At 43.6% G+C, this 144,179-nt stretch overlaps 1 protein-coding gene across 1 annotated transcript; it reads left to right on the forward strand.

Moving 5' to 3' along the window:
• The first annotated feature begins 42,292 nt into the window (after window positions 1-42,292).
• Window positions 42,293-115,957, forward strand: ST3GAL1 (ST3 beta-galactoside alpha-2,3-sialyltransferase 1). Its single transcript, XM_063408958.1, has 7 exons — window positions 42,293-42,622; window positions 91,534-92,332; window positions 101,806-102,002; window positions 106,001-106,180; window positions 110,894-110,939; window positions 113,291-113,410; window positions 114,845-115,957. The coding sequence occupies exons 2-7, from the start codon at window positions 92,015-92,017 to the stop codon at window positions 115,016-115,018; spliced, it is 1,035 nt and encodes a 344-aa protein (XP_063265028.1). The 5' UTR covers window positions 42,293-42,622; window positions 91,534-92,014; the 3' UTR covers window positions 115,019-115,957.
• Window positions 115,958-144,179: the final 28,222 nt, after the last annotated feature.

Consider the following 144,179-nt stretch of genomic DNA (forward strand, 5'->3'; position numbering starts at 1 on the left):
AGAATCTGGTTCTATCAATTTGCACCCTACCTCCAGGTACTGATCTGTACTGATAAGATCCTTTTGAGCCTTCTCTTCTCCAGACTGATTAGCCCCAGTTCTCTCAGCTTTTCTGAATATCAAAAATGCTGCATTGCTTTAATCATCCTCATGGCCCTTTGTTGGGCTCCCTCTAGAATATGTCCATGTTTGGCAGCTCAGCTCTGGATACAACATTGCAGATGTATCTCAACCAGTGCTGAGTAGAAAAGAAGGGTCACATCCCTCATCCTGCTGGCAGTGCTCGGCCTGGTTAGGCCCAGGACACCACTGTCCTCTCTATTACAAGCACACATTGCTGGCTTGTGTTCTACTTGGTGCCCACCAGGACCCCCCTGTAGTGCACAGGAGATTTCCTTCTGTGGGTCCCATGGTGTTTTCCACCATGCATTGATGCATGAGGTTGATCCTTCCCAGGTACATGAGTTTTTTTCCTTCCTTTTGTAGAACAACTGATCCCATATTTTAGAAATAAGTCCTTTAAGTGACTGTAAAACAGAGAAGAAACTCAATAAGAGGCAGAAGGAAATGCCAATATAAGGCTGTTGCAATTAGCCACGAAAGAACCACACAGGGACTGGGAGATGTCCAAGTGGGAAAGGAGGGAAGAACCTTACTTTTACTCATATTTATACATTTTTGGTACTGGTTGTAGATTGGAGGATGGGATCATGACCTCTCCAACCACACTGGTCAAACAGACAGTCAATCAACTTCTCTCCTCCTCCAGAAAGGAATGTAAACAGAAAACAATCATTAGGTAAACAGAGCTATATTTACTTTAAGAGACTGTTAGAATTGTGAGAAACTGACTCCAAGAAGGTAAACAATCAGAAGGCTAGGAAAATTTCGAAAGAACAGGGTGACATATGGGAATAAATGGAGTATCACTAAGGGCATCCCTGTTGGGGAACTGAGAGAGCAAAGAGCACAGAGGGAGAGGGGCTGTGTCCCTTTCCCTGCTCCTCCTGGGTCCTGTCCAGTGTGCTGTGTTAAGGCAGCAGCCAGACCACACCTCACAAGAACTGGCATGAGGTTTACTCCAGGACAAAAAATTGAACATAATGAAAGTTGTTGAGCACTCTTCCACTACTTGCTGGGATTTGCAGGGGTAGAGCTGACACCAGGCATGCAGCCAGATGGAAAGATCCAGGGAGAGCCATGAATACTGTCATGGCTATTTCTGCTTAGGAAAGTCCCCCTTGGAGATGATTCTGGAGGAGTTGTGACAGTACAACTTCCCTGGCAGAAAAGACATTGCTTTTTCCAACACGAAACCGCTTCCACAAGTGGTCATCAGTTTAACATACTACCAATTTTGAAGGCATTTTTAATGTGAGACAAATTGAAACAACTTTCAGCTTTCCAGTACTTACTCATCCTGTGTTGACAGATTAGATGAGTTTATATAATATTTTATTGTGCTCTGTGTGTGTGTTAGAGCAATATTGCAGTAATCTGGGTTACCAACCCTTTGCTTTATCTTGTTTTATGTCCTGCATCCTGGGATAGAACTGTCAATTTAGTCCAGTCCAGAACATTTCCCATTAGTCTCAGTACATCATCTGGGAATGTTAAATGGAGTCAAGGGAGAGGGAAAAGAGCACAGACCCAGTTATAAATATAGGGCACTCTTTTTTCTTTGACTGCAAACTTTTACACAATAAAGGATGTCTTCTGAGTCTGGTGTGGTTTATATTGGGCACATATATTGTCAGTAAGAGGAACTCAGGAGTTTTCTGCAGGGAATTCCTCTGCTTTTATTAAGATTAAAAGGATTTCACTTATAACTAGGCTTAATTGCCTGCTGTCTTGACATAACCTTTGAGAAGAGTGAGGGTTCCTCTTGTTTTTTAATAGCAGAGCATCCTCAGAGACCCTATTTCCAAGTTTTCCTTCATCTGCAGGGGTGGACTGAAAATTGAGGATAAGAGCTTTCAGTGTCAAGCTATGCTAAAAAGAAGTTGAAAGCTGAAGACTAATGAGGTTTAGGGAGAACATCCTGTGCCTTGGTCCATAGATCTGAAGGGCTAAAAAGATCTAAATTTCTTCACTATGGGGGGAAATTATGCCTGAGCAATCTAGTGACATTATATGATGGAGTGACTGCAGCAGGCAACAAGGGAAGACTGATTGATGCCATCTGCCTAGAGTTCTGTAGGGCCTTTGGCACAGCATGGCACGATTATCTCCAAATGGAGAGACATGGATTTGATGTGGATGAGGAATTTTCTGGATGGAGGCAGCCAGAGAGTTGTGGTCAGTGGCTCCTATTTCCAGGTAGAGTCTGGTGATGAGTGGTGTCCCTCAGGCTGTGTCTTGGGACTCTTCCAGACCTTCCATGCCTTCATCAGGGACATGGAAAGGAAATAGAGTGTACCCTCAGCAAACTTGCAGATTTGCTGAGCAGGGCACTTGACACTACAGAAGGATGGGATGCCACCCAGAGACACCTGAAAAACTTGAATTGGGGGCCCACAGGAATCCTATGAAGTTCAAGTCCAAGTGTAAAGTGCTGCAACTTTGTTGGGGCAATCCCAGACACAAGTACAGACTGGGAGGAGAACTCCTTGAGAGCAATCCTACAGAGAGGTTTTGGGGTTCCTTTTGGATGAAAAGCTGGACATGACCTGGCAATGTGTGCTGGCAGTCCAGAAAGCCAACCACATCCTGGGCTGCATCCACAGCACCATGGGCAGATGGCCAAGGGAGGGGATTCTGTCTCTCTGCTCTGCTCTTGTGAGACCTTCCTCTGGACCTGCTCTCATGTCCTCAGCACAAGACAGAGACCTGTTAGAGCAGGTCCAGAGGAGGGCTGCAGCACCTCTCCTGTGAAGAGAGGCTGAGAGAGTTGGGGTTATTCAGCCTGGAGAAGGATCAGCTAATTGGAGCTTTCTGATAGCTACAAGAAAGATATTTTAGGAATACATTTTTAGTATTCCTAAAATATATTACACAATATTTTAGAAATACTAAAAACTATGGAGAGAAACTCTTTGCATGGGCAGACAGAGACATGACAAGGGGAAACAGTTTTAAACTTAAAAAGGGGAGATTTAGATTAGGATGTTAGGAAAAAAATGTTTACTATGAGGCTGATGAGACACTGGATCAGGTTGTCCAGAGAAGTGGGCATCCCTGGAAGTGTTTAAGACCAGGCTGGATGGGGCTCCGAACAACCTGGTGTAGTGGACTGTGTCCTTGCCTTTGGCAAGCTGGAAGTAGCTGATCTTTAAGTTTCTTTCCAACCCAAACCCTTCTGATTGTAGCTGGGTAGGCAAATGAGGCTCACCTGGAGAGGCAGTGGGCCAAGGGATGCCTGAGAGACACAAAGCAGTTGTAATTTCAGTTTTCCTCCAATCTAATAAATGCATTGCCTCAGTGGCTTTCTCTCAATGTTGTACCACTTGGTTTCCTGTAGAGACTTTTCCCCAGAGCTCTCTGCCTCTGCATGCCCTTCATTTAAGGCCACACTGTGAAGATATCTATTTTTCAGGACACCTGCTGCTCAGGAAAGCTCTTTGCCATGCCCAGATCTTCTTCTGCAGCATACTCCTTTCAGGTGAGTGTCTGTAGGGAGAGCCAGGAGTCCCAAAACTCCCTTCAGATGTCTCCTTTTCCTCCTGATGATCCAGGTGTAGAAGGAAGTAGGTTGGTCCCACCCACAACTCACAGGGTAAGAGGGAACAGGCTAAAAAATCTGAAGCTATAGATCAAACAGGGAGAACTGCAGTAGTTAACTGGATACCTCTGGTGACAGCTTAAGTGACCCAGGGGGACAAGTCTCCAGAGGCATTTGAAGTGTCTGCTGTCACAAGTGAAACATCTAAGTCTTAATATGTCTCTTGCTTCAAACTTGGATCTCTGGCTCCTGCCAGAGAAGCTGCAGCAGCAGACAGTGATCTGCACCAGGAGAGGCTGGGAACAGTGAACAAGGTAAGAAGGAGTGAAGAGGAGGGTACAGAAGACAAAGTTGATAAAGAGATGGAAGATCAAAGTGAGGGGACAGAGGGAGGAGGACGGCAAACCAAGGCAAGAGACAAAAGGGCAGATTGGGAGAAAATGGGAGGAGACTGAAAGAAGAGAGGAACTGGGGCAAGAGAGAGGGGTAGGAAAATTAATTGGAAAAAGAGTATGAAAAAGTTCTGCCTGAATAAAGGAGATGGAGAAAGGAGCAGAACACAGTGGACCAGAGAAGAAAACAAACAATACTTTCAGAACAGCAAATGTTTCCATAGAAATAAGACATAATTGGAAAGGGGTGTGGACCCTTACTTCTCCCCATGCTGAATTAATATGATGATAGGCCCTTCCCCAGCAATAGTCCATCAGCAACATGTAGATATCTCGAACCAAAACCTCATTAATGCTTTTCTTATGCTACTGGAGGGACACTGCCTCTCCTGGGAACAAAACAGTAAAAGCTGTCTCTTTGAGACTCAAGAACATGTTTCAGCCTCGAATTTCCAAGGATCCAAGAAGGAAGGAAGGAAGGAAAGAATAAAACTGAAGCCTCCTCTACCCTCAGCAGGAACTAACATTTTTTCCTCTAGGGGCTTAGTTTTCTTCTAGCTCTCAGATCCAGCTGGCATCATAGTGGCAGCAGGATGAATACAGTTGATTGAACCCATTGCTATTCTGTGTCAGAGATGGTTTCACATCTTGCAATCATTTTACTCAGCACAGTTAGGAGCTGAAGTACTCCAGGGTGGGATTCCTTGATGGCTTCAGTAGTTTGAGTTTTAGTAAGAACTTCTCTTCCTATGACAGATGCTATTTCTGTTCTTTCTTCTTGTGAGCAAACCCTTGCCATCTTCTTACCCCTACCCTTTCTTTGTAGTCCTGGTAAGAAAGTTGAAGTAAAAACCTTCCCCTCTGGCCCTGGTTGCATTTCTCCAATCCTTCCATGCTCCTGTCAAAAGATACAGCATCCCAAATCTTGTTTCTCTCTGTCTAACAAATCTCACACATCAGTCAAGCGTGCCAGCCTCCCATCTCCATTTCCTGTTGGCTTTGTGCCTTTTTGCTCCTCTTCCCTTTGAACTTTGCTGCCAGGTACAGGAACCAAGCCACGACTGGTACCTACAGCTCGGAGCCCAAAGCTTGGCAGATCACTCTGCCTTCTTCCCTGTGGTGCCCAGCTCTGTGGCTTGAGGTGATGCCTTGGGAAGGCTGACCTGAAACAGAGGTTGGACAGAGCTAGAGAATAAAAAAATAGGCATTTATTGAGATGCCTCCAGGATCTGCCTTGGGCAGGTCAAGAGCCTAACCAGGGCTACACCCAGGGTGGACTAAGAATGGTCACCAAATGGCTGACTGGTCACGAGATCTTACATTTTTATAAGTTTTGGTTCATTTGCATATTGGGGATTAATTGTCCAATTACAGCTTTAGGTTGTGAGGTCCCATCCTTCCTGGACCCTTCAGTCCACCATTGTTTATGCTGTTGGGCTGAGAGTTGTCCATGGTCCCCAGCAGGAAAAGGATTTTTTTTTTGTCTGCCTGCTCTGTGAAGAGAGCTTACTGGCACTTAATATGAGTCTCAGAACTACATCTCTAGGCAGCACAGAATCTGAAAAAACTTGAAAGCTAAAGCTTAAGGCATCAGAGGCAGAGCTCACCACTGCAGCAGAAGTCAAGAAACATCCTCCACTGTTAATTATCTGCTCAGTACTACCCAGTACCAAGAAGCAGATGTGGTGATGGCTACTCACCTCTTAGTTCAGAGTCTCCCATACCCATTCTTTTTCAGGCAATCTAATTACATGGTGTTTTCAATTTTCTGAGTTCATTCCCTTCACCCCAAGACTGCAGTAGCAGTTTGAGACACACGTGAGCTAAGCACCACATAATTTCCCAGTAAAAGTAATTCCTCAGCTCTATTCTCCTCTTTCATACTGCATCATTGTAATCCAGAAATACACCTTGCTGACTGTCTCTCCACAGATATCACCCAACAGAGTAGACACCATAGAAAAAATGTCAGTCTGGCATTTCAGTAGTTGAGCAATCAATTAAAATTTGGATGACAGCTTTGAGTAGCAAAGGGCACTGCTCAAAACTCCACCTGCAAACAAGGCTGAGCTAGAGCATGCCCTACAAGTTGTTTGGTTTTCAGGCCTGGTACAGCAAATGTAGGAGTCATAAACATATTGCAGAGCAATAAAGACTTTAGTCCCAAACGCTATTGTCAAGAAAGATGGCAACATAGTGAGGCCACAAAGAAGGAGGTAATTTCAGGATTAAGAATGGGACTACAATGAGCTACTGCTTTCTTGCTCAGTCCCTCAGGTCAGTTAAAACTTCCAGGCAGAAATAACTACCTGCACAGACACCCTGGCCATTAGGTTTAGCTGTTTGACCTGCCTCTCTTGTTTTCTGGATTTAGTTGCAGACACTGACAATTTCTAAGCCGTGGTTTCCCTCACCATCTGTTATAATTATTTGAGCTACTAGGTGCATGTGGTATAGATATACCTAGTCTTGTAATTATTATAATAATTAAACATATTCTCTTCACAATTCCTATTTTTTTCTGCAAAGGGGTTGACATGTAGAACTTTTTGAAATTTAAATTTATGACCAGTTTAGATTCAGGTGCTTTAAGATGAAGTCTTATGTCCATTGAAGATTCTGTCCTCCCATTTCTCTTCAACCACTGCTATGAGAAGTGTTTACTCATGGAGAGGAACCCACATGCATCCTGGAACATGCAATGACAATAGAGATTACATCAAATACATCTCAAAATAGGTCATTCAGGAAGTGGTCATTATTTTATTTTAAACAATCAAGCAGACAAACACCCCTACTCTGCCAAAGACAAGTCAACAACAGCTACACCAAAAATCAAAATACAACTAAAAAACCTCAAACTACAAAAAAGTGTGCAGATCCTAAATAGAATTCTTTGTTTTGCTGCCAGTTCAGAATAGCTGGGGGCAATAACCACTTCATCCAGCTCGCTGCAGCCTACAACACTAGACCCATTTTCTAGGTGAGGACACTGAAGAATACATCAGATTTATAGTGCTTTGAAAGCACACGCAGGAGACTTTTCATTACCCAGGACCCAAAGGAGATATAATTGGTTTCAGAATTTATGTGCAATAAATCCTTCTGCTTGGTTATTTGTTAATAAGTTCTGTTGATAATACTTTGCAGTGCCTTTAGTGCCTCCTTTGTGGGTTGTCACAATGGAAGTCCAAGTCTTGTGTGTTGGACAGTTGGGGCATCAGTAACCCTGCAAACTTAGGTATGAGAAGGGTAATTCCTCCTCCTGAGGGCAGAAGATAGTGGTCAGGGGAGGTGAGAAAAAGTTGTGCATCTCTGCACCTTGCTGCTGTGCTGGTGTTTGTACAAATGGTGAGGCAAAGGATTAGGTGTTTCTTATTTTGGGAAAGCATGTGAGTAGGCAGTGTTAGAAACATCCAGGTGTGGGAGGAATGGCTTGTTTTTCTGGTTTGCTAGTATTTCTAGTGACTAGCAAAGTAGATCTGTAAAGCAAGCCCCATTTTTGCACCCCTCTATCTGTTCTACCATTCAGTCTCTGTGAACTTCTCCAAGTAAATCCATCTCATGAGCAACAGCTCTCAATGAAGTGTTGCAAGGTGAGTCCATCCCACAGGCAACAGTGGGCACCTTAAGTGCCTTAACACCTTGGTGTCTCCCAGACACTGTGTCCAAGCACACCTGTCCCCTCCCAAAGACATTCTGAGCCCCAGGAGAACAACAGTGATGTTCACATGTCACTGGGCCCCCTACAAGACACAAGTCATTCTCTGGCTGCTCTCTCTGTAAGGGTTAGACAGAGCCACTATCACAGAACAAAACCATAGCAATCACAGGTAATTTCCAGGTGAAGAATGCTATCATCATCATTACATCAGCAGGGAATACCCTTGGAGATCAGACGTGAGCAGAACACAATTAGATGACAAGGAAATCCTTTACCCAAACAAGAGTTTAGTTTAGGGTTGGTTTAAAAAACAAAAAGGCACAATGGTTAAGATTACACCCAAGAATATTTGCCTGAAAGCTGATCCCACAGAGGTTTTTATTGTCGTCTGTTACCAAATCACTTCTTGTTTGTCACCTTTTATGCCTATACCATGCACTTGCGGAATTTAAACTAGATCACTTATATTTCATAAGAAGATATGACAGGGCAGGCAAAAACTGGATTTTATGGTGAGTTACAGCCTTAAAACATTGGAAAATAAATGGATGATATAACCCTACCACTGCACATCTATCACTGCTACCCAGCCTAAGAAAAGGATCACACTGCATTGACATGGTTCCTTGCAGCCTCTTTCTCTGAAAAGCCTCATGTGCAACAGGAACCATACTCACTGATAAGCAGCAAGAATTTGACTTTTCGGGATCTAATTTATGGCTGCCAGTAGTGCTCCTTCACTAGTGAATTTTTTGTTTCACTTATATTGGAAAGGGGAAAAAAATCATCAAAACCCACAGTTTCCTGTGAAGAAGGGAAGGGAAGGGAAGGGAAGGGAAGGGAAGGGAAGGGAAGGGAAGGGAAGGGAAGGGAAGGGAAGGGAAGGGAAGGGAAGGGAAGGGAAGGGAAGGGAAGGGAAGGGAAGGGAAGGGAAGGGAAGGGAAGGGAAGGGAAGGGAAGGGAAGGGAAGGGAAGGGAAGGGAAGGGAAGGGAAGGGAAGGGAAGGGAAGGGAAGGGAAGGGAAGGGAAGGGAAGGGAAGGGAAGGGAAGGGAAGGGAATCAGCAGAAATTTCATCTTTGCAGAAAGTATATAAGGGAAATAATGTCTCCAAATAAGACCTATGAGACCTTATTGGGTTATTATGAAGGACACACCCTCTCTCATTGCCCAGCTGAGTGGGATCCCTTAGCCTCCTTTGCTGTTCATATGGCAGATGATATGGCAGCAGTCACAGACTCTCCTTCAGTATCAAATGCTGCTTTTCCTTTGGTCCTAGAGACATGTATTCTGAATTTGCTTCCCATATATAACTGAAATGACTGAAATGTTATCTGTCACTTCAGTGTGAATTGGTCTGGAAAGACAGCCTTCAATCCCATCAGTGCCAATGAAAAGGGAAGGAGGAAGTGTACAAGGCTCCCATTACAAGACTCTCATACCATTTCTCCTAGTGCAGCTTTGTAATACATTTGGAGGTGAGCTGGAGGTGAGACAGAAATGTCCTGACAGGATCTATCTTCAGCCTAGAGAGGAGACAGTCTCAAACGCCTCTTTCAGAGCTGGAAACAGGAGATCCTTGTTGTCATAAGTATGGCCATTAGCAATCACAAAGGCTCACAAGGGCCTAAGCCAGATCCAGTGACCACGTTGTTCAGCTGTATCAACTGACTTCTTCAAACAAAACCTAAGCCACCTCCAATACTTGGTTGAAAGAGGGCACAGGAAGAAGATAAAATGAATCTTGCTTAAGTAAAGAAGTAGAATTTTAAGACAACAAACCCTGAAGGTTTAGTCAAATGCAAAGGAGAGGGGTTTTCCTTGCAGTTATCAAATCTTGATCCTCTTTCACATCTACAGCAGCAAAGGAATTGCCAGGTGCTCTGACCTGCACCCTGAACCACATCCGTGGGCATCGCTCACAGCGTGTGCCTCCAGCACCTGGACCAAGCAGATCTGCAGGAAGGTGAAGCTTAATCCTCTGTCTAATGAGCTGAAAGAGCAGAGTGCTCCATTTCCTTCAGCCGTAATCCAATTTCCACATGTGGAATAATCCACTTCACCTTCAGACAATAACTTTATCCATCAAGGGTGAAAGAATGAAGCAGATTATCATTTTACTGAATGAAACAACCTATTGCTCCCTAAAGAACCTCTTGTCCACATGTGGCTCTAGCTGTTGGCTGCTAAGAGAGAATGATGCTTTGTCACTTTTCCTGTCTTTTAATGCATGTCTGTATTCCTGCTCCACTGTGATGTCACTGTCATCTATTTCCCAGACTCCCTTTTAATCTTATTGTCAGGAAAGAAACATGATCACAACCCCCTAAAGTAGATTCTGGCTCCTCACTCAACAGAGCTCAGGATGTTGCTTTATCTAGTTCTGCCCAAGACACCTGGCAGAACTTTGTTTACATTCTGGCTAAGAAGCTGAGAAACCCCTTGGATGTCTGAGGTTAACGATGGATTGAGTCAGTGCTCACAACTAACAACATTATTTTATCCACCTGCTGTTCCCAAGGTGCAGACAATGAGGAGAGCATTGCTGTGTGTCCTAGGGTTTATCTTACAACTATTGTTGCACAGAATTTGTACTGTGCATCAGAGATTACTAAGAATAAAGAGGCACTCCTCCCCTCCTTTTGCAGACCAGGATATGTCACTAGGGTGTGGGGAGTGATCCAGGACCTTCCCCTTCACAGAGTGACAATGGTTTGCAGCTTCAAAGAACTGCCTCCAAGAGGCTTTGCTACAACTGCTACAGTAATTAAGACAAGGGGCTGCACCACAGTTTGCTTCTTGGAAACAAAAAAACGTGGGCACATTTGGGGGGTGTGCTATAAGGTGTCCAGGGAGAAATACAGCTAGGCTAGTTCAGGCATTGTTTTTAGTTATCTGGATGTATACCACGGTTTTAAAATCCCTGTAATACTTTTCATTTGTGTATAACATGAGTGCAAGAAACAGTCACTGAACTTTGATTAAAAGAGAGCATAAAACATAGTAAACTTGGTTTGGGGAGCTTTGGTATGAAAGTCTATCACACAGTTGTTCAGATTCTTGCACCAAGTGGCAGCTGTTGATCAGAAATTCACCATATTATTTTAAAACAGTTAATCTATGTCCTTTGAAGGAAGGGAATGACTCATAAACTTGGTCTGGGCTCTGTTGCTACCTAGTATGAATATTTTAATATTGAAACAACCCATAAGGTCTAGACAGGATGGTTGGAGATTGAGTCATGAACAGAGATATGAGCTGCACATATGTACACATACTGGTATTTTTCTTCCATAATGCTCATTACTTCAGTATCAAAGCACAAATTTGCTTAGCAGCAATTCAAAGACCTGGAAGATCTTTGAAGGAAGCAGGGAAGAGGAGATTTAGGCTGGAGATTTAAGACTCCATTGCTGGATGACATGGAGAGAGTTGATAACAATCACCTACTTCTCATTGGAAGGAGCAAGAGGAGCATCATCTTAATAATGAATCTAATATAGTTTGCATTTTATATTAGTAAAATTACACTTCAGTTGGAGTACCTTAACCCTGTCCTGATCCAGTGTTGGTATGTACGAGCAGTGTGGCTCACCAACTTAAATGACAAGTGAGAAACTTCCTCCTCCTTCCATGTGCCTTTTCCTTTTCACACAGGAACCTGGTCCACACAGAGTCAGCTGGTCCCAAAGCAGTGCTGGAGGAAACCCTGGCAAGAGTTGCAAGAGGAAGATTAGATTTAATTGAACGACATTTTGATTCGTAAAGATCACACAGATGGAGAAGCCTGATTTAAAGGAAAGCTAAAGGTCATGCACTACTTAGGCAGGAGTGGAATTTGTCCATCCTGCTAACTCTAAAAATAAACTTTTAAGAATGTAATAAAATTTGACTTAGGACTAGAGGCATTTTGTATATTTTGGAATGCTTATGTATAAGCTGTGTGGGACACATGTGCCTAATGAAGAGAACAGGGAATTTGCATAGTGATTAAAAACATGGGCATGAACACTCTAAGCCTGCAAGATGGAAACCACCAAGATTGTTGTCCCAAGTTCACCTATAAACTCAGACAATGATTTCTGTCCCCGATTTGAGACCTCTCAACATCAGATCAGCAGCAATGTCTGTAACATTTGAACAGTGGGTGCATGTGATCCAATCACTGGGACTGGGAAGGGTTATAAGACCTCATCCATTGACTTCAGAGGGCTTAGGAAAAACCCTCTTCAGCTTGTGTATGGGGTTTTTTTCCTAATTAAATTCCATGACAGATAAGATTTGGGATAATGAAAAAACTAAGCCTTCCACCCTCAAAGGATGATCTATGACCCCACATGTACATTAGTTTCAATTAGTGTTACCAGGAAAGGCAAGCTCTTCTGAAAAACTGGCTCAGGAGTACTGATTTCTCTGTAATGGGAAATGACCATGAAAGAATTCAGCTAAGAAAAATATTTACAAAGTTTTAAGCCATGCATGCATTGAGTGATAGCATGGATATCTCTGTTTCTCATGCCTACTCATCTTGCTTGCCTCCTTCTGAGCCCCAAGATTATTACCAAAGGCACCAATGACACAAGATTTGGTGGGAGAGTTGCCTGAGCCACCAGTGAAAGTGACACATAAGTGCCACCTACCTCCTTGTAGGTCCTATAGACAATGAAAATGTAGGAGAGCTTAAAACAATTCTTACTGTCATGATAAAATACGAAGCAGTCATCACACGCAGTACAATCCTTCCTTGAAGGTTATCAATCCAATGTGATATTTTGAGAAGACCAGCTGCTACAGAGAAACATTAGATATATTATATCATCAGAACAGACTTCCACCCTAAGGGAGGCATATTGTTACCAGTTGTTTGAGGAAAGTATAGCTTAATGCAAAAATAAATACTCTAAGGCCTTTTAATATACAAGCATGAAATGAGGTTTCGTCTTACAATGCTCCAAGTAAACACCAAAACATTTTCTTTCCCTGTGCCCTCCAGTGATAGTTGAGGGTCTCCTTGAGGAGCTTAGTGTGCATACAGTGTGAGGATGGACATGTGTTCAAAACTGAATTTTGTTTCTCAGAAGCAGAAGAACTTTTCCTACACAAGCAGGATTTACTCTGATTATGATTTGAAACCCACAAAGCAAATGCCAGTGAGATATACTGGGAAGTGCTGTCTTTCAGTGGGACTTGCACACATCACTGTAGGAAGAAGGGTGATATTTTGAGTGGCATAAAACTGCCTACAGACCTCAAATATACTTCTTTTTCATTGCATTATAATTTGTCTAGAACTGTTCAATTCAAGGAGTCATTTCACCATGCATGAGAACAGGGTGGTATAAATCAGGTTGCTTCAGGAGCAGGTCTGATGTGAAACGATGCTTGAGATCTGGGCAACAGGCAAGATGGCTTCTTAAAGCAATTGCAGATAGTTAGAAGCTATCCAAAGAAGAAAATTTACACTGGTGAGTACAGGTTTGCTGCATAACAATCTTATTGCAGCTCTTTCTGTGCAGAGCCCAAGAATTCAGTGAAATACAAATGTACATGAAAACATCTGGCATCTGAGAAAAAACCTGCAGTAGTCCAAGGCAGGGGGCTCAGCCCAGTGGGTTTTCTCTATGTCCCTGCTACTCTCAACACACAAAGCTTCCTGTCACTGCATCTGATCTTTGGTGTGAACCTCACAAGGACATCAGTCCAGTGGCAAGCTAGAGATTAGAAGCCTTCCACTTTCAGAAATCATGGTTTTAATCCTGGCAGGAGCCGAACACAGTAAAAGCAATCCCAAAGAAATTATAGCCAACAGGAAATTCCAATCATCCTTTGGCTATATCTATATCTATCTATATATAGATATCTGTATATGACCCTGTTCCTCAGGCTCATAACCCAGACCCTTGTGTGTATGTAACAGCTCTAGTTGTCATCTTCCAAATGATTAACACAGACAGGATTTATGTGTTTTGCTGGTTTATGGGGACTTGCATTCATGATAAACCTTTTGTAAGCTCTTAGACTTTTAACTAGCAAATTCAGAACTAAACTGAAGTTAATTCAAGACTGAAGGTTCCTTATGTCATCAAATTGTTTTAGGATCTGTATCTGTCTGATTTTAATACAAATAATTGCTTTTGGATTTTGCTCTCAGTGAGACTTTTAACACCAGATTTACAAGAGTCTAAGGGATTCAGAGAGTGGCCTCCTCAGTCTGTTGTTCTGTTAATAGTGTCCATACAAACACACAAAAGGAATGTAGAATGGAAAAGTAAGATGCATTCCTGTCTTCACCACTCATTAGTGTTGCTTTGGGGTGAGAATATCACCTCACTTGTGCTGTGCCAGAGCAAGGTGTGAAGCAGTTATCAAAAGAAAGATCTTGTAAAATAGGGCCATCCATCTCCTTGCTAACAGCTCCCCCAAAATCTCTTCCTCTCGTCTCATTGCTCAGGAACACATCCTGCATATAAGCACACCAACTGGCAACCTACTTACTTGGGACTGGCCACTCAATCCCCTTTTCTCTCTATTTTCCCAATTTTGTTCCTCTCTAAACCAGTTATAGCCTTCCCTTTCCCTGTCTTTGGTTTTCCCCCAGCCTATCCCATACCAGGTCTTGTGGAATCCCCAGCTGCTCTTCCTCCATGTCCTACCATGTGCCCCATACCCAGGCAGGGATGCCTCACCCAGCTCTGAGGTGAGCTGGGGAGCTGTTTCCCCTGGGAAGGGTCTTGCCTCCCACCCATGAAGCTGAGGCTTTCCTGGAACAGCCCCAGCCCAGTTTGGAATCTTCTGTCTCTGACTGGGATATTACAGTTCCATGGCTTGTTCCTCTGCCTCTGTGTGTGTGTAGATGCGTCTTTAATCACAAAACCTAATACAGTTCTTCTAAAATATATCACAGCAGATGAAAGAAGATCCCGAGGACAACCCTCTGGCTCTGCATCTGTGTCTTGCAACTTTTCTGTATAGCTTTGAATAAAACACTTTTTGGTCTGTACCATGGGACATAAACACACTGGGAGGAGGAGGTTGATGGTGTTGGGCACTTTTTTAATGGTTGTGAGATACTGCCAAAGACTTGGTTGAGAAAAGGTTTAAAGAAGGGAACACAGAGGGCTGTGCTTCATCCAGACTATGTTAAAAACAAAAAGGGAAGGGAGAAACACTACTGTTTGGAGAGAAGGATACTTAGTGAACACTTGGGACATCCATATTTGTTTAAAGAGCACCTGGAAATCTTGGCTGTATGGAAGTGATCTGCACTCTCTGCATCATGAAATAAGCCTCCATGGGGACATGGGACAGGAGAAAAACAGAATTCTGGGCCTGTGCTACCTTGTGCTACCACACATCCTTTATCCCATACTGCACAACTTCCAATACCAGCCTTGCTGCCCCAGAGGGCTGTAGTCTGTCCATCTTCCTCATTTGGGGCATTAAATGCAGGTATCAATGCTTGTTTCATCTTCTCCCTTGAGGCCAGGATAAAGCACTCCTACACTTGCTGAATTCATCACTTTGTGCAAACTACACTTATATGACAGCAAATCCATATAACTTTCCCGTGTCCATTTACTCTGCTGTTCAGCTGTCAGGAAAAGGCAGCCCATCAGGTCCTTGCCAAAGGGCACAGTAACTGCCTCTTTCTCCTGGCTCAGTAGGATCCTTTGCCCTACATGAAGTCAGACACCAGAGCAGAAGCCTCCTTGGGATTTTTCCTCAAAGATCCAAAAAACCCCCAAAGCTCAGATCTCTATTGTAATAAATGATTGAGGTTTTTTCTCTCAGTAGTTCATCTTTAACTTTTGACAATCAGTCTGGTTCCCTTTATATTTCCTATTTTCCATAAGCCACAAACATGCAGAAACCAGGAAAATCAAAGGAATAGAAGAGGAAGATAAGTCCCAAGGTACCAATATGAAGGAGGGAAAATCTTGGTCTATCTGTGTCTTGTTATCAGCCCTGAGATGATGACAAAACATCACTGTGAAAACAGGCTTTGAGTCTAATGTAGTTTTTATAGGGCAATGGAAATAAAAGTTTCCTCAGACTAGAAATCCAAGATTGCCTGATAGTTCTAGATTGAAAAGAGGTCTCGTGGATCTCATATTAGACACCAAAGACACTCCTGTTCCTGCGGTATTCACAGTACCCTAGAAGATTTTCTAATTTCTAAAGATGTTGGTGACTTTGGTCTTTCTGTACAATAACAGGGACTTCAGAAGGATATGGCTTAGTGTTTTAAATTAGAAGACAATAAAGATGATGCAGTTTGTAGAACTGAGTTTTGTTAGAAAATGCGGATTTGAAATATCCATTGGGAATGTATTCATGGCAGTAATCTTCCATTAAACTGTAAACTTGCACAGTAACTTTGAGTTTGGAAGCTATAGGGGGTCCCAAGGATCTCCACTCTACTATTTAGGTGTAAGGGTCTGTAACCAAGTATCAGTTCCCAAGTAGTCCCAAATCCTTGAAAACTTCATCTTGGATTTTGGTACCACTCTCAATTCTATCATAAATGTTCAGAAATCATGGGCATCCCAGCCTTACAGGGGATTTTCAGACCTTCTGAGGTGGATAGAGGAATCTGGAAACTAAGAGACAATATTCCAACAGGAAAGATCAGCAGCAAAATCCAAGCAGGCTGAAGTTGATTAACCTGAACATTACCCTAATATTTACATTTTGTATGAGGCATAAGGTTGCTGGACCCTACATTGCTAAATCCATCCTATCCTAAGATTTGATTTATTTGAAACAGTTAATTTTAATTATAATTCAGTAAGTATATCTTCACAATTTTTCTAGTACAGCTTTAGGGGGGAAGATGTTGGCAGGACAGTAGATGTTTGGTTGTGGTGTGAAAACCAACAGATGTGACCCAGCAGGCTGCTGATCCCTTTTTCTGCTCCTTGTTTTCTTACCCATGTCTCGGATCAGCAAAGAAATCCCACATGGATGAAATGAGGCAGAATTTTACTGGTGGCCAAATCTCTTCTTATGCAATGAAGAAGACTCAGAGACAGCTTTTTAAAGTAATTTTTTTCAGTGCAAGTTTAATATCTAAACATCCTGAAACTTTATCCTAAGCTGGTGTGAAAAATGAGCCTTAGTCAACCCAAGTGTTAACTTCAGCTTGCTGCACCATACAAGGGAATAGCTGTAGGCTCTAGTTTTAATGAAACAATACAGGAATCCCCAAACCTCAGCTCTGCTCACAGTGTCCTCTTTACTCCTGGGTTTCCCATTCCGCCCATTTTCATGATTAATTTTCTCCACTCACCTCACAGCAGCAACACTGTCAGGTGCTGGGAGGAAGCACATTTGCACAAAGGCTACAGAACCGTGAAGAATCCTTGTCACCTGAGACCAAACAGGATTGTGGAGGCTGAATGGGTTGGGACAGTCAGACCCTTCCCTAAAGCCCTTATGATTAATGAAAAAATTTCACAAGTGTGCAAGCATGACTTTTGTTGTTGTTGCTGTTCCCCTTTGGTGGTTTTGTTTTGTTTTGTTTTGTTTTGTTTTGTTTTGTTTTGTTTTGTTTTTTGTGTGTGTGTTTACAGTTCTTTGTACTTCATCTTGAATTTGCCATTTTGGTGACCCATGAGCAGTGCAGAACCACCATGCTAGGACGCTCCATTCCTGCCTTCTTCCATCCCCTCCTTGTAACTGTTAAACGGCAAAAAGCTCATCTCCACACCCACAGAAGGCACAAGGAATGTGGGGGAGCCCTAGTACCCCAGTCAGAGGCACAAACACCTGCCAGGGCTGTCCAAAAGGAGTTTTGGCTCCATAGAGCAGCATCCCTGCTGTGGGCAGCAGCTCTCTGGGTCTCCTCATTGATTGAGGAGGGTCTCTGCATGGGGATGCATGGGAATGATATCTTTGGATTGTGCAAGGCTTGTTAAGGGGTGGAGAGGGGAGTAACCAAAGGCAGGGAAAGGAAAGTGTTAGCAAGGATTAGGGAGGAACAAGCATTGGAAAATAGAGGGATAAAGGGATACACTGGCTGGTCAAGTGTAAACAGGTTGCTGGACACTGTGCTTGCCTGGTCATACTGTGTGTCTCATGAATGATATCTGTCCTGTCTTCTCAATAAACTCCATTTCAAACCTCATTTAAACTCCCTTTTCCTGTGTGAGAGACTTTCTGCTTGTGTATGGGGACAGCTCCAACGGCAGCAACTGGAACAGGACCAGGAGCCATGGTGTCCCTGTGTGGGTGGTGCAGTGGTCAGAGTCTGTGGTCACCAGCGAAGCTGGAGCTGGACCAGCCAGGGAGTAGGTGATGGTCCCAGAGAGCTTTCTGTGTGAGGGAGTTGGTCTGTAATAACAACTGACCTGGGGCTGTGGTCCCAGGGACTGGCATTTCCAGGTGCCAGCACTGGTGCTCACTGTGTTCCTGTGTGTCTGTAACCTGAGTGTCCAGGGTTTATGCAGGTGTGTAAACCTGTGGTGTGCAGGTGTGCCCCTTGTGTGTGTGTGCCTGCAGGGAATGCTGCAGGAACCTGGGGCACGGAGCTGCTCCAGACTCTCCTCACCCTGGCTGCTGGATCCAGCCTCCTCCAACAGCAACCACTACCCCTGCCATGACACCTCTAGGCACAGATGGGAAATGATTTCCATCTCTGTCAGCCCAGCATCCCTGTTTTGGCAGAAAAGGCCAAGGAAAGAAGGAGAGCACAGCTATAAACCCCAGAATGTGGTAGGAGCTGTCTCCATCAGTCATGAGTCTGTCTGATATGTGGATTCCATAGCCCCTCTTCCCTTCCTCTTTCCTCCATTTGCACCCCACCAATCTCCTCTTTTCTGAAGGGAAAATGTGTAATTACTCCTCAAATCTAGCCAACGCATTGCTGCCTCCCTCCCTCCTGCCTCCTCAAACCTAATCTGTGATCAAATCCACCCACCAAAGTCAAATGTCTTTCCAGGGATGAACTTTCACACAATCTTGGGAGCAGTTTTCTAGTTTTGTGGTTGGTGAGAATAAAAAATTAATGTGTTTTTTTCCGTGTAGAAGCATCAGTCACGCATTGTGTGTACACTAAATTCACAGGGTCATAGAAATTAGAGACTGCAGAGCCCAGGGGAGAGAGCTGCTCCGGCTTAGGAGCTGTGCAAAATTGTTCTCTGCACTGCATTAGGGTGAGGAAGGTCTTCGAGCATTCCTGAACTGTCCTGTCATCCTTGTTTTCTTGTCACCTTCTTCCTGAAACACAGGTGTTGGCATTGTCTTTCCCAGAGAAAGTAGTTTATTAATTTTAATGAGCAAGGAAGATGTGTGCTGTTGAGGAAAGCTCAAATTAAAATATTATTATTATGTAATGAAATATAGGCCTTTCACAGTGACATTTAAAGAGCCATATCCTTATTTTTAGTTAAAACCCGCACTGAGCTGGCTTATGATCCATCAACATCCCTGTCTGAGGATCTGACCCATATTAGATTTATTTGATTCTATTCTCAGGCTATTATATACTCTCCCATTATGGATTGAGACTTAATGCCAATCAAATGGCATTGGAAAACCTCCAAATGGTTTCAGCTGAGTGGGAATGGCCCTGTTCAGACCATGTGCTTAAGGTCAGTGTCTGCTCTCAGGTATAAATCCAGCAGAACGTCACTGAAATCAATTGAGATATAGCTGATTTACAGAGATGACATTGGCAGTAGCAATTGACTGCCTCCAAGAACCTGTCTGTGGCCTCAACTCAGCCCTGAGCTCTCAGGATCCTCACACAGGTGCTGATGTCAATGCATTTGAGGATTTGCTGTCTAGTTACCTTCTGATTCTCATTTGAGCTTTTTTTGTTTAGTTTTCTGAAAAAAACCAGACATTGGGAGCAATGATTCTGGGGCGGAACATCATGATGTGATTGAAAAATGGCAGGTTTGATGTAAATTCTTTGTCACATGTTCACCTATCCCTGTGCAAATGGGAGCAACAAGAAGAAAGTGTCCTCCTTTCCTTGCCACCTCAGCTGAGGGGCAGCAAAAACATCCCTGTGTTATGATTTTCGGACAGCACAGGAATAACAACATGACTCTCTATGATGGTAAAGATGAGAGAAAAACTTTATTCTTCTAAATTCTACTTTTATAGAGTAGTTCAGTACAAAGAATATGATTGGTTATTCAGCGTCTACACCCTTTTGTAAACATTTCTTTTGCCAATAAACATGTTGGAAAAACACCACCTGCGGATGGTTTCTCACTCCCCAAAGTTTGTTTGAATTCCTCCTTAAGATTTCTCAGGCTAACATGAGAAAGTTGCTCGCCTGCCTTTCACACAGACACTGGCAGAGCCTGAAGCCTAAATTCAGACCAATGTCAGCCCCACATCCCTGAATTTCTGAATTTCTGTGTGGAAACCAGGACTTGCCCCATGCTGTGCTGCTCCCACCACCCCACATCCTCATTCAGTCCCTGCAGAGATCCTGGAGATGCCCTCAGAAATTCCCTTTCTTGCATGATGCCTCCTCCAGACTTCTCAGCGTGGGGAGTGACTTTGCTGCTCACCTTGTTCACGTCCTGAATTCACCCTCTGCTTTGTGGATTTAAAAGTTCAGCAAAAGGGCAGCCCCATGCAAAGATTTAGAGGGTTCCTAAGATACTGCTGCAACAAATCTTTTACTCCCACTCCAAGCAGTGGAGGTCTGGACATGAGAAGAAATGCACAAGGAGGAAGAAAAAACCATTTTCATTAGCAGTGACTTGCTGATGATGTGGTTTCTCTGTCAAAACCTGTGACCTGAATTATCACTGCCTGTGCTGCTGGAGGGTTTATTGGAAAATGGATAGTTTTGCAGGGAAAAGAAATCAGACTGGTGGACATGATTTTTTTTAAATAAAAGGAAACAAACTCACTTCCTTATATTGCATATAAGCAAAGAGGACATGATCAGAATACTCCTGATGATGGATCAGACTGCAGCATTCATCTGGTCCATGTGAATCACATGTCAGAGATGTTCCAAACTACCTTCCTGCCCTCTGTAGCCAAAGCACCCCAAAATGCATTCTCCAACCTGTAGTTATTTAGATGCTGCTTGAGTTTCCACTAAGCTGAAAAAAACTCCCAACCAACACTCAAAGAAATGTCATGGCTGAGTGTTGTCCTCACACCATCTCCCATTTTGTATGAACATCATCCCAGTGAAGTTCTGCAGCCAGCAGAGCCTTAAGGCTTCTGGCAGGCTGGAGCCCTCATTCAGATGATGTTTCCTAGTCACTGCCAAAATATTAGGGGTGGAGGAGCTTCTTGGGCAGCTGTGAGCATGGTAGGTGTATCCTGCCCCACTTCTGGATGAATTCATTGCCAGGAGGACAGTGAACAGGCTCAGATACACAATCCCTTTGGTGGTCTAAAGGACACACTTGTGTAAGCTCCTGGACAAACTCAAACACAAAAAAAAGACAACACAGGGTGGCCAACAAGGCCAAGTGCAAGGTCCTACACATGAATCAAGGCAATCCCAAGCACAAACACAGGCTGGGAGAAGCATGGATTGACAGCAGCCATGAAGAGAAGGACTTAGGAGTGTTGATTGTTGGAAAGCTTGATGTGACCTGGCAATGTGCTGTGGCAGCCCAGGAAAGCAAGTGTGCCTTGGTCTGCATCCCAGGCAGTGTGGGCAACAGGTCGAGGGAGATAATTTTCACCTTCTACTGCTCTGGTGAGACCCCACCTGCAGGGCTGCATCCAGCTCTGCAGTCCCCAACAGAAGGGTCTTGACTTCTGAGAGTCCTGAGGGTGAAGATCAGGGGCTGGAGCACCTGTGCTATGGATAAAGGCTGATATAGTTGGGGCTGTACAGCCTGGATATGAGAAGGCTCTCAAGGGACTTTAAAACACCTACCAGTAACTAAAGGAGGCCTGCAAGAGACCTTTTTCCATGAGTGGATGGAGATAGGACAAGTAACAATGTCTTTAAACTAAAGGAGAGTAGGTTGAATTAGACAGTATGAGGAAATTCTTCCCTGTGAGGGTGGTAAGGCACTGGAACAAGTTGCCCAGAGAAGTTGTAGATTCCCCATATATGGAAACTCTGCCATCTTCAGAATATTTATTACTGATGTCAATACTTCTGTTCATCTTCATTCTTTTCAATGCTGAAGTGAGTTGACCTTGGCTGAACACCAGGTACCCATCAAGCCACTCTATCACTCCCCCTTCTCAGCAGATTGAAATAAGATGGAAAATAACTTACAGGTTGAGATAAGGCAATTTACTAAAGCAAAAGCAAAAGTTTACATGCACTGAAGCAAGGAGAAAAAAATAATTATATTCTCTACTTCCCATCAGCAAGTGATGTTCAGCCACTTCCAGGAAGCCAGATTTCAGCACTTGGCAGGTTTTACAGACAGCAAATACTGTAAATAATAAAAGCACTCTGTCTGTCCTCCTTTTCTTAGCTTTTATTTCAGAGCTGATGTTATAGAGTATGGAATATCCCTTTGGTTAATTTGGGTCAGCTGGCTTGCTTGTGTGCCTTCCCAGGACCTTGCTCACTCCTGGCCCCCTGATGGGGAATTCTGGGGGGACAGTGCTGATGCTGTGCCAGCTCTGCTCTGCAGGAGTCAAGCACTGCTGTTACCAACACCTTTCCAGCTATCAATGCCCAGCAGAGCACTGGGAGGGCTTCCATGGGAAAATGAACTCCATCTCAGACAGACCCAATAAAAATGCTTGGCTTCCTTCTGACTCCAGAGTTTCTGAATTAGTCAGATTCTCCTTTTTTTATAGCACTTGTGCAAACATGTGACTAAAGGGGAAGTCAACACCCTACAGACAGAGACGGGTTTAGGCAGTCAGAGTGGCCAACGAGACGAGTGCCTGACCGCTCCCCTCCCAGCCAGGCTGTCCTTAAGTCAGCTTGATGAACCAGAACTTTGTACCTGTGTTTGCTCCTGGTGAGTATTTTTTGTCTCATTTTTTAAATAATAGTGAGTGGGTGGACTTTTGGCAACAAAATGAGGATCCCAGCCCACATTAGGTGTTCTTGCTTTGCTCGTAAAGGACAATTCATCCCATCTTTATCAATATGCAAAAGCTCCTAAACAAACATCACCAGTCAGCATGGGACTACGCAAACCTGGTGAATTTTTCTACAGCAACCTCACTTTTTGTAAACGTGCACATTCCTGAGGAAGCTTTTTCATACTTCTGGTTGGTCCTATATGGCTCAGTGTGATATGTGTATATACCCAAGTCATGTCTGAAAACACCATGTCAAATACAGAAAACAGACTAATCATATTAATGGAATCTTCCAACCAGACAATCAGACCTCCTGAAAAGCAGGATAATGAAGCCAGGAAAGCCTGGCTGCCTCACTCAGGACTGTTGCAGTTTCTTTGTGTGCTCTTGCACTGCTCTGCATAAATACCCCTTGACTTACAAGCTTCATTTATTTCCTGAAATTAATGCAACAGCATGCAGTTACTATGGTGATGTGGGCTCCCTGACTATCTTAGGCTAAATCCATACCCACGTGTGAGCTGGTTCTTGCAGTGCCTGAAGTTTGCTGGCTCTGGAGTACAACCAGACTGGAAGCCAACCTGTAGGATGGCAGGGTGATCAGGGAATGTGGATATCACACTGAGACATTGGCTCTGCAGTTGCTATGGACTTTGTTTGAGTGTCTCAATGTTGAGACAAGCACGGATGACCTTTAATCTACATGAAGAAAGCAATGACACAGTTTGTGTCTCCCAGCCTTGTTGCTCGTGTACTCTGCATGATGCTTTTCTTTTGCCAGGCTCCTGCCTTTAGAGACAGGTGATGAGGATAGTTCTGCCTTACTCTCTTGACTGCAAAAGGCAAGAGTTCAAAAGTAGGTGGAATTCATGCTGTGACAAGGTCCTCAAAGTCTCTGAAATACCTTGAATGCTGTGACATCCTCTGTTTCCAGGGCTTCAGGGCATTTCACAGATGCACAGTTCTCTCTCTGGTCTTCTGCATAAAGGGCTTCTTTTGTAATTACTAGATGCAAGTACGGAACTTCCAAGAGCTTTAATATTTCTCTGCAGCTGGAAAAAGGGTTCCCTTAATCAAAGCTATGGTTTGCTGTGAATTACCTGCTCAGCTGTTGATGGTGGCTAGCTTTACCCCGCAGCTTGTTCGTGTTCCCTGGAGCCTCAAATTCCTCTACACTGCCATGATGATTTTATCTTGTTCAACCTTTCCTTCAGGAATAAATCTCTGCCCAGTGGTGTCTCAGTCAGAAGGCTTGTCTGCCTGGTGCAGCTCCCCATGGCACACAAAGTTGTGATGTAGCATATTCTGGAAAAGAACAAAGCTCCTCAGATGTGCCATAACAAAGATGGTTTCCCTGCTAGGGTGGCACAGAAATGTTTGCTCTGTTGAGAGATCAAAGAACATCTGCAGAGTTTTCTGCTGACAGGAATGTGTCACCTCACAGCCGGTTGTTTGCAGAAGTACCCTGTCATTACCCAAGCACCCTGTCTGCAGCTGCGTGGTGCCCAGGGAAAGAAAGAGAAGTGGGCTCATTGCACAGTCTTCCTGGCAGTGTCAGAACAATATGGACTACCAGGCTGGAAACAAGTTTATGGGTAGATTTCACAGAGTGTCTGTAAATGCAAAATTTTGGCAAAATTAGGGAACAAAAAGAAAAAATAAAAGGGAAAAAAAAAGAGGAAGGAACAAAATGAAAAAAAAAAGTAAGGGGGGGAAGGGAGACTCAAGAATAAAGACTTATTTGCCTGAGAAGTTGGGGATCTTAAAGCTCCCATTTTCTTAAGGAACTTAAAAACCACAACTGAGATCCATGGATGTATTTAAGCTCTTTATCTATGGAGGGTCATATCTTTGGATATTTTTTCATTTCCCACTGAGTCTGAAGCTCTTCAGGTGGTGTCCAACACCTGACACATAGAGAGGAGGGGGTTGTGAGCTGCAGAGACAGCTCTTCATGAAGACCTGTGAGGCTGACGAAATGCTTATCCATGGGTATTGTGAAGAAGAATGAGTGTCTCAAGCTGTTCTGATGTCTTGAGAGGCTATTTAGAACAGAGGCTAGACGGTGTTAAAGGAATAAAGTAGGTATTTATTAAAAAGGCCTTCAAAGGATACACCTTGAGCAGTACAAGAGCCTGGCCAAGGCTACACCCAAGATGGACCATGGGTCACACATTTTCACACTTTTATAAGTTTTGGCCCATTTACATATTGGGGTTAATTGTCCAATTACAGCCTCAGGTTATGAAGCCCCACCCTCTCAGATTGCTCTCCTCAATTCCCTGTTGTTTATATTTTTTGGGCCTGAAGCTACAAAGGTGTCCTTGGTTCTCAGGCTGGAAAAGGATTGTTTTGTCTAACTAAACTGTGAAGAGAACTTGCTAACACTTTATATGAAGTTCAGAGTTACATACTAATGCAGCAGAGAATCTGGAAAATATGAAAGCTAAAGCTTAAGGCATCAGTTTCAAAGGTCTTTCCTGGAGATGGGAGAACCATGAGAAAGTGGAAAGGCTGCAAAAAGAGAGGCTTCAGCATATCAGGTTCTCTAGCAACATCAAGGCAACAGTTTTAGAATAAATTTGCAGATTGTTTTAACCAGTCTAAAGCAGCACAGCTATCATGCAACAACAAGCCCACTGGGACAGGCACTGATGCATCTGAGCTTTCAGCTGTGTCACACCTCTGCATTTTGAAGAGAACTGTCTCCCATGAAACTTCCCTGTGCAGAGGACAGCACAGACCCAGCTGGTTAATATCATGTTCCCTCGCACAGACTCGCCTCTTATCCTTCTTTGTTTTGTTTTGCTTGCAAGAAAAGAATTCATTTTAATGCCATTTAAGCTGAAGGTATCTGGCTGCTGTTACTGTGCACTGTAATTCTGCTGCCCTTCTGGTCGAGCACAGCCTTTCCCGTTCCATGGCAGCTAAAGGAAAAAGAGAGGGGAGTGAGATCTGGGCTACACTGAGGTGATTATTTTAAAAAGCTCATTGAGCAGACCATTGGGCAGTACAGATGTCACCTGCCATTAAAATGGGGAAAGAATTTGTTCTTTTCTCTAAAGCAGTGGGGTTTGCCTCATTGAAATGTAACCCAGGCAACTGCCCTATTCAGGATGTACTTCCAACCCAAACATTTCACATATTTGTATTAAAGAAATCTGTGAGTTAATAGCATTGCAATAGGTTTATTTATGAGAATATGGGTTTTAATTACAATAAGCCTGTGTTTTATCCTAGGATGAGTGGAGATCATTTCCGTGAGTCCTACCACAGTTAAGAGTGCTTTTCCTTGTTCTGCATTGTCAGGGGGAAAATTGCATGATTTTTACCTCTCTTAGAGAATATATATAAAAAAAAAAAAAGGAAAAAAAAAAAAAAAGTTTTCATAATGATATCATGCTCAGTCCATGAAAAACATTTGTCCCATGTTACCAACTATTTATGAGGGGAATCTTGGACAAATGTCTGAATATACTTTTCTGGTTTTCTATGCTACCTATGTTTTTTAAATAGCGCTATTATCTTGGTCTGAAGAATTTTCTGCTGCACAAACATAAGAACACAGGTAGATTAACTTTTTCAATAAATATGGAAAAGGTAAACTCCCAAACTGCAGTTTGGGAGTTACAGCTCTGTTTGACTCCTTAGGTAAACAAAGAAAATAAACTGTTCCCCAAAAGAAATAGAAAGCAGAAGACTGGACCTCGAAGCTAAAAAACATCCTGTGTAACCATGCAATGCCTCTCCCCTTATCTCTGTATGTCCTTATTATCTCTGTGTGATGTGCACAGTCACCAGTCCACATCACCAACAGTGAATTAGGTAGCTGCATTTTTTTGTGTGGCCAGTTCAACCTACCCATGTCAAAGAATAAAACAGAGAGAGTTTGGTTCTTCAAAACGCTTCATAGCCAGACAGAAATTAAATGGAAATGCTCTTTTTTTAAGGTGTAGGAACTAGACTACAGCTAGCAAGCAAAGTAGTTAAAACTCAGATCCAAGCAGTTGTAAGGCTTTTCAAGGGTGTGATGCTTGAGAAACTAAGGTGAGAGGAACCCTGAGTCAGTGAAGGCTTAGATGTTAGCAGGCATTATGTAGGTCAAGAGAGTAAATAGTGTCTGTAAGGAGCCCTCGTGGCCATCTCTGCTGAACTCCTGCATACTGTGCACAGTGTTCCCTCAGGCTTCCCATGGCTCCTGGCTGAGCACGAGTCCCTTCAGAAGAGCAGAGAGCCAGCCTAAACTCTCAGTCTTGGGTAAAGACATCAAGGGGTGGATAACACCCCACTGCCCTCAGGAAGGAGATGTTAGAGGAGGAGATTGGATTTGGCCTGGAAAAGCTCTCATCCCACTGCTCTTGTGTCCCAGTTAGGACTAACACCCTCCAGGCCCAAAATTGGCCCGGTTGCTGCCTCAGAGGGCAGATACTAGGCCTTGAGTTTGCTCAGAAGTTAAGCTGTTAGCTGATGTCTCTTAGCTTCACACACGGAACAAACTCCAGCCCTAAGGAGCTGATCCTCTTGGAGGAGCCTGTTCCAGAGGTGGTCTCTGTCCCCCCGCATTGCTGAGGGGCAGCAGCCAATGGCCCCCTCTCAGAGCTGCAGGGAGCTGAGTGTTCGTGTGGGTCACTGTCAGCATCAAGGGTGGGACAAAACCTCCTTGGTGTTTACTTTGACCTTCTGGTGAAGCTTTGCTCTCCTTTTTCTGAAGAGTTTCTGTGCCTCACCATGGTGAGACAGTGTTAAAACCAGCATTCAAAGATGCTCAAGCACTGTGGGAAATATGAATCAGGACCCACTCTTTGTCCCAAAGATGGATTTAGCTGGCAGCACACCTCCCTTGTTTATGCTGCTTATTCATTGGCCTTGTTGTGATGAACTTTCATCTTATAAATATAGATACACAGATTTACTTTTCAGACACTGTCTTTCATTGGATTCAGTGAACCTGGAGTTGTACATAGGAAGTGTAAGGCAAGCTGTAACACCAAAATACCCCATACCTGCAAAAAGGTTGGTCAAAAGTGAACTCAAGGGCTGCTAGGCAAAATAAGTTTGGGCTGCCAGGAGTGAGATACCTAGAAACTGTGCTTTGTCTGGTTTCTTCTTCTTGACTTCTAACTGAGCATCTGAAGCCTCTCCTTAGACCTTCAACGTGATCTGCAAGCACAGAATCCTGCCTGTTCCATGGGAGCTCCCTGCAGGGCTGACATGGCTCCAAATGCACTCAAGAGATCCTCACTGCTTTTCACAATAATGCAAAATTCAGAACAGGTGAACTAGATCATCCCCAAATCTCCAAATCAATGTTAAAATAGCATTCAATATTGGAATAAATTCTGGAAAGGTTTGGGGTGCATTTTGGTTTCTGAACCTTCTGGGCACATTCAGTACATGTTTCTAGCAAAATTAGAAATAGTGTATATATAAATTAAAATACAATTAATATACATTTACATCATATTTAAGTATAACTATATAAACATCTAAGTGCATAAATGTTAATATAATTCACCACAGCTAGAAATATTATTTAGAAATACTATTTTTCTAAATCATAAGATATTCCCCTGTATATTTTTTTTCCTGTGATAGTGTTAATTTTCTTTATAGCAGCTCATATGGTGCTGCTGGGTTTTGGATTTGTGCTGAAAGCCAATGTTTTCATTACTGCTGAAAGGTGCTTACACAGAGTTGAGGGCTTTTCTGCTCCTCACCCCATACCACCAGGTGTAGGGAACAAGGAGTTGGGAGGGGACACAGCAGGGACAGATGACCCCAACTAACCCAAGGGATGTTCCAGACCATTTGGGGTCACATTTAGTGTATAAATCTGGGGGAGAAGAAGGTACATTCAGAGTGATGGTGTTTGTCTTTCTGAGTAGGGAGATGGATCCCAGCTTTCCTGGGGATGGCTGAACACCTGCCTGCCCTTGGGAAGGGGGAATGAATTCCTTCACTTGGGCATGCAGTTTTTGCTTTACCTGTTAAAATGTTTTTAGCTCAACCCACGAATCTTCTCACTTTTACCCTTCCCCTTCTCTCCCCTATCCCACATGAGGAGATGAGCTGACTATCAGGGTTAAACCACAACACCCTCAAAAGAGCTATTTCCAGAAATGGGGGATTTCAGTGAAACAGCAACACTTCTGTGCACTGTGTTTGCTCAAATAGTGGCAGTCATTTTTCTCCCCTTCAGATTTTGTTAGAGATGAAGCCTTAGCACAGATCAGCTCTAGAATTGCCACACAAATATTGCTTGTTACATCTGTAATTTGAATGCTGGGTATTCAGAAATGACAATTCAGCTTTCTAAAACTGAGCACTAAAAAGTAAAAGCTATTTCCAAAAGTCCATGACTAACTTGCTTATGCAATAACATCCACAATTCCAGTGTCAGAGTTAAACTTTGAATTCCACAGACTTTACCTTGCAGAAATACAGCCTCTGCATCTGCTACCTTGGGAGATGAAGATCCATCTGAAAAAGTCTATAAATTTGAAAAATAACTCTCATAAAAACTAATGTGATTTATGTAAGCACATTAAGGGGAAAATACCCTGAACAGTTGGTTTAAGTGCTTAGACTTCTTTAACTTAATATTTCCATATGGTTACATTGTAATTTTAGATTTTTTCTGTTGCTTCATACTCTTCTTTGTTAAATTTGAGAAACAAATCAAGGTACTGGCACAAAGAAATTAAGCAACAAAGATGCCTGCAATGAGTGCTTGATTGTTCCCACAGGAAGCAATGATTCTTTCTACAAATTCCCCTAATCCTCAAGGAAACATTATTCCAGTTGTCACTGGGTTGTTTGTATGATTGTGAACAGACAATCATAAAAAAATTTTGAAATTAAAAGCAGAAAAATAAGCGAAGAAATGAACTACATTTATTTTTTAAAAAAAAAAAGCAGGATTACATTAGCTAAGTAAAGATGAGTTTCAAAATGCCAGACATGGTTTGAATTCTTAGTGAATTGTTTCATATTTTTAACACTTTCACATTTATCCCACAAGATTTTCACTTTTGCCTAGACTTTACTACCCCTGCAATGATCATCACTAAAAATACTCAGTTTATCTGGAGCTCTCAAACTGGCTTCTGTGCTGTTTTTTTTAAGTACAGCCTCCAAAGATTATTGAAAATGATTATTTTAACCCCCACAACACATTGTGTGAACCTTCTCAAACCAAGGCAAGCTCACATTATATCGATTTAACTGAAGTTGATTCCTACCAACTAAAACTAAATGGATACAAATCACTTTTAGAGCAATGTGGAGATGCAGGGGAGTGGTGTGATCTCACCTGCACATCTCAGCTCACTCACTGCAATATTTTACAGCAAAATTCAACAAGAAATTTTTTTTTTTGAGGAATTTCTTCTCTGCTGCAATTCATTCTTCCTGTCCCAAAAGAACATGGTAAGAGCAAGTGAGAAGATAAAGTAATAAATGACATAACAAATTTGCTTTCATTTACTGTTTTGGACCAGTTTATGGGTAAAGAGGAGGTTGATGTTCAGATGACAGAGCAACTGCTGGCTAAAACTTGGTTTTGTAGCATGGCCTGAACATCTGTGGGGGCACAGACAGAACTAAGCAAAAATGGCAACACTTGTCCAAAAGTGCTGTTCATTTTCCTGAAAGTATCTGCAATCAGAGCTAGTAATCATGATGGGGGGAAAAAAAACAGGGATGGAGAAAGAATGGGCAAAACAGAGGGGAGAGAGAGAGATGTGGGGATAGGACTAACCTGAGCTGCTCCTGAAGCTTGTGGTGGAAGGAACAGCAGACCTGAGCTGCTCCTGAAGCTTGTGGTGGAAGGAACAGCAGAATTCTCTTGGAAAAACTTCTCATTTCTCCCAGCCAGAAAGACTGGAAGTTCACCCTCAGACCTACCTTTCAAGTAGGCAATATATAAATACATCAATCATATTTATCACATGAGAACATTCCAACCAGCTGTTCTTAACAGAGGGATAAGGTGCTGGGCAGGAGAAAGGATTTTAATTACACTTCTTTCCTTCAGACCTAGTAAGCCAGATGGGTTGATGGTCAACACCCTAACACTTAACACACTTTGTATGAATAAAGGAACTTGCTGAGATACACAAATCTTTTGGCATTTGTTGTAGAGAGTATGTAGTTCTCAGCATGTCTTCTCCAAGTGACTGAGGGAAAAAAATCCATCAAGAATGGATTCATTGCTCTCTGCTTTATAACTTGACAGATGTAAGAATTTATTTAACAATAAAACACCTGGCAGCTGTCTGGCAGGGCTAATGGCTGAGCCTGGTACAAGCAGACACAGCTGAATGGCTAATGCTGGAAACCAAACTGGATGGGAGGAGCTGAAACCTGTGATGCAGCAATGCTTTTTAGTATCACAAAAAGGGAAAACAGTTATGGGAAAAAATATCAATAGTTACATAATCTGCTCTTTTTCCAAGGGACCATAATTATTAAGGCATTTTCTCATCTGAGCCACATGCACCTCATTAAAAAGGCACAATCAATAGCAAGCACGGACTGTGGGTAGCATAGGTATTGAAATCCAGCTCTATCTCCCTAACCAGATTTTCAGTGATCTGCCCCTGTGTGCACCCCCAGCACTTGAGAGTGAGTCCTCTCATACATAGGCAATAACACCGTGCATCTGCTGGAGATCTGCAAAGCCTCATCAGTGTGATGTGCAGAGGAGGATGCCAAGGAAATGATTCAAACCTGGGAAAATGCCTTAGTCCAAAAGTCAGATTCATCTTGCCTAAATACAGAAGTCTATAACATAGGCTGTGATATGAGAGGTAGCCAGCACAGGGTTCCTTGATTGTTCCTTGATTGTAGACAGAAATAGGAATGCTGTGAGGGACATTTATCCAGTCTGGTTTAAAGATTAACTTTGGGATGAGATGAACTTCACCATGAAAGGGCTCATTGCTCTGAGCTGACTCCAAGGGGAAGGTGACTAGTGCTGTACAGCCATCTGTTGGGTAGAAGTGCACATCTGGCCAGACATATCCACAGGAGAGACTGAAAAAGTTCAATCTACCTAATTCTTCAGAAGCAGATCACAGTGCTAACATATCAAGGAGACCTTCATGTAAAGACAGTTTTGTTTCCAATGGGCATGGTTAACAGCAGACAGAAATAGGAATTAACAGGTGTAGGCTGAAGCCAGATACATGCAAAGAAAATACAAAGTGAAGGGTTTCATACAATAAATGAAACAAGCTACTGCTTAACAGTAGAAGAGGTGGCTTCTTGATCTCTGGGAGCCTCCAATGTCTTCATGAAACATCAGTGCTGCAGTTCCACTTAATGTAGATTAAATGAATAAACCTACTAACTTGAATAAAACTGTGTTGTTTCATAAATCTGACCAGATCAGATTACTTCAGAACGTCTGGCTGGTCCCTGTCTTAGATTTCTTTTAAAACCTGCATACTTTTCTATACCTGACAGTCTCTGTTCTGCAGAGGAAATAAATAAACACATAGAAATACAGTAGGTTCTTTTGTCTTTAGAAGAGAGATAATCCTTTTCAAAAATAACTGCATTCTACACAGTCATGGCAGTGAGCACAAGGATTTCATCTGCACAGGCAGGAACAATTGGGCAAGGAAAATAGAACAAGCCACCTGAGCTGCTGCCCCTGGAATCAATGGTTCTTCAGTCTTGTACTTACTCCAAGTGACAAAAGGCAGCAGGTGAGAGGGGTTGAGTTTGTTCAGCCCCCTCCAGGTGGTACTGGTGTCCATAACCACCCGGTTTCTGAGACAACGAGAAATATTTGCCCTGAGCTCTGCATTGGGGGCTCAGTTTAGATCTTAGAGCATTCAGTAGAACATGTTCTATTGCGTCTCATGAACTGCTGCCAGCTCCTCTGACTCCTTTTTGAAGCGGAGTTAGAGCATCCCAGGGGCATCTGGGAGGTGATTCATGCACTGTGATATGTCCTCATGTCTTTACACACATTGTGTCTTGATTTGCACATTTTCCTTGCTTTAAAACAAGAAATAGTTTTGTGGAAACATGAAGCTATCATTCTTTATATAAGGAAGTATAGGTCTAATGTATTAAGGCAGGTTATTTTCTCAAACAGGAAACCATATATATATTTGTCAGGAATGTATCGAACCCCATATGCAAACCTCAGAAAATTTGTTCTTCCTGGAGTCTTTCTTACATCTTTTTGACTTTTGATATAATGGTTACCAACATTATTTTAATTTACAGCCTGAATACATTCACCTGCACATGATACTCTTTTCTCCTTCATCTGCTATACATCCCCCCTCCCCTGACATTTACTTCCCTATCAATCAACAGCAATAGGATCCCACCTCAGCTTTCCTTTTACAATGTTGATCAAATCTCATTCTCCTATTCAGGGCTTCATCCTGCTAGCAGCTTAAAGTCATCATGCACATCACAATCTTTCCCCTCCTCCACTGGAAGCAAGTAAAGAGCTCTTATCCCAAGGCAGATGGTTTTATAAGTTTCTAAGGGTGAGGTTCACTCAGTTACCTTGCCCTAAAGGGGCCTGTTTCTGCACCCTGGCTGCAGGCACAGCCTTGTAGATCAGTTGGGTGCTGCAGTGGAAAAGGTGAGCACCCCAACATAGGAAAAAACCCACTGCATCCAATGAGATGGTAGGAGATTGGGAAATGTTGCCATGTATCCTTAGGAAGCTATTTTGAATCCACTTTCACTAAAAGCACCAAAGGCTCTGTCTGCACCTTCATAGAACCATGGTTTGGTTTGGGCTGGAAGAGAACATAAAGATCATCTAATTCCAACCCACCTGCCATGAGCAGGGACACCTCTCACTAGTTTAGCTTGCTCAGATCCTCATCCAATCTCGACTTGTACACTTCCTGGGATGGGGCATCCACAACTTCTCTGGATAACTTATTTCAGTGCCTCACCACCCTCACAGAAAACAATTCATTTATAATATACATTCTAGATCTACTTTGTCTCTTTTCAAAGCCATTCTCCCTTGTCCAATCACTACCTGACTTTAGAAAAAGTCCCTCTCCAGCTCTTCTGTACCTCATTTAGGTATCCAAATGTTACGTGAGGTCATTGGCCAGAGACAGACAAACAACACAAACTCACCAGAGGGCCATCAGCAAAACTAGCCTGTTTTATTGTTTGGAACTTCTTTTTTATGGGGGTTTGAATTTCCCGGGTTTGGATAGCTGACTGGTTGGGATCTCTGCACCGCCCAGGTCTCTGGCCAGTGATGTGTCTGCATTTATGGTTGCATGGGATTGGCTGCGGTCTCGGAGTTCAAATCCCTCCTACCATTGCTCACCCAGGGACTTGTTTTATTTCTAGGTTGGTCGAGTTTTTGGGGCAGCTTCAGACCAGCTGCACTGTGACACCCAAAGGTGCTGTAAGTTCTTTGTGCTGACTTTTCTTATCTGGGCTGAACAACCCCAACTCCCTCAGTCTGTCCTCATAGGAGAGGTGCTCCAATCCTCTGATCATCTTCAAGGCCTTGTTTGGAATTCCAACAGGTCCACATCCTTTTCATGCTGGGGACCCCAGAGCTGCATGCAGTACCCCAGGTGGGATTTCCCCAGAGCAGAGCAGAGCAGAGAGGCAGAATCCCCTCCCTCACCTGCTGCCCATGGGGCTTTGGATGCAGCCCAGGACACCTTTGGTTTCTGGGCTGCCAGAGCACATTGCTGGGTCATGTTCAGCTTCCTAACCATGAGCACACCCAAGTCCTTCTCCTCAGGGCTGCTTTTGATTTGTTCATCCCCCAATCTGTGTTTGTGCTTGGGATTGCCTCAACCTAGGTGCAGAATAGACCATGTTTAGCAGACATGGACTCTGCACTACAGTCTGGTTACCCTTTGTCCCCTAGAAAACAGCCAATTATCTCAGTATCTCTTTCCCACTTAACTAAGGCCCAGGTAAACACAATATATTATATTAATCTTTTCCTGAGAATCATCTCTTTTCTCAATAAATTTACAAGGTTATCTTGTTTGATGTCTCTCTGATAAACACAGATTTGCATTCTTTGTTTTTTCTAAATAATTTTTCCTTAATTTCTTAGATGTAAGCTATGCACTGAATGCAGCACCTGTATGGTTTACATCAAGACCATTTTCAAGTCTCTGAACTCTTTTGTCCAGATCTTGTAGCATTAAAGCAATTCCTTAGTTTACACAACTTGGCTCTTCTGCCATCAGGGAAATATGTTCTGAAGCAACCTTTGAGTGTACTCCAAAGCAACCTTTGAGTGTACTCCAAAGCAACCTTTGAGTGTACTCCAAAGTGACCTTGATGACAATATTTTCTCTAAACGCTGATTTGTTAATATCAGATCTAAAACAACATTGCAGCATACTGTTGTTTTAATGAAGAATTCTGCTAGCTTTTGCACACAAAAATAATGTGACATAAGTATTTTCTAGGGAACATCTGGGGAATTGATTTCTAAACTCTTTTAGGTTTTTTCTTTAGCAGCATCTCAGCTGGTCTGTCCTGCACTGAGCTTCAGGCTGTGGGTTAACAACAGATCTTCAGAATTACCCCTGCACAAGCACTCACCATCCCCCCTCTGAGGGATTCTGCTCATACTATTCATCCCTTCCCAGCCTATCTCAGTAGTTGGAATGGACTGAAAATTTATTTTAACCTATATATTTGGCAACAAAACAAAAACCAAAAACTTTTCTATCCTACCTGGGCTTTTATGCTGCTTTTCTACCATTCAAAATAAATGCCTATCCATACTAAATTAAGCTGTGTAACATCTGCCAGGTGTGCTTCAGTGTTTCATTCACAGTTTTCCCTGGGGATGAATTCCACCTGCAATTACCATTTTGTGTTATTTGTGTTTAAGTTAATACAGAATGTACAGCCCCTAGTATGTGTGTGATGTCCTTTGAGGAAAAGAATTTTTCTTAAGAACTGCATGGTAGCACAGCTCGTGTGCTTCTGTGATATTCAGGAGAGATGAAACTGTTAGCTGGTGCTGATCAGAGAAGCACATAAGCCTGACTTTTAAAAGGTTCTTCTGCGTTACTATATTTATTTTGTTGGAGCCACAGAAAAATGCGTTCTTGTCAAAATGTGTCTCTAACAGGCTTTGCTTGCCATTCTTCTTGTGGGCTGGAAACTTAAACAGAAGCCTAATAGACACTTCAGCCTAATCAACAACATTTATTTTCTGGGTCTAATTTCACCTTCTGGTTTATTCCTGACTGTCCTGGGGGACAAGTGAAGTGAAATAAAATTACACGATGCTAATAACTTCACAATCACTTAATGCACATATTTTCAAGTCTGTGCTTGGGAATAGGTGATACTCAAGGCACTGTGAGGTCCAGATGGCCAAAGGTAAATTAGGTTTATTTTACTTTTGTGATGAACTGCAAAGAAGGGTCATTTATATTGGAGAGACTGAACATGCTACATGTTCAATCTGTGAAACACACAGGAAGTACACATGACTCTTTGCCACGTAGTTTCTTACCTTTATCCTCATTTTAGGTGCTTATACCATTTCTTCCTTATGCAGTAAAATATTTATGGCCTATTGTTTTCGTATTATTTTAATCTTGCTGTATCCTGGCAGAGGTACAATAATAGAGTCATTAAGGTTGGAAAAGACCTCCAAGATCATCAAGTCCCACCTTTGACCCTGCCCACTAAGCCATATTCACAAAGTGCCATGTTCACTTGTTTCTTGAACACTTTCAAGGATGGTGATTCCACCCCTACCTGTGTTATGTTGGGGTTTTTTTTTTTTCCTACTTTCATATCCCATCTGTGCGTTTTTAATTTTTTTATAAGTGTTTATTATTCCTCTCAGACTTTATACGGTCCTTATAGCAAAACTTGCATTTACCAAACATACAAAAGCAAAGAATATTTCATAGCACAGAGAGGTTTTTATGTGAGTTTGTGGGAGCTCCAGATTTGCTGAATATTTCTGCAAATCCTGCTTTTGGTGTTTACAGTGTGTTTTTATGTGCTGCAATACTGAAAGGTTTCTCTGACTTTCAGACATTTATTGAGAGCAGATTGCACCAAATCACAACCTTTACCCATAGCCAATGCTCCAGTATATAGCATTAATGAGTCCAAGCAGGTAAAAACACATCTCTGTGTAATAGTTTGGCCTCACAAGAGATCTTTCTCTGATGTCACTGCTGTCTCTGATGTGGGCCTGCACACAGGTCCAGTGAAGATGCTGAGACCACTGACTGTGTGTCTGTACCACTGAGCTCTTGCAACTCCTTCCCATTTGAATTCCAAGGGCAAGCAGGGAAGGATGTTGTTTATTGTTTCTCTTCTCTTTGCTCTTAATGCACCTCGGTGCCAGAGCCTGGCCGTGTGAAGCGTGGAGGCTGAGGATGTGATCTAAAGCCTGCTTTAAGCCTGCACTCTTACCACTTGCTTTCAGAAGACTCTGGATCAGGGAAGGATGTTACAGTCCTGTGACGTCTGTGAAGTGTGGGGTGTGGTTTGCAAAAAAAAACAGTGAGAAGACCAAGCCAGACGTGATAAAACTGTGCGTCAGTTACAGCAAGATCTACAGGCACCAAATAGACTCATCAGGTTTGTTAGCACAGTGTATAAAATGCCACTGTTACAAGTTACACAGAATAAGGGCAGTGACTCTTACAGGTTTGAATACAATGTACCTCTTTAGTGGAGGTAAGGTAGGTATACATGTATCTTCTGTCATATGTATGGATACAAATACACCATCTGTCTCTTCTGCCAGTCAGAATAAATAATAGTGTACCGTCCATCTGTGGTCAATCTTCCTAGTTTCACATCTATAAAGTTTGGAAGTATTTTTTTCTTTCACTTCTAGTCATACCTATCAACAGGTGTGTTTCTGTATGGTATAAGATGAACACGAATCATTAGCTAATATAAATACATAGATTACCAGTAAATCACTTTTAAATAGAATCACTTGGCCCTGACCTGGGGGCATAACCAGCAAGATCAGTAATCACTCCTGCTCTGTTCACTCAGACAGGAACTATCCAATGGCATTTTGGCCTGTGCAAAGAAGTCCCATCCAACAGAATGAGTGGGACAAGCTTGGGATGGGGCCACACTCCTGGATCCTCTCCTCTTTCCTCCCACTGGGAGCACAGTGCAGTTGCAGCACTTTGTGCATCTTTTAGAACAACCCAATCATTTTTGAATGACAATTTATTTACATAGGCAAGGAGAAATAGCTTCTTGGCAACTGTGTATATGCCAAATGCTGATTTTCTATTTTAACTTCTAGACACAATGGCAATTGGCTTGCTTGAAAGATGATGGATTATGAACTGAAGGGAGAGCTAATGAGGGGGGAGCAAACTGGAGCCCAAATCTGCACTTTCCCAGTGCACTGCCTCAATTTACAGCCTGGTGAAACACTTGGAATTGGGTTTGGGCCCAAAGAGCTTTTGAAATAACCAAATCAATTTATTTTTAGCTGCAAATATGGAGTGACTTTAAAATAGAAATTAAAAGCTGGACAAGCCAGGAAAACAAGGAAGAGTGTGGGAACCAGCTGATAAAGTTGAAACCCAGGCTGCCTTTGTGCATCTGCAGGGTAGATGCTCTCTCCCTTTCTTGTTGCAAGCAGTCAGGAAGGGACAAGAAATGAAATCCACACAAGGTTGTTATTCACCAGCAATTAGCTTTGCCTATTAAAACTGTCAAGAATTACTCAGATGGCATTCCTAGCACAATATTTAGGGAGTTAACAGGAGGTTGGCAAAAAAATACTCCAGCCATTCCTCAAAAAATAACCCAAAGACAACATGTTACATGGCTCCTTCTCCAGCACCACCTGGGTCCATCCCTTTTGCAGCCGTAAAGCAAACAAATCACAGATCTTTTACTCTACCTTGGGATGAGGCTTCTTAAGATGGGAGAGCCATAGCTCTGACCATATCTGGTTTAGCAGTGTGTGTGAGAGGAAAAATGTGCTGCAATTGCTTAATTTCCCCCCTTTTCTGGTCAGTGCTGGTGAAAATGGTTTCCTTGTTATGGCTTGTAGACTCCAGCATGCTGCTGTGTTGAAGTATAGGAGGGCTCAAATCTGACTCTTAAACAAAAAAGGTTTTGGTTCCAGCACAGCATGTTTGTAAAATATCTACTGACAAGTCAAAAACTGTTCCACATGGCCTGTAAAGCATATGTTAAAAATTATGCATCATAGCCCACCTTTAAATTACTCATTTTTAATTCCTTCAGCCTTGAAGGGCCTTTAAACATTGACTACTGAGAAACAATCCTGCCACTGAGGGAACAGCTATAAAATAAAAAACTGGCTGCTTTAAAATATAGAGAAAAATTCTTTACCTAGTCACAGTTTCTGAATTTTAAAATATGAATAAAGGTCTGGATCCCCACTTGGTAAAAGCTGATACAGCTCCTTTGAAGTCTGCATAACTATCCCCCATCAGCAGTTGAAAGCCCTGCCCAAGACTTTAGAATAGATACAGTTTCTCTACATAAGAAGACAAGCAAGATTTGCATGGTTAGTTCAAACTATTCCATATTCACTGAGCTGTTGAGGAAATAGTGTCTGTGAAACAAATCCTGGATTCTTTCCCAAAACCATCTAAATGACACTTGCTAGTGAAATGCTACAGCATGAGGGGGATTGGATCCAGCAGGCAGGGCTGGACCCTGCTGTAATTCCGGTGGCATTACCAGAGAGCACTTGTTACCTCCACTCTCCTTGGGGTGCAGCAGGGGAGCTGAGAGCATCCGAAGGAATTGAGTGTAACACTGATACAAAAAGGAGAAATAGGCTCCACCCGTGCTGTTTCAGGTGGATTTGGTCTTGTTCTCTGCTCTCTGGCAGAGGTGGTTCTCTTGCTCTTAGCTCAGGTGCTGGCAGAGACCTGTGGATCTTCTCCATGCTCTGCACTTCCCCATGCTACACCCAGATCACTGTGTCATGCCTCCCTGAGGCATTTCTGGGGCAAACACACTCCTTTTCCACTTTGCTTTACAGAAAGGAGCCTTTCTGAGCAAACCTTGCCACTGCAGATCTCGCCTCCATATATCCTCCTTGCAAACTGTGATCAAGGTTAGTGTGGCTGGAGGGGTGCACCATATCTTATCTCTTTTATGTTCCAGAGAAATGGTCCAGAGACAGGACTGAAAAACAGAAATATATATATATATATATATCACTTCCTTCTTCAGTCACAGAATCATAGAATAGTTTGGGTTGGAAGGAGTCTTAAAGATCATCTCATCTCAACCCCCCTGCAATGCTCAGGGACACCTTCCTCCCCACTAGACCTGGTTGCTCAAAGCCCATCCAGCCCAGCCTTGAACCCTGCCAGAGATGGGGCATCCACAGCTTCCCTGGACAACCTGTGCCAGTGTCAACTTGATTAACTATTAATAATTAGGACATTCTTGGCTGCTGGGTTAAGCTTTCCTTGATATAACCTAGTGAAACTTTATATATTGTATGATGATAAATCAGCTGTTTTACTAGATACATTCTTTCTTTTCTGTTGAACTCCTGGACAGACCAAGTGCAGTACAACAGGTACTAAAATCCAGAGTGCTCAGACTCTGCTTTCTCATCACTCTCTCACTCCCTCTCTCCCCCTGGAAATGCTTGGGAGAAATCTCCAAACCTGATGCACAGTCCTGTTACTGGTGAGCTGTTCTCCAGAGATTCTTTTCCATAAACAGTCCCACTAACCCACTATTATTGTGAAGCAAATGAAGTGCCACATTTAAACAATTTGCCTAGAAGTATGAGCATGTCAAGGCAAAAAGGTTAGAGAGACACTAACAGACAATCAAATTGGAGCTCCTCCTCCCACCTCCAGCAGTGTCAAGCAGCTCCTGGGAAAAAGCAGTGAACAGCTATTTGATAGACTGTTTCCACCACACAGTAATTCCTTGTATTGATACATTCCTCATAAAAGAAGACTAATGTGGTTTTTCTTTATTCTTTTTTTTTCTTTTTTCTTTTTTTAAATGCTAATTGCTGTAAATTAAATCCCTTCCAAACCTTCTTTATGAGGGATATAACACTATGCTATAACACTATGCTTCTCTACAGTATCCAGAGGAAAGATTCAGAGATGGGGTGAGTCCCTGGAAGGGCTTGTATGGCCTTATGCTCCCTAAGCAGAAAGCTCAGGCTGCCACAGGTTCTCTCACCTGCCTGCAAACGTCTGCACAGTACAGTACATGATGTGACACCAGTCTAAGTCCACACTCCAGCTTTTACTAATATAACTCTATGGAAACTAGCTCAGTGGTGATTGATGAATTACAGCTCCTACACAGCACGTTACAGTTTCCAGTGGAAGTACCTTGTGCTGGATTCAATAAACCAACAACGTGGGCAGCTGCAGTAACTAGATTAATCACCTGTAAACTCATCTGCCTCACAAAGGGAGTTGTGCACTGGCTGTCCAGTGTTACAGAACATGCTATTCAGAGCTCAGGAATGCATTCTTCTCTCTGATATGTGCTGTGCATGTTCACTGTGCATTTTCGCCTGCCTACAGTAGGGTGGAGGAGAGAAGATCAGAGATCATTTGCTTCTTTGGAGGTGCTATAATCCCCCCACTTCTGGTCATGGCCCCAGTCTTTACACATTTCATGGCTCCAGTCTTTACACATCGACACTAAACAAGCCAGCATTATGCTGTTAAATAGTTTTAGCAGACACTTTACCACTTGAATGTATCTCTCTGGGGGATTCTTTAATGATGCTTCTTCTTTTTTTTTAATTCTATAGTTTTGTACAGTCACCTTAAAATATCTGATGATTCTGGACAGAAAGAAGAGGGCTGAATAACCTCTCCTCTAAAAACAAGCTAAGCACAGGGATTGTTCAGCTCAGAGAAGAGAAGTCACTGGGGAGACCTTATAGCACCTTTCAGTACCTACAGGGGCTGCAAGAAAGCTGGAGATGTTTGTCTGATTGTTTTTTCCCCAAAGGAATGTAGTGATAGGACAAGGGGGAATGGCTTTAAAATAAAAGAGAGTAGATTAAATCAGATATTCAGAAGATACTCTTTCCTGTGAGGGTGGTGAGACACGGGACCAGGTTGCCCAGACCTGTTGTGGATGACCAATCCCTCAAAGTGTTCCAACCCAGGCTGGATGGAGCTCTGAGCAACCTGGTCTGATACAAGGTGTCCCTGTCCATAGCAGGCGGGTCGAAACTGGATTATATTTAAGGCCCCTTCCAACCTAAGCCATTCTACGACTCTGTGAATATCGACTACACGCTATTCTTATTAGGGATGCCACAGAGATTGTCTGCCCTGAGAAGCACCGAATTTCTTTCTGCTTTCCCTGCCGCGATCACCTTTGTGATCCACGCAGCAGTTTCAGACACAGCAGTCTGGGGGCTGTGGGGAGCACAGACATTCCTGGGAGGTGACCCAAGAGGGAGGACCCGACGAGAGGCGGATTTCATCCCGGCGAGGCTCGGGGTGAGCCCCGGCTCGCATCGCACCTCTGCGCTGCGGAGCCCGCTCAGCAGCCTGGGGAGGGTGATGGGAGGAGAACGGGGCTGAGATGGGGGAGATGGGGGTGATGAGGGGGCGATGACGGGGTGCGATGAGGGGAGGTGATGAGGGGGTGCTGGGGGTCCGCCCCTCCCGGCCCGGCCCCGAGGAGGAGCCGGCGGGGCCCCGCGCCGTCCACGTGGCCGAGGGCGCGCTATATGAGCGGGCAGGAAGCGCCGGGGAGGGAGCGAGGGGAGGGACGGGGCGCCCGGAGCGGTTCGGCGGGCAGGGCCGGCAGACACACACACACAGAGACAGACAGACAGGCGGACACACAGACAGCGCAGCGGCGGCAGCCACAGCAGAGACCGTCAGTCAGTCCGTCCGTCCCCGCGGCCGTGGGGCTCGGCCGGAGCCCCGCACCCCGCCGTGAGTACCGCGGGACCGCCTCCCTCTCCCCCTGCCGCCCTCCTTCCTCCCCACTTACCTGCAAATGCTCCGCTCCCCGCTGCTGCAGAAGGCGCGGTGGGAGCCTCCCAGCCTCCTGACTCCTGGTTCGGCTGTTGAGTTGTTGTTTATTTATTTTTAAAAAATATTTCTGTTATTTAGAAGCAGGGGTTGGCCCCGGCGCTGGCGGAGCTCGCAGCATCCTCCGGTTCGGTGCCCCGGCACTCCGGAGCGGGGAGACTTCTCCCCATCCAGCCGGGATTTCCCCGCTGGAGGGAGGCAGAGGCGAGGTGTGGGTGCCGGGGTGGGCTCCGGAGCAAGGGGACACCTTCGGGCGATGCTCGGGGGGCGACAGCGCCGGGGACCCCCGCTCCAGCAGCCGCCCGGGCTCCGGTCCTGCCCAGCGCCGCCGGGTGCGAGCAGCGGGAGGGACCAGCCCGGCGGAGACCTGCACCCTGGCGGCTTCATGAGATTTCTTTCTCCCCGGGTAGGCTGTGTGCCGAAAGAGTAAAGCCAGTGTTACTCCGTTAGAGGGCAAAAAGCAGCATAGCTGTCTTAGGTATCCGCTCGCACGTTCCTCCTTGCAGAATTATTTTCTAGAGGAGCGTAAATAACTAATCTTCGAGGTCAGCAGTTTGTATTTATTGTGCTTGGTATGTTTATCTCAGTGGCAACCATCTATCTCAGGTCCTTAGTGTGACTGTGTAGTCATGGCACAAACGAAAACAAGCCGGTAAAAAAAAAAAAAAAAGCAGCCTTGATGTATATTATGTATATTTACTCATTTGAGGCACACAAGATTTTTCAACTCTTTGTAATGGTTGGGCTTGTATGTATCCAATGTACTGAAATAACTCATTCACGTAATTGTAAGTCTGAATTATATATTTGTCTGCCGGGCACATATGTTGAAGGAAAAACCTCCCTAATTATGGATCTTTCAGAGAGATTGGAAGGGTGACAAAGCCCTTGTAATCTTTTGGGTCAATTTTCATAAGCTCCAAAAGCTCTCTTTGAAAAGGAAATTAAATTTCAGTGTACAAAAGGGACAGGAGTTTCAAGGATATAAAAAAAGAGTCTCTTATTCTACTTTGATCTTGTCCTCAAGAGTTCATTTACTTTGGTGCTCTTCAGTGACACAAGTTAAAATTAAGAGTTGCCTCTAACTGGAGTCTTCCTGCCTCTTGGCATTTTGGGAGGTACTCAATTAGCAGCACACCCCTCCTGTATATTATTTACACTGTTTTGGCTGGAGGAGGGACTCTTTGGGAGGCATCTGCTTGGAAAGACTTAGCTTGTCACATCCACAGCATCCCGTGCCACCCATGCCAGCCAGTACCTTCCACAAGACAGTATGTTCAGCCCTCCTCGGTTTTTGTGTCCCAGCCCAGAGCCGATGGTGCTCTGCCCACTGTGCACGATGTCTCGACAGAGCTGCTGTCGTGTTAGAAGAAGTTGGGGCTGGCCCTGGGTTCCCTTTCCTGCTTTCAGCAGAGGCAGAATGTTATCTGCAGGGCACGGCTGTGCTTAAGGTCCTTTCTGGGCTTATCTGGGAACCTGACAGTTTTTAATCTGCTTGAGCACATGTCCAGTTGGTAGCTGGGGGTAAAGGAGGGAATGGTTGGATGGGAATAAAAAGAGTGGGTTTGCGTGTTAGTTAATAGCATGTGTTTTCTTGATTATCCTGGAAACAACAGAGCCTCAGCATAGGTCTGTGATGAACTTGGAGCTCTGTTGCTCTGCCGATTTCTCACTTTGTTTGCTGTGTTTTGGTGCTGCTGTAGGGTAACAGTTCTGTGTCAGGAGGTTTAAATCCTGTGCCTCAACAAAATCCCAGTCTGTGGTTCTGCCAAACCAGTTCTGAAGTTACTGCTAACTTTTTAAACTACAGTTTTGCTAATACACATTTATTTTACCTTTTTGCTTAGTAGTGCATAGAACCATTGTCTCTGAAAGTGCAAAAGAAGAGAGAAATTGTATTGCCTGTTACTTTGGCTCACTCACTTGGTGCACAGTCTGATTCTGCAGGGGAGACAGACAGCAAGTTGCCCTGTTTCTATGAGTTTGTCACACATGCTGGCCAGAAACTAACTTGAAACCTTTGCAGTTTTTCTTCCAAGCTTCATTATACTGCTAATGGTAATGGCCTCTCAGCTGAGGAAGGTCACTTTTCAAACTGAACATAATTTTATATAGGACTTGGTATGTGCTTATCAATTTTCTTTTTTTGTTTATATAAAACTGGGAGCAACTTGAGAGGAAATTAAGGTCATGCAGATGGCAGTTTCATCTTCTAGGTTATAAAAACATCTTTTATGTCAAATGAGTTGCAAATGCTGCCATTAAATGATAGTAGAAATAAATTTTTACTCAGAACATCTTTTGCACCCCTTTTCAAAAGCGTGGTGAAGCAGAAACCTGCTTTTAAAAAGCAAAGGAGAGAGAGCAAACTCAGCTCCACAGCATATTTCAAGTGCTGTTAATCCCACCACCTGGTGGAGCTTTTTGTGGCTCTGGCTGAGGGAACTCTGAAAAGGATGAATTCTTGTTTCAACACTGTCACATGCCACATGAGGAGTTTCTTCGACTTTTTCATTTTCATACCAGACTTAATTAATTTTATAGATATTCTGTATCTTTTATACTTAGCAGAAGGCAGCATAGGACTATTGGTGTCTCATCTGAAGCAGCAGATAACTGAACTGGTGAAGTAGGGGATAAAGTTTTCACCTGCAAGTACTTCTTAAGTGAAAGAATTATTTTTAATAACCAGCCCCTCTGCCAAGATAATCTGGTGGAACCTTTCAGTGCAAGCCCAGTTAGCTTTGTACTAATAATTTGTATATTTTTTATATAAATATTACTATAAAATATGTTTATTTACTATAAAATATTTGCTAAACAGCCTGTGTTCAATCAAGCTTGCAAGGAGCAGAGAGGCAGATATATTTTGAACTGACCCTGAGATTCCTGATGTAGGTTATTAAAACATGGGAATGAATTCCAGGTATTTAGGTGAACTATGACAGACATAGTTTGCCCCCCTCTGCCAGTCTTGCCTGACTGCATCAAAGCCTGTCTGTTGTGTTTATGGTGTGCCTCCTAACTGATAAATGAAAATCTAACTCACAGGTATGCAAGCTGAAAGTGAACTCTGGGGTTATCTGCCAGCTCACAATTCAGAGGAATTGTTTACAACAGTGAGAAAGCTCTTTGACCCATATAGACATTTCCCATACAAGATGTGCAGCCTTAAGGGCAAAATGCTGCTCTAAATGTTTGTATTGCTCTTTTTGCCACAGTGCCTGTGGCAGCAGCCAGCAGAGCAGTGGAGGCCATGGCTAACCTAGGAATGTGACAGCTCCCTTCTGCCTCTCCAGTCCTGGCAGGAATGGTGTTCCTGGTGCCACTGGTGGGATGTTCAGCTGCCTTTGCAGCCCCTCCAGGGCACATCTGCATCCCCCTCTGGCCTGGCTTGGTGTCTGATTCATTGTCCAGTAGGTATCTGCTCTGTGTCACCCAAAATGTATCTGCCCCAGGGAGCTGGGGCTCTCCTACCAGCCTTCAGGGGTCTTGGCTTCCCAAACATCATCTCTTAGAGCTGTTTGAACCACCCTGGACTAGCTGTGCTTATCTTCTGGTGCCAGTACAGAAAGATGGGGCTGTCTGACATCTGGTGTTGTATTTCAGACTTCAGGAGGGTGGGTTTGGTGTCTGAGGACTCTTCAGTGACACCTAAAATGTTTTTGGAAACTGAATAGACCCTGTGGGAGCTATGTGTGTTTTCTGGGCATGAACCTCTATCTTATATGAAGTAAGGTATCTTTATTTTATAGATAGATTATCTTATAATAGATAATCTGTCAATAAGAGGTATGAAATAGATAACCTTATCAACATAAGTGTTCTTTATTCAGGGTGTATGTCTGATAGTTGCTCACTTTTTATGGCCCTTCTTGTCCTGATAAGGGCTCTGGGCTGACCTGGCACCGATTAACAGCAGCCACAGAGGAACTGCTGTCACCCTTCTGGTCACCTTTGCCACTCTTACCCCACCCTTCTCTTCCCACTGGTGCCATGTGTCCCATGCTTTGCTTTGTAAGTAGCAAACTCAAGTCGACTTTGTGTAAAATGTCCTATAAAACTCTGAAAAGCTCTTTTAAGTTAGGGCTGCACAAACCCCTCAAGCTGTGAAATAGCTTTGGAGTGTGGAAAATGGGGGGTCTTGACAGACAGGGAGGTCTTTTAAAAAGAAATTCCCCATAGTACTGGTAGAAGCTTGCTCTGAAGCGTGAGTTACAATTAGGAATTTCATCAATTGTAAAGACTGTAGTAATTGTTAAAATGCAGTTCTGGGAGGGGGGAGGTGGAAAGCAATTCTTTCCTGGCTTTGCTTCCTTTGAACTGTCTGTGATTAAGTTGGTTCATCTGGACTGACATGCACGTCCTTCCTCGGGGAGAGGAGGATTTGTGCCCTGTGTACGAGATGACCAAACCTTTGAGCAGAGAGGAGTTGGACTCTTTCAGGAAACCTGTTAACCTCATCAAGCCACATCTGTTTCTCTGGGCCACTCCCTCAGCTCTTTCTGCCAAGCAATTGCAAGGTATCCTAGAATGCAAAAGAGACACAACATAAGTGGTTGAAACCTGCACCTGGTGACAAATCATGTTTGAAGTGGAGCTGTCTTTCTCTGAGGACATCATCTCAATAGAACTCTTTTTTTTTTTTTTTGTAGTAACTTTTCAATCTCTTTAAAGGTCCTTTATCCCAGCAGGCTTTCAGTGCAGGCTCAGTGCTCTGTAGCTTTCCATTCCAAGAGATTTGAGGGGAGGACAAGGAGGAATGGGTGATAGGTTAAAGCCCACAGGGTTCAAGCACAATATTTCCCAACTTGTTGGTGCCTGACAGAGGACTGTTGCTGGCATGGAGGTAACCACATATACTCTTGGTATCCCCAAAACTCCTGCAGTGGACTCCTTATCCATCCCTTTGGAGGGTTGTTCTGCAGGGTGAAAACTGTCACAGTGACATTGAGGTGTTAAATCTGATGCAATTTTAAAATGTCTCTGAACTAAATAACTGCTGACATTTTTTCCAGGATCCGTGGAGTTAAGGATTTTTTTAATTTTTATTTTTAGAGTTTTGGTACACCAATACAAAACAAATACTTTTCCTTTTAAAGGACATTACATTATTTCTGGAGTCCAGATCTTCAATCAATGACTTAATCTTACTTATCTGAAATACTTCGTGTGCTGACACATCACAGTGCTGTACCAGCTCGAAAAAGAAATCTGATTCTATCAAATCTGCCAGCTCAGTTAATATGACCCTGCCAGGGAAGCATAAGCCATCACCTCCAGTTCTTTTAGGAAGGTATCAGATTCCCACTGCCAGCTCAAATTTGAAGCACATCACATGTGGCCAGGTTTGGATTTTAAAAAATTTTGCTAAGGTACTTCTTGCATCCTGGCATACAAAACCACAGATCAAATTGGAAGACATTGTCTGAATATTTGGGTTGCAACATAGCAGTTTGAGTCCTACAGACAGCCCTTTGGGATTAATCTTGAAGCAGAGACCTGTGTTATTTCACCCTGAGACTTCTACAAACTCATGTGTAAGGAACATGGTGTAGGGCTGCCTGCAACTTGAGTGGGAGCTGACCTGAGAGTTTTTGTCTCTTTTGTGACACTTTAGAGTGCATCCAATGCTGGCAGGGTGTGATAAGGACACCCATGCCTGTATCTTAAGTTGCTTTAGCCTGATGGAATATGGTGATGCCTTTTATGGAACCTGCAGCTTGCATTACTGCAGGACTTTTGCTGTAAATGCTGTTGCTCCATGCATCTCATGCTTTTTCTTACTAGAGCTTCACTTAAATCAGTTTGTGCAAGTTATCTGACTTAGATTTTTTTGGTGACAACACTGAGAAAAATACTAATTTACATTGAATTGAAGCAATTTTTAGTTAAGCAAAGACAGGTCAAAATAACTATGGTTTTGAGAAAGTGATGCATTGTTGCTTTTAGATTTACATCCTCTTAATTCCAGGTCCTTTTGAAACCTCTCATGTAGTCAAAATAACTTATTTTAAAGGAGCCAAGTTAATTCAAAATTTTGAATTCAAATTTCAAAAGAAATCCCAGCCAAAGCCAGCAGAGTCTTTCTTTTGCACATTGTTCCTCTCATCCATCTTTTTTCCACAAATTCTCCTTGCTTGAAGGGAACAGGCTATTCCTGCAGCTTCCACCAACCCCCTTCCTCTCCCATGTTTTGTTCTCTGTGTGCAGGATCAAAGTGAACCAAGACAGCAGGAGAGCCAGAGACACCTAAACTTTGCATCTGAGGACAAGTGTGTGGTGTTGAGAGGACACAGTTATGGCTGAGAACTTGGAGTGAAGGCCTGCCCCTTCTCAGCTCCCTGTTCCAGCTCCTTTCCAGCTGCAAAGGACAGTATTTGAGTTTCCTGGAGGTTTAGTTCAGCCTATAAAGTGGTTGGAGATTCCAGCAAAGACGTAAACATTGCCCTTTTGACCAATGGCTTGACTTTTGAACTACAAAAGTAAAGGGAAATCTAGCACATGGAGAAAAGAGCTTTAGAGAAGGGATTCACTCTTTGCCACTCCATTGAGTGGTGCAGTCATCAAAGTGCAAAAGTATAGCTGATGCAATATAAATCATCCATATTTGTTTTGTTTATTACAATGAGGTTATCATCACAGTGCTACAAGGGTTGTGCAATTTGGTGCTTTATCCATGTTCATGAACTGCTGGATCCTAAGACCTTACAGAGCAACATAGTGGCATTGGCTCACTGTGGCTGTCACTGCAGATTTTCTGTTAAAAACTATGCAAAAATAGACATGCAAGAGTAAAAACTGCTTCAAACCTGGAGTTACACAGAAAAAGCCTGTATTGTGGTGGCAGGATGTGTGAAATAGCAACAGCTTCACAACTTTGTGATAAAACTATGAGGGTGCTGGAGTGAAGCTGTCCTGCATCCTGCTGTTAAATCCATGTCTCTCCAGTTCAAAACAAGGATGTGTGTCAAATGCTGTGTACAAGTTCATGGAGATGATGCCATTGGGGCATCTTCCCTCATCCTATAGTGTTGTAAGACCCTTGTATGCCCACTGTAGAAGACCACCAGATTTGTCAGGAACAATTTGACGTAATGCTCACAATTCAGACAGTTAATTACACCGACAAAAGTTGGGTGTTAATGCCCAGGTAAGACCCTGATTTGTATTTCTTCAAAAGCTCTGTAAAACGGCCAATGCTTTGAACAGAAACTACCTCAAGCAACTTCATAACTGGTTGTGAGGCCAAAGGGCAGAGGAGCAGGATATGGATACTGACTGTTGAAAAATACGAGGTTATTGAGAAACAAAAGGTGATACAGTAGTTGTGGAAGTGGCCAAAACACCTGGAATGAAACAAAGGACTTTAGGATAAAATGCTTCTCCCCAAGACCAAGGTCTCCTGTCAATACGGAGTTGAGTATTGGCAGAGGATGTTGCTATGCAATTGCAATGGTTGTGCAATTCATTTTGAAATGCTTTTAATTGATGAAAGCAGTGGAGGTCTGTATGGGAAAGAATCAATAGGTTAGAGTTACCAATCCAACTCCTTTGGAGGGGGATGTCTCTGTTTCACAGAGCACCAGAAGTGGCTGCTTGTTTCTTCCTCTGTTCCACCTGACCCACTGCTTCTGTGGGAGAGAGGCTCCTTTGTTGAGCTTTGTTTCTGCTGTCTTGGGAGAATATATGCTTTTCCTTTGCCTGTAAAAGATCTGGATGAAAATTCTATCATAGAATCAATTAAGTTGGAAAAGATGTCAAAGATTGTCAAGTTCAACCATCTACCCAGCACCAACACCACGTTCAACATTAAACCATGTCCTCAAGTGCCACATCCACAAGTTTTCTGAACTAATATAGGGATAGTGACCCCACCACTCCCCTGGGCAGCCAGTTCTGAAGCTTTAATTTAACCCATTTAATGGAAAAAAAATGTCCCAGCCTTAAATTTTAACTTCCCTGATGCAACCTGAGGCAAATTTCTCTCATCTTGTCACTTACTACTTGGGAGAAGAGACTGACCTCCACCTGGCTATAACCTCCTTTCAGGTAGTTCTAGAGAGAGGGAGGGTCCACAGCCTTCTTTTCTCCAGGTTAAACACCACCATCTCCCTCAACTGGTCCTCATAAGGTTTGTATTTCAGCCTCTTCACCAGCTAAAATTCTACCAGACTGAGGCAGAAGTGCTCAGTGTGGCCACTGCTCTACTGCTCCTTGGAGAAAAGCTTCCCACACTCCAGTGACAGTAGCCCTTTGTCTTAAAATACCCAAGTCCCATCTGTGGTGACTGTCATCACATTAATTGAGAAAAAATCCTGAGAAATTTGCCCAATTTTCAAGTTTTTGTCGTGGAAGAAGGAGAGTTGTCTTGCGGGAACAAACTGGACCAGGAGTTGTGTCTTAGTGCAACAGAAAGCAGTCCTCAGATCCTCCTCAGGCAAGCTGTCAGAGGCTCATACACCCAGCTTTTCTTCTGCTGTGTGTGTGAATTTTTAAAGAAGCATTGCTCAAAATGTCTTTTTCCTGACTTATCATACCCCATGCAAATTTCGATGTTCTCTGTATTTAATGAAATAAACCCACCAGGCACAGCTCTGTTTTGGAAAACAGCTTTTCATTGGGATGTAACTCTCCCCTGCCTTGCTCTCAGAGCCACTAACCTTACTTGTGGCATGTCTCTGAACTTGGAAATTTGTATTATGAGTCTGGCTGTTGTCTGCCAGTACAATTTTTACACCTTTACTGTCTTGCCTGGAATTTTAGTGGCTCTGATATGCAGAAGACATCACTGTGTATCTTCAGTGAGGAGCTTCTCGTGGAACAGACTGGAGCTGGAACCAGACCCCAGGCAATTTGATGCACTTGTAATGGTTTCAGGCTTGCTTGGCAGAGGGGCACACCCTGAGGGTGGGGTTACCAGGGTGGCATCCAGCCCTTCCCACTCTTGGAAGAGACCAGCTGGCTTTACACGGAGCCCTTCCGCAGGGTGACACTGGGTGCCATGGGGACTGGTGCCACCTGCTGTGCTGCTGGCAGCCTCCTCACTTGAGGGGTGAGGTGTGGCACACTGCCACCCTGCCAAGGGTTAAATTAAGGGCAAAACTGGGAGAGATTTGCTGGTTTTGAAATGTATCTCTTTCACAGCCCCTGGTGTCTACAAAGGGAGCCCACCCAAATTTGCCTCTGTTACTTTTGTATCTGATCAGTTGACAGCTCTAGTTCTTGGAGCTGGAAATTCTGTTATTAGGGCACTGACACTTTTCTGAATATTGAAAACCTCTTGCCTTTATAGCTGTCAGAATCAATCTTTCAGCTCTCCCCCTCTGGTTGCTGTGCTCTCTTGTGATCTGATTGCTACTCCTGGGCAGGTGAATGTCGGCATTGTCTTGCCTGGCACCAACAATAATGACTTCCAAGGAAAGGAGGGTGTTTCTGCATCTCATATCAAGTCCTGTGTTTTGTTTATGATACTTTCTTCTGTCAGAAAAAAAAAAAAAAAAAAAAAAAAAAAAAAAAAAAAAAAAAAAAAAAAGCTGCATAACACTTTTGCCTTTCTCCGAGAGAGAATAGGGTCATGCTCAGTAACCTTGAGTATAGACTTGTCATATCTAGTGAGCTCATTAGAGCTTGATCTGCTCATTACCTGGAGACTGTTGAAGGCAAGACCAAAATATTTCAGAAGTCAGCAAGGGCAGCATGCTTCCCTCTGAGTGAGCATGGGAATGTTCAACACAGGCATTTGAATTGATTGCTGAAGCCGACATCTGCGTATTGAGGTTTACAAAGCTTGTGGTTTCTCATAATCTGTAAAACACATGGCATTTGTTGGAATTCGTCAATGGTAGTTCCCTTACCCAAAGCCAGCAGGACCCTTCTATCTGTATGGCAGAGCCCTTTCCTTAGAGCCATCAGTCATCACTGTCTAAGAGTCTAGCTGAAAGTGAGTAAAAATAAAATTTTCTTTCTTACTCTTCTCTTCCCCAAGGAAATTCTTTTATAGGTGTGACAGCCCTACCCAATCCACTTATAGCTCCTATTGAATTTTTACTTCCTGTCCAAAATTGTTGGGATGTGAGATGGTTAACAAGATGTTCTTCCTCAAAGGCCACAGGACAAGGGTTCCTTGTCAACAGTACATGGTGAAAGATTTCAGACTTGATGAATGATCTTTAGGGCATGCAGCAGGAACCCAGAGAGTATCTTGGGCATTGAGAGAGTTAAAATTGGTTTGGATATTTTCAGGAGGTGCAGAACAAAGCCACGGCACTGGCATTAGCATTAGAGATGTCCTTCAGCCTGCCCAGTTGGCTATTTTAGGAGGTATAAATGATGTAAACATCACGGCAGAGAGACTAAAACACTTGCTGTGGTTTAACCCCAGCCAGAAACTAAGCACCACTCTCTCACTCCCTCACCAGTGGGACTGGGGGGAGAATTGGAAGGGTAAAACCTGAAAAACTCATGGGCTGTGATAAAGACAGTTTAATAGGGGAAAGAAAAAGCTATGCACACAAACAAAACAAGGAAATAATTTCCTGCTTCCCATGGGCAGACAGGTGTTCAGCCATCCCCAGGAGAGCAGGGCTCCATCACAGGTAATGGTGACTTAAGAAGACAATCAACATCACCCCAAATGTACACCCTTCCTCCTTGTCCCCACACTTTATATATTGAGCATGGTGTCACATGGAGTATATTGATATATTTTATATATATTTATATACTGAGCATGGTGTATCCACATGGAGTCACATATCCCATGTGGATACACACGGAGTATCCCTTGGGTCAGCTGGGGTCACTTGTCCTGGCTGTGTCTCCTCCCAGCTTTCCATGGACTCCCAGTCTTCTCACCACCACTGCAGTGGGCAAAGCACCCAAAACACAGCCCTGTCCTGGCCCAAATCAGACACCACTCCACACCAAATGGAGCAGTGTTTGTGCAGGCTCATGCCATCCTTCTCAGTGGGTAACTTCATAGTTCCCCATCACTTGTGGGATTTGTATCTTTGTCTAAACAGGATGGAGATTTCTCACTTGGCTTCTTTCACCAGGGTTCTCTAGGTGCACACTGAAAACCAGAATGTTGGGGGGGAGCAGCACAGCATTGTGAATGGCAGAAGTGGCATCCTTTTGGTTTAGCTGAACAGAGATAAACCTTTCATTAAGGTGGTGACTTGGTTTCTGAGCTTACCTAAAAATGAAGTACCTGGTACTGACTGCCATGGTTGTATTTTCATTGCTTGACCTATGGAAGGAGGCAGTGTCAGGGAAAGGACACAAGTAACTTTCAGGTGACATTTCATTAATTTGTAGCAATGCTGGAATTTCCCTTGAGATGCTTCCTAAGGATGTTGCAGGCATCTGGCAAAGGCTCTGCTTGTTCTTTCCTTTGATAGATGCCCAGAACCAGAGACAGATGCTTTAAAATGGAGTAATTAAATGTGTTGATTTCTTGTAAAAAAATGGTTACTGTAGTTCATGTTACAGTTTGGGGGTAAGGGGATCTTTAAACATATTTTCACTCTGTTTGTATAATTTTGTAATTTGAAGGTTGTCTTTTTTTCTTTTTTCTCTTTTTTTTTTTTTTTTGTTTGTTTTGTTTTTGTTTTTTTGTTTTTGTGGTTTTTTTTTTTTTTTGTTTTTTTTGTTTTTTGTTGTTGTTGTTGGTTTGTGGAGGTTTTTTTGGGTTGGGTTTTGTTTTTTTCTTTTTAAAGCACATGGCTTATTTAAGAGCTTTGTAGGCAAAAATATTTTGTGATGCCAAATATCTTCTGTTGTGTGCTCAGGACAGAACTTTCTTTGCTGTTCAGCTCAGAGTGCTTTAGACAGAATGGGAGAAGGATGTGAAGGAGAGTTGTGTTGTACTTAGCAGAATTAGAATAAGCCCACAAGCACATGGTTTGTACTTGATAATTCCAAGAGCCTGAATCTGATCTTACTCCTACTAATCTCTAAAGGGATTATTCCTGATTTACACCATCCTGAATGAAATCAGAATCTGGCCCTGAAAGCCTGTTTGTACTTCAGACATTGTCTCAAGGCAGCTGACCTGCAAATATGAAAAGGAGACCTGAGTTTCTGTGGGTTAACTGTTTACATTTGTCAAGCTAAGTCAACTACAGCTTGTTTAGCAGGGAAATGGTTCTGCAAAACCTCAGGCTAGAACCCCTTTACCTCTATTGGACTAATGGGAGGTAATCAGAGGATCCTCTTTGGCACAGCACAGTGCGCTGTATTTGCATAGCACCTTTCATCTGAGGATATTAAATAACTGCTTCATTGCCCTTCTGGAAGCTGTTCAGCCAGACAAATCTCTTTAATGACCTGCTGAGACTCTGGTTGCTAGCAATGAAGCAAAAATAAGTTAGTACATTGGGTCTCTGGTCATGAGTGGCATCTGTAAGAAGAGGTCTGAAACCTAGAACAGTGTGAAGCTGTTAGCTGAAAATACAGAGGTTTCTGGAAAAAAGGCTACGTCATACTTAGCTGCAGAGCAGAAAACTGATTTTTATTAGCACAGGTTCAGTTAGTGTTCACTGAGACAGGTACCAAAAGCAAATGTACAGTTTCAGAGTGGGAAAGCACAGGTTGCCTTTAAGTCATCACGCCAACTCCTTTATGGCCCCACATTAATATTCTTTTTGTTCATGTTTTCCTTGTTGACATGCTCGTTTTTAAGGCTGTGTTTAAACTGTAATTAAGGGAAAGTTGAAGACACCTTTTCACGGGGCTGCTCTAAAGGAAGCTGGTGTATTATTGTCTACCTGTGCATATTCTCAAATGACCGTGTTTGTCATTCTGCAAAGCACAGCTTTGGTGAAGTGACACATTTGCACAGTGGTTGAACATACTGAATGCAGCCATGCAGTGGGAACCAGCCTCATGCAGTGGCCCACCTATTTCCTTTTAGATTTTGTTCTTGAATTCTGTTATCAGCTCAGATTTCTTAGTAACTGTCTCCTTGCCATGTCAATTTGAGATGCTCCAAGCTTTAGACTACAGTAGTTAGATGACTGAGGAGGGTCCTGTCTTTATGGACTGTAGGGTGCCTCCATCCCATGATTCACCCAGCACAGTGGAAAAAACACTGAACTCAGGGACACTTACCAAAAAGGTTGAGTATAGGAAGATTTTGCTCACACTGCTTCAGTTATCCCATAAAAACATCTGCTCCTGCTGTGGAGCTGAGCTGGTTTTTCCTTTCCAACCTGAAAAGCATGGTTATGGAAATAAATATATTGAACCAAATTTGACATGCACAGTCATTTGTCTGGAAAATACCCTTAATTTTCCTTACAATAAATGAGAAAGTCTGCTACTTCCTCAAAGGTGTATTTAGTTTTATTGCTAGTCACTCCAAGTTGTTAGCCATGGCTGATGTAAACCCTGCCTGTCTATCAGCAGAGACTGGAGGAGCTAATGACTGTATTCCTGGAGGTGAGACTTCATTGATTCGAGCTGAAACAGCTGGTGAGTGGTGCTCTGAGGAGTTGGCATTAGAATAAAAAGCACAGCTGGCTTTGTGTCTATAGTTTATACGAATAACCCAGAAAACTCTGTAGTGAGATCTCTGCATTTTTTCTGTTTTCCACCGAATAAACATCATCATCATCTCAGGTCCACATCTCTCTACTTTTCTATATTTACCTGATATAAACCAGAGTATGTGCCATGTAAGCAAATGTGGGATTTACTGGGGGAATGAGAAGTCCTGGTTAATCCCACACTCTTCAGCAAAGCTCTCCCTTCCTTCAGTCTTGCCTCTGCAGCAATGTGTGCCTCAACCTGGGTCCTCTTCAGTGAAAAAGAGTGATACTGGACCTTCCTTGGAGGCTTTTGCTGTTTTATTGAATCAAATTCTCTAAAAATTCTCTCCATCTATATTTCCACTACAAGAGACATTTTTCCCTGTTTGTCTTTGCTCTCAGCTGGTCCCACAGCTGTTGTCACAGCAGACATAAAGATGGAGAAATTTTAAAATACACCACATACCAGATATAAATTCTACTGCCTTGCTGAACTGGTTAATGTTGCTTAGCTGACATTTCTGCAGTGTAGGAAAAGCTGCATATTACTGGCCAAGCACTTTGTAATTTTCTGTTATTTCTAAAATGGATGCGAGCAATTGGAAATATTGAGTAATTTTTAATTGAAGTGATATGATCAGGGGGTGATTAGTTTTTGGAGTGCCTTGGATGTGTGCTATGTTGTAGAGACAAGCCATCTGGAGCAGGGCTGTGGTTTAGCTGCTGTAATGAGTACCCATGGACTGCAGAGCCAAAATGACCAGGTTTATTACATCGATGAAGATCTTGAGTAATTCAATTCATTTTCACAGATCTAAATGAACTAAAATGAGAACATAATTTGGCCTGAAGTTTTAGTTTGATGCTCTTAATTATTAAACCAAGGATCATCGATGTATTTCCCACTCTGCTTAAAATAACCAGCCGCAGAAGATCAGGCTGCTGAATTCCTTCCTCTGGCTGCAGCTTTTACCAAATTTACCATGGCCAGGATTTCACCACATTTTTGGTCAGTGTGACTTCATTAGGTGTTTCTTGTATTTGCTGCTCGTGACCAGCAAGCATCACACTGTGCCTGTGACCTTGGGGGTAGGCTGGCAGGGAACAAGAATCATATGAATGAATGATTTGTGTGGGAAAGGACCTTCATAAACCATCTAGTCCCACCCCCAGCAATGTGCAGGGGCTTCCACTAGATCAGAGCCCTGTCCATGCTGACCTTGGACATTTCCCGGTGTGGAGCACCCACCACTGCTCTGGGCAGCCTGTTGCAGTAACACTCTCACTGCTGGGGATTACTGGGCAGATGAGTCCCACCATAAATCTGTGTTGGTCACAGGGCTTGCAGCTTGCATTGCTGCAGGGTGCCTGCAGCAGCCCTGTCTGTGTTGCCAGGCTTGTAGCTGCTGGACTTAATTACTCTAAACTAGACTGATTTGTGGTATCACACCAGAACGAATCCTCCCTTTTCCTGGAATTTTCATTTCACAGTCTTTTTGCTGAGGTCTGATCAGTCATGGTGATGTACAGCCCTGAAACTCGAATCCGAAGTGCTGCCCTGTGTTCAGTGTATCAAGGGGTGTTTGCAGCAGTGAGAGTTATTGGAGGAAGAGACTGGAAGTGGCTGAAAGAAAAAAAAAAAAAAGCAAACAATCTTTGAGAATGCTTTGATCTGAAATCAAATATCTGCACCAAGGAGGCAGTGTATTTTTAGGAAGAGGGCATAGGCTGCATGTAAGTAGATGCATTCTATTTGATGTGCCGAGATCAAGGTGTCGGAGTCCTTAACTGCTCATCTGGCCATCTTATCTTGTGTTTTCCCTCTTAATTTTTCCCTTGTGTTTTAAAATTGTTTTTCCCACTTGTTCTGTGAAACATTCTTATACAAAGCCAAGTCTCCTGTAACTCAAGCAAGCTTGCTTGTAGCACAACAGGAGCAAAAAGGTGTCAGTTTTGGTTTTGCATAAAAACACATCCCTTATTTCCTTTTTTTTTTTTCTCCCAAGCTTGTTATTAAATAAGCAGTACTTTAATGAAGCATTTAATGGAGAAAACAAAACAAAACAACTTATTTATCCTCTGCATCATCCCCAAATCCCTGAATGAAAAATTATTTAGCGATTAAAACCCTTGCTGTTTCCTGTGTCATTGCAAAGCAATAATGAGCAGAACTTGAAAAGCTCTGCTCTCTGCTGGTTTAGAGTACCAGCCTCTATCTCAGCATCAAACAGCCATGCCAGCACTTCTTCATGGTACCAGATGATTAAGTTTCATAGCAGATTCTCCCCCAGTTTAATGCTGCTAATGACTATGTGAATGAGGCTTACAATATAAGCACAAGTTTGAAATCTCAGCTTCAGCACTGGAGCTTAAACAATCTGTACAGGAAGAGGCTGTTGTGAATGTAAGCATCAGTTAAAAATTGTCAAGTTTTCCAGTTTTTATTGCAATTTCCCCAAAGCCATGCAATCCACAGCAGACCTAGGAATAAATTGCAGGGATCAGGTTCCAGCTGTAAGTAGGGATGAGTGGTGTGCTCTGAGCACTGCACATGATGAACAAGCCAGTGGTCTCTCTCTCAGCAAGAGGGAGTCACTTGGGTAATTGCTATTTTAAACAGCAGAGCTGGATTCATGCTTCAAGCAGCCTCAGACAGCCGAAGAGGAGTAAACTTCAGGTTAAAACCTTGTGTTTTGTGTCATTACCTTCTTCTCCTTCCTTTTTATCCCTGCAGTGACAGTGTGTCAGAGGGTAACCATGGGAAGGGGAGCTTTGCTGTGTGTGGGAATAATAAAAACCAGCAAGGTCTACACTGCGAGGTCCCAATCTGCAGCAAGAGAAATAGAGCACTTGTCTTACCTTCTGATGTACAGGAAAGAAAAACAGAGGCAAGTTTAGATGGAATTTTAACCAAATGGTTTAGATTTTGCAAGCTACAGCCTTGTAGCCTTTAATGTACTGGATGAGAAGAATGAGTGGCTCGTTTGCTGTGAGGGTGTGAGACACTGGGACAGGCTGCCCAGAGAAGCTGTGGATGTCACATTCCTGGAAGAGTCCAAGGTCCAGGTTGGATGGGGCTGTGACTAACTCGCTCTAATGGAAGTGTCCTTGCCCGTGGCAGGGGTTTGGAACAAGAAGATCTCAAAGGTCCCTTCCAGCCCAAGCCGTTCTGTGGTTAATAGAATACATAGCAGACATGGTTACAGAGGACAGTACCTGAGTGACAGTGTGCTGAGAGTAGATGTCCCTCAGCAGGATTTGCTGTCAGCGTGGCAGAGGTGTGGGACACTGTTTGAGGTGTTACCCAGGTGGGATGCTGCTGCCTGCCTGCCGTGAGAGCAGAGGTGACATCCAGCCACGATGGCCCTTGAGCAGGGAAGGTGCATTGGTGCAGGAGTGAATCAGCCCAGGTGCACAGCACGGGGTGGGAGTTTGGAGAGCTGCCAGGCCCAAAGGAGCTGCAAAGGGGTCACCCTTTTAAGCAGAAAGCCTTGGTGGCCTGAGGAATTTCTGCTGCCCAGGCAACCCCATAACTTGAGATGCTGTGCAGTCTGCAGTGACCCTGGTGACCACTCAGAGATGTTATTCTCCTACTGTGCTTGACATGCAGTGATGGAGAGTGGAGGAAGCTGCCACCATGGAACTCCCCTTCTCTGGCAGGATGAAGCCTGTCACTGTTTTATCTCTTTCTCCCGGTCCCAGTGCTGGAAAGAGGGGTTGAAATGTGCCAATTGCACCCGTGCCAGGGAAGGTGGTTTTAGGTTTTCTGGCCTTCCTGAACATTGTAGCTCCAGTACATTTTGTCCCCAGACATGTCTTTATTCTTCATTTCTGTGGCTTTTCAGGCAAGGTGGCTCAGAGCACTGTCCCTCTGGGTGTCCTGGGCTGGTGGTGAGGATAGAAAGGGAGAAGAGAAAGCTGTCAGTCGGAGACAGTGGTTAGAGGAGCCAAGAAAACAAACAGCCAGGAAAAACACCTGACTTCTTATTTCCTTAAGGAGGGACTTATTTCCTTAAGAAGCAAACTGGAGAGCAAAAACATGTGGGATGACTAAGATATGAAGGAAAAGCATGCTCATATCTGGAGACAAGCTCTGCCTTTCAGCACTGAGGGTAGGGCTTGGTTTCTCCATCTTGCTCCAGGGCTGGTAGATGTGTGGCTCTCATGGACAAGACTCCCACTCCATCTGCCCCTTCTCCTTGCTGCTGGCTGAGAGAGCCACTGGCACAACCAATACTGGGAATAATACCCTGCTGCAACCTCACAATGTAAAAACAATCTGGCAGAAATGAGTCTCGGAGGGAATTGGATCTTCATTTCCTTTTAAGAATACTCCAGTTTCTGTCAATCAGGAGAAAACTGCTCTCCTTGTGAAATGAGAGGCAGTGAGTGCATGGAGGACAGGTATGGTACAAGGTGAAAGCAGTTCATGTTCCTTTTGGAACAGGGAGAGTTTTCCTGTGCTAGAACTTCCTTAGAGTGCAGATCACTCTTGGGTACATCTGACAGAGCACAAGCATCAGCAAAACATGTGCTGCTGTCAGACCTGGTGATCTGTCCTCCTTTTATGGGTCACAATGAAAAATAGGTACTTTAATATGTCATTTGTCTCATTTAGAGGAGGCATTGGAAAAACAGGCTCTAGAGGTGGGACTTCCTCTGTGCTGACAGTTAAAGCAGCCTCAGTGACTTGCTCTGGTGTTGAAGTGTGATGTGAGATCAGATGGGTCCTGCCCCAGCACAGCTGGGAGTGAGATCCTGTGAACCTTTTAGCTGGGGGTGCAAGTGCCAGAGGCTCTGGGGTGTCTAAATGAGGGAGCTAATGCTGGGTCTGTGGTTTCCTTCTGTGGAGAACCAAAGCACCAAGGCAGTGCCCATCTGAAACCTCATGAGAGACATTCAGAGCCCAAACAGCACTGAGTTGCATGCACCTTAATGAAAGTCAGTGAGGGCCATGCTGCTTTGCTTCTCGTATGTCTTTAAAAAAAACCCCAAACCAACAAAAGACATATATATGTGTATGTGTATATGTTTTGAAAAATATCTAACACATAGGTGTTCCTTTTAGAGGAATGTTGAAGAGATGGAGAAACTTTCTTATGGTCCAAAATGAACAGGATCTGCTCCTCTTTCCATAGGAAGAAATAAAAAAAACAGAGTCACTGGCCTAGTTGACTGAGATGGGTCCTGCAGAACTGAGGACCCAGACCCTTTTCCATAAAACCTTAATACATGAAATAGTCAAACCCCAAATACTCAACTGTGCTTAGATCCATGGCTCAGCTGAAGACTGGTTGGTGCCTTCCTGCTGCCTACACACCCTGTACCCTGTCATGGATAGATGTTCCAGACTGACCCGATCCCAAGTGCCCACACATGCAGTGAGTAAACCCTTTTCAAAGTGGTTTGGTTTTTTTTTCCACTTGAGAAAACAGCTTCCTCAAGTATTTATTACTTTGCCTTGTCCCCTGATTGAAAGGGTTCTGTAAGCTCTCTGCACAGGGCAAATGTTAGTGTGTTCTATTTTTTCTCAAATGAAAGAATAGCAGCATTCAAGTCCCAGTGGAGCGGTGATGCTTCATCAAAGTCTAGTTGACCCTGAAACTTGCTACTGTGCTCTAGTTCTGAGCAAACCAGGAGAGCAGGGTTTCTGATACACCAGGTGCTGTGTCTCACGTTTGGGCTGCTTTGCTGCCTCTGTAGGGTTAAGGAGGAAATGGCTCTTTCTGCCTGAAAGAGCCTTTCATAGTTCTGGTGGTCCTTTGGAACACCAGCTTCTGGTGATTACCTGAGGATGGAATTTCTCCTTAAAGCCATCTGAACAATTGTAATTTCAGTGGCAATTTCCCTTTGTTCCCACTGGTCAAATATACTTTTCTGATGATTAGTAGCAGAGGATTCATTAGCTCCTTTTTCAGCAGGACAGCTCTGCTGTGCATGCAAGTCGATGTTGATATTATAACACATTTGTCTTTAATTTGATAGCCCATTACTCTTACACATGTTCACTGTCATTGCAGAAGTGTGCTTTTAGTTGTCTTTTCTTAGGAAGGGATGAGATGCAGAAGTGAAATTTATTTAGTAAAGAAACATCATTTCTGTTCTCTGTTAACAACTAAGTATGTAAAAGAATAAAGCAAAAAATACTGGTCAATCATAGACAAATAAAAGGAGCAATGCTTTGCAAATGCAGCTGAGGGATGTGAAAACATGATTCATTTTCAGAAGATTTTGTATTGTAATTCTGCATCACACCTCTGGCTCTCAACTCTCTGTCTCTCTGTGTGTTCAGCTCATAATATTCTGATTATTTGTCACTAGCTGGGCAGCTATAGCCTCAGTTATGATGTGATCTAAAATCCCCTGAGACACCAAAATACTCGAAGACAAGGAAAGATGTTGCTAAATAGCACATGATGTAGCTGGAAAATCTGACCACAGGAAGCCCAGATGTCTGCTAGAGGCACTATTTTCTTAATTGCCTAATTTTGGGTACTTAAGGAAGTGTGTTTAAAAGAAAAAAACTAAGTTGTGAGCAGTTTTTTGAGGTCTGACATGACTGTTTGGATGATCTTTAGACTTTCAGATGCTTACAGAAAAAACAAGCAAGGAAACCTCTACTGTATGCCATTTTATCATGTTGATTATTTTATTTTTATTTAACTCTGGAAGCTTTTAAAACAAAAGTTACTTTTTAGGTTGGGGAATATTAGGTCTGTTTCGCAATGATGCTTTCTTTATTTGCAAGGTTTTTGCGGAACCCTTTATGAATATTTGACTTTGCAGAAACCCTCAAATTACCATCCGCCCACGTTCAGCTTTGCTCCGAGGTGCCTCTCTGCTGCTCTGGCTGCCCTTTCTCAGTGCCAGGCCTCAGGGAGTCACAACTTCCCAGCATAAAGCATTTGCCCTGTAGTTCTGCTTTTACTTTGTTGTATTCCATTTTTTTTTCAACTTTCCCCCCTCTGACCTGCTGCTGATGACCTTGCTGAACCTCTGTCCTGATCTGTATCTTATGCTACCCTGAAATATCATGCACAGGAAGCATCTGGCCGTTCCCCTGCTGTATGGGGCATTCTTTCAGCGGATTATCTCTGTTTCATTCTGCTTCCTTCTGGCACAAAGCCTGCAGAAGTCATTTGACAAACCTAAGCTCTCTGCAGATCCAGGTCATGCATCTCCTGAGACGCCGGTGATTCGCGCGGTGTCCCCGCTCGGAGCTGGCTGCCCCGGGGACCTGGGCAAGGGTCAGGTTTGCTTTTTTCCCCTTCTCATTGCTTTGTCAGTCAGACCCCCTAGAAAAGGAGCTGCAAGTTGCTAGGAGAAGGTGAATCCAAATGTGCTCGACTTTGGGGAGTGAAGTGTGTGATGGAGATGGGCCTTTTAAACATCCACTGGCAGTAGTCATGGTGGCAAGGAGGGCTGTGTTTCTCAGAAGCTTCTGGCTTCTGCACTTGCAGATTTCCCATTGAGAGTGAAGTTAGCTTTGGTTTTGCAGGTGCAAGAGGAAACAAGTGTTTGTGGCTTCCTTCCGATTTTACATTCGCTTTTCCTTTTTTAAAATAAATTTGGCTCAACTGCTTTGCACAGCCCTGGCAGGTACCCAGCCCCTGTCGTGTTTCTTTGTTGAGTCAACAATAAATCCAGCCAGAGGAGAACAGCTTAATGGTCTGTAGTAATCATCCATCCAAAATCCTGGCTAAAATCTTCATCTCTCTAGCCTGTGTAGCTCCTTTCCTCCCAAAGGGGAACCATTCGTCTGTGTGGTGGTTTGCCAGAGTCCTTGTTGTGCCTTGGTGTGTGCTCAAGGCCAGGTTGGATGAGGCTTAGAACAACCTGGTCTAGTGAAAAGTGTCCCTGCTGACAGCAGGGGGCTGGAACTGGGTGATTTTTAGGTGTCCTTCCACCCCAAACCACTCTGATTGTCATCAGTAGTGCAGGTGACGTTGGTGCAGCAGAAAATATCTGGGATCCCTGGGATCCCACATCCCTGGCGAAGTATGTGCCTAACACGTCCCTTTTTGGAAAATCAGGAGAACCTTCAATTGGGATGTAATACGTTTTTCCAGGCTAAAATATGATCTGCTCAGTTCCAGATAAATGGGTTTCACTTTGATGCTGCAGGTTTTAGTCCTGTGCATATTGCTATATTGATAAGATTAATGATGTCATGGTCATCTTAATGGTGTTTCACTAAAATGCCTCCTTTTCAGGTTGGGTAGCAATGTGGGAATCTCTCTCTTCATGTTTTAATATTTTATTTCTATCTTTCCTATTAGCAGGATAAGCATTGAGGTGTGATTCCCAGTGCTGAGATCAGAAGGTCTATTCAAAGAATTCAAAATTTCCTGACTCCTGAGGGCCTACTGAAGGGTATTTAATATTTGGGGCTGCACCAAACCCCTCAGAATACAGCTGCAAGGAACAAAAGCCTCTGAGAAATGTAGTTATTCATTACTGTGTTCAGTCATACATAATAAAGTTTAATGCTTGCTTGCAGACTGGGAGACAGGGACTCCATTTGCGCTGTGTTTGCCTCTTAATCATTATAATAATTTCTTATACATTATCTCTAAAAGGCAGATTAAGTCCAAGCATGACAGAACCTCCCATGGTATTGCTGCTGAGATCCGCCCAATAAAACCAGCACTAGGTTTATTTAAATTTTTTTTGAGGCAAGGCTCTTATTTACCTATTATTAAACCATGCTCCAATTTACAATCAAACCAATCACTTAAAGACATTCTTCTTCTGCCCAGTGATGAAATAAGCCCCAAAGTTGAACCAGTGAGGTCACCCAGGTACCTGCAAGTGAGGTGCCTGAGTTTAGCAGCAGTTTGCTAATTACAGCTGGTGCAGTAATTATATTAATAATTATATTATTATATTAATAGTAATATAGTAATTATATTAATAATTCCAGTGCCCTGGAAGCAGCATTCATTAGTGGGATGCTGTTTGGCTGTGGCAGCTCCAGCCAGGGTGCATGGCATGCTGGTGGCTGTGCTGCTCTCAGCATCATGGAAATCCTGAAGGGAGTGATAACTCTCCAGTCAGCACAGGAGCAGAAGCAGGGCAGACATCCTGACAGAGCCCAGACAGTGCTGCTTGGTTCACAGCACAGTCCTTGTGAGCTGCAAGAATTCATTTTCCCTTTCGGGGCCCCTGAGCTTGAGTTTCAAAACGAGAACCATATTTTGAGCTCTTTGTTCCGGCAGAAAATCAGCTCCTCTTTCCTGCTCAAACTCTCAGTGCTGCAAAGGTGTAAAAATAAGCCAGACTCTGGCTCATGCCTTAAGTTTAGTGTTTTGTGTTTGCCAGATTGGCTCTTTTGGTGGCCCCCTGTGCCCCGTGCAGGCTGTGGCTGAGCAGGGGAGGTCCCACAGTGCTGTCACACTGTCCTGAGTGTGGCTGCTCCTGCTGCCTACAACTTCTTCAGACCATTTCGAGTGAGATATCTCTCTTCCAAGTGAGTAAATCACAGATACAACTTTCTGCAAAATTCCCAACTTTTACAGAACACTTATGGCTAGGTCTCCTCCTCTGCTCCCACTGTGCTGCTGCTTTTCTGAAGGCAAATTTAACAGATCTATTCCAATCTGACTGAAGCCATTGAGTTACTTAAACAGATTGACCTGACTTGGGCATATCAATTTCTTTAATGAGGTGTCCTCTGCAACTTCTGCTTGGCTTTTCGCCATCCTTCTCATTAAAAAATTTATTTTAGAATCTCTTTGTTCCAGGTGGAGTCATTGCCAAATAGTTGGCTGGGTATATGCCTGACCCTTACCCCCTAATAATGCTTTAATTTTCATTTTTAAATCTAGCAAAGGCACTGAGGAATTACCTTGCTTATAGATGTATGATTTGGAAAGTGTTTAACTCTAAGTGAGGAGCAGCAGTGAAGAGGGTGCTTCTTCCCTCTGGCTCCATGCGAATAACCCTGCATAACAGAAAGACTTTCAATATTAAAATGCTGTTTTTTGAAGCGTGGGTGAGATGTCTTTTTATGGTCACCTTTTAAAACAACAGTGACAGATTCCACCCAGGCTGGAGGGATAATGACTTCCCATTGAAACTTCTTTATGAAATTGAACCTTCAGGATCAAATGGTGGATATCTGAAAGGTTTACCCAAAGTGGAGGAAAAAAAAATCATTTTTGATGTGTAGAAAAACTGGTGTGCTTCTTTGGGATGAATATGCATCAAAAACGGTTGGATTAATCCAGATTTACTCCAATAAAACTGTACTCTGTCCTTGAGCATCTCTTCCTGGGCACATCTTTCTTGATGCTGATGGTCTTTCCCCTAAAGCTGTTGAACTGACTGATGTTGGGAGATTGTTTTGGTCTTTTTCCTTGAGCCATTAAGGTCATTTATGTATTGTACGTCAGTCAAGGCCAGATCCTGCCCATGTGCATAAAGTCACACCTGTTTGAAGGCCTTACTCAGGCTACAAGGAGAATGTCTGTTCTGTACTCCAGATCCTTCAGCTCGAGCCTTCACCCAAAAATACCTCCTAAGTTCTTCCTCCTCTCCCAAAAAATAACAGTCAGTGCTGGCTGTCTTCTTTCAGGTCACAGATTATCAATCTTTCAGGTGAAAGCCTTAGCAGAGTCCCCAGTGGTGGGAAGGGAGGACGTCCTTCAGTCTTCCTCTCAACAAAACTGACTTTCTGCAAAAGCCCACCTCATCTGTGTGTGTTGGGCACAACACTTACAATGTGGGAACTCTAAGGAAGCACAGGCAGAGAGAGAAATGAGTGATTTTGGGGTGCCTGTTGTATACAGCCATGAGGTACAGGGTAAATGCTCATTTTGTCAAGGTGCAGCATGCAGGGACATCACACCAGGCACCTCTGGGAACATTACCACTAGCACTACTTTGGTTTGTTTTTCCTTTTAAGACAAAGTCTCTGTAGAGTTTAGGTGCCAGTGTGGGAAGAGAGCTACTGACCAGAAGGGTTTTATTCACAAGTTTGCACTCAGGCATCCTCTTGTCTCTCTGACTCTTTCCCAGTGCAGAGTCCAGGGTTCCATCTGAGCTGACCAGGTTTAGCAGGAACTGGTTTTGCCTTCATCTTCTGCCTGTTCTGTCTATACTTAGTGGGGACAGGTTCCCAGCTCCACTGAAGTGTTTAGTTCTTTCATCCTGGTAGAAATAAACCCAATTTCATGCAAAGTTGCTGCAGAACAAAAGCCTTCTGCTCTGGCAAATAAACCACCTCTGCTCCTGTCCCTCCTGCTTCAGACACCCAGCCCTGCTGCTGACAGTATCTGCATCTCACAGGCACAGTTATAAGAACTGGGCAGGGAAACCCAAGATATATCTTGCAAAATAAATGCCTTCTATGTGGAAATACATCTCATTCCCAGACAGAGAGGGAGGAGGAGGAGTGTGTGTGGCTGTGGGCCCTGGAACCAAGAGGGATGCAGGGAAGTGGTGGCACCCCTGTGGCATTAGTGGGGACACTGTTTCAGATCCCAGCAGTGTGCTCCAGCCTCCTGGCTGCAGAGCACAGTCACAGTATTTATTACTGATTGCTACTGGATTTTTATAAAACTGATTCAGCAGAGCATTTTCATCTGCACTGTTTAAGGGAGTGGGGAATGACCATGTGGTTACAAAGTTAGATATGTGCTTGAGTGTCTTTGCTGAGCTGGTATTAATTTAGAGAAAATAAATAGGTGCTTCCAGGCTTGAGTCTGGGGCCAGCATGTGCAACCTGATTAGATTTAGGATGTTTCAGTTCTGAGTGCCTAACTTAAGATATCTCCACACACAAGTAAATTTAAAAATAAAAGAGCACCCACCAGAAAAGCAGAGCCTTAATGGCATTGACAGAGGGTTTTCCAAGGTGTGTGGTCCAAGCAGTTGGGTAAAGAATGTAAAGTTGTCCAGAGAACTGTGTATATTGGATTTGTAGAGAGTGTTGTTGAGCTGTGGTCAGGCTGACCACAGATAGACCTGTCCTGACTCAAATAATCAGGGAGCAGTCTGTATGGAAGGCACAAGAGTTTGGAGAAGGTGGTTTTTGTGTCTTGTGTGTGCCCAGTGGGCCTGATCCTGCATTCCTGTGCTGGTTCTGAGAAACTCACCATTAAAATCAAAGAGATTTTTGACTGACTAAGGAGTTCAGACTGTATTGCCGTGGATTTCAGTTCCTTCCATTCATTTTCCTTTGATTATCAGTACAATGCTTTATTTTTGCACAGTGTAATATTTTATTAAAGGCCCATTTGTAGCTAATAACATTTATGAAGAGGCAGCTTTGACTGAAACTGCATCTGAATGTCACTTGAATAATCAATGGGAATGCCATATATCCATTAAAATTTGAACAATGATAACTGTATGTCTGCTAGAGTCCCCTTTTTGATGGATATGGCCAGCAGCCATTAAAATACAGTGAGAATTCTTGTTCACAGTCCCACAATGGCTGATAATAACACTCTTGATAAGAATTTGCAGCTCAAGACACCAATTTTACAAAAGGGATTTATTGCAGCTAGCAGCAGCTCTGAAGATTAAAATGTAACCATCATTCAGTTCTACTTTATTTTTTTATTTTTAAATCTCATGTATATAAAGAAAGGATTTTACTTCCCCATCACTCTCTGGAGTTGGTTTCCTGCTGGCCCTTATTAAAAGTTACTCACTTTTTGAATATAAAATGTTAGCCAATATCCCCACTGGTTTAAAAGAAAAAAAAAAAAAACACCCAAATCTTTTCATCATATTTTTAACACAGAGGGTTTGTAGAATTTAGAAATAGATGTGGCATACTGGGTCATCTAGTCAATTTTCTATACTCCTCCATTATTTCTTGCAAGCCTTGATGTTTCTGGGCTTTTTAATGTTTCTGGATGCATTGCTGCTGCAGCTGTTCTCCAGCTCAGGGACGTGCAGGTGTCACTAGGCTCTAACAAGGAGACTCACGAGGCACTTTGAAGCTGGAGGAAAATAGGGAAAATATCTTCTTAATGGAATCTATCCCAGAAAGTGACTTTGCTTAGCTTCCAGTAAATATGGGGTGCTTAAAAAAATGTATTAACTCTAGAGTCTTGTAACTGTTTTCCTGGACCTACAAAGCTGATGCAAAAGGCAGTGTAGTACTGTGGCTGAGATGACTGGCAGGTTTATATTCTGCTTTTTGACCTTCAAAAAGCCACTTAATCGAGCTGTTCCTTTCCCCCCTCATCCCTTCTGCAGAGCAGGGTTTATCTGAGCAGAAAGTGCTTACTAAGCACCAATTGAACACCTACTGTGCCAGGACCCTGAGCTTTATCTCTCAAGCGTGGTCAAATCCAAAATTATGGGTTGGTCTTCTGAAGAAATAGGTTGTTGAAAGAATCATATAGGATTGGCTTTTTGACTGGCACAAAAAAGTGGATTTCTTATGGATTTGGCAAGCTGAGTTTAGCTTTTCTTCTGTAATTCTGGATCTAGTTTGTTGACTTTGCTGATTCTTTACCTCCATTCCTGTGTTTGGCTCCAATCTGGCAGCAGGGGCTGGAAGGCTCACATCCTTGTCCATTAAACAGGATGCAGTGCCTAATTATTATCTTGATTAAATTTGGTGATTAAGTGATCTGTGATTGTGTGTAAGCTCAGACATCCCAAGATATTACTCAAAGCTGTGGTGACTGATCATCTGGTCAGGGTTGGGGTGGCAGTGCATTGATTAAATCTTTCTTTAAAGAGAAGTTGGTTCACATCTCTGCAAGCACTTAAAGCTCTGTGGAATTTGGCTACATTTCTCTTTGCTGAGCAATATGTAAAAGTGCATCAAGTGCAAGTCTAGTTAAGTAATAAATGTCAAGAAAGTATCTACAGAAGGATGTATTTCTAAAATATATTAATGGCTCCTTGTTTGATTTAAGAAGACAGAAAAATTCCACATTCCTGATAAATTTCTGAAGTACAAACAAAACCATGAGAAAATAAATATATGGCAGTATCATAACTTCCTCTTGATGACTAAGCTATGGCATTTTTAAAGCCAGGGATGAAGCAATTTTAGGCATGATTCAATTGAAATTTCTGCCTTTCTCTGTCCTCTCATGGAATAAACCACCCATGCATTTTAAATTTTGCTCCTTTCATATGCTATGGGATATTGATAAAAATGATAATAATAAAAAAGCAATGCCCCTTATAGCAAAGAAAAGGCAGTCTGGTAGTCAAATGTTTTTCAAGCTTGGTGCAATTTGGACTGAAGGACTGGAATATCACCAGTAATAAGTTTGTGGAGATGAAATCCACTTGGATAAAAAGTACAGAGCTATGCAACTTGACAGGCTGAGTCCTAAAGGGTAGCAATCTTGGATCTGATAGTCTCTCTCACTTTGAATAATTGCTATGCAACACAGAATCAAACATTTATTGCTGAGTACAGGTGCATTTGCTCTCCCTGGTGACCCTCTATAAGCAAATGTGCAAGACGATTTTATTACCAGGAATGCAATTCACACAAACTGTTTGCTTAAGAGAATTAAATAAACCCAGACAAAGGACAGTCAATACTGTTGTTTTACCTTCTTGCATTTAAATGCCTCCTCCTGGATGGTTCAATAGCAAGCTGGAAGGCAGAGGGGTTCTGTGTAATAATTCCTGTGAAGAAATTTACCTTTGAGGAAAAGCCACAAGAACACCAAAATCAAGGGGTTGTTTGCTGTGGACAAATTCAGAGTATCACCTTCATCTGAGCAGGCTGCTGTGATTGATGACCAGTGGGAATTCGGTTGACTGGAGAAATCTTGGCTAAAAAATTTGCTTCCAAACTAGAATGGCCGAGCAGTGGCAAAGCTTTGATTTTGCTGCCAATGCAGCATTTGAAGAGTGAAACCATATTTGTGGCTGTGGTTGAAAGAGCTTCTAGGAGACATTTGAACCCATGCCATGAATTTTTGAGCCAGGAGCATTTTTCAGTGCGAGGGAAAGTGACATCTTGGAGCAGGACTTGCCTGGGGAGGGGCTGTGATCAAGCTTCCCTTTGGGCAGAGCCTTCCCTGAGTATCCTTCCCAGTATCTCTTCAGTGCAATTAAAAATAAAGGCATCTGGTGCCTGGCTTGTAGTGATGACAGCACATTGCATGGCTGTGGAGGGACATTAGGAGCCATTTAAAGTGCCAACTAGTGCCTTATTTATTATTCTGCTGTATTCTCACAGTATTGACTATCCCTTGCTGGGACAAAATCAGACTAAGCAGAGTCAGAAAGTTTAATTCCTTTGCTCTTCTCCTTTCCATCAGCTTTATGAGCACAAGAGGCCTAAGGCATCCCAAGTCTTTGTTGCCTTCATAAACCCCTGAGAACTCCATTCAGAGATCCAGATAGAGATCCAGCACAACACCCTGGACTCTCAAACCTTGTAATTGCAACAGGTTTTGTCCTGAGCAAAGACAGGTGGAAGGAGATGTGTCTTCTCAGCACTCTTGAGTGTGTGATCTCGCAGAGAAGTCTTCTCTGTAATCAGAGAATTACAATTTCTTTGTAATCATTTGTGAGATAGATGAACTGCAGGTGTCACACACAGCCAAGTGAAATGGAAGCTGTGGCAAACCTGGTCAAGGAGACTTTCTCCTTCAAAAACTCATGTAATGGGTGACCCAGACTTTCAAGACAAAATATCTGGCAAGTGAGGTCAAATTGAAAAAATTCTTTTATTCAGTCAAAAGCTTTTGTTTCTTGCCAACTCAGTAATGTGCTGTTGGGACAGGTAGAAAGGGCTGCTTTCCAAAAATAAGCAGATATTATGCAACAAGCTTAGTTATATTAATGAGTGAAAAACGGATGTACTATTCATTATCTGCTTTCAAATCCAAGTAGACAGTCATACTGATGATTACTGATTATTTTTTTATTCTTACAAAGAGAAATTTTTGAGGAAAGGCAGAACTCAGTCTTTAGCATTCCTTTGATTCCACATTGCAGCTTGGTAATTGATGAAAGATGTTCCATGTGTTGAACATGCTACTTGAAACTTTTCTGTTGGCTTTGTGATCCAAACTAGGTCTGACAAGTTACATCAAGAGTCTTTCACAGGACACTCCCTCTGGCAGGAGTAATACACTTCTTGCAGGACCTGATTCTGGAGTTCTCTTTGAAGTGAATGGACTTGATGTGGATAGACAGCATTTGTCTCTATTCTGTTATTTTGGGGGGTTTTTGCCTGATTCTGTTGAATATATGAGCTGTCCTGCATGTAATGTCCACTGTTATAAATAGAAGCAATAGTAAAATTCATCCTTAATTGTTTTTAAAAAGGGATTTTGGATAAAACATCTGGTGGAAATAATTTGAAGGATTCAGCTGGCTTTACATGAAGTTGGAGCGGGCTCAAAATACACTGACAAGTCCAGCAGTGAAAAAAATCTCTGTTGTCAGCTGTTCTATCTCCTCTGCCTGCACTCTGTGTTATTCTCACTGTCTCTCCTTAGGCACTGGAGAAGTCTGTGAAGGTTTGTCTCCCTGAGGAGGAAGGAGCAGCAAAGACAACTTGTAGTGAGCTGACCACAGCCCACATCCCCAGTCTGCCTGCACTAGTGGTGGGGTAGTAGAAAGAGAAATCAGGAGTGAAGTTGAGCCTCAGAATAAGGGAGGAATGGACAGAAGATGTTTCAAGATTTGGTTTTATTTCTCATTGTCCTGTTCTGATTCCCAAGTTGAGTCTGTTTTGCCTGTGATGGTAACTGGTGAGTGATCTCTTCCTGTCCTTATCTCAGTCCACATGATTTTCCTTCTATTTTTTCCCCTGTCCAGCTTAGGAGGGGAGTGACAGAGTGGCTTTGGTGGGCACCTGGCTCCAGCCAGGGTTGACCCAGCACAGTGAGGCTCCCCACATTTCCAGTGGCAGGAGTGAGTCTGCACTGTGATCACTCAGGGGAAGAATTTAACTCCAAAATTACAAGTGTGCATTGAAAGTGTGAGACTGAGGCTTCTGTCTCAGAGATGGGCTGGAACTGCCCATCCTTGCTCTTATCCTGGGTGCTCATGGGGAATGACCCAAGAGCTTAAACACCTCCATTCACCTGCTCCATCATCACAAGGATACTTACATTACCTCTCTGCATAAGCAAACTGCTGTTAATATCACACTGAACACCCACATTCATGTCTTTGCAACCTCAGTGGCTTAAAAGGGGTGCAAATGTGAATAGCTGCATGTGGCTTCTCTGACCCAGAGAATGGCAGAATGTGAAATTTGGGCTTGTATGCCTGGATGGACATACATAGCTAGAAGAAAACAAATAACATTGATAATATGTACCCATGTCATACTCAGAAATGCTCTTGAATAGGGTGGGTGACAATAGCATGGTGTCTTCTAGATGCAGGTGGAGGCAGCAGATAACTGTGGTGGCTGGTGCCAGGCAAACCAGCTCCTGCTGCCAGGGCCCAGCATGGAGCCCTGTGGCTGCTTTGAGGCATCACCATGGGCCATGGAATCACAGCCAGGGACCCAGCTGCTTCCCTCTGTCTGCAGCTTTCTTTATCCCATAAAGAGTTTCAAATGCTGCCCCCCGCTCCTTGCTTTGTAACAGATGACATTGAAGGACTTTCATTTATTTCCCCCCATTTTTTAATGGCTCTTCCTGCCTCATCATATCATGGGTGACACCCCTGACAGCTGACCACTGACTTCTGCACCAGCAAGATTTTCATGGACTCATAGAGACATTAAGGTTGGAAAAGACCTCAAAGATTATCAGGGCCAGATGTCTTTTTTCCTGTCCAGAACCCAATCCGTGGCAGGGCTGCCCAAAGCCCCCTCCTCCCAGTGCTGGCACTGAGCCCTCAGCCCTCCTCAGGGGGCTGCTCCGTTCTCCTGCTGGGGGCACCAGGGATGGGGCACCCCTGGAGCAGCCCCCCTGCCTCCCTCCCAGCTGGGCAGGCTGGGCTCCATCCCTGCAGCTGAAGCAGCTGAAGCAGCTCAGTGTTCCCCTCCCCAGGGACAGGCTGCTCTCACCTGGCTCCTTGCAGCTAATCACAGTGACAGGAGCCATTGTTTATTTCCCTCCATCCTTGTCTTCCTTGTTTTATGGAAAATTAGAGCAGGCAGGCAAGCCCATCCATCAGCCTATAAACGCCGTGGAGGCTTTTGGCTTTGTGCTGAATAATTGTGCATTTTATTGCTATTTACACATTTATTTTCCCAGGCAATAAAATACAAACTGCAGTCCTCAAGACTTTATATTTTGCATCTGTATCGCAGCAGCCACACAGGTTTCAGCAGCAGCATGCAGCCTGCTGCCATAAATTCACTTTCTTATTTTAGTAGGTCTAACATTTATTTATAATTAATGTCAGAGACCTTACACAGGAATGCCAATTATTGATTTTTTTTTTCCTTTTTTAAGAAAAAGAAATTACTTTTTTCTTATTACTGCCATAGCAGCACAATCAAATTGCAGAGGCTAATCTTGTCCACAACAGTGGAAGAAAAAGGCTCTTAAAAACTGAGTTGGTGGTAAAGTTATAAAAAGCATCATGCAACCCCTTAACTCTGGAATTTGTATGTGTGGAGATTATTGTTTGGGGGGCAGGGGACAGTCATTCAAATTAGCTGCTCTGCTGGTGTCAGTGAAGGCGTGTGGGAATGGGAAGGATCTACAGCAGGAGCCATTGCAAGCTCTGCAGAATGAGAGCCTCTGGAAGTGGCCGGGGGGCTCAGCCAGGGTCTGGGGTGGATCCCCAAACTGCACTGCTGGGATTTACTCTGTGCCTGCAGGTTTGCACTGCCAGCAGTGCCCATGGGCTGCAGCACTTCCCATACAGTGCTTGTACATGGGTCTCAGCTCCCCTTGCCACAGTCACGTGCACAACGGTGTGAATTGGACCAAAGAAGCCTTGGAACGTATTTTTATGGTTTGAATCTCCCATTACCTGCTTAGTGCTAAGATATCTACCCGTGCATTTGTAAACTAAATGGCCCTTACCAATAGCCCTGTGCTTCTCCTTCAGTCCAGCTATGCCAGGAAATCTGCTGAGGGAGGCATCAGACTTGGCAAAGAGTGATGGGAACAGCAGCCAACTCCATCTGAAACTAATTTCTACCCCTGTCAGGGATGGCTGCCTAACAAGTGTTCAGAGGCTGAAACACAGCCCTGAAAAAGCTGCAGGTTGGAGGCATGAAGGGGCTGCAGAGGGCAAAATAATGTGTCTGCTACTGCCCCAGCTTCCCATTCCTGATGATTTACTGTGAAAATGCTGAGCAGCTGTGGGAAAGGGAAGGAGTGGAGTTGGGAGCAGAGTTGGGAGCCAGGGATGGATATTCCATTTCTACCTCAAGCTCTGTAATGGTGAGAATAAGAGCCTGCAGGCTCACTCATTCCTTCCACATCTGCAAAGCAGAGCTGGCAACAGCATGTCTTGTGTATGGTGGTATTTGGAGGGATTACCACAAAAAAAAAAAAAAGGGCTTGCTGTGAACAGTTGTCATGGGGGTTGAATAACCCACTTGTTTTGTGCCACCTTCCCCTCCAAGGGGTTCTCCTCCCACAGCAAGTGAACCTCAGTGGGTCAGGAAATAAAACCAGAGGTGATCAGTCCACCTCTGTGACACCTTCCCAAAGAGCTTCAAGAACAGTGAGGAAGCTGTGTCAGCTGGGGGGGAGGTGTGATGTCTGTGCAAGAATGGGGCAAGAGATGCTGTCAGAGCAAAGTCGGATACTGCTGAAAATGGGGGTGAACTGTGTGATTCAGTCTGAGGGAACAGCAAACCAATCCTGAAGGATTCTGCTCTGCCTTCCTGGGGACACTGAGTGGCAAAAGTTGTGGAAAACAGTGAGGGGTGGATTCCCAGCATCTCTGGAAACTCATACCCCAAACATGTGGCATACCAAAAATGGAAGCAGTGAGTGCTTTGGCTGTTACTTGTTTGTCATTGCAAGCCACAAATGCCACCTGAATTTTGTCACCTAAAGTCTGGTTTCTTGTTTTGTTTTGTTTTGTTTGTTTTTGTTTTTTGTTTTGGTTTTGATTTTGTTTTTAGTGATTTGTTGGGTTTTTTTGTTTTTTTTTGTCTAGCACTATTAGGGTTTTTCTTTCTTTACTTGCTCATCAGAAAGAGAGCTCTATTTTCATTTCTTAATTAGCCTGGATGAATTTTCATTTCTTAATTAGCCTGGATGAATTTTCATTTCTTAATTAGCCTGGATGAATTTCTACACTCATTCAAAGATGTCTGGCTAACTTGAAGTAATGTTCAACAGCTGCCAAGACAAAAGCTTTCCACACCAGGAGTGGATAGCCTGGGGACAGGAGAAAATGTGCTCTCACAGAGCTGTGTTGTCTGGGCTTGGGGCAGGTATCACCCACAGGAACTTCACCTGCACAGGAGGGATGTTGCTGACAGGCATCTGGACATCAAGGAGCTTTATTCTTGCCCAGTAGCACTGGTGGGGCTGCAAAAACTTCTTCATTTGCTCTGTCTGCTGTGACAGTGCTGGAGAGCCTGGCCACCAAATGTGCAGCTCACCTCCACAAGTTGTGTAAATTTGTTTCTGAAAGCAAATGCTGTTTTTATTCTGCTTGTGTTGAACAAGTTGAGCTGTAAATCATCTTTCACCCCATGGATGCTATTGCAGACCCAGCCTTACTTTTTTGAATTAGAGAAGGCACCAAAACTATTGAAGGGCCTGTAGGCATGGGACAAGGGGTAATGGATTTAAACTAAAAGTGTTTAGATTCAGACTAGATATAAGGAAGACATTTTTATGAGGAGGGTGGTGAAACACTGGCACAGGTTGTTGAGAGAGGCTGTAGATGCCCCATCATCCCTGGAAACATCCAAGGTTAGGTTGGATGGGGCTCTGAGGAAGCTGATCTTGTTGAAGATGTCCCTGCTCATTGCAGTGGAGTTGGACTAGATGACCTTTAAAGGTCCTTTCAAACCCAAACCATTCCATGATTCAAATAAAAGCTGTGGGGAGAAAGAGGGGCATTGTCTCTCTCATTTTGATCCTTTGCTGTAGAAGAGGGGATTTATCTCAGTGGGAGGCTGGTTTGGTTCAGACCAGCAGAAGTTTGGACATCCCTGTGTGCCTCCTGCCCTCCTTGCAAGCAGCAGCATGACCCATATGAGGGTTAATTCCAGCAGTAAGCCCTGTCAGCAGGTCAGCAAACCTGCTCCCACACCCCTCCAGCTCCCTGCTAATCCAGGCAAATCCTCTTTCCTGTACCTTCCCCTGTTTCTTCCACTGCCTTGGAGTAAAAGGTGAGGATGAAGGAAAGGAAGGAAAGTTATGGAAACACACTTTAGCCATTTTGGCAGGTGCATGAGTGCAAAATCATTCTCCCTGATGTGCAGTGTGGCCCCTGCTGTCTCTGTGGGCTCTGTACAGATGTCTGTGTGCAGTCTGCCCACTCTACCTGCTCCTCCCCCCATGACTGCCTGGACTGTGACATCTCAGGACTTTCTCTATCTTTCCCAGCATAGAGTAATGTCCTGTAAGGAAGGCTGAGTTTATTTCCCAGGTTGCCTGTATCTAAAATCAGGGGGACATTTCCTTCTGGGTTCATTTAGTCAGGAGAAAAGGAGGCTGAGGGGAGACTTTCTCTTCAGCTCCCTGAAAGGAGGTGGTAACCTGGTGGAGGTCAGTCTATTTGTCCAAGAAACAAGAGACAGAACAAGAAGAAACAGCCTCACATCATGCCAGGGCATGTTTAGTGGTGTGTTTGCATTGGATATTAAGAAAAATTTCTTCACCACAAAGGCTGTTGAGCACTGGAACAGGCTGCCCAGGGAAGTAAGGAAGTCACCATACCCAAAAATGTTCAAACAACATAAGGATGTGGCACCTGGGGACATGGTTTAGTGATGACTTGACAGTGCTGGGTTAACTGTTGGACTCTCTCATCTCAGGGGTCTTTTCCAACCTGAGTGATTCTATGATTCTTGCCCCACTGCATTGCTGTGCAAGCCAGGGAGCAGCTTCAGCTCATAGACTCTGCAGGGGGACGCTCTGAGGTGATCCCAAAGAGTTTGGTTTTTATTCAAGACTGAGACGATCACAGCACAGTGTTTCAGCTGAGGGCTGGGCTTCTTTCAGTTTCTTCTTTTAATCCTTTAAGACTATTAAGAGTTTGGGGAATCATATTTTTACTGCTGACTTATGATCTGATAGTGATAACAAATCACTTAAGAGAGGCAAGAGAACTTTCTCTACGGGTTGTTTGTGGGGAAGGAGTTAAAAAGTCATCTATTAGTTATGTGTGACTGGTTGCTACTGCCTTTGCATGGGAGGAAACCTCTCAGCACCTCACCCAGCAGAGCCTCCCATGAGTCTATGAACAAACGTCCAGGATTGAAGCCAAACCGTCTCAGTTTCGGGTGTCAGCCAGGAACTGCCCCTCTCCCAGTGGCTCTGGGGGAGAGCAGTTTGGTCTCTGGCTGGTAGCTGCATGAACAGAAATGACTGCAGATATTTGTAAAACTCAGGAGGGATCACTTTGCCTCCACATGCTGTGTGCTGTCACTGTGAGCCTCACTTTCCTCGCTGAGGAAATGAGAAATGCACCAAAACTGCCATGCACATAAACCAGAGCAGGGGCAATGAAATTCAGAAGCAAGAAATATAGGATGCAGAAAAATGAGAATAATTTCCATCAGCTGCAAGTATGGAAACATCTTGGCAGCAGTGATGCTGGGAACTAGAAACTTGGAAACTTCGTCTTTCAGACAAAGATCTAGCAATCCACTGAGGGACAGGAACCCCTGGTATCCATTCTCCTTTTCTAAGGATGGAAATTCCCCAGCAACAGCAATTACCAAGTACTGCATCATTCCCCTGTAGCTGAGTGTGACAACACTTCTGGGGCTGGGAAATCACATCTCATTTCAGAGGAAATTAAAAACAATGGTGCCCTTCAGCTGATGCATCTCCTCCATAAGGAGTCATAGGTCAGTTCTCCTCTGAGAACATCTAAGTTCTGTTTGTAATGACTTCCCTTTGGATGCAGTCATTATTTTTCAGCATTCACTTTTTATTTTTGAACAAGAGAGGCATAGTATAAAAAGATTACAAACTCATATTATCCTGTTTAAAACCAAGCCAAGCAGAACAGTGCATTTCCCAGAGTTTCTTGGTATACATTTCCTTGTAAATCTTAGAGAGATTTTAATTAGAAGTTTCTTTTTCCTTAATAAAGGCAAAACAGAAATAAAAATCTTGTAGCTGCCACTTTTAAAGCAAACTTTTGGACACAAATTTGTGGCTCATTTAAGAGAAAACCCAAAACCCCAGGGCTCTGCTGCCTGTGGTCACTGGGGACTGTTAGTTTTTAACAGTGTGCCTATTAAAACTTGCCAGGAGCTTTATTTCTAGAGCGAGTGGTGACATTTTCATAAGCTCCATTTTAAAAGTTACCATGAAAATTTTCATCAGAGAGCAGGATCCCACATTGATTGCAATAGTCATATGCACAAAACCTTGCAATCCCAAAGAAAAGCTTCCCTGTCCCAGTGAAAATGGAGGGATGATTTTGGTGGGGAAAGGGTATGGCAGTGAGTGTGGGATGCTGTTCTCAGTGTTTGAATGGGAGATGTGATCTTGAGCCCAAGGACAGAATTTAGCTTTAGATGTTGCCCTGCTGTGGGGTTTGTGCTGACAAAGGGCTCTCACAGTTGTGCTCACCTCAGTACAGTGACTCTGAGGCTGAAGCTGAGGTTTCTGACAAACACCAAACCAGACCACGTAGGACTGGGGTTTGTCTTTGGTTGATGCACAAGAGGAAGTTCTTGGTTTTCTAATGTCTCACTAACTTGGGAAGATGCTGGGTAGTATTATTGGGGAAAAGTCAGCAGCTGGGGCTTCCCCATCCTGATTCAATAATCAGGAGCCCAAAGGACAGAGATCTCCCCTCTGCCACTCTTTTTCATAGATAAAAGGGAAAATACAGGCTGATGTTTCCACAGCTGGCCTGCTACAGCTTGATTTCTAAGTAGCATGCTGGCAGCACTGCAGAGGGCAAGACCAAAACAATATTGAATTAGTCACCACTTTCTTGTGTTAAAATTTCTCCTTTTACAAAATCAGTGATACCATTTTAGAATTGAACATTTAAGTACTAAATTAATTGAATCTTCCTCTGCTAATTATTTCTATATGGCTAAGTGATACTTTGAATTTCTCTTTGAACAAGGAAGCCCTTAAATATCCAAGGATTGCTGGCTACCTTAGCAGACTCCTTGTTTATGTTTTAGCCATCTAAGTAAGACAAGTGGAAAAGATGCCATAGTGGTGTGCATGTCTGTATGTGTTCCTCCAGCATTCAATTATCAGCATCCAGAACCTCAGTATTACCATTTTTAATGCAGTTCAGGATGCCCAGCTGAGTGCTGTATGTGCAACTCTGATGTATGCAAATCCATTTTGCATGCAGCTCTTGACATATTTTCATATTCAGGATTATGGGGAGCTTTTTGTGTGCCACTTTGATGTATGCTAATCTCTGTTTCTCTAAAAACACTTTAAAAAGTCCAGACAAGTAGACAATATTTCTTCTTCACTCGTGTTTTTTCTGTACCCAGGCTCCCACACAGATCAGAGCAGAGCTTCCACCAGTGGTGTGCTGTGCCATATTCATGTGCCCTGCATGGGCAGCTGCTGGCATCCATCAGGTAGCAGAGACAACCTGAGATGTAGCAGTCCTCTGGATAAAAGGCAGCCTCCATCATGCATTTCTGTCTTGACTGTCACCTGTGTTATAGATGCAGGGAAAAAGCTGGAATGGGAACCTCCCTCATGGAGGCTGGGTGTGCCTGGGCTGGTAGCAGGAGCACACAGTACAGTTGGATCCAAATAGGTCAAGTACATGTATTAGGCACATAAATGATCAATCAATTGAAGTGGTTGCCTAATGGCTTTGTAATTCTGACTTGTAACACAGTATATTAATTATCAAATATGTTACTTATATCTCTAATATATTTTATTGTATCATTTATAAACTTCTTGTAAACTTTCTGTGGCTGCCAAAATTATCATAGTGTGCACAGTAGATGAAAAACTTGGAAGTATTATTTTGTTCTTGCAAGGTTTGCAGTGGATGCCAGGTCCAGACTATGCACAGATGCTAAAACACCTCTGGATTTAATTGTGGGTAGTTTGACACCTTTGTAGCACCATAAAGACTGAATGTAAATCCCAGGTTAATGAATGAGAAAATCCCTGTGGTGTCATTAAATCTTCCCCAGAGTGAACTCAGTCTGCCTGAAGAATAAATGTTTAATGCAGTGCTGTGTCAGACGGAGCCATCGATTGTGAGAGAGACGCTGTTGGTTTCTGAGGATCCCATCAGGAGCTCCAGTTAACAGCCCCACAGGGCCAGCAGCTCCTTGGGATGGCTTCAGGGCAGGAATCCCAGCAAAGAGAGCCAAAGGTGCTCACAGGGGCACAGAAACATTTTCCTGGATTTTCTTAGAGTTTTGGGATTATTGACAATATCATCAATATTATCATCACCATTGAATCTTTCTTGGTATTCAGAACTGTAATGCCATGAGAGCCCCTGCAGTGCATTAATCACTTCCTTAATATCAGAAATTAATGTTCCTCACAGCACATTCTTTGAAGTCACGAACAACTGTATTTATAGCCACATACATTTCCCTACAGCTTTAACCAAGGAACAGGCTGGTGAGGATTTTTGAGCTGGATATTCACAGATAGAGTAGCAAAACACCTGTGGTTGGGTTTCTTTTTGTATTGGGATTGCATGGCCAGGTTTTGGTAGTGGGGTTGAGGCTACAGGGTTGGCTGCCAGAAGCTGCCCCCATGTCCAGCATAGGCACCTGGCATCCAGACAGGCTCAACCCACTACACACCTTTAGTTCAGAGTATTCTACCTGAAATAATCCTATACCCTCACCTGTAATCCTGTAAAGTTAAAACAAATGGAGCTACAAGATTCACTTTTCAGTACTTTTAGTTTGCATCTGTTTGTACCACTGGTGCTATCATTAATTAGTCACTGTGTATTTGAATTACATGAAAATAGCTTTCTTACTGTCTTTGGTGAATTAGCAAGACTTAAAAACAATCCACAATCATCCTAACATGAAGCTAAAACCAAAAAGAAGAGTTGATTTTTTTTCCTTTCTCTTACAAGGAGTAAAAGGACTGCTTTGTATTTGGAGAGTAGTGGTGGTGTTTTTATTTTGAGTTTAAAAATGTTTTGATATCCTTTAATTACCAAAAGTTACACGTTTTCTTGAAAACCTTTTGCAAAATGAAAATTAGATTTCTTAATTTAAAATGTCAAAGACTCTTCTTTTTGAAAATTTCTTAATACAGCAAATCAAGATGAAAAATATGTTTAATTTGGACAAACTGGTTTGAAACAAGACAGAAATAAAAAAATAAAATATGCTTGAGAAACTCCTTACCAGCTCCAATTCTAGACTTGTCCTATCATGAACCACTTAAAAATTCTTCTAGGTACAAACACATGTAGGTGTCCTAGAAATCCCTTTGATAACTTTTCTTTTCCAAGCAAGGGGTAGCAGGGCTTTGATCACAGCCTACAAATCACGTAATGGGAAGGACGTGGAAGTACAGGGGCAGTGTGTCCACCATGGACTTTGCTATCAAGGTTTGTCAATGGGAATCAAACAGCAATTTTTATGTGTCCAGTTTTCTGCTTGGATTTTTTAAAGAAGTCTTTGAAGCTGAGCAATTCACAGAGGTAGAGTGAATAAATTTTCGTGAGCAAGTGAATTTTAGTTTAGGATTTTCACCACAGAGTTCTTTTCATTGTCCCAGCTTTGCACTCTTGGCATGCAGCCCAAAAAAATCCCAACCCATGGTGAATATTGGCCCACCACAGAAAAGCTCTCATCCAGCAGGTTAAACTTATGCATCTGTCCAGCATTGCAAACTACAGGATAAGGAGGGAAAAGAGTATTTTCTAAGAACTTGTAACAATATATTTGCTATTTAAAACTTTGATGTGTCTGTGGGAAAGGGGATTTGGAATATATAAAAGAAAATGAAGTACCACCAGGGAAGCAGAGGTGCCATTTTCTGATTAATGAAGTGTGTGCAAAGAGGTAAGGCTCCTCCAAAATCACTTTCTAGCAAGACAGGGGCTGTGGAAGACATTCTGACCAGCAGTTTATTTTTCCACTGTTGTTTTTCAACACATCCCTGGTTGACCTGGCAGACTCTGGCCTCTTGGCTGTAAATGCTGCTGTTCACGACTTGGCTGGACAGTTCTGTCACTCCAGTGCTCCTGTTTTGTCCTGAAAATATTTGAGCTGAGGACTGAGCCAGAGGAATGGACCATAAACAGGTCAGCAGTCGAGCTGCACGCTAAGTTTGAATTCATGAACAAACCCAAGCCTTTTCCCTGGCCTCTCCCAGTTTATCTCATGGTTGTTTCCTGGTATGAAGATGAGGCTGAGTGCTCCCTTGGCACCGTAGTGACCTGGAAAACTTAAGACCAAGCTCCCACTGGCAAGCTATGGTGCATTACCAGTGTGCTTTTCTTCACTGAACCTGGCATGATACCAAGCCTGGCTGCAGTAACAAAAGGCCATTATATGAACAGTGACTTACTCACATTATAGTTCCCAGTGGAAATAAATTGATCATGACTTTATCTCCACGGTCCCAGACATTCATGTGTTTCCCAGTGATAAGTGATACCCAGGTGAATGTCATCCTTGCAGAGCTGGTGTCACAAGTGGAGGGAGCTGGGCTCTCCCCACCCTTTCCCTTCACCCCAGACCCAGTTTCACCCTTCTCTCAAGGCTGGAAGGCAGGTGCTGTGTGAAGAGATGGTGGTAGGGGACATGAACCACAGAGCCATAGAATTGGAGTTCAGGTTGGAAAGGACTCTTACAAATCACCTAGTCCAACAGGGCCCCTCTGCCTTGGGCAGATACATCTTCAACTAGGTCATTTTGTTCAGAGTCCCATCCAGCCTGGTCTCCAACACTTTCAGGGATGGGCACCTATCACCCTTTTGGGAAACCTGATCCACTGTTCCACCACTCTTGCTGTAAAATATTCTACCTTGCATCTAGTATAAATCTACCATCTTTTAGTTTAAAATCATTTTGCCTTTGTCACTAAAGGCTCAACTAAAGAGTCTCTCCCTACCTTTTTTAAGCCCCCTTTAACTACTCTTGGAAACTGCTCTGAGGTTTCCCCAGAGGCTTCTCTTTTCCTGGCTGAACAAACCCAGCTCTCAGCCTGTTCTTCATAGGAGAGGTCCTTCTTCTCAGATCTGCTCTCAATCTTTTCATCCTCTTGCCTGTATTGATACCCCAGGTTGCTGTTGTTGAACCTCATGAAGGAGATTTTGGAGCCAGATAATCTTTCATGGCATTTGCAGTTCCTTCAAAGCAAAATTTCCCACTTGGCCTGAAGTCATGAGTACGGAGTGTAGCCCATGGAGGACAGCACAATTAATCCTGAGTATTAACACTTGGCAGGAGTGAACTCTTGGAATGCAAGGGAGGAGGATGTGGTGGAGGAAGAAATGTCTTCACCATGGTGGGAGGTGGCAGGGATGGCATTTCCCCATACCCAAGGATAAGGGCAGACTTGTGACCTTTTCCAAGCCAGATCCTCCAGCCCTTTCTTCAAACACTGTGAGGGAGTTTTCATTCCCAGACCACTCAGCAACAAGCCTGATAAAATCTGCCAAGATAAGTGTTTATTTTGAAGCAACAGAATGAAAATTCCCCACCCAAGTTCCTGTTGATCCCATACACACCCTACACAAAAAGGTGCTTGCTTCCCTGGCAACGCTGACCTCTTACGCACGCAGGCAGGGCAGGCTGTCAGAGTGCCAGGAAGATTCCCTATTGACCTGGCCAGCCCCAGCCTGCTGCCAAACTGCTCACTGATAAGGCACAAATAGGTAATGGTTTTTTTCAGATTGCTGGCACCTAAAATGCTGCACAGGTTATGCTCCATAAACCATCTCCAGTTTTTCCTCTGTTCACTGTGATGGATGAAACTCTGCCCAATAGCTGGCTTCACTTTCAAGAAGCATGGAAGAGCTGCTGCATTCAAATTTTTTCTGAAGCTTCTTTCTCTCGTGGCTTAAATGTTCCTGAATGTTTTTGTTTTCCAGGCAGTGTTGATGCGGTTAGTTTGAGTTGCTTGGAGTGAACATTTTAATGAATCTGAGAGGAAAATACCAACTGCCTTGCCTGATTTCAATGCTGTGATGCCACTTGACAGTGGCAATCAAACAGATTTATGCCTCTCAGCATGGTGAGGCAAAAGAGTTACAGATCATTTTCTCCCTGATTAAATGGCAGGTGAGACTTGGCTCTGCCTTTCTCTCTGTGAGCACACAGGACAGCAGCACACATGCCATCTCTGTGAGGGTGTAATGATGGACAGGAGAAAGGAGCCAGTGAGCTCTGAGAGACAAAACACAATCTGATTTTAATTAATCATAGGATGGTTTCTTTTGGGGGGGGACTTTAGAGATCATCTAGTTCCAACCCCCCTCTGCTGTGGGCAGGAACATCTTCCACTAGACCAGGCTGCTCATGACCCCAGTCAGACTGGCCTTGAACACTTCCAGGGATGAGGAATTGTGTGAAATCCATAATGTAATTAAGGGATGGATGGAAGGATGGAAGGATGGATGGAAGGAAGGAATAAGGAAAAGGGATGTGGCAGCTTGTGCTTTTCCAAAATTGTGTCATGTGGTGGCTTTTGGTGCCCTGTGAGGGCAGGCAGCAGCCTGTCATATCTCCATGAGGCCTTCAGTGCTTGGTGAGGCTGATGTGCTGGAGCTGAAGGACATGGAGCAGAGCTCTGACAGGGGATCCCAGCATCGTCTGGTTTGAGATTCACTCTCGCTGCCTGTGCTCAGCTCTGTCTGCCAGGCTGTCCTGTAATTCACATTCTGTCTCGTAGCAAAAGCTCAGAGGTCTCTGGTGAGGTGTCAGAACAATGCAGTGCTTCCTTCTAAATGTCAGCCAGCTCTGGTCAGGGGGAGGCAGGTGGTGATGAGCCAGGGGAGGGCAGACAAGCCTGTGGTTTGGGGTGAAACAGTTCCCTCCATTGTTTCTCTCCAGGCCTAGCACAGACCTGGGGTGTGAATTTATGTGTGTTTTTCCAGGGACAGTGCTTTTTGTTGCCCTAGAATGAGATCTTTCATGGTTGCTCTGGGCCCTTGTGGGTACAGTAAGGCAAGATTTAACCTCCCAGACCAGGGCTGTGAGACCAAGGGTTGCTCGAGTAGTTACTCACAAGAAGTGTGGACAGGAAAAAAGTCCTCAAATGGCAGAAAGAATGCTTAGGGACACACTGTTGGTGCTGCCAAACTTATAACAATATAGCTGTCAGTGGCTTAGCTGAGAAACTATTTAATCTCTGTAGGTTTTACAGGGCAGGAATCTGAGCTGTGCTTCTGAAAATGGGCACTTGCAGTTCTGCTGCTGAGGCCTTTCTAGCACAGCACATTCTCTTGAAGTCAAAATTGCAGCAAATCTTGAACTTACTCTTTCAAAAGTGCAGAGTTTCCAGCTGTAAAATACTGTGAGATGTCCCAGGGTAGTGTGATGGCCACCATCAGTCATGAGAGGGCTGCAGCAGGACACACTGTCCTGTCCCAAATTCCGACAGGGCAGGTGGATGTGTGAGTTTTGAGTCTAAAGGATTCTGGAACCTTTGAGCTGTTCAAGCCCTGCATGGAACAATGGCAGAGTCTCTGTGCTGGGATGCTGCTGGTCCCTGTTGCTTTTGTGCTCTTCTGCCTGACCTGCCGTGTCTGGAGAATGCTGGCAACTTTAAACTCGAGAGTGTGTTTCATACCAGGGTTTTAATGTGAGTTACAGACCAGAAAAGCTGGATCCTGAACCATCAGCATCTAACACGAGCTAACAAAGATCTCCTCAACGTGGTGCTGGTACGAAGCACTTCTTTGCTAGGAAAGTAGGCATCAAAAAAGGGCCAAACACCAATGTGCTGGGGCATTTACAGACAAGGGGATGAGTAGTAGTAGAATGGTGATTCTTTTCTCAATACTTTTCCAATATTATTTTCTTCATGCATTTTGTCTCAGGCCCATCCATTAAAGGAAATAATAATAATAAAAAATAACCATTGTGCTAATATTTTGTGGCTGACCACACAGATCTTGTGTAATGCCCAAATACCCTTCCCCTGCATCCCATAAATTATCCCATGCCCAAGGCAGCAACATCTGTGAGTCCCAAAGGCAGAGTGGACTCACCTGGGTGAGTTTCATGCATCCCTGGGAGGGATGCAGGCAGGGTGCCCCTTCTTTGGGTTCTTGTTTCAGGGTCCCACCTGCCCTTCTGTCCCCAGGCTCCTTTGGGCTGGTGCAGTTGATGGCTCCTGGGATGGGCCTGGGAGCAGCTCCAGCGGGGCATTATTTAGGTTCCCCTTTTCTTTCTGTGCTCCTTTGTGGGTGTGCAGATGAGCTTTTGTCAGAAAACCTGGCAAGTGCAGTGAGAAAGCGTTGCAGTGAGAAAGCATTGCATTTGTAGTTGGATTTGTAAAAAAAAAAAAAAATCCTTAAGGTGTTAAGAATTGCTTTATATTAGTCCACTGAAGTGATCTGTTTTTATCTTTGTTAGTTACCAGATTGGCAAGGGACCAGGAACATTCTTCAGGCTGTAAGTTTACAATGCAAATAAAATCTACCTTGGAGGAGAAAAAAAAACAAACCCACTTTTTGTTCCTTCTTTCTAAAATGTGAGAAGACAATGCCAACAATCACAACTGATTGATCCTGGTATCTTTTACAACGTAAAATGTAGACAGAAGATTAAGCCTGTCTCTCACTTAGGACCATTTGATTACCCTGGACCCACCTCTGCATTCAGGACAGGGTTTGGAGGAACTTGTCTCTTCTGAACCTGCCTCTGTGGCCTTCCTGGGACATGACCCTTTGCATTTTCCCTCCACTGCACATCACTGGGTATTATCAGCATAAATAAACTGTCCCAGGGTGCACAAAGGTGCCTTTGACATCAGCTGAAAGAGGGGGGAGTGGGAAGGTAGCAGGCAAAATCCAGACCAGAAATAAGACCTTAAGCACCCAATCACTTAAGGTAGCTTAACCTGCTGCTTGCAGGGGCTGAGCTGGGATCCCTGTGCACAGGCACAGCTGCAGGATGCAGTGTTAAGCTCTGCTTATCTCTCAGGGGACTGGAGCTGGGAGAGGGCTGGCCACTAAATCTCCCTACCTTAAGTCCCCAGAAATTGTTTCTGGGTCTGAGGCCAAAACAGCCTGTTCACAGATGTGCTGATGCCAAGGTCATGCCACGGATGGTGATAAGGGCTGTGGCTGCTATCATGCTACTTACTTGTAATGGCTTAATTTAACTACCACAAGTAATATCCAGGAGTGAAACATTCCCAACAGCTGGGGTTGGCATCCCTGCGTGGTTTCCCACACCAGTCCCTGACCTTCCACTTCCCAGCACCTTGGTGAATCCTATGGAAACACTTCTGCAAAGATTTATGCATCTTGTGTGAGCAGAGAGAGGGAGACACACACAGGGATAGAGGGATAGTCTGAGATGTGGTACAAGATGCTGTGAAGAATAAAAGTAGTGATGTCTGGGTTGGATCTTCCAGGTGCTTTAAGAAAGCCAAAAAAAACCATAAAAAACCAAACCCACCCCCCCTTCCCCCCCTCAAAAAAAAACCACACCAAAAAACCACAAAAAAACCCCATAAAACAAACAAACAAACAAACAAAAAACCTCCAAAAAACCAACAAGTCACACTGAACTCAAAAAAGAGTTTTACAATCATTTCAGTCATCCTTTTCTCAGGTCCTAAATCAAATACATAGTCCCTGGAGCCTTTCTGTCAGCATATATATACATATATGTGTGTATGTGTGTTTGTATATATATTTCTATCATAAGTATCTATAATAGGTAGTATCCTATCATAGGAAGTATAACATTTAAAGGAAACTGTAAGTAGTAAGAATTAAAATAGGTTATCCAGTGATCATATCCACAAGTGAAAAGGGCCTTAGGAACTCTTCCCATCACATTCTAAAAAAGACAGGATGATTAGGAATTTGAAGACATTGTGGGGCACTGCGTAGACACTGGTTTGGCTTTTTTCCTCCCTGAATTATAAATATAAATTTAGCCTTAGCTGAGTTACAATAAATAAATAAATAAACATGGTGAAATGGGTGCTTGTTTTGGAGGCCAGAACAGTTTTATCAACAATACTCTATTTTATAGGCTTTTCCAAGAAAGGTTGGATAATCCCTCTCCCTTCTCCTCTTAAAAATACAACAGAAGAGCAGGAGCTGTGTTTACAAATACTGACTTGGCCCTGCACTGACAGCAGTGGGGGGTTGACCCGCCAGCATTACAGCTCTTGAATTATCCTCTCCATAAATGGAAAATCAATTTGCTTCTGGGATTCAGCATGTTTTCAGGGTTGTTAGAGGCTGTGGTTTTGTTTAAACTCACAGCTACATCCAGGCTGGGAAAGCAAAAATGTTTGGGGCTGTTCTGCAGAGCAGAGAGCAGCTGGTGTGGATGGGGCTGTGCCCGGTGCTGTTCTCCTGAGCTCCCTTTCATGGGGATGCATCCCCATCCCATCTCTAACGCTGGGATTCTTGAATTTTACCCAGGGATACTTCAGAAGATTTCTGGTTAGTGTAAAAACTTCCCTCTGCAACATTAAAGTGAATGCAGGGTGGTTCTCTGATTTACTGGTGCCAGGAGCCCAAGCAGATGGGGTTAATAAAGCCCTTTGTTATCCAGCCTGACCCACTTGTCAGCCCTTGAGCGCCTATAAATGCATGTGGAGGGGCCAGACTTAAAATAAATCTCGAGGCATTTGGCAAACAGCAGCTAATTGAAGGGCACATGCTGCCCATCACGTGCTGAGGAGGAGAAACCCGGGGCAGAGCCTTAAAACTGAGCTCTGAGGCTCCTGCTGTCGGAATTAGCTGTGTGGGACTCTGTAAATATTTACACACCACCTCCAAAATCCGAGCTGTTTCCAAGGTGCTGTGTCAAACCCCTTGGAAAAGCAGAGGGGCAGCTCCTTGCAGATTCCCAGGAGAGGAGGCAGCAGGGAAGCTGGGGATGCTGCAGCTGCCCTTCCCTCCTGGCTGGTTAAGCAGCACCCTTGGGTGATGCAGTGAGGGGGGTCCTGCACCAGTGGACATATATATATAATGTGAAAGTGAATAAAGTGAATATATATATAACCAAGATGGGTTAAATGATGAGCTTTCATGGGGACAGTTGCAGTTTTGCTGTCTCTTTGCTGGTCTGAAGCCTGAGCAGTGAATGACACTTCTCTCGCTGGGCTTTCACTTGTTCACAAATTGCACGTATTCTGACATGGTTGCTTCTCTGATTTTTTTTCCTACCTTTTTAAAACAAAACAAAACAAAGAGTGTTATTTATGCAATGGCACTTTGGGACTTTCTGTAAACATCTGAAGTTTTATAAACAACTTGTTTTTCTTCCCACAAAACAATGCCTGTCCCACAATGGCATTCCCACAAAACTCTGTGGGATGAAGGGATTCATTTTATGACTTTTAAAAATTTGTTTAAATCACTGCTGCCAGGCAAGGAACAACAGGAGGGGAAAGGGAGAGCAGCTCTGGGTCCCTCTGTACCTCCAAAGCAGCTCCGTGCCTCTCTGCCTAGGTTGGGGTCAAGCTGCTATCACCTACTTTTCCTTGACAGAAAAAAGAGCAAATTTCCATGTGAAACAAAGGCCTTTTATACTTTGATTTCCCCTGTTTGTCCCAGGACATATGAGCTGGTTTTGCTTGGCTTTCCCTAATCACAGATCCAATCCCAATCCTTAAGAAATTAAGCTGGCTGGGAAAAGAAAGAGAAAAACATTGATTCATCTTCCTCCCTGTCCTGCTCCTCCCTCCTTTGCTGGTGCTTGCTGTTCAGCTGCTCTGAGTTATGAATACTTTGCTGTGTATCTTGTGGCTATCAAGGTCAGCCTGAAGGAGGGAGGTGAGTCATTGTCATTCAAATAGCTACAAACTGTAATTCAAATAAGGCCAGAGCAGAGCCGGGAGGCTGATTCAATACAAAGAGACTCAGTGTCCACAGGTCTGTGCCCTTTCCAAAATTTCACCCTCACACTCCTCAGTGTGCAAATACCGGAGCAGAGCTTGAAGCCAGAGCTGCTTTTTCAAGGGCTGTGAGCTGATCAGAAGTTCTGGGATGGGGAGGGAAAAGAAGAGAAATTAGGTTGGAAGGAATAAAATAAACAAACAAACAAACAACCTGACAAATTTTTTTTTGTTTGTGTGTCTCTAGGTTGCAAACTTCTCTCCATGGCTTAAATGGACGTCAGAGCATGTGTTTCTTGTGGAATGTACAACCTGAGATGATCCGATCCTTCAAGAAGTAAATTTCAAGAAAAAGAATACAATTCTTTCTACAATCTGCTTGTTTTAATGTATGGCTTGCTCTCACACACAAAACCTGAGTTTTAATTTCTGTACACAGAAAGAGAGGGGTCTGTCTTCAGTAAGCCCTCATCAGGAGAGGTTAGCAACAGGACCCAGAGAGGTGGACGGAACTTTGAAGCACCGTGAGAAGGTGAAAGGAAATACCCAGCTTGTCCCCATTTGGGGAGGATGAAGCTTCTCCCCTATGGCTGGAAGTAGTGGAGTGGATCTTTTCAGCCTAAGCCTGGGGTGGTGACTGGCAGGCCCCTGCTGCAGCCCTTCCCTTTTGCCTTACCTCAGAGCCTGCGTTGTCCTCGGCCAGTGGCGGGGCAAAGCCTGGGGCAAAGATGGTTGTGGTAAGGAGGAGGAACATGAAGATGTTCACCTTTGTCTTCCTGCTCATCACGGTGACGGTGACGTCCTTTGTGCTGAACTACACCCACCAGGTGACCACCACCACCTGGGACCCCAGACATCTCGTCGTGCAGTTTTCAGAGCATGTCCAAAAACTCTTCAAGTACCCCAGGAGTCCTTGCAGCTGTCGCACGTGCGTTTCGGAGCTGGGGCGCTCCCTCTGGTTCGACCAGAGGTTCAACTCAACTATGCAACCTTTCCTGACCTCACAAAATGCCTTCATCCCAGAAGACAGCTACAGGTGGTGGCTGGTAAGTAGGGGCTGTGGATACAGCCCGGACTTTGGGTGATGGTGGTGGTGCCAGGGATGCCAAGCACACAGGAAGAGATGCTTTCTGCCCAAAGCATTTGCTGGCTCAGCTGACAAGGCAGAGGTGGAAGGGAGTGGGTGTTTGTGCTGCTGTTTAGTTCGGGGGGGTTTGGATTGCACATTCACTTGCTTCAAGCTATAGAAGTCCCTGACAGAGTTAGATGGTAGATCCAGAATTTGCAAATGTCAATACTGTCATTTTCTCCCTTCTCTTCCAAAGACCAGGCTTTTAACCCCTCTGTTTCTGCTTCAGATGGGCTTTTTGCCATTCATCAAGGTGGATAATCAAACTAATTGTGAAGTGCGTAATTCCCCCAGGGCTCTCTCTACCATAAGATATGTAAATAATTAGCAGGATTAAATTATTAATTCCATGTGTATGAGAACATTCTCTGTCGTGGCTGATGGTGTAAAACAGATCCAGAAATCTCACGGGTGGCTGTGGGTCACTGGGAAGGAGCAGCCCCAAGTGTATCCTGGAACAGGGTGGCCCAGCCACCCCTTGGAGCCTGATCCAAACACCATGAAAGCGAGCGGATGCCTTGTTCATAAAGCACAGAAGGGAAAAAGATGCATCCTGTTGTTTTGCCTAACAAAAGCTCCTTTTATGTTCTCCTGAAACAAGACATCATTTGTTTGATTTACTCATGGCTGTGCTACTGAGGTGCTAAAGTGCAGGTTCTGCTGCAACAACTCAAGGTTTCATTGCACTTATTTTCCCCCTCTTCCATAAAAATAGTCCCCTGTGCCTTTCTTTGAACACACCACAGCCTGCAACTTGGTGTCTTGCAGCAAGCACAGCCCTTGCTGTGGAATTCTGGGCTTTCAGAACTTCTCTGACACCCTGAGGGGGCCTCTCCAACAGGCACCCACTATTGCAGTGGGGACATGGGGGTTTGGGAGGGGATGTCAGCTGCTGTGGCACTGAGACGGTGTGATCCCTTCTCATTCCCCTGGCTGTTGCATTTAGTGTTGAAAAATAAATGCCACTGAACTCTGTCATTTTAATTGTTGTGTAAATGATATAATTGTTTTATGATGAGGCCCTCCTTTTTACAATGTCTCAAGTACTCCAGGTGCTAAGTCTTTTTACCCTCTCCTTGGCCATGACTCTGATTTCCCATTGCTTGTGGCTTTTCTTGCAGCTTCCAGACACTTTTCCTTCTGGTCCCCATGTTTGTTTTCTGGACTTTGCTGGAGCCTTGGGAAGGGAAGATGGCAAGCTCAGGTCCTTGCCCTTGCCCTGTCTTGAGGTTTCCCCAGGGAGCTGGGCTGATCTAACAGCTGGCAATTCTCAAAGGAGTGGACATACCCCAGACTGAGCTCAGCAATGAGAGGATGAGGTTACCCATGGACACCATAAGCAAAGCCATTCTGTATTCTGCTCTCAGAACTCACTGATTTAAGCATGAGGTTTGACTGCATTCTCTCTTAGGAAAAAAAATAGAAAAAGAAAAAGCTTAGGACTCGGTAGAGAAGTCTGAATATGTAATGCTCCTTCTTGTAGTGAAATAGAAAACAAAGAAGCAGTGCTTCCTCAATTTACAGAATTATTTAGGTTGGAAAAGACCTGTGAGATCATAGAGTCCAACCTGTGACCAAACACCTCCTTGTCAACCAGAGCAGGGTACCAAGTGCCACATCCAGTCTTTCCTTAAACACCTCCAGGGATGGTCACTCCATCACCTCCCTGAGCGACCCATTCCAATGTCTGATCACCCTTTCTGTGAAGAAATTCCTTCTAATGTCCAGCTTAAACCTCCCCAACCATAGTTTTAGACTGTGTCCTCTCATCCTGTTGCCAGCTCCCTGGGAGAGGAGACTGACCCTCCCCTGGCCACAGCCTCCTTTCAGGGAGCTGTAGAGAGTGACAAGGTCACTGCTGAGCCTCCTTTTCTCCAGGGTGAGCCACCCCAGCTCCCTCAGCCTCAGTCACCTCATAGGGACTGTGCTCCAGACCCTTCACGAGCTCTGTTGCCTTCTCTGGACTTGCTCCAGCACCTCAATGTCCTTCTTGAAGTGAGGGTCCCAGAACTGGATACAGCACTTGAGGTGTGGCCTCACCAGTGCGTTAAAAATTCATCTCAACCTGAAACCATCTTTCAGAGAAGGTTTGTTTCTTTTTCAGCAAAATTAAAAAAACAGGCTTTCAGAACAGCAAAAAGTCTCCCCATCCCAAACAAAAGCTGTTCATTATTTTTCAGGGCTGTCTAACCATGTTTTAGTGTTTTCATTCTTTTTTCTTTTTTTATTCAGATCAAGTTCAAAGGAAATACACACTTCAGAATAAGAAATCAAAGGAATTTTTTTCAGATGGTAAAAATAAATCTTCTAAGATTCCTAGACTTTTTCAATCTCCAACCAAGATATGTGAAATATTTTGGTGTCCTGCATAAATGCATTGTGTATTGGAAGTTTTTACTAATGAAAGTCTTTGCCCTAATGTGTAGTAGATGGAGGAAGTGCCCTGACCCCTCTGAAAGATGCTTTGGGGTAAACCCCAGGCATGATGTGGCCTCAACCTCTTCATTGCAACTGATTCCTTGTGTACATGTTGCTTTGGGTAAGCTTTTCCAAGACGGTGTCATTCCCTCAGTAAATAGTTCCCAGGTGCATCCTGAGGGCAACTCCCTGTTCGCTGTTCATTTTTAGGCTCATCTTCAAAGCAATTCTGAGATTTCGGCCAGTCTTTAAGAAAACATTGCTCATGGCCATGTTTCGCTCTTGTGTGCTTTGCCAACTCATTAATTTGTGACTTTTTGCTATATTTGTCCATAAAAAGGAGGTATGAGGAAACCTGAGATTGCTCAAACTTCTGTTCAGGGTGGGGAATGACTGTGTTTGCTCTCAGGAGCTGATTTCAGACAGTGTGGCAGTTTTGTTGAGCTGTAACTGAGGCTCTGAGATGCACTGGAGCTCTTTATTGTATGGTTGTGGCTTCCCTGTCATGGGGAGACCCATGTGATGTGTTGCCCTAAAAGCAGGCAGAGCCTTTCCACCAGACTCAGTCTGCCCTCCCTCGCCCTTAACCCTGTTGCTGTAGATGTGAATAAGTGCTATTCATCCAAATAGTCCTGCAGCATCAGTACCCCTCCAGTACTAGGACAGTGGGGATTGATTTCAGAGATTAGTGGCCAGTATAGGAGACAAAGGGACATTTGGGATCAAAGAATGGGGTGGTTTCTCTTGCTTACAGCTCTTCCCACGGCTGCCAGGCTGCTTCATGGTTTATTTGGAGAATATCTAGTTTGAACACTTTCAGCCTGGTTGGATGTGACCTTTAAAAGGAAATATTTCTGCTTGCTCTTAATAAAACTGTTTGTGTATACTGGGTTTAGTGCTACCACCTGTGCAGGTGGGAAGGAGCAGGGGAAGGAAGGTCAGTGCCACCATCCCTGCAGTGGCTCTTCTGGGCTGCCCCAGAAAGGGCCCCTGAAAATGTACCTGGCTGTTTCTTTGTTCATGGAAACAAGGGGGATGTTGTCAGGACTGCTCCCTGCTTCTCATTTGCTTAAATGTACACAGCTCATAAACTATCCCTTCATTATTTAGTCAGGTATCAAATAATAGCCCAAAATCTCCTCCCACGTACACCCCTGCAGCTGCTCTGTACTTTTTGTGACTTAAAAGTTGAATTGGAATCCTCTGCTCTCAGGGAGGATCTGGGCATTAGTAACACTTCAGGCTGTGAACATTTTGTTAGAAATTCCTCCCTCCCTCCCTTTTCTCCCTCTCACCCTTCTTGTCTCTCGCCTCCTCCCTCTCTCTTTCTCCTCTGCCTTCCCTCATCTTATGCTCAGGGACTGTGAGAGTGTATTTGCAAGCTGGCACCTGGTGTTACGTGATGCATTCCTTTCTATTTATGTTTTCTTTCCCACCTCCCTGAGCTGGTTCACCTGCAAGTTTTCCATTGTTTTACCATGACACAAATGCTGTGGATGTTCTCACTAAATTTAGGAACTCTTATATAAAGAAGCATGGCAAGAATTACATGCTGTAACAAAGCACAGCATTTATTTATAGTTTTCTTGTTTTGTTCTAAGGAGTGGATGCATTGTTCTCGGTGGTCACAAAGTATAAAAAATAGGAAATCAGAACCTGCTGTTCTAAACCCAAATGTTGAGGTTGATGGATTGAAGCTGTGATAAGTAAATTTAGGCTCAGAGTTTCCTGGCAATCTTCTCTGTAGCATATTATTCATAAACTATCATGTTATAAGAACCTTTATCTTGAGTCTTATGATGTTGGAGGGTTTTGTCTTTTCTTTGGAAGAAAGCTCAGATTTTGGGGCCGTGTTATTAACATATCTAAAAGAAAATATTAGTTTAAACTCATTATGTTTGTTGGTAAAATGTAATATATGGCTTAAAAATTTGCTTTCATCCAGTGAACAAAGGGACATCCCCACCCAGCACATGTGCTGGGGAGGCTGGGGCAGCTGCACTGATTTTTAAGGCAGCAGCAGACCTGCTTGGCACCTGAGTCATGCATTTTGAATGCTCTCTGAGGAAAATGTGTCCAAACACTTTGATCACCAGAAGTTTCCTTTGAAACTGGGGTGCTGTCTGTGAAAGCAATTCAGAGGGCTGAGCAGAGTGCAGTTACCAGATCACTGCAGAAGGTGGTACCAAATCTCAAATCCCAGATCCAGGCCAGGCCCCAGGCTCTGGTCCCAGTGCCTCCACATGCCCAGTCCCACCTGCAGCTGAGCTGCTTGGTTGTGAGTGTGGCATTTAGAACAGATTTGAACATAGAGGGAGAACCTCACCCTGGGCCACCTCTTGCCCTCACTGGCAGCCCCCACGTGAGTCCAGCTGGGCTGGAGCTGCTTTTCCTGTGATGAGGACAGATGGGTGTGAAGGTGGTCCAAGCTCACAGGTCTCTCTCAGCACGAGGGTCAGGGTAGTGTAGAGGTGACCCTTACCAACCATGGAAGTTAGAAATTCTACAACTCGGCATATTATTGTGTGTTATTTACAAAATATAGGCACAGATATATTTATATTTGAGAATGTAAATTTTTTGACTACACAGATCATTAAACAATGACCAAACTCTTGACAGCTCCTCTGTTCTTCGCCTTCAACTCTTAGATGCATAGTAATTGAAGGACATTAAATATAACAGCAATAAAGCCATATTTTCCAGACCAAAGAGGCATTTTTAAAATTGATTATTTCCTCTTAAACTCTCCATGAGTCTGTAGAATAGAGATTACCTGGATTTGCCCCACCAGATTGTTGCTAGGATTAATCTGGTAGCTGGGAAGTGTTGCACGAGTGTTAATGCCTCCAAACTGCAGCAGGGAGGCAATTAGTAGCTGTGCAAAAGAGATTCTCATGGAGCTTTATTTGCTCTTTATCTTTTAAAAACAGTCAAAAAAATAGAAAAGCCACAAACCCCAGTGTTGCTACCCCAGCTTCCCCCAGGCTGCCTGGCTGCTGCCAGACCCACAGCTGTACCTGTCTGTCCACCAGGAGGGTTCTGCCTTGGTCCAGGTTCTATCTGCATCTACACCACACCAGTGATTGCAGGCTAAGCTATTCTACCTGCTCGCTATTTGGGATTTCGAAGTTGTGCTTAATATGCTGCCAAACTTGGCCATGGGTGCAGGATGCACAGCAGGAGAGCTTTCCTTTGAAGTTCTCCTGATTCCTTTGAGTCCCCAAGATAAGAACATGGATGTCTTGGAGCAAGTCCAGAGGAGACCATGAAGATAGCTGGAACACCTTTCTTGTAAAGACAGACTGAGAGAATTTGGGTTGTTGAACCTGAAGAAGGCTCTGGGGAACTTTATTGTTGGCTTTCAATATCTAAAGGGGCTGCAAGAGAGCTGGACAGGGACCTGTCACAAGGGCATGTACTGATTGGACAAGGGCAGATGGCTTTAACCTGAAAGAGGGCAAGTTTAAGATTAATTATTAGGAAGAAATTCTTTCCTTAGAGGGTGGTGAGGCACTGGCACAGGGTGCCCAGAGAAGTGGATGCCCCATCCCTGGAAGTGTGCAAGGCCAGGTTGGATGGGGCTTGGAGCAGCCTGGTCTGATGGGACCTATCCCTGCCCATGGCAGGGGCATTGGAATGAGATGATCTTAAAGGCCTCTTCCAACCCAAATCATTTTGTGATTCTCATGACTGTAGCTGTGTCCTCACCACTCCAAGCCATTACCTCTGAGCAGCCTTGGCTGAATTCACACTCTCCCTTTGTGACCCCTTAGCCAGGTTTTGGGTATTGCTGCTTGCCAGTGCTGTCAATGTGGTGGTGTTGGAGAGCCCAGTGAAGCCTTCGGAGAAGTTTAAAAAAGCAGCAAATCCCTTGTCATCCTTAGTGGGGGTGGGCACGGTCATGAGGAGGGAACAACAGGCTCTTCCTTGGAGAACCATTCTTGGGTAAAGAAAGGGAGTGTGTGAACTTTGAGGGTTCTTTTTTCTTGCCTTTTTATTTTTTTTTTCTTGCTTGCTTTTTAAGATAAGAAGATGCAAAACTGGCTAGTTCACTTCTATGAACGATGTGGGTATGTGAGGTGGGTAGTTTCTAAGGCAGGGAGATGATTTTTAACAATCTAAGGTGGAGAGTTGACTTCCAAATGACGCACAAATATTTTATGGAGGGAAGCTGAACTGTTTAGTGATCCAGTGATATTTTATATGTGGACACAGGATGGGTTAAGATGCTTTATGATCTTGAACAAAAAGTTGAACTGCTTCTTTAGACACAGATATTATTTGCACAGACTTCTGAGAAAAGCAGCCACTTCACTCAGGACACAGGGGTGAAGTAGTTCAGTGTGCTTAAGGCCACTTGTAGCAGCTATATCCATGCACACGTCCTGCCACACATCTACAGCACTTGGATGGAGGATGCTGTCCTAGCAGAGCCTGCTGTGGCTCTGCGTGGCACAATGTGGACAGACTTTCTTTCTGTGCTTTTGCTGATTTATGGGAAAGGCCAGACTGGTGGGAGTTTGCTAAAGAGGGGGAAAAAAAATAAAAGAAAATACAATAATACTCAGAAAAAAAAAAAGAGGGCAGAAATTTCATGTGGGAAAGTGAACTATAGTCAGCTTTTAATTGTAATGCTATTAAAATGGCCTTTTTGCCATAGCCAAGCAAACATTGTGCAATAAGGAACTGGCTGCATGTTAAGTCTGAACATTTACAAGCTGAATATGCCTTGGAGTTAACCAGCTTTGTTGCTTCCTCTTCTCTGTTTTGCTGAAACGTCAAAGACTAACCAATGTTGATAGAAGATTAGGCCTGAAATGTGTAGTTCAATCAGATAATCACTGGGAAATCAGAACAGAGCACTTAAAATGAGTTAAGGACAGATGTCTCACTTTATGGATGTTCAGCACACAGTGCAATAAAGTCATCACCCTATTTGAGGTCCCTGAGAGAATTTCCAGCATTAGTAATGGTCTTTCCCATGGAAGTTGTGTACAACAGAGGGATTGCAGGACAGTGGTGTCCTGCTTTCAGGTTGATGTTGGTTCCCATGGTTGTATTGCTTGGTTGCAGTAGAGTTACTCTAGACACAAGCATAAAAGAATGGTAGATGCCTGAGCTCTGTAAATGGAGGTGCCTATCCAGGATGTTTCTTACTATTTTAATGCAGCAAAAATGCATCAATACTCCAGGTCTTTCCCTTTTCTTGTGCTGTCAATCTGGGTTAAAAGAAAATGTAACTTTAAAAGGGCACCCAAGTACTTGGAATTTTCTGAAAATGCCTTCCTGTTCTGAATTTTCTCAGGCAAAATCAGTTCAAGAATAAGATTTTGGTGGGTTTCCTTTTCATGTCTTAAAGACAGTAAAGAGTCAGCTCATCTTTACAGAGAGAGAGAGTCTATATGGGTGTATGCAAATGTGTGTTCAAATAACTCAAAATAAGTTCCTCTTTCAAAAATTATTGTATTTTACTACATTATACACCCATACTACACTCTGTGACATCTATGAAGTCTCAAATTATTTTGAAGGCTACAGGTTTTCTTACACTGTTTTTTCTCATATTCAGAGTACAAAGAACACACAAGAGTTTAGATATGTGGCCATGTGTTTGTTGCATCGCACACAAGTTTAGAAGATGACCTCTTTTATTTATATGATTGAGCCTTGCACTGAATAGTGACATACATCATCATAATTATGGTGCTTGTCTGGTCATCCTAATTACCTTGCATCCTAATCACCTTGTGCAGTCCATATACAAGTATATAGATTAGGAAGGATTAGTGGGAAGATTAAGTCTGTGTGTGCATTTCTTTGTCTTCTTTGTTTCAAATTCTCAATGTCATCTTCTACCTCTGAGCTCCAGAGACCTTTTGCTCGTTTCAGTGCAAATAAGGTCCTGCAAAAAGCACAGAGTTTAAACAAAAATCACAGTGCTGCACCTGTTTGTGTTTGTGGGAGAGAGGGAGATAGCAGGACAAATTAACAGTTCCTGGTGCAGTCAAGGGAAACACATTGGAAATTAAAGCCAGATTAGCTCAGGCCATTCCTGGGAGTCGTGGGAAAAGGTGTTTCTCTTCTCTCCCTCCCTGTCTTTCCATGCCATGGGCTGTCAGAGCAAGACAGAGCCTTTTTGGCCCATTTTGTGCTGGAGCCATTCTCCTTTTGTGAGCTTGGATGCAAGTGGCACCACGGGAGTGGGCATGCTGTTTGTGAGCATGCCAGCACTCCCAGCCTCCCCAGTAAATCTCAGAGAGCTGAGCCCCACAAAGGGAGTGTCTGACCATCACCTGCCCTGCACTGTGCCTGTGCCTTCCCAGTCCAGCCATTGTTTCCACCATGCACCACAGAGCTGCAACAGAACAGTTTCCATCCATGGGAACAGACACAATGACCAAGGTCCGGGTGGTTTTCTTTATCCTGGAGGTTTTTTTTAGATGATTATACATATCCAGCCCACAGAGCTAACTCCAGTAGAGTTTCCTATTCAGTTCACTTCCCATTTCTCTCTCCCACTCCTGGCATATGCCAAAATTTGTGGCAGGAATATCATCCACTTTTGTCTTCCATCAGCTCCCCTGAGACTTTTCCATCACTTGTAGGAGAGTTAAAAGAAATCTTACACATATCATACCAGAAGATACCTGACCCAGGGTGGGTTTAGGTTTATAGAACACCAGAGGCTGCTAAGGCCAGCCTCAGGGAAAATGCTTGATGGCTAGATAGAGACTGAGGAAGTGGGAATCTGATGAGAAGGAGGAGAAAAAGGCAATCAAGTTTAAAAAGTTAAGGGGGTTTCCACTTGATTTTTTCACACTTTGGCCCCCAACCCAAAGCCTTGTGCTGCAGAAGGCAGTGTCTGTGGGCAGGTGCAGGAACGCTCTTTGAGGAGACATCTCAAGCCATCTCCAGCTCACAGAAAAGCTGCCCGTGTCCGTGACCTTGGGTGGTTTTTCTCCCTGACAGAAGCTGCAAGGAGAGAAATCCCCTCCGAGTTTGAATGCCACGCTGGCAGAGCTGTTTGGGGTCATCCCCGGGGACGGGGATCCGCTGCAGGAGCGTGGCTCCGAGGGCTGCCGGCGCTGCGCCGTCGTGGGCAACTCCGGCAACCTGCGGCAGGCGCGCTACGGCCGCGAGATCGACGCGCACGACTTCGTGCTCAGGTGAGTCCTGCTGCTGGGGTGTGTGTGAGCTGTTTGGGAGTTGTTTATCCCAATGGTTCATCCCTGCCTCCCCCCCAACCCCGATAAATCAGGACCCATCCAAAGGTATCTCCTCCCTGTGGCTTTGATTTTATGTCTGAGATGTTTTAGTTTGAGAAATTTCTTTTTCAGGTGATTTGCTGTAAACAAAAAGAGATGTTTTGTTCATTGTATCTATGTTATGCTTTTTTTTTAGAGGAGGGACTTCTTGATGCCCCTCTGGCTTAACTAATGTAGTTGAAGAAGTGTTAACTTTGCCCACCCAATCATATCGGTCTCTGTAAATCTAAAGAAATTGCGTTTTTTAATAAATCTCTCTTTCTAGCCTTCTGAAAATTCACAGAGTCAGTGTAGTTCATTTCGTGTCCTATAGTGACACCTCCCCATCCCTTTGTCCACCTCTCCTGCCCCTGCCCTGTCTCTGGAAGCTTCAGTCAGCTGTCCATCCTCCCTCTGACCCTGCCCTGTGTTATAGAAAAACACCTGTCAGTCTACCCTGGGGCCAATCACCTACCTGCCTCACATCCTTCACACCCTGGTTTCAAAATGAGTGCAGGCTTTGTCTTGGCCTCTTTTTTGTCCCCCCCTCTTGGGGAATAAAGGTCTGTGAGAAGTCATATGGAAAAGAGCCTTCTCTCATCTTAGATGCTGCAGCACCTGTTGCCATAGAAGAACAGCCTTGCTCTCACCATTACCTGGATCTGCTGGCAGATTTGGGAACAGCCCCTGGCACAGCCAGGAATCAGAGCTGGCTGGGGTTCTACCAGCCGTGTCAGTGAGTGAAAACCACCTCAGCTACAGATGGCTTTGTTGTCTAAAATTCACTGGTATTTGGGGGGGACAAGTGAGTAAACAAGGTTTCAGGTTCTGTCTAGTGAAACCTGGTACTTAAGTCAAAGCTTCAGAGACATGAACTATGTGTGTTGGAGATATGACCTCATGTTTTGGCTTGGACAAAAAAACATTAATTGGTATTGATACTGTAGCTTGTTATGCAGAATCCATAACAGCATGTGTTAAAAAATATAGGATAAAAAGAATTTGCCCTTATGAATAAAAGTTTTTTCTGCAGCCAGTGCTCATGAGTGATTTTTAGACATTTAACTGACTGTATCAAACTTTTTTGCACTAGTTCATTCTTAAGCAGTGGTAGGGTGGGGAAGCCAAAGACACTTTTCAGTGGACAGGAGTTGCCTCCTTGGCTGCAGGTAATTTGTAAAGGATGGCATTGCCTCTCCCTTTTGAGGCAACAAGGTTGGCTATTTTGTTCCACTGAAAGGCAAGCAGGAGCTAGGCAAGCAGAGCTTATAAACCAGAGGGCAGCCAAAATATCTGGACTAAGGTCACCTTCAATGTGTCATCTGCCTTTTGCACCACGGCTGCCAGCACAGTACAATTTGGGGAGCAATAAGGAGTGGGAAAGGAGGGATTGCTCTTGAAAGAGATGTGGGATTATTCTCTCAAGAGCAACAAAAGCCTTAGTAGGAAGCTGTACACTGAAGTCAAGAATAAATTAACAGAAGATCAACACTGTTTGAACTGTTAAGCCACCTTGGCTTCTGATGTGGCTTGAACATGGCATAGAGTCTTCAGGTGACATCTAAATCTCCACAAGTCATACCAGGAGTTGCTTCCTTCAGTTGCATGTCTTGCTCCCAGCCAAAAGTACCTCCCCAAAGGCAGAGGCACCAACCTGGCTTTCATATCCATGAAGGCAAAGGGAGAGCTCTCAACATTATTCCTACAGGTTGCAAATGTGGGACAACTGCAAATGTGGGAAGCTGTGGTGCATTTGTGCTTAACTCTGTGTCCTTTCATATGGAGACAGCCCCCTTCCTGTGTGGACTTTCTTTTATTGCCTGTCATACGTTTCCAGACTCATGCAGAAAAGACATTGCTAGACTCAAAAGCTGATAGTAATAACTAAAAAGGAACAAACACAGCCAGGTGCGTGTTTCTGCTCTGAAGCCTTGTCCATCCTATGCCTGGCAAGGGCAAAACTCTCAGTCACTTAGTGAACGTTCCAGTCTCAGATTTGTATTTCAGCAATCTTAAGCCAGAGCTGAAAGGATTGCACAAGGTTTTAGGATTCACCGTGGGAGTTTGTGCAGGGAAGGTGACCCCTCTGTGCGTCAAACACAAAATCTCTGGTGACCTGAAATTCACTTCCACATGCTCTGGCAATACAGCCATGTGCAGGAGAGAGCCAAGGAGTCTGAGGGGGCACCTTTCCTTCCACACAGCGTGTTCCAGCCCACTTTTATTTGCATAACTATCTGCTTTCATGACAGAAGGAAGTTCCTGCTGGGCTGGGTGTGAGCGCTGCCTTCTGCCGTGTGGCACCAACAGCCCCACCATGGGTGGTAGGGAAGGTACACAGACCCAAGGGCAGATTGTAAGATGACCAATGTGTCACCTTTGTCTTTGTTTTGATGGAAATAAACACCCATATTTTATACCTTTGACTGACTAATCTCGAGGTAAAACACAGTCCCGTGCTATTCCAGTATTTCTACACAGTATGGTGTGGGTCACTGGCAGGGAAGCTGATAACAGGGAACTCAATAACAAATCCACGAGGCTGGCAGGATATTCTAACTACTAATAACTCCCTTGAAGGGAGTTAGAAGAAACTTAAATAATTCACCTGGGGGAGAACTGCAATAACACGGCCTGGCATAGACTTGATAAACAGATTTTGCCTCTCCTGTTATCATTAACCAGGGCAGCATGTTGTCTGGCAATGTATGATGCTCCTCATTACCTCATCAGCTACATCCTTCCTTGTCCTCCCTGTGCTTCTGCCAGGAGCTGAGCTAATGTTATTGCAGGAAAAAAGCCAAACATTTTGCTTTGAGACACCTGAGGAGTTTCTCCGTGGTTTTTCACAGTACCATGGAGTTATGCAAGTTGCTTCAGGGATCTCTACTGTGCTGTACCACAGAAATATGCAAATATCTGCCCCTGAGGAGCTCAAGCATCAGGGAGAGAATTGCTGATGTGTTCCCAGATTGGCTTTCAGAAGTGAACACAGGCATAGAGGCATTTCTGCAGTCCTGAGTTCAGAAATCCCCTCTCTGTTCCCTGTATGGGTCACTCATGTTAGAGTTGGACTCAGTGATCCATGTGGATCCCTTCCAACTCAGAATATCCTCTGATTCTGTGAATCTGTGATATGTCCAGCATAGGGAAGGGTAGCCCTGTTTAGCCAACACCTCTTAACTGAGCCCTGGAGGCCCTGGGCAGATCTCCTTGCACTGACCCCAGGGTTATCTAAGGCACCTCATGTGTGTGCAGAGACCCTGAGTATCTGTGGGCACTGGAGTACATACTACAAAGCAAAAGTAAGGTTTGAGTAAATGAATGGTCAGCAGCAGCAGGTCCTGTATTTGTCACTGTCTTTGTGTCTATTTAGCAGACTTTGGTGCCTTTTTGTGGGAGAATCATAAGGAATATTTGCTGCTTCTCATCACACATAGTATAGTTTATTACCTTGACCCTAAACATTGAAATTCACCTGTATGGATAAGGGGGAAAGGGAACTGCAAGAAATGAAGCTGATGTACTGCAGGGCAGTGCTTTTCTCACCAGCTGGAGGGTGCAGCTTTAGCATGAGTGAGATGTGTCCTCAGAGACTCAGCACTCTTTTGATGACTGTAAAGGGAATGCAGGGATGTGCTCAGAGATACACCTGCTTGGTAGAGACTCCTGTTCAGTCCAAGGAATTCCACACTAAAGCTGAGCTTTCATCTACTGTTCAATTACATGGGTTATGATCATTCCAGCTTGCCTGAGGATCCCTACACCCTGTCAGGGCTGTCTGAAGACCCTGCATACAGCACTCCCTTAGCCATGGGAGCAGGTTCCATGCACCTCAAGCAAATGACTTGGTGAAAATTCACATGTTCTTGTACTTACCTAATTCCTCTTCTGTCTCAATTCTTATTTTCGGGCCGCAGAATGAACCGTGCCCCCACTGCTGGCTACGAATCAGATGTTGGGAGCAAGACCACTCACCACTTTGTTTATCCTGAGAGCTACAAAGAGCTGGCAGCAAATGTGAGCATGATCCTGATCCCCTTCAAAACCCTGGACCTGCGCTGGGTTGTCACTGCTCTCACCACAGGCACTATCAACTTGTGAGTAAGGGCAGGCACAAGGGGTGGGAGCTCCATACTTTGTGTTGCTGTAGGATTTGATAGCTTACATGGGTAAATCCCTGCTCCTGATAAGGCCTAAGGGTGCTTTACAAACCCTCTCAAGTCACAGTTCAGCCCTAAACACTTGATTTCTAGGAAAAGCTTAACATTATGATACAGTTGTTGAGGCAAAGATCAAGATCTTTACATCCCTAGCAGTCTCAGAGAAGTAAGGGTTGTCTCCTGTTGCAGCAACCCTCTTGTTAGAGGGTAGAAATGAGCCAAGACACAGACTTCTTGTTTATCACAGCATGAAAAAGGTCCTGGTTTATTCCTCTTTACAGCTCAGCCATCCTGACTCCAAACATTGCCTGACTCTGGCTGCAGCAAGCTCCCACTGTAGGTTTCCCTTGCAGCCTCTGAGTGCTGGTTATGTCCTGCTAAACTGCAGGGATCAGTTCGCAGGCTCTGAATGCAGCTTTTACCCGGCTGGACTGTGACTGCAGGTTCCAACAACAGGCTCTGACTGCAGCCCCAGACTGACCCCACAGCAGTGATTGTCTCTCCTCAGGATCCTTCTTCATGCTCTCCCATGGATGATGATCTTCCAGTCATCACCTAACTCCTTTTTATCACATTTATTTTTACTGGCTGTGACTCACCAGGGGTGAGGCTGAGCTGGGTAATTAACACAGATGTTACTTATCAGGGACGAGGTCACCTGTATTCCCTTCTCCTACAGTCTCCTGCTAGATACATTTACGGCAGCACCAGAATTAGAAATGTGATAAAAATGCATGTTTCTTCTTGGAAGCCTGCTAGCAGATTCTCTTCCTTCCTGTAAGCTGGCTTTTCTTAATCCAGAGGATGAAATACATGACATTGGTACTGTGTGTGAGGCTATCTGCTGGATGTGAGACCACAGCCTTGTAGGATTGCTTGCTGACACTGCTACACGTAGACAGCAAGAGCAGATCAGATTGCTTTACTCCAGGGAGAAATTTTTTTTTTCAAGACACTTCAAGTTTTTTCCCAATTTCAAAGTCTCAGAAGATTTAAACTTCTGAGTGTGTCTTGGGCATGTTGACTGGGCATAAGACCCACTTTGCAATTTTAAGTAAAACTCGTTGATGGAAAAACAAACAAAGTTTTATTTCCTCTCTTTGTTTTCTTTTCTCTCTTAGTAGATATGTTAGATTATTTTAATTTCTTATTAAGATTCCTCTAATTTGTACAAATCTGTGTTAGCTTCCTCTTACCTTTTTTATCACCAGCATTTAATACATACAGTTATAAACTGGCTTGAAAAAAATCCACCTTCAAGACATCCTCATAACTTGGAAAAATCAGTACACTTGGGAAAGTGTACCACTCACTACAAGAAAGTCATTGAGGTGCTGAGCCCTGTCCAGAGAAGGTCAAGGGGAAGGGTCTGCAGCACAGATCTGATGAGGAGTGGCTGAGGGAGCTGGGGGTGTTCAGCCTGGAGAAAAGGAGGCTCAGGGGGCACCTTACCAGTCTCTACAACTCCTGAAGGAAGGCTGTAGCCAGCTGGGGATTGGTCTCTTCTCTCAGGTAACAAGAGACAGGAAAAGAGGAAATGCCTCAAGTTTCACCAGGGGAGATTTAGGTTGAATATCAAAACCAATTCTTCATCAAAAGAGTTATCCAGCACTGGAACAGGCTGTCCATGGCAGTGAGGGTGTCACTATCCCTGGAGGGATTTTAAAAATGTGTAGGTGTGGCACTTAGAGACGTGGTTTAGTGATGACTTGTCAGTGGTGGGTTAACGGTTGGACTCACTGATCTCAGAGGTCTTTTCAACCTAAATGATTCTATTGTTCTATAATTTACACAGACACACATTTTGCAGACAGGTCCACTGCCTGTCCCTGCCCCAGGAGAAAGCTCTTGGTACTTCCTGAGCTCTGAGCCCTGCACTGATTTCAGGTGAACCCTCAGCCTATTAGGAAGATAAAACTAGTTGACCACAATGCAGTCACAGCACATGAAAGGGAAAACACCTTTGCTTAATAAATTACAGGCTATATTATATATTTATAATTAGATTGTATACATGGGCTTGGTAAGCACCTGATATAAATTAGTGTGTATTTAACCACATGAAAGGAATACCACTATTTTAAGATATTTGCCATACTCAAAGCAGGGAAATTGCATAATTAATAAGCTGGAATAATAAAAGCAGAAAATCATAAGCATACAAATCATAGCAATGTACCTAGCATAATTTTAGCCTTGTAGAATTAACCTATGAGCATACATTAAATACACAGTGTTAGATAATGGGTATAAGGGAATTGTTGAGTGCACATTTTTAAAGGGGAGAAAGCATGAAATAAAAATAAAACACATTTGAAAGTCAGTATTTTAGAAAGGAAGAAGTACTTATCTCCCTACCCTGGTCTGCTTTGGCATTGTTCTGTGTGCACAGGCTGCATAGTGTCAGCTGAGTTTAGGCTAACAAGAACCCAAGTGTACTCATAGCTAAAAAGATAAGCATCCTGTATTGGTTAGGCTTTTACACAGTGTTTAATTTTCTGTATTTCAGCCAAATGAAAGAATTTCCTAAAACTCAAAACCTGAGAGTCAAACACATTCTTTTCTTATCATAATTCTTGCAGTTTTTACAATTCAAAAGCCAAAATTCATATTGCCTTAATATTAGCTTCAATTAATAGCTGAGTAGTTCTCTCAGACATTCTCAGTCCCATTTGACTGATGTATTTCCATCTAAAAATGTCTCTTTAAGACTAAACATTGTTCCAGAAAAGACTAAGAAATGCCTTTTCTGGGATAGGAAACTTTCAGGCACTTATCAACCATATATTTACCCTGGTTGCCTTCACTTGCAAGTCTTTTAGGAATCTGTATGGTGAAAGAACTCCACTTAGTTTGTCAAAGAGAGTTATTACATTGCTTAAAATGTTGCATATCTTGGGTCAAAGGTTCAGTAAATGTTTTGTACAAGGTGGCCAGGGACAGTGACAGAGTTCACTGCAGCCCTGCAAAGGGGCTCATGGAAGATGTTTCCCAGGTGATTTGTTACACTGCCTGCAGCCACCTTCATCACAAGTGTCACTGTCCCACTCCTGTGTGGGACCTCCTGGGTCACTCATTCCCTGGCTGCCCTGCAGCCCAGGTTTTACATGACCATAAGAGCAGAGGTCTTAATCAGTGTGCCAGTGTTTTCTGTGTCATTTTATGAAATTCTGCAGGACTTGAGTATTTCGTCTGAAACAATGAATAGCCTTTGGTTAAAATGACTGATGTCACCTGACAAGAGCTACAGCAGTCTCTGGTTAGATCAGAGATGTCCACTAGTACTGTCATGAGCACTGCATACTCCTCTCTTTGGTCTTCTACTGTAGCTATCTAGGAAATATAGCCCTTTTGTTTCTTCCACATCACCTTTTTAGCAAAGATTAACTGTTTATTTCTATAATATTAAGGAGATTCTACCAGCAAAGAAGCCCTTTTTGTCTTCATGAGCACAAAAAGGGCATGGGATGACTATGCTTACTGATTTGCTGATCAAGGTCAGGCATGGGTTGCAGCTGCAAGGGCGTATTTGCTGAGACCAGCTTGAGAAGTCTGCATGGGCGTCCCTTTCCCCACCAGCATCACCTCTTAGGAGCACTGGAACACCCAAAATCTGTCTCACTGCCTCCAGCCCAGAGCATGGATTGCAGGACTGGAGAACATTGCCAGGTCACCACTGGTTTGGGAAGGTTTAGACAGAGTTTTAAAAGTGATGATGTTCCATGGTTCAAGGAAAATAAAACCTTAATGACAGGAACCTTAGCACCAAAACCCAAGTGAAAACATTTTGACTGAACTAATGGAAAGCTTTGGTGATTTACCACAATCCATCTAAAAAGTACACAGCATATATTTTGGGATATACTCCAATTAAAAGGCCAGCTAACCCGATTTTTTTCACTTAAACAACCTCAGAATGATTTTTTTTCTTACAGCACTCGTGATGAGCTGTGCAATGCCAGCATACACTGTGCTTGAGATATGGGAAATAAAAGGTTTTTTTCATTTCCAAGACATAACTCGTGATTTCAACCCAGTCATAAAGTGTAACTTGGAAATTTTATGCTGGAAACTGCAGGAAGCTTTCAGCATCACCCTGGGGAGGAGAGAAGTAGATTTCTGTGAGGGGCTGTGTACTGGGACTGCCCGAGTTTCATCTAACCACAGAACTGGTGAACTCTGCTGCCTCGGACTCTGAAAATCTTGTGGTAGCTCCGAGTGTTAGGAGAGGAAAAGTCTCCCCCTGGTGGGAAAAGGTTTTTCTGCCATGAAATTAAACAGAAAGTCTTTCCCATCATCAAAGAGCAGAGACTGCAACAATAACGAGCCAAGAATTAGAAGTCTTGAGCTCCACATAGTATTGGCTCTACAGTGTATCTCAACTAAATCTTTGGTGTCCTACTGTCAATAATTAACTTGAATATTTAAGAATGTAATAGTTTCCCATAAAATTGCTTCACTGACAGCTCAGTTCTTTTCCTGCTGTGTTATTTAATTGCAGCCTCATTTTACAACAACTTCTTGAATTTACTACTTTTGGATAATTTGAATTTATTACTGTACATGAAGAATATTCTTCCTTTGGAATTATGTGAAAATACTAATAAGTTGGGCTTTTATTTACCAGTGCTTTCTTTTTTTCTTTAACAGCACATATGTTCCAGTCCCAAGGAAAATCAAAGTCAAAAAAGAAAAGGTGAGCAATGTTGGTTTGTGGATTTGTTCTGCTAATTTTTTTGTAGGTCTTTTGCCTCTTTGAGAGACTGCAAGAATCCAGGCAAGCCCTTGACATTCATAAAAAGTTGCAGCCAAAATACAGACACTTTACAAGGCTCAGCTAAGCTAAAGATTTGGCTCCTGTGTGTCATTTAGGCCATAGATCAACCACTAAATAACTGTGGTTGGAAAGAAATTGCTCTTGTGGCTACACCATTGCATGAACACTGTTCTGAAGGCTGCATCACTTCCTCTGGTGCGCTCAGGGACATTAAAAATGCAACATTGTCCTCCACAGTAACTGCTCTGTTCTTACCCATTGCACTCACTTGTATGTATTCAGAGGTTTTCTGAAATAATTTTAATATTTGAACCCCAAGGATGTTTCTCACTCCCAGGTCAGTTCCTCGTAATAAGGAGCTGAGTGAACTCTGAACAAATAAAGCTGCGTGTTTACAGGTCAGTGCAGAATTCCTGAGGCAGGCTCTTAGCCCATGGCTGCAGTAATTACCTGTACCAATTAAACAATTGGAGGCTGAGCTAGGCCAGGTCCAGGAAGGTTTTGCTCCAGGTGTACCACAGGTCTCCCAGGCTGTGTTCAAGCACAGTTTGCACGAGAGCACAGACAGGGACAGGCTGGAGGCAGGATTTGCCATGGGGCAGGATGTTAATTCCCATGTAGGAACTTTGGCCACTGTGCAAAGACTTCTGTTGTTGTAGCTGCATGGTTTGAGGATATAACCAAGGCAGGATGTGTGGGAGAGGAGGAACCTCTTCCATGGAGCTTCCAGAAAAATAAAGTACTTATTCTCTCAGCCTTTAGAGAGACTTCCAAAGAAGTACAGATGTCTAGTCTATCAAGGGCTGTTAAAGTATGAAATTAGCTCCAGAACATTAAAATTACAAATTAAAGCACACACCTTTCATTCAAGAGGCCAAGTTTTGCCAAAGCTTTCAGGTGAGACCCTGAACCAGTATCAGTTGATTTTACTTTTCTTCATACCATGGACCTTTAGGGTGCATTAAATAATCCCTTAGCTCATCCTTACCTGTTGTGAGGTACCTGATAACCTCTGCAAAAGCCCTGTGAGGAGCTCCAGGGCAGGTTTGTTGAACTCGCATCACAGCTGAGTGGCAGCAGCCCAGGGTATGGTGATATGCAGCAGCTTCCTGACATGAGTGGAGAAGCCTGTGTTTCTTCCCACACTGTGCAATGCAAAACACCCTGTGAGAAGAGATTACACACACATGCAATTAACCTCTGACTCTGTAAAAGGAAAAGCCTTGCAGCTAACCAGAAATGCTGTCACTCTAATTACAAACACAGCGTAGAGGGAAAATCCTGTTTGCCTCACTCAGGGGAGGGGGTTGAAACCAAGGGCTTCTACCAGGCCTTGGATTCACTGCACTCTCAGGTCTTATCTTAAGTGCTCTGTCTCTGTGAGATGACCTCTGTGAGATAAACAAATGTGGTTTATGTCTTGTAAGACAAAAACATACAGCATAGAAAAATGGCACGTTTGAAAAACAGGATAAAAGAAGCACACAGGACCTGATAAGCTTCCTGATAGTTTACATTTGGCCCTTGTTTCCTCAGATTTGTACCTGCAGGGATGCCAAGACATGGCTGGCACATTGTGCAGAAGAGGCAGTTGTTCTTATGTTCCCATTCCAATTACAGTTGGACTGACAATCTTAGGGGTCTTTTCCAACCTAAATTACTCTATGGTTCTGTGAAACGTGTCATGGCATCTCATGCTTGCCTTGTTCAGGACTCCAGCTCCCCAGAGCTCACCTGCAGGGTGCTGCAGGGACATTGGAATGGCTAAAGCCTAATTTCCATCTCACTTGTGCTGTTTCATACCCATTGGTTTCAGTAGGAATCTCCAGGATTTACATTACTGTAAGCAGGAGGGATATCAAGACCAAGGAAAGGCTATTGATATGTAATTGCACACAGGAAATATTCCTGAATGCACTTAATATGGGACTTATTTTTGCCTTTCATCTGCCTTCAAGGAAAAACTATTAGTCCTTTCTTACCTTGGAGTCCTTTAGGAATAATGTGCTACCATTGTTGGGGTGGTGTTTTTTTGTTTTGGTTTGGTATGGGTTTTTTGTGAGTTTTTGTTTGTTTGGTTGGTTTTTGTTTTTGGTTTTGGTTTTGGTTTTCGTTTTGGTTTTTTTTGTTTTGGTTTTTTTTTTGGGGGGGTGAATTTTTTTTTTTTGTGGTTTTGTTTTTGGTTTTTTGTGGGGTTTTTTTGTTTGTTTTTTTTTTCCTTTTTCCCCAGGATATTTTACTAACGAGCCTTTCTCTCCAATTTTGCCTAGATCCTGGTTTATAATCCAGCTTTTATGAAATATGTCTATGAAAACTGGCTCGAGCACCATGGGAGATACCCCTCCACAGGCCTTCTGTCTTTGATGTTTGCTCTTCATGTATGTGATGAGGTAAAGTCTCTCCTGGTTTGGGTATATGGATGAAAAATCAGGACATTTCACACTGAAGAGCCAGGAACAACCCCTGGCCACTCACTCAGCCTTTGTTTCCCTCTGTCCACCTTCTCTGCTATTTACTCTTCAAACATGCAGACCCCTCAGAAACATGCAGACATGCTTAATTGACAGTGATGGGGTTTTTTAATGTCAGCAAATCATAGAGTTTACAATGCACTCCAGGAGAATATAATTAAACATAAACAGAGATTCCAGCTGCTATCAAAAGACTTCTAAACATGAATGGTATCTGTGCCCATCTTGCTAGTGAAAGTTTGAGTTGTGTTTTGTCTTGTATTTTCAAACTCAGGCTTGTGGATTTATACTGTAGGTTATAGTAAATGCCTTTGCTCCAGCAGTTACTTGGGGAAATTCCCTGGTTTGAGTGATGTGAGGTGCTCCAAGGTAACTGGAGACTCAGGTAGTTAGAGTAAGGCCAGGTCAGCTCTACAAAATCCTGCAAACATGAGCTTGTCAGCATGGGGGATAAAAACCACTTTGCTGGCAAATCTTGTTCTGGACACACATCTGCTGCTGAGAGTTTTGGTCACCCAGGCCTGTTCTGCTTGGAGAAGTGATAGAAATACACTTAAAGATACTGCAAGAAATTCTATCATAGTCACAGCAGATTGGGTGGAGCCTGTTTTCTGGTCAGCAGGCAATGAACAGGGCTCTGACATTACAACAAACAATTTAAAAATAGCTCGTATTTGAATGGGCCTAGGTGTGGTTGGTTTAGGGAGCTGCTTTGGGGCTATGACCCATTCAAATCCACTCAGACATATCACCACTCTCAGTTTAAATACATCAGGGGTGATATTTGGACTGTTACCATCAGAGGAGACAGGCATAGCCATCAACAAACCAGCCTTTGGGAGGGGAGAGGCTGTGGCTGGGTACACATGACAAGAACAAAAAATCCATTGTCTCTGAAGTACCTGCAAATATCATATAATCATATGAGCATATAAGTGTGGTTACCATGGGTCATTATTTGGATCAAACCATTTTTTTTTTCACTCCTTGTGGCTTCAAATCATCCAAAGAGGAGATTCCCTTCCCATGCCATGGATCTCCTGAGGTCAATCATGCTTAAGGGATAGGAATGCATTTTCATGTTGCTAAACAAGAATTAATGGATAGAAATCTCCTTTTTCCTCTGAGTTCAGGTCTGGTGGTGTCTCAGCCTGGCTGAGGATGTCACATGCCTTGGGTAGGCCTTGGGCTGTTTCTCTGTGGTCATGTCATGCAGCAGAAGAGCTCAGGACGCCACTGAGGACCTTGGGTGCTGCTGCCTGTAAATACACTGAGAATAAAGAGTTTATTCAGCATTTCAGATGAAGAGCAATTGCTTTCAGTCCCTAACACGAGTTCTCCCTTCCATCCTAGGTGAATGTGTATGGCTTTGGAGCTGACAGCAAAGGACACTGGCATCATTACTGGGAGAACAACACTTCAGGTGGGGCTTTCCGGAAGACAGGCGTCCATGACGGGGATTTTGAGTTCAATATAACTTTGACTCTTGCCTCCATTGAAAAAATAAAATTTTTCAAGGGCAGATGACCCTGGCCACGGGGACAAATGGGGGCTGCAATTTCCAGCATGCAGCAGAACAAAGCTCAGTGAAGATGATCTGGGCACTGGCCAGGTTTAGTGCGTGGGTCTGCGGTGGATTTGGAGCACCTCAGTGCTGGCAGCGAGGCCGAGCACGGCTTCAGGCTGCACGTGATTTCCATCTGCAGGGAGCTGGGAGCTACCAATCACCTGGGGGAATAAATTAATCTCTGCTTAGGCTCTACGGCTCGATTCTTGAATTCCTGATGAAAGATCTGCCTGTTGCAATTAGAGGAAGCCTGAGCACAGGAACTGCTGTCTGTGTGTCTGTTCTCTCCTCGAGCAAGGCAGGAGATCCTTGAAGAAGAGTGAAAATGACTTCTGAGACTTGAGACCCGCTAAGGCAGCTGTGAACATCATGGCAAGGATTACCTCAAAGAAATGAATTCACTTCTGCTGTTGATCTTCTTTTTGAACCACCTCTTCTCTGTTCTCTTATTACTTCTGTTTTCATGCTGTATTAGGGAAAAATATGGTGAAGTTGCCTGGAGGAGTAAATATTTTAACCATTGCCTCATTTTGCATTGATAGTGTCTAGAAAATACAAATCAAATCATCTCATGTATTATTTAATATTGCTTCCTACACAGCCATAATGATGGAGAAAATTATACTGAAAACTCCAGGAGAAAATGGCCTTTTTAGCCACTTGTCTGTCTTGTTTGCTTATGTGTAATTTTGGGGGTTTTGGTTGTTTGTTTTGTTGGTTGTTTGTTTTTTTCTGGAAAATACTTTGTTTTTTTTTATTTAAACAGTTAAAGATTAGAAAATGGACTTTCTTCAAGTCATTTATATGTGCCTTTTATAACTGTGCAACAAATGTGATTTTTTTTAAAGATGAAAAACCCTAAATTAAACATTTTTATAAAAGGGGGAAAATTAACCAAAGTTTCGTTTCTGTCTGGTATGCTTTTGTAGTCAAAACTAATAATAACAACTCCTATATTGTATTTGAACAAACACAAACAAGACAGTTTTTAAAGGTAGCTTTTACCTTTTTTATGGAAAAATATTCAAAAGTCCCAAGGAAAATTTTCTTCTTAATTTTTTTACATGTTTAAAAATGCAGTATCTCTTTGCAAGATCTCAATCTGAAATGGAAAAAATATCATGGTTTGTGATATTAACTACTTATACACTAAGAATCTTTTGTTCTGTAGCAGCACCTACAAAGACACAATCTGCACAAGCTGATCTTAGAGCATGAGACAGACTTCAAAATCATGTACATTTCTGGAAAAATGTGTATATTGATGTCAGTGCCTCCAGACAGTAGAGGTTTTACATCGACAGATTTTTGCTGGAATCAGTGCATTAAAACTTCAAGGACAGATAAAGTATAAATCCAAGTTCAGGCAGTGAAGAATGAAAATCAGTGGTCTTTTCTTCTTGATATCATGAAAACAGGACTTGTGGAATATGGATCCACTCTCAGCCTTGGTGAAACCAGAGAAGTTCTTGCCACAGACTTCAAGGGACTTTTGATAAGTCTTGGGAAAAATGACATATTTAATTTTTAATGTAACACATTGGTTGGAGTTTATGGCAAAAGAAATCATCATCTAAATGTCTCCTCTCCTATGCACCAGTTGTGGCAGAATGTCCAAGCAGATTTGAGTATTTGAGATCGGTGAAACCCTTCAACAGTGATGTGCTTCATCCAAGATTTATCCCCTTGTCTTTCTGCACCAGTTGGTACCAGTGAGGTGCCCTCCAAGGCAGCAGTACCTGGCAGTGTCATGGTCAGCTGGAATTTTGGGCCACAGCTCCACTCACCAACATGAATTGCTTTACCCTCATGAGTATTACTGGACTCGGGGTGTATAAAGAGCCCAGGATGCCAAATGTCTGTGGGAATTGAGCTCCCTCAGCTTGTGTGACCCTTCAGCTCAGCAATGTGGAAAGGGCAGGGTTTTCAAATCCTCACGATGAGACCTGTTCACAATCCTCCTGTCAAGAAACCATTTCCCAGCATGGTGGCCACCAGAATTCACCTGCATGTCACAGGCACAGTGGACTTAGTGGGCTTACTGTCTTCACATGTCCTTTGTGAAAGAATGAATCATTGCTGCCTGAACCATGTTTGTTTGCTTTAAGCATTCCTGCTTGTTTAAACTGCTGTTAATTAATATGCCTCTTGTGAGATGCTGCAGTAATGCAAAGCAAGTTTAAGAGGTAAAAGACTACGTGTGAGATGCCAGTGATAACTTCACAGTGTGGCTGGATTTTGGAGCTTCAAATACTTTTCTTTTTTTCCTCATGGACAAATACTGGTAATTCAGAGACATTGACTGCTCTTTCAGTCATTTTTAGAAAGACTTGGAAGAACACTTATGGTGGTTTATCCCATTGATGTGTTTTGGGGTTTTTTTGTTTGTTTGTTTTTGTTTAGTTTTGCTGTGGTTTTGTTTTTGTTTTTGTTTTTTAATCACAGGGGTCAACTTGAAATCAAGAACAGTGGAAAAAGAAGCCAGCTATATTCTAGCCTGTGTTGTTCTGAAAGTTTCCTTTTGCTGTTCTAATAAAATTTCCATTTTCCCCTAAACATTCTGCCTCTAACAGCACATAAAACCTCATGGCTCATACATGCAGATAGATTTAGTGTCTTCATCATGGAACAAGCTGCAATTCCCATTTAATTTTGTTGCCAACAGTAAGCAGTAACTGTGTGCTGCTGATGTCCATTTTTCAGAGTGTAAGGAGAGCAGAGAGTGGATCTCCAGGCGTAGGATGAGGAATAGTCTGTGCCATCACATTTCTATTCCAGGGTAACTTTTTCTCAAGTCCTTTAGGCAGCTGACTGTTGTGTTAGATTCTTGTCTCAGTTTCTCCACAGTTTTTCTGGTCTTTCAATTGCCTTCAGAATCAGGATATATTGACAGATGATGCTGAGGAATGAATTAATTCCCACTGGCGTTGTTGAAGACTGTTTTCCTGCTAGAAACTTTTTGGGTTTATTTGGGTTAAAAGAACCAAGGAAAACATTTAACAACATGTCAAGGCTTCAAACTCTTGGACTGTATTTGCCACCACTGCAAAATCTCTGAAGCACTCCTTGAGTGTGTGTTATGGTTTTTACCAAAGCCAAATCTCTTGAGCACTTTTTTCCTCCCATGACCAGGTTTTCTTTGTACTTTTCTCTGACTACACAATCAATTATGATTTTGTTCTCTAATGGTGGGGAGTCTCACACAATCATTCATTGACATTTTATTTATTTAATTTTTCAGTATGATATGAATCAAAATAAATCTTTTTTATTGTAATCAAATCAAAGTGTTTCTGTGCACAGTTCTTCTCTACAGTATTTTGATTATCTCCTAGAACCTCCTCTGTCACATAACAGTGTAATGAAACTTATTCCACTTCCTCACACCCATCCAGTCGGACTCAATGATCTTAGAGGTCTTTTCCAGCCTTTATGGTTCTGTGATCCCTTGGGTGATGTTGGCATGTTTCAGGCTGCTTGTGGTCATGGCATCACACTGCTCACATGGCAGCTCTAGGCCTTACTGGAGAAAAGAAAGTGAACTTAATGTGCATCTCCTGAAGGATCTATGCTCCATTTAGGAGATAAATCAGGGAAATTATTGCAGACTCACAAATCAGTGACTTGAGGAAAGATTTAATTGTCTGAGCTGTCTGAGATCTGCGGATCCACCCCAGGGCCCTGTTTTCAGGGTCTGCTGGGGTCACACAAGCACTGCAGGTGCTTAGCTGTCCATCAGAAGAGCCCCATCCAGGAGATGGATCCCTTTGATCAGCAGGTCACACCTGCATCTGCATGACCACTGCTCTACATGTGGAAACACCACCTTGGCTGTTTCTCATGGACCTCATCAACTGCTGGCTTTCCTTATCTGTCCTTTCTTTCTCATTGTGTAAGGGACTGAGTAGGGTAGATGTCTGGCAGTGATGCAGGTTGCCCTTTGAAATGCAATCATCCTGATGGTAGGAGCTCAGGGAGTCATCAGAGGTCAGCTCAGGAAGCTCCTCTTCAGACACAGGCAGTGTAAGTTGGTCACAGTAAGAGCTGCTGTCTAAGGTGACCTTCAGGGGATCAGGTTCTCAGAAACTGCTTGACATTTTGCTTTTCAACCCAGGCTCTAGACATGCTGCATCAGTGAGATATTAACTACCATTAATGGATACAGCCCAGCCAGAACCACACTTGTTGAAAATTAGTCTGAGGAGCTATTCCAGTCGCTTCAGGTGCAGAGGAGAAGCAAAGCATTTGCTCCTCGGTTATCCTCAGCAAAGCAAAATAACACCAAGGAACAGCTTTCTTAGAAACCATTTTGTATTTTGCTTCATGTCAACTCACAAGAGGTGCAATGCAATGCGGCTTCCAGGTCTGAAATTATTTTGTCAGGAAAGTAATTTGCATAAAATTACGGTCTGGAAGCCACTTGAGACTAGTAAGACACAGCAAAAACAGCAGCATGCAGACAGATGGATGGACCACAGGACTTGGACAGAGGAGTTTGCTTATACCATCAAATGAAGAACAAAAGTACCCACAGGGGAACTGTATGGCTTCAGGCCATGGCAGGGGTTCCTTTGATGGCTCACAGTCAGAATAGCAATTAAAGCAAATGAATGAAAAGGCAAAGGAGTCCCTAGTCACCTTTAAAAATCTGGTTTTCCTTGTCTTTTCTATAGAATTTGAGGTAGTAGATCTTGTTACATTTAATGTCTTCAGCCAATATGAAATAAAACAGGGTTCATACAGTGAAAAGTTCTTCATGGTCAGGTACTTGTGTGCAGAGGTAAATCTCTATGTTTTCAGGTAAATTTTCTCCAATAGGAAATTTATCATGTTGGTTTACTCCTTAGTTTGTAATTTCTAAGGTAACATTTGGCTGGCAGAATATAAATATACCCATGTGGGAGTTTGTCTGTCCCCATGACATTAACATTCCCACTAAGACAGGACATTTTCCATAACAGTTACTGTTTCCACCTAATCAGAGACTCCAGAGTTACACAGCTGGCCTCCCTATCCATCCAGACACCAGACCAGTAAGGAAAGCATCCCAACCTGTGCCACAAACACAGCATCCTGCAGCACCATGTGTTCCCCCAAGGATACCCCAAATCAAGTGTTACATCAAGGATCCCCATATGGCCGTGTCTCCCTGTGTGCATTTTTGTGTTCCTCTCCTTGCTTTACTGGAGCTGGCTCCAAAGAGCTGCCACCATCCAGGGAAGCTGCACATTGCTCCCCCAGCCCTATCCCAACTCCAGTTTGGGTGGATGGACTGGGGGTGTGGATTGACTGGCCATACCTGAGCCGTGCTCTGGAGCGTGTCCAGTTTGGGGCCATGTCCCGTGTCCAGTCTGTGCAAACACCAGAGTGGGTCTCATAGGGTAGAAAACAGCAGAGTGATTTTGTAGCATCTGTCATAGAATCATTGTGTCCCGGGGTGACTTTATGATGCTGAATTGTATCCCCATTCATCTGTTTAGCCCACAAATAAGTTTTGTGCCTTTAAAACTAGATACAAGAGCAAAATGGAGGAGAAAGAGCAACAGTGGAATTTTTTCACAGCTGTATTCAAAAGCAGAGGTAGTTGGATAGAATGGTTGAGTTGGAAAGGACCTTCAAGATCATCCAGTACCAACCCTGCTGCCATGGGCAGGGACACCTTCCACTAGACCAGAGTGCTCTGAAATCCATCCAGCCTGGCCTTGAACACTTCCAGGGATGGGGCATCCACAGCTTCTCTGGGGACCCATGCCTGTGTCTCACCACCCTCACTGTAAATAATTTCTTAACTACATCTAATCTAAATCTCTGGTCTGTTAATTTAAAACTGTTCCCCCTGTCCCACCACCATTTCAACTCTTCTTTCTTCTTTAAATGTTGAAGGATTCAGGTATCAGAGAGTGGGTAAGTGTGAGCAAATTCCTCAAGATGCTGATGAGGCACAGAGATCCTGCCTGCAGTGGTAGTGTCACAGGAAAGGGGCATGGCAGAAACTGATGACCGATGGTTTTTCTTTGGGGACACCAAAGGGTTGGCTGGAGGGAGGAATTCTGCAAGCTGACACCCTGTATCATTTGAGGGCTTGATGAATAGGTAAGTAAGGAAATAGAAATAAACAGATTTGAAAGTGAAGACAGGATACATAAAAATAAAGCAAATGGATACTTTGGAGAACCTTTTGAAGAAAAATAGAGTTTTACCGATTTGTTTGGTTCATCAAAGTGATGCCTTGGGAAGACTGACCTGGAACAGAGACTAGACAGAACTAAGAGGATAAAGTGGGTATTTATTAAAAGGCCTTTAAGGATACACCTTGGGCAGTACAAGAGTCTGGCCAGGGCTACACTCAAGGTGGACCCAAAATGGTCACAAAATGGACAACTGGTCACGAAGTCTCACATTTTCATAAGGTTTGGTCCATTTGCATATTGGGGTTAATTGTCCAATTACAGCTCCAGGTTATGAAGTCACATCCTTCTTGTTTTCTGTCTTCAGTCCACCATTGTTTATGCTTTTGGGCCTGGAAACTTGTAATGGTTGTCCTTGGTGCTCAGCAGGAAAGGATTTGTTTTGTCTACCTGCTCTGTGAAGAGAGCTCACACTTAATGTGGGACACAGAACTACAGCCCTAGGCAGCACAGAATCTGAAAAACATGAAAGCTCAAACTTCAGGCATCAAAAGCAGGTGGGCTGGGAGTGGATTGGGCTGGTGATGCTTTGGGCACACATGTTGTGATCTGACCCCAGCCAGTAGCCAAGCACCCACACAGCCACTCACTTCCCACAGCCACCAATCCAAAGCACAACACTACATGGATGCTAGGAATAAAACTAACTCCATTCTAGGCAGGTTTAAATAAACTAGATTCTTGTGGAATCCTGTGGATTCCAGAGGATCTCTGGAAGTCTGGGAATATGTATTGCCAACAACACCTACATAAATCTGGGTCAAATGTACACCTAACTACTTCAATTGCTGAATGCTTCTAATTACACACCCATCCCAGAGGTATCCCAGTGGAATCAGGTGAGATTAATACTCACTACTACCAGTAAAGACAGGAAACTAGCTGAAAAAAACACAAGCTGCTTCAGGAGAAATTCACCTGGGGCTTTGGTCGCTCTTCACTTCTTGTCACTTGTAGGGGCTATTAGAAATAAGACTCTTGACACGGCCAATATATCAAGCAGCAATTCAATTTAATAATTGATTAATTAGCATGGTAAAGTGTAAGCAAAGACAGTGCTGAGTACAGTGGTGGGAGTTCTCCCTACCCATTGCACACCGATTGCTGGACTTGCTGGGATTTTATTGGCTATATTCATACATATTCATAAGCTTTTCTCAGCAGTTTCTATTTCCAATTTTTAATGTCACTATTCAATACCTAGAAATTGTAAACCTATGATGGTGATGTTTGGTTCGTGTTCAATTTCTGTACTCTATTGTGATCCATTTTAGATTTCAATATTCCAGGATATACATCCAGAGTATATATCCCAGGTGGTGGGGTCCAGCTTCCAGATGTGGGGTCCAGCTTCTATTTTCCAGGTCTATCAATCTGATAATGATGTTCAGTTTCCCTTTTTCAAGAACCATAAATCAACAAGCTGAAATCCTTCTTCCATATCCAGGATGTTTTTCACCATTCTATGAGAAAGTCTTAGGATTATTCTTACTTTTTTTCTTTTGTTTAAAGCCTTTTTACATTCTAAAACTACAGTTTAAAATTCTTTAATACAAAACAAGCTTCTAAAGTTATAATTCAAATACTCTTATTACAGAATAGTTTGAGATTTATAACTGGTAATTTCAAGCAAAGTTTGTTCAAAAACCTTCTTCCATGCTTTCCTTGGTTGTTTATTAGAACTCATCTTTATAACTGTCCCATGGCCGTGTTCTACAATTACAATTACACAGATTCTCTTTATTTACCTGACACAAAATACAAGTTTGTATTTCGCAGGGCTGGACTTACATTTTGGACCAACAGCCAGGGCAATGAGAAATCACTCTGATGTGGCTGTGGGCAGAGTATTTGCTTCCTTCCTTGAAGGTGGGTGCCATTCCACCTCTCTGGTGTCTTCCTGTGGGCCAGGGGAATGTCACTGGTTGTCACCAGTTGCAGGTTTTGCAACGTGGCTTTACAGCTTAGTAGAGAGATCCAGCAGATGCACACAAATGAAGCCAGAATTAAGTTTTTTATGTCCTCATAATAAGCAAAGGAATGGCAACCACCAGCCTGCACACAGATTAATGGGCTTTTGAGCAGTGAGATGTGATTAACTCATTTTAGTCAGCACTGGGGATCTCAGCACCTCATTAGCTTTTTCATTAATGGTTACAACTAATATCTGATTAGCGTCTGTTTCACCAGTAATGAGTTCTCCTTAATGGAGACAGAGTTTTCCACTGTGTGACAGTGAAAGGAAGAGGGAAGGAGCTTGCTAATTACTGTGCTGACGGGGCACTCACCATCAAGGTCTGACCCAAGTGTCCTCCCACGCCCCCTTACTGGCCCTGCCACTCTGGCACAGGCAGACGTGCCCTGTGCCAAGTGCACTCAGCCAGGCAGAGGGACAAGACCCAATTCTGGCTCCTTAAATCAGCCCAAGCTGTGTGTCAGTAGGTGGGACAGCCTTGGAAGGACTGTCCCCCTGCCTGGGCTAAGGGCTACCAGGGGCAACAAGTGACAGGAGATGCACAGTGGTGGGAGAGGGAACACTGGATAAGGATAGCGGGCAACAGCTGCTCTCACGTGCAGTGTTCAGGGCAGCGATTTGTTTTCTAATAGATTTCTCTAATAGACTTTAATAATTTCCCCACTAGAGCGTGCTGTTTTCCCGTTCCCATGAATTATCCCCTGGCTTCTGGAGCACTCTCACAGCAGTGTGTCACATCACAGGCTCCGAGCGTGTTCCCTCCTGACACTTCTGTCTTCACAGCTGTAAAGCTTGGGATTTGTTTGCTGAATCTATTTTGGCCTCTGGGTAATAACTAAATGCAAGAGCCCACAGGCCATGAGGAAGAAGAAGATGGGAGAATTCTGCAATGCTTCACACCCTAAGGAGTGAAGTGCTGTTTTCTATGCAGTTTTCCTTTCTGTTTGAAGGAGACCAGCACCCCCAGATATGTTGTAGATTTTTTTTTCTGACCCTTTTGAAATGCTCATCATTGAAAAAAAAAAAAAATTCTCCCCTTGTAGCCTAATTTCCTGATAAGGAACAAATATCTGGGATTCCTGGCTAAGTTACAGTGGTACAAATTCTTTATTTGGGGATGTAAAAGACTTTAGTTATAGCAGATCAAAATATCCTTTTTGCACCATAAAAGCAACTCAGCTATTTCTAAAAGGACTTTCATGTTATGCTACCAATACCATCAGCTTGTGTAGTTTTAGATTTATTTGTTCTCAGCTGTAGCACCAAATGTTAAATGAGGCACAGATATATTGTAAAAAACAATCAATGCTGCAAATTAATTAGCTGGGTTCAATGAAAACAGAAGGTCTATCTGGTTGCTGGCTGCCAGAGTGTGTGAGTTGTTTGCCCAGTGCTTTCTTCATGATAATGGAAAGCACAGTAGGGCTCATCTGCCAGCTGTAGACATCCTTCCAGGAACAGCCAGCTGTTCACTCCTGTGAGTGCATCAGCACTGCTCAGACATCATTTTCTGGAGCTGGTCTCACCCACAGTGCTGAGGATGAGTTCTCTCCAGCTGACTGACCTGTTCTGATTAGCACCCAACCCTGCATCCCTTGTAGCCCCAGGTACTGTCCCTGTTACCTATAATAATGTTATTCCTTCAACTCCCATATATTTTAAATAAAAGTATATGAAATGATGTAAGAGTACTGCAGCAGCACCATCAGAGTGGTATTCCTGTGACACTAAGCTGAATGTCACACTGTGTCCCCAGATGTGGCAGGAAGGGAATGCTGGACATTGCAAAGGGTGAATTGGCAGCTGGCACTTAAGAGGAATGTTCTGGGACATGTTTATATATGTAGATATATAAACATAAAAGTAGGATATAATAAGATAGGTCATATTAAATTCTTGTGACCAAGGGCACGGAGTACGACTGTACAGCTAAAACTGTGTCTTAAAAATACTGGATGGCTTCATCTCTACTGTCTTTGGGAACAGTTCTTGGCTAATGCTGTGTCCCAGGCTAAGCCTGGGCACAGTCTGTGAGGGGATGAATATCTATGAGTTAAAACTATGCCAGCAAACACCCTATGGACTAAATAACAGATGATTTCAGGTCCTAGTTAGTCCCTAGCCTGAATTTTCTACCATATAGAAAATGAGCCTTCTTTGGCTCATTCTACCATATAAGCAAACACTATATTAAAAGGCCAATAAATACTGTCTGGCTTTGATGTCCTTGCTCTTCTGTTAAGGAGAGGTGAAGATGGCTGAAACACTTTCATTTCTGTACTATCAAATGGCAGTAAAAACAACAATGGCCATGCATTGCAGTTTGGGAGGTTCAGGTCGGACATTAGGCAAGATGCCTTTCTCACCAGGAGGGTGAGAAGGAAACAGGTCAGCCAAAAGAAGAAATGTGATCTCTGTCCCTGAGCACACCAGGGCATGGCTAGATAAAGCCATGGCTGGTCTCATTCAGTACTGTAGACTCCCTCTTGGGACAGACACCTTCAGAGAGTCCTTTCAGCTGAGGTTTCTAGGAAGCTCTGGTGAACAGTGTTTTTCTGTTGATTTGCAAGGCTGGGGTTACAGGGTTATGCAGTGGACTGCTCCAGGAGGGGAATGGCTCTGGTGAACCATCTGACATTGCAGGGTTTGGAAAAAAAGACAGAAAAATTCCTTTAAACTCATCAGCAAAGAGTCTCTGTCATCCAGGATTTTTGGGAGAGGCTCTGTTTTGCAGGAAGGACAGAGAGATTGCTGTGCTTACAGCAACAAATGTTGGCCTCATGACTGGTACAGAACAACTTTAGTTCTTTGTTTCAAGTATTCACTTCCTTTGATAACGGTGCCCTTCAGACCCTCCTCGTCTCTGCAGTCATACAGCACAGAAATATTTGGCCCTGTTCTCATGGATGTAGATCATCTCCTCACAGAGGTCAAAGCTACATCAATTTACACCAGACAGTACTATTTTCCATTAGTCCCAGAAGAAATAAAAAATATTAAAAAAAAAAATAAAAAAATTCCATTTTTTTAATCACCTGTACCCTCTCCTTGAATTTAACTTTCTGGATCTGGATTTATGGAAATGCCACAGGGCATTTATAGATATATCATACTTAGTTTCCATTCCATTCAACTCTTTCAGCTTGTCTTTTGTCAAACCTCTGCCTGGAGATTAACACCTTAGGAAGATTTGGGCCTTGACCAGACAGTTTTGTTCTGCTCAGCATTCATGAAAAAGAAAGCCTGGCAAAACTTGTCTGTTGGTCAAATGTTTTCCTGTACTTCAACAGGTTCCTAAAAATCCTATCATTTAATGACAGGCAGCAGGGCCACAGGTTGTCTCTAAAATGTCACTGACATGATGAGTCCTTGTTGCTGTAGCAAAAGTGTTCAATGTCTCCATAACTGTGTCTGTCCTCAGTACCAGATGTACAAACACAGAACAAAAATGATTCCTATCCCCAAGATACACAGGCTAAGTAAATATTTAGTAGATCTACTGTGCTACCAAGAATAATAAAAAAAGGGAATTAAGAACTATATAATTTTCAAAACTATCTTAAACTTTATCTTATTTTTATAAAGTGGGTTGTATAGAAATATGCATATATTTACACAACAAAAATCTAGCTATCCTTGGAGCCTGAGTTTTAATTTTTTAACATGTTGTCCAAATCTTTTTTTTTCCCACCTCTAAGTTTTCAGGAGTTGAGGAGTAATTTTGAAGGTCAGAGAAATGAATAAAAAGCACCTGTGTTCACAACGTAGCAATAAGTTCCAGAACAAAGTGAAAATTTTCCTTGGAAAAAATTAAAAACTTTTGAAGTCCCATTCTGTTTTGAAAGAACCCTCATCTGTGGAGGAAGAGTACAGCATGGCTGCTTTAAGCATGAAGTTAACAGATCTCACCTACAATAATTTATTCTGTAGGTCAGTCATTAATCATTATCCAGGCCACAAGTCTAAAATTTACCCTGACTGGACTTGTCCTGCTCACAGTTATAAACTCCTGGACCTGACAACCAACATCTATCCTGGCTTTGAAGAAGCCCTCACCCCTCAACACCAACCCAGCTGCTGAGAATTCGCACTCCACTGACATCAGCCTAAAGCTGCTTAGGCTGTGAGGCTGGTCTGATCCTGTGCTGGCCTCAATTCAGTTTAGGACATGACACAGAGGCTGCTGAAGCCACCAGGAGATCTTTCCATTGTCTTTAGAGGGTTTGGATGAGGGCTGCAGGTGATGTCCGTGTCAGAAGTCACAAACCTTTGGCACAGCTCACATCCACCTAGATGGCTCTAGATGCAGCCACCTGCATCTAGAGCCACGTTCCAGGTGTTGCCTCATGGGAATGGCCCCAAAACCAGGCCAGCAAGTGTGCAAACAGCCAAGCAGAAAGAACAGGACAGCTGTGGGCAGGGTTTCAGTCTGTGTGTTATTTGTGACTGTGGACCCAACCTGAGCCAGCTCAAAGCCAGGTACACTCTTAAGCAGGAGGAAATGCCACTCTGCCAGGGGCAGGTTGAGCCATGCCCATGTTCTTTGCCATCTCCATCACTGTTCCTCCCCACTGCCAAGCAGGTGTTGGCCACCCACTGTCAGCTTTGACTCACAGACTGGGTTTGGCACTTCTCCTTTACTAGCAGGAGAGGCGGCAGTCACAGCCCATGCGTGTTTTCTTTTCCACTTGGCAGCTGGACTGGAACAATGGAAAGTGATTTATGCTGTAAAAGAGTTGTACAAAGAAAACCATGCCACAAATGCAGTCCCTACCAAAAGGGGAATGGGCAAGGGAAGGGAGTTCACAGCACACAGTTCAGTAAAGTAATTTGTGCTGGTTAAAAGGTCAATTGAGTTGTGGGTCCTGACACTGTGTGAAGAACAGAAATGCCATTTCATGGCTCATTCACTCTTTCCTATGGAAAGAACTACTTCTCTTGGAAAATTGTAAGTTCATTTCACAGCACAGTTATCTGTGGGAAGACATCCCTGAACTGGCCAAGGAAACAGAAAGAGAGAGGAAAAACGGGCTGGGTCGGACTCGATGGTCTTGGAGGTCTCTTCCAACCCAGTGATTCTGTGATTCTGTGTGACCTGCCTTCCCCACTTCATAGCAGGGAAACCTCTTTATTGATTGCAGGCTGGTCCACAGGTCCATCACTTCATCATCATACAGGTGCCCCTATTCTACCCAACCCCAGCTGAGTCCAGCTGATACCAGCCTAGCATCAGGAGGTGACAGGTCCAGCATCCCCTCCCATATATTTTCTTCCCCATCATCACCAGTGCAGTCATCTGAGAGAGGAACAGGCAGCAAGCCCATCAGAGGGTTCTGGTGAGTCAGCCCTCTGTTCTGCCTGATTTGGGGCTATTTCTGACCTTGGTAAGACAGGAGGAAGTGAAGTGAGAGCTGGAAAGCCTCCTGCTCCATTCCTCAGCCCCTGCTCCATGCAGTAGCCTCAGGAAAGGGTCTGGCTCATCAGATTGTTATTGATCTGTGTCACAGCAGTTGTAATTGCAGGGATGGGAACAACAATTAAATAGTGTAAGCTGTGGGGGTTTCCAGAGGAGGAACATCTCCCATGCAGGAGTGGGCAGAGGTGCTGCATGGTCAGGAGCAGCACACTTGGTCTCTGATTCTCACTTTGCAAACCTGGATGGAAGCCACCCCATTTTCCTCAACCCACACCTGATCACATGTGCATCCACCTCATTTCTCCTGGCCCGAGGACAAACAAACCACTGGAACTCTGGAGGGTTGTTCAAAATCCTGGAAGGCAGAACTGATCATCTCTGTTGGGCACACAACCCTTGGACAAAGCATCCCACTCATGCAAGACACATAGAACATTCCACTAACCTTGAGATGAGCTGCATAGTCCATGTGTCCTGCTGCTCTGTGCTGGATAAGAGAGCTCAGCATCCTAAGATCCTCCCTTTTAAGGAATAATTAAGCAGATTTTAAGCAGAACAGTTTCACAGAACGAAAACAGACTAGGATCTCCACTGTTTAGAGCTAACAAAGCAGGATTTAACACAGTAGTCTTACTGAACTAAAAAAAAAAGAAAAAAAAATTGTTTTACAGAAGCTGGTACAGCTCCAGCCCCACTGATGCTTATTTTGCCCCCTTCCATCCAAGCTACAGCTTGTGCAAGAGAACAAGACTGCACTGATGCAACTGTGGGGAGGAGAGAGGTAAAAAGAGAGAGCAAGACCTGTCCCTTCCAGCAGCCAGGAGATGCCAGACTGGCTCTCCCATTTTGGAGAGGAATGGCTGTGCAGGAGGGAAGAGGCTGTGAAGATGCACAACCACATCATTGGGCACAAGGACAAACAGCAGCAGCCACTGCTTATGGGAAGGAGCCCATATCTCCTTTTATTTTCTCCCCTGGTAAATCCATACTGATGTATGAGCTGCTCTGGAGTGACTGTCCCACACAGCTATAGGAACCAGCAATAACCAATAAACACAATTAACAGATTACATCATCCAGCTTCTGGCAGAAAAACCTCCCCAGTTCTTCATGATCTTTTACTAGAAGGGTAAACAAGGACACATGACATATGTACAGCTTCATTTATTGTGTCCCTGGTCTGCATTGCACTCCTGATTCTAGTCTCTTCTCTGCTGACAGCTAATGAAATCCCAAAGTGGGCTTGTTCTGATTTTTCCCACCCCTCCCATCGCTCCCATTTCTGGTTTCTGAGATGTTCTGAGAATAATTCTGTTAGCAGGAAAATAAACAGAACATTACTCTTGATGGCATTCAATTGTATTTTCTCTTCCCCTGATGTCAGGCCCTGGCAGAGGGGTGTAAAGAGGAACTCAGGGCCATCAGAAAAGCTTTTCTGGCACAGACAAGAAACATACATGCTGCCAAACCCTCTGCTATTGTTCAGTGTGCACCCTGCTGTTTGTTTGGGACCTGGAAAATAGAGGCTTACTGTGAAATTGTAAGTGAAAAAAATTAAAGCTGGGCATTGCAAAGGCAGGTCAAGCAGCAGAATGAGCTGGTCCAGCAAATGGGGATTTTTGCCTTCTGTGACAGCTAATGGTGAGAAACAAGAGTTTGGATTTTTTTAATGGCTATTGTTTTTGGCTTATAGATGAGGAGTTTTAAAAGAGACTGAGCAGAAGTAAGAAAGAACACAAACCAGACTTGGATCTTTTCAGACTCCGTTCACAGGGCATCCTTTATCCCCAGAGACACAGCTAAGCCCTCCTTGGCTCAGCTCACCATTGTCTAAAATTCACTTTCAGCCTGATGGGCCCCTGACACCCTGCTCATTAAGCAAGCCCATGTCCATCTCTGCTGATGGTGCTGAGTGCTTCTGTTCATTTCTTCACATTTCCTACCTCAGAGTGAAGCAGAGATTGAGGTGTTGGAGGATCAATTCCTTGCCAGAACAATTTTGCTTAAGCACCATCTGTGTTAGTTAAATTGCAGTTATTAAACTTTGGAGGGACTTCCTCTGCACCACATAGCAAAGCTGCCCCTCTTCATGGACTCACATCTTCAGGAGTTTCCTCACATCCCTGCAAGACCTCAGGATGCCCCAGTCAGGCAGCACAAGGAAGAGCCAGCAGCTGAGGAGGCTCAGCTGAAGCCCTGCTGGCAGTGAGTGCTGCCACCTCAGAGTCACCTCCAGATGGCAAACAGCGTGTGCTCACTCAAACCCGAGTGACAGTGCAGTGACAAGTGACAGCATCGAGCCTGACAGCCAGGGAGAGACTGCTTGGGGCAACACCCCAGACTGAATGCAGCTGGCTGGGTGCAGGAGGGAAAAGAAGATGCTTCAGGTGGAAGAAGGCATCTGAAGTCACCTTTTTTCCTCACAGATGAGGACCAGCCTGTTCTCCATCCTGCCAAGCACACTGCACTGCTTTCACTGTGGTTGCTCCTGAAATGTTCAAGTCTCCACTTTCCCTTCCAGCCCAGACTTTTCCCTGAGAGCATAAGCCTGGCCACAGAGTGACAGACCAAAGGCTCAGCTGCCCCAGCATCCCATCTGCAATGGATATCCTGAAGAGAATGCTGAGGATGTACACACACAGCAAGTCAATTATTCCTTCTCTTCTCTCCAAATTTCTGGCACTTGACACCACAAAGAGGAGGTTATACTTCACCCTGTTCTACATGGATTTATCTGGCTGTTTTGATTCACACTGAAAGGCACTGCAGGTGTTGAAAGGGATCTGAACTCTTCCCACCAAGAGAGGGCAGTGCTGTCCTCACTGTCACAGTCCAGGGACACCTGTGCCAAGGAGAGATAAAGTGCATTATAAGTTATTGAAGTGGCACAGCTCTGTGTTTTGGTCTCCCAGTGAGCCAACTGAAGAATTCTGGGGGTTACAAAAGCCAAGAGTTAATCAGTAACTCAGATGTTTATCACCTGCATGTTTAACTTTTTTCCCTCTCTTGCAATACCTGCTGGTTTGGGTTATTTTGTCTTCTTTTAATGAGTAACTACTGGGAAGGGGATTAAATACACCTGTTCTCTCAACATATTATGATTTTTGGTGGTAGCCATTTTGACTGTAAGCAGATGTTTCCCACAGCCATTAACACATAGAAAGAAAAATATTAATGTCTCTAGCAGGAAAAAAAACAGAACTCAACCCCTTCAGTACACACCATGTCTGACATGTTCCAGTCCAGAGCTCTTCTGCAGGCATCTCCATGCACACTCCAGTATCACTTTGCCCCTTATATGCTCTCTCAGCTTCTGCTGTTTTCTTTTCCTTTCCACCTGTTCACTCAGAACCACAGAAACATTTGGAGAAATGAAATCTCTGAAAGTTTTGTGTCCCACATGTCTTCCCTCTGCTGTCTGCCAGTGCTTGCTGGGAGAGGAGCAAGGAGGTGCACAATTTTTTATTGTACAGTGAATTTTGGATTAGGTACTTTCTATGGTTTTGCCATTGGTGCCTGTGTAGATGAAGGAAGCCAACAACTCTGGCTGCTCACCTGTAACCTGAGGCAACGTGGTCCATGAGCACTGCAGTGCTAAACCAGCTGAGCACAAAGGCTTTTGGCACCTATAAAAGTATGTAAAGGCAGCATTAAGCATTAATATGCACTTCTAAGGCAATTCTTCCTCTACAAAGGATCTCTCTCTGTTTCCCTTCCCACTCTATTGCTCTGATTCCTTCTTGCATTTCACTTCTCCTCAGGTCTTTATCATGTTTGGTTTCTTCTCTCTCTCTTTCTTCAAAATACTTTAAAAGTATTAAAAGTAAATATATAAAAGCTTTTAAAGCAACTGTTAAAAAAAATCATGTTGTCAAAGCTTTGTTCATGTTCATAATCCACTCTTCTCCCTACTGATAACAATGTGCCATAATCCAAGTTTAACCCCTCTCTGCCCACCAGAAGTGCTACAGCTGCTCTCCTTAGCTCACCTCCACCTCCCTGCTGAGGCTGTCTGTCCCAGACCCACACAACCTCCAGCAGAGAAATGGGCTGTGAGCATGGGCCTGAGCTCACTCAAAATAAAAGCCATATAATTAAATGAAGGCACAATGCTTCTGCAGTGCACACTCCTGGTGACGTTGATGGAGCCTGAAAGCTCACTGCTAGATGCCAGCAGCCCAGGAAGCATTTAAAGGAGTGGTACCGAGAAAGGAAGGATGGATTCCTGTAAACTGTAAAAGTCTAACCACAGAAAGTCAGAAACAACAAATCCAGAGCTGTGTGGGGCAAATTTCATGGTTGCTTTTGAGAGAAGGAACTCTCTTGACCTGGCAATGATGTTACTTGCTTCCTAGCATTGATTCTGAAATCCCCTTTTCTCTTTCCAGCCTACATTAAACACTAATTAAAGCCACCTATTGCAAAAGCAGCCCTAGGTTCATAGTACTATTTATTAAGCTGTCTGAAAAGCCCCAGCTCCCTAGTGAGATAAGAGAGAACAGTATTTTTGTGTTACCAATTTGTTATTAACTGTTTCAGTTACACTCAGTGAGATGAAAGAGACAAAAGAAAGGAGAAAGCAAGATGTAGAGATCTCACCAAAAAAAAAGGGGGTCAGTAATTTTCCATTTTCCTTTTGCTGGAGGTAGAGTAGTAATTTGGTCACAAAGAACAGAACAACACAGAGCAAGCAGAGGTCCATGCTCTGCAGCTTGAAGAGAGATCAGCATCCCCAGAACATGCCAAGGAAACCTGTGACCACAGTGAGAGGCCAGTAGTGTTGCATAATTGGTTTTCCATAGCAGGTGTCTCATTAAACACGAAAATACCATACAAAGTCATTGGTCAGGGTGAGGAGCTTTGGTCTTACAAAACACAAGCTTCACATGAAAGCCAGAGTCATCCCTAGATATAAAGGGGGTTTTGCCATTTTCCATAAGGCTCCAGGCAATCCAGGGATTCAGCCTTCTGCAGTGGAGGGGCTCCACTGTAAACTGCTGTATTTCCTGCCAAGGCATTGTCCAGGTGTCAAATGCAGTATGGGCTCTCAAAGTGTTAAACCTTAACATCTTTGCTGCCCCCATTTCACGCAGTTACCTACAAATCTGAATTTATGGTGGTGAGAGACAGCAGTGAGTCCATACAGGTCTACATTAAGTGCAGTATTTCACACGCCACTGAGAGCCCCCCGGAGCTCCTGACACAGCTCAAATGTGTTTGCTAATTACACACCCAGGGGGAACCTCCCTGAGCTGAGACATCCAGGCTTGAATTGCTCAGGGGCTGAACAACCACCATACTGCCATATTCTGTGATTGTTAACAAGGAAGTAGTAACTTTCTACATTTCTATCTACATTCAGCCACTCCTTGTGCAACCAATTTATCTTTTCTGCTCAGTTGCTGATGCATCATCATTTCTGGTGGGTACCTTCAGTCAGGTGGCTGCAGGTGAGGGAAGCACATGGGCTGTGTGCTGGCAGTGGAGGAAGGAGAAGGGTTGGATGGATGCAGCAGATGAGGGGCAAGACAGCAAATTCCCATGGCTGCCCACTGATTCCCCACTAAGTTTTCTAGAGTAGATGTCCTTACACTGTGACCTCTTCTGAAATCTTCTGATAAACAGTGCTCATGGCAGCACCAGGCATTACAGGCACATATGACCTGTGAATCAGGAAAGGCAATTTTCTCAGCTTGGAAAGCTTTTCTGCAGTTTGCCTTGCCTCAGGACAGACACTCTTTTTATCTGCATTACAAGAGAAGGCCTTATCTTTCAGAAACTTATCATTATCTTCACATGGAATAAAAATCACACTCAGACCTGTAGGCAAAGGATATGAGCAGAAGCACTTTTTATGACCGCAGTCCTTAATTCTCAGAAATAATTAAGGGAAGAGGGAGGGTGAAAGAGAATAGCTCATCAGAGGCAATGACATGCTCAGAACCCAAGCAGGTCAAAACATGCCAGGCAGCACTGTTCTTCTTTTAGCACTGAACTCAGGAACACCCCTTGGAAGGAGGATGTCCCAGGAGCAGGTATCACTCCCTCCTCTGAGACGTGATGGACGTGCTTGCAGGGCTGTGATGTTAGAGAGTTGGTTGCTGATTCACCACTGGGATTTTTGTCTGAGTTAAAATGTTACTTTACTTTCCCAACACTACACGGCCCAGCCTGGAACTTACCAAACCTAATGAGGTTTATAATCTGCTAAGCTTCAGCTTTGCCTGCAGTTTTCTCCTTGCTTCCTCTCCCATGCTACTAATGATTATTTTATTTCTGGGAAGTGGAATCCAGACATGGGGAAAAGTGACCAATCAAGAGAAAATATTCCAGTTTTGGCCAATGCCACACACAGAACTTCCTGTGTGCTTACGTGTACAAGGATTTGGAGTCCAAGAGCAGGAGACTGGGGATGACTGCTCCTGCAAATCACCTTGAAGGTATTTCTTAGTCCAGTTTTCTTCCTCTCCCCCAGATCAGACACTCAAAAGATCCAAGGCATTGCCAGGACTTAGTTTCATTTAAGCCAAAGTGGATTCTCAGAGGAAATTCAGCATCAGTCTTTCCTTGGACTCTGGGCACACCTGGAAAGGCCTAACACAGCCTTAGCATTTGTACCTACACAACATTTGTACCTACACAACATTTGTACCCACTCCCGTGCCTAGGAAGGAGCTCTCAGATTGCCCTTCCACCCCCATTGCCATTCTGGAAGGTGCACAAGGAGGTTTGCAACTCACAGACACACCCAGGCACACACAACAGCATGCAGGAATCTCACAGGAGGTTCCTGAGCTCATTGCTGCTCTTCAGGTATCAGTAAAACCACAAACTGAGACCCAAAGGAAATGAAAAGTTAGGGTCTTCAGGTCATGTCCTCCATGACAGTTCTCCATATTCTCAGGTGCCTTTCACCTTCTCTGATATTGGTTGTCTTGATAAAGCAATGTCTATCTCTTCCCACTTCTGCTAAGTGGTTTCTATGGATCTTGGCAGTCTTTTCTGTTTTAAAACACCCTGTATTTCCCTGAGCTTGTGTGGGAAATATTTCAGCCTCCAAAATACCTTCCAGCACACAAGGAAAGGAAGGAAAAGAGGTGAATTTCACCCTGCCCTGTGCTGTGGGAAGAATGAAGTCATCATATTTGATGACTCACCTTTCTCCTCTATGTAAGGTGAGACATTGTTTTGTCATCAAGGGCGGCTACAAAGAAAAATCTTGATTTACACATCAGCTTCCTCATACCAGAACCATGCCTGTGTTCTGTGTGGTGCACATCTGCTGATAGCCAAACAGCACAGCATGCCCCATCTCAGAGCTAAAAGATTAAGAGAGTCAGGATTACTCAAGACATAAATTCTTATTAAGTCACTTTTGAAAATCCTGTCCTTGAAGTCTGCAAGCCTGGGGTCAGGAGAGAAAAAAAATCAGTCTAAGCATATGACAAAGAGGAACAGAGGTGATGACCTTAAGGAAATGAGTGTGGACCAGGACATAAGTCTCTTATTCACACACAGATGGCACAGATGCCAAGAGCATCACCCTTCACACACAGACATTGCAGCACCCTCTCCTTTTTGCTGCCATTTATAGTATCAAAAAAACCCCCATCCAATCAATCAACCAACCAAAAACAAACACACAAAAACTGAACAAAAACCAAACCAAACAAACAAAAAACCCACAACTCCCCACCTTATATTTAATGGTCTGAACACTCCTGCTAACAGAAGCCAAGATTGGACCTGCCCAGGATTAGAATGAAATCCCTGCTGTGGGTTCACAACCAAGAATGAGAGTTGATCAGCTGGTAGAAAAATAGCAGAGCAAAACTGAAATGTTCTGCTTGGTACCATCTTCACAGAACAGCAAAAAGAAGATAATGGTGACATGAATGCCCCCACAAACTGTTCTCCCTGAAGGTCATCACTAAAAGAAGGGACTTGCATTAGCAGCAGGGAAACTGAGTGTGGCAAAGGAGTAAAGGATTTATGAAGAGCTTGAGGAATTATTAACACACTGTAGATTTGATCTTAAAATTTTAGGGGCTCTCTGAGATTGGGATGCATCAGCTGTGATGCCCTGTATGAAGAAAATACTGGTTTAGCTTCTCCAAGGTTTGAGTATGCCCCATCCCCAGACAAATTATTGATGTTTCAGACATGGACCACAAAGATGTGTCTGTTCTCACATGCCCAGCTCTATCTTTTTCTGTGCTGAAAGGAAAACAGACATTCCCCAGATGAAACTCATGTTGTTACCACTTATCCTGCACTAAAAATCTTTTTTTTACTGAAAAGCAGAGATCCTGTGTGAGTTGGGATGGGACCAGCTTAGCTGAGTGACTGGACATTAATGTAACAGAAAAATGTCAATATAAAACTGAATAGCAGGCAGTGGAGTTCTGGCTGAAACTCAAGTTTTCCCTTTGCTCTAAAAGTGCTCAAACACATAATGGAAGCACCAACTTGAAAAAGTGCTAAACTCAGTAAAGCCCAGGATTAATCATATCCATTCAGCTATTGGCATAAAACTTCTGTTTCAGAAGATTTCTGAGACCCTCATCAGTTTTTGTTTTCTTTCCTTTTGTTTCTTCACTTGAGGACTGCAAGGCCGAGCTCAGACCATCCCTCCCCCGACCACACAAACCCTGCCAAAGCTGTAAACCAGCAGGTGTGCTGGAAACTGGTACAGGAACATCAGTGTTACACAGCAGTGCCATTCCTTTAAAATATGCAAGTGGTTCCAGGGTAAATTATGCCTGAAAAAGGTTTGTTAGAGAAGAAAACACTTAGCTAGGATCTGGAGAGCATTGCCCTGTGTCAGCACTGCTAACACATTTTCTGGATGCCAGATTTTCCCAAGACTGCTGCAATCTCAAGGCCACCTAGCTCCTCACAAGTACTTTATTCCTACCCCACCCTCTGAAAAGTCCTTTCAAGAGGAGAGAGCTAGGAAAATCTTTCAGAATATATCTAACTGAGGTGTCTTCAATACATTCCCCGTTTCACTGCCATGCATTTAGAAATATACCCTTAAATCTATGGCAGAAATCAGGAAATATTAGGATGCAAAGTTCTACACATGGACTGTGGTCCTTTAAAGGACTTTTGAATATGGAGATACAGATGCTTCAGGGAATTACCATCTGAATTCACAGCATTCACAATGCCATACAAAAATGCTGTTTATGGTGATCATGTCATTTTTTTGTGGAAACAAAACATGCAGCAAACAGGCTAGGATAGCACTATTCAAATATTTCAGAAATGCAAGGCTTCCCTCGTTGTGGTTGTTAAAAGCTTGATCTTTCTGCAATGTAAATAGTCTCTGGGAGGATAGAAGTTATAAATATGGCCCCAAGTCTCTCAGTTTGCACTGAGAGTCCAAACTAGAATTAAGTAGTGCACCTGTAAATTGAATTTCAGGGGCAGACAGAGAAATGTTTAACCTTCTGTGTAATGCAGGCTGCAACTTACCTGCACAAGATGTTATCTAGTAAATAAATCTAGCCTACAGAATGCTTTCTCACAAGTTTTCTGGCAGCCATCCTATTTTCATCCCTCTTAAGAGCTCCACCCAAAGACATTGAAAAGTCATGTGAGGAGAAGCAGAAATCCTCTTTCCCCCCCTCTTTGCAGGTTTCCCTTCCATCCCGGCACTTGGAAGTCCCCCACACCTCAGTCCTACTCTGCACCAGCAGATAGGTCCTGCCACTGCTTCTGGCAGGGAGCATCCTGCTGTGCCCAGCTGAGACAGAAGGCGGCACTTCTGTGGACACCATGTAGTGCACAGAAAGGGATTCTGTGACACAAAACCCTAGGGGTTTTGCCACCCCTGTCAAAACTCCAAGAAACTTCAAGAGCATTTAGGTCCTTGCAGGGAGGCAAGAATACAATACCTTACCCAAATTTTTGTAAAATATGTAGCACAAAGGTGAATTCCTGGAAGACATTTCAAATCTTCCTTTTAGGTGTTTAATTTTTTGTCAGACCTGACAGGATTTATTTGCCAAGAGCAAGTCTTCTCAATTCAGTATAATGTTCTCTTCAGGCTCCAGCTCCTTGGCCACCTACCCAGGGAACTGTGTCTTATGATTTTTCCCATTCAAAGTAGGTTGGGCCTCACCTGCTGAGGGCTGGGCTGCTCCCTGCAGTATCCCAAGTACATTCCTGAAATAGTTGTTGGGTGGAAACTTATCCTGGGGTCCATCCTGCTTGAATATGGAAAGGATTCCGGTGTTATCTGGCAGGTTTCCTGCAGGGTACTGCCCTGTGCTCTCCTCTCTTACTTTATCTGGGGTTTCCTGCTCTTTGAGAGCAGCCAGGAAGGTGCTGGGGTGCTCATTACCTACAGCAATGCCTCTCCCCAGTGGGTTCTCCCCTTGAATCCCACTGCAGTGGGGGGTGTCCACTTGCACACACTTCTATTCCAGCCACAAGCAGCCCACCCAGGGGTTTTTAAGTCTAGGGCCATCCTCATGAACACATGATATTAAATACTAATTATTGATAATAAATAATATATTAATATTTATTTCTGCATTTATTTATTATTAATTATTCCTTTCTTTGTTGTGTATAGGAGAAATACCCTTTCTGGGTGTTGGTGGGACAGGTGTGTGAGTGTGAGTGTGCATGTGTGGGAATTGTGCATGTGTGTGCACATACTCTGCACCTGCAGAACTCCTCAGGTACTGTGTGGTTGTGATTACAGACTGCTGGTAATCTGAGAAATCTTCCTCTTTCGTGGGAAAATGCAGATGAAAATAAACTCAAAATGTATCCTAGGAAAGGGTGATTAAAGAATTTGTCATTTCAGACAGAAGTGTCAAGAACAAAACAACCCACCTAATCAACACCTCAAGTGGAAAAATCTGCTCACTTTTCCAGGGAAAAAAATCAGGATTCCAAGTTATTCCAAGTAAACGGCCTTTCCTTGCATAATTTAGAATTGCTTGGTGGAGCTGGGGCTGCTTTGTGCAGCACCTGGGCAGGAAGAAGTCTTCAGCTGGTTTGTTTGCTTCCCACATTCTTTTTTTATTTATTATTATTTTAAAACTCTAAATTACACCTGAAAAATCAAGTGGCAGAGGTATACTTTAAAACACAGAGCATCCTGTGCCTTTGTGGGAAACAAGTGACAAACAAGACAAAAAAGAGCAACTCTCTATCTCAGTGGCAAGTCATCCATCTGCCATCAGTGCAAGTGATAAATCCTCATTTGGAGGAATACAAAACTTGAAAGATGGCTGTGGCTGCAGCTTTGCTGTTCCAGATTTGGGGATGTTTTTCAGAGGCAATCAAACAATCCGTCTAGTTAGTAAAACTTGTGACTCGTTTTCTCCCACTCACACACCCCAGGGCCAGCACAGGGTATAATAATGTCCATTGTGTTGATTACAAGCAATGTGGGGGAAGTAATACTTCCCTTTAAGCGAGGCAGTCTGAGGCAGCATTTTAAGGAATGCTGAATCGTGTTACAGAACATTTCAGCTTCTGAGAAACGCAGTGCAAGGTCTGGATAAATGCTCCTAACAGGCCTCTCAGTGAAGGTCAGCAGGCAGACTGAGCAGCTGTCTGAGGTTTCAAAAGAGTGGTGTCCTTCAGGAAAGGTTATCTTTAGCCAGACCCTGGCAGGTTGGACAGGACAGTGCAGCCTTTGGAGGCAGCACTGCCCCACTTCATGGGGCAGCTCAGCATTGGTTGGGTGAGTGGTGCAGGCTTTCGGCTACAGGCTGGGATTTGTTTGCATGGAACAGGGACAGTGACCGAAGTGAACCTGGCTTTTGCTCACACTGGAACCAGTCTGACCTTGTTTCCTCTCTCATCCCGTCCCAGCTTGGGTGCCAGGTCCAAGTTTCTGCAGCAGCAGCTGAGCTGTGGCAGTTCTATCAAGAAAGGTCTCTTTTTCTGCCATGTTGTTCATCCCTCTCAGGGTTGGAGTTGCACAGCCTGTGTGTTTCACTGCTGAAGGACATGCTCCCTGCAATAAGCTGGGTGGTTACTATTATGACCACTATTAAAACATAAAAGAGAGATAAAGACATGTTTCAAAGTGACAAAGGGACAGAAAGGCAGACGCACACAAACGGCTGAGTAGTTTACACGTACTTCTGGATAAGTCTTATCTGAAGTCAGAATTTCATATTTACATTTTGAACTCTCATAAACATCTCCTGAGCAGAAAGCAAAGTACAATAAAGCAATACTTAATTTCAGGATGGTATTGACCAAGCTTTACCACAGTCCCCAGCAAATCCCATCGAGTGTGCTGAGAGCTGCCCTAGCACAGTAATCTGTTACAGATGATAATGAGAATTTAATCAATAACTGATATTCAGGGGGGTTTCAGCAGACATCACAAATCAACACTGATCTTTGCTCAAGCACGTGACTGCTCTGAATAAACACATGCAAGAAAGTGAGTGCAAGTGTGCTAGTAAATAGCGCTCCCAGAACAGTAGCAGGAGCAGGAGTTTATCTCCTGGTTGGTATCAAGGTGGCAGCTCTCATTTCGGAGAGGTGCAAGGTGAAATCAGCAGACACTGATCCCAAAAGGAGGAGGATCAAGTCTGTAATTAGCATTGTGTTCTTCACAGGTCCTTCAGTGGTCTCAGTTAACTCCAATTCCTTTGGCACAGTCCCTTTCAGTTGTGGCTACAAACACACATCTTGTGAAAGAGAAGGGTTCCTCCCTTACATACATGGAGAATACATTTAGGGTCCATGAGACCTGTTCATTTCCATCACTGATGAAGGATTCTTTTCCTTGTGTTGTTTCTATGGCTGATGACTCTTCCCATGGTGCTGTTCCAAGCTGGGATCACTGTGAACAGGTAACATTCAGTCTCAATTTTTATCATCATACAGAGGAAAGGGCACCAGGCTGGGGTCAGAGAGGCACAGGGAGCTGCTGGGAGAAGCCTGGGGCTGTAACCACAAGCAGAAGCTCCAGCTCCTGCCACTGCTTGTGAAGAGAGGCTGTGGATTTGCAATGGTGAGTGGGGCAACCAGAAAGGAATGGAGACATGCTGGGGAGCCCTCTCTGCAGAGTGTGATTTTCTGAGCTCTACCAGTATGAAAATAACCGGCACCAAGTAAAAAAGTGTTAATTTTACAAAAAATAAGACTAAAAGGAACCTTAAATATAAGTGACATTCCCCTCCCTGCCCCCACCAAAAATATGTATTTCAATCATGCTAAAGTGATTTCTTAATTTCTTTATCTTGCATTAAAAAAACAAGCAAGATGTTATGTAAAGCACTTGTTGCATAAACTCCAGTGATTCTCCATCTTGGTAAACATCATGTTCCCAAGTACCAGCCTCCAACACCAGAAAGCCTGGTAAATGGAGTAAAATAATTTACAGCAGTACCTTGCTCCACAATTCAAAATGTCTCTTGCATAAGTGACTCTTTTGATGGCATCCTTACCTTGGCAAAGAAGACAGATGTATGCATATATTCTTGAGAAGGTGTAACATGTTGCTACTGGCTTTACCAGACAAGTTTGGAGAAACGGAGGATGTGCTCTGTGACATCGATAGGGGAACAAGATCCTGCTCAGAGATGATCGTATTCCTACCAGAGGTGATAAAAGTAAGAGCAGTCAGAAGAGAAGGGGGTGCAGATCTGTGCTTGCCTTTCAACCCCACCACTCTGCCCAACAGAATCTGCCTCCAACACTTTCTTTGGGTCACTCTATTTGGAGCTGTAGATATTCTTCTGTCCTGTCTTCTCCAGAAGAGAGATTTTTATTTTATTTTTCTCATATAGCAGAACCAGGAGAACACATAATCAGCTTTTCTCATGTGCTGCATATGTTCCAGCTGTGCAGATGGTCCACCTCAGTCATGTGGCTCCCACAGGAGTGCCCATCCTGAACCACAAACCCATACGGAAGAGGGTCAACTCTCAGGCTGCTGGGAGAAGATCATCTGCATGATCAAGGCTGGTTTCCAAACCTTTATCTTACAGCTAATACTTTTGGCCTTGAAAGGTCACTGGGAAAGGCTCTGATATGGCCTCGAGGGCTGGGGAAGGAACCTCCCACCCCCTCTCCTTCAGGAGTGCAATCTCTTCTCACTGTTATCTTGAATGAGCATTCCCAGCCCTTAACACTGCACATTATCAGACAATATTGGGCAAATCTTGCTCAATTCAAACACTCAGCATAACTCCTGCTGTGAGTGGGAGCCCCCCATCAGCACCAGGTCCTTACTGAAGCTATTTAAACACTCCCCACTCCCCCCCTACTCCTCACTCTGCCCACTTCTCCACACTCCAAAACCAAACAATTTCCCCTTTCTGTGCTATATTAAGATAACATGCAGAAAATCCAATACATTATCCTCAGGATTAAGTAGCATCAGCAGAGCACATTCACACGTTGCTGCTGTGCTCATATCAGGGGCACATTTATTCTCAGCAGGCACTAAATGTTCCCAGCTATTCCCTGGGCAGGGAAGGTGGGTAGCATACCAAAGCCACGCATTTAGAGCCTGTGGAACAGTTTAACTACAGATATATTAAGGAATTTGCCTCAGGAATGTAAACAGATCCAGAAGGTTTTGTGTGCCAAGGCAATTAATTTTAAGAGTTCCCTTGCATGCACACACATGAGTATGCACACGTACCTGCTACACCCTTCTGCCTGTACCATACATAAATATGCAAAAAAAGCAACATTTCTGAGGCACTAATAATAGTAAATGCTCTTGCCACAGAGATAAAAACTTGATACTTATTTGGGGTAAAGTTGGAGGTCATTCACTGGTCACACAAGGAGTTGTCCATTCATGATACAATATTAAAGGATGACTTGGGCTTAGCTGCAGTGTGTGGAGAGTGTACATAAAACACATCTTTGAGGAGGAGAATGTGCTTAAATAAATTTACTGGAGCAAAGAACAGCTTGACCTCAGGAAAGAAAAATCAAATTTACTCTTGTCAAGCATTTACTGGAGCCTTGGGTCATCTTAATCCTTCAGTGCAAATTTTTTACTCTCTGTGTTTTTGTGCAGCTCTCAGACACCAAAATGAAATGTTTTTACATGCCCTGGTCAGTCAATTCCAGGTTCAATTGCTGTCCTACTCTCCTTTTGGGCATGGACTGCTTCAAGGATACACTCAAAACACTGCACCTAAAACTTTTCATGACCCTTTAGCATAAAGGTATGAAGACATTAAACAGAACTTCAGCATGGATGTTGAATAATGCTCAGTCACCATCCAATTAATCAGTGTACTGATCAACTTGTGCTGCCCTGTCCAAGCCATCAGGGACCTGTTCCTCATCTTCACTCAGTTTTGAAACTATGTTGGCCACTAGCTCAGTCCCTGAGAGTCCTGTTCCATTTTTTGTGCTGGTAAAACCATCATCCTGGAAAGATCAGACCCCTCACAAAATCAAAGTGTGGGCAGCTCTTTTTAAAAGTGACCTTATCACTCTCCACAACTCTGAAAGGAGGTTGTAGTGGGCTGGGGATCAGTGTCTTCTCACAGGTAACAAGTGACATTTTCTGGCATAAATAATTTTAT

This window comes from Prinia subflava, chromosome 1 (genome assembly GCF_021018805.1).
Source record: "Prinia subflava isolate CZ2003 ecotype Zambia chromosome 1, Cam_Psub_1.2, whole genome shotgun sequence".
Taxonomy (NCBI): domain Eukaryota; kingdom Metazoa; phylum Chordata; class Aves; order Passeriformes; family Cisticolidae; genus Prinia; species Prinia subflava.

Coding starts and splice junctions, on each gene's coding strand:
- ST3GAL1 (XM_063408958.1), top strand. CDS start 92,015: ATGGTTGTGGTAAGGAGGAGGAACATGAAGATGTTCACCTTTGTCTTC. Junction 102,003..106,000: donor GCGCACGACTTCGTGCTCAG/GTGAGTCCTGCT, acceptor TTCGGGCCGCAG/AATGAACCGTGCCCCCACTG. Junction 113,411..114,844: donor CTCTTCATGTATGTGATGAG/GTAAAGTCTCTC, acceptor CTTCCATCCTAG/GTGAATGTGTATGGCTTTGG.